This window comes from Phaseolus vulgaris, chromosome 3 (assembly GCF_051622355.1).
Source record: "Phaseolus vulgaris cultivar YP4 chromosome 3, ASM5162235v1, whole genome shotgun sequence".
Taxonomy (NCBI): domain Eukaryota; kingdom Viridiplantae; phylum Streptophyta; class Magnoliopsida; order Fabales; family Fabaceae; genus Phaseolus; species Phaseolus vulgaris.
In genome coordinates this window covers 8,033,207-8,150,961 of record NC_143500.1, presented here as the reverse complement: position 1 = coordinate 8,150,961, position 117,755 = coordinate 8,033,207, and the positions used below count along the sequence as shown (strand labels likewise).

The 117,755-nt window shown below is 34.9% G+C and overlaps 9 protein-coding genes and 1 pseudogene across 29 annotated transcripts; 8 read left to right on the top strand and 2 right to left on the bottom strand.

Moving 5' to 3' along the window:
• The first annotated feature begins 10,603 nt into the window (after positions 1-10,603).
• On the top strand, positions 10,604-15,003 carry LOC137806446 (putative methyltransferase PMT2). Of its 3 annotated transcripts, none has more exons than XM_068606582.2 (7): positions 10,604-10,722; positions 11,727-12,378; positions 12,515-12,725; positions 12,901-13,195; positions 13,403-13,774; positions 13,957-14,034; positions 14,552-15,003. In XM_068606582.2, the coding sequence occupies exons 2-7, from the start codon at positions 11,734-11,736 to the stop codon at positions 14,781-14,783; spliced, it is 1,833 nt and encodes a 610-aa protein (XP_068462683.1). In that variant the 5' UTR covers positions 10,604-10,722; positions 11,727-11,733; the 3' UTR covers positions 14,784-15,003. The 3 variants fall into 3 exon arrangements, with proteins under 3 accessions (XP_068462683.1, XP_068462681.1, XP_068462682.1); XM_068606580.2 differs by lacking the exon at positions 10,604-10,722 and adding an exon at positions 10,882-11,065; XM_068606581.2 differs by lacking the exon at positions 10,604-10,722 and adding an exon at positions 10,882-11,219.
• Positions 15,004-21,749: 6,746 nt separating this feature from the next.
• Positions 21,750-23,949, top strand: LOC137806444 (protein PHYTOCHROME KINASE SUBSTRATE 1). The gene has a single exon (XM_068606578.2). The coding sequence runs from the start codon at positions 22,036-22,038 to the stop codon at positions 23,548-23,550; it is 1,515 nt and encodes a 504-aa protein (XP_068462679.1). The 5' UTR covers positions 21,750-22,035; the 3' UTR covers positions 23,551-23,949.
• A 4,131-nt stretch (positions 23,950-28,080) lies between these two features.
• LOC150028648 (uncharacterized) lies at positions 28,081-31,401 on the top strand. The gene is made up of 2 exons (XM_090299678.1): positions 28,081-29,005; positions 30,005-31,401. Exons 1-2 carry the CDS (start codon positions 28,081-28,083, stop codon positions 31,399-31,401), a joined length of 2,322 nt encoding a protein of 773 aa, XP_090155804.1.
• A 14,279-nt stretch (positions 31,402-45,680) lies between these two features.
• Positions 45,681-48,906, top strand: LOC137806443 (APO protein 2, chloroplastic). 9 transcript variants are annotated; one of them, XM_068606576.2, is made up of 4 exons: positions 45,681-45,940; positions 46,042-46,109; positions 46,377-46,729; positions 47,991-48,906. In XM_068606576.2, the coding sequence occupies exons 1-4, from the start codon at positions 45,928-45,930 to the stop codon at positions 48,814-48,816; spliced, it is 1,260 nt and encodes a 419-aa protein (XP_068462677.1). In that variant the 5' UTR covers positions 45,681-45,927; the 3' UTR covers positions 48,817-48,906. The 9 variants fall into 9 exon arrangements, with proteins under 9 accessions (XP_068462677.1, XP_068462674.1, XP_068462673.1 ...); XM_068606573.2 differs by having other exon boundaries at positions 45,691-45,904; positions 45,985-46,109; positions 46,380-46,729; XM_068606572.2 differs by having other exon boundaries at positions 45,705-45,904; positions 45,985-46,109.
• Positions 48,907-50,213: 1,307 nt separating this feature from the next.
• On the top strand, positions 50,214-52,598 carry LOC137839011 (uncharacterized). The gene is made up of 6 exons (XM_068648141.1): positions 50,214-50,366; positions 50,437-50,495; positions 50,736-50,966; positions 51,146-51,603; positions 51,769-52,059; positions 52,105-52,598. Exons 1-6 carry the CDS (start codon positions 50,214-50,216, stop codon positions 52,596-52,598), a joined length of 1,686 nt encoding a protein of 561 aa, XP_068504242.1.
• Positions 52,599-58,397: 5,799 nt separating this feature from the next.
• LOC137806445 (ARM repeat superfamily protein) lies at positions 58,398-66,320 on the bottom strand. The gene is made up of 9 exons (XM_068606579.2): positions 66,166-66,320; positions 65,946-66,068; positions 65,668-65,865; positions 65,102-65,180; positions 64,558-64,703; positions 63,639-63,752; positions 63,122-63,253; positions 58,763-58,876; positions 58,398-58,654 (listed from the first exon to the last, which is right to left on the bottom strand). The coding sequence occupies exons 1-9, from the start codon at positions 66,217-66,219 to the stop codon at positions 58,604-58,606; spliced, it is 1,011 nt and encodes a 336-aa protein (XP_068462680.1). The 5' UTR covers positions 66,220-66,320; the 3' UTR covers positions 58,398-58,603.
• On the top strand, positions 61,013-63,065 carry LOC150028647 (uncharacterized; annotated as a pseudogene).
• Positions 66,321-67,328: 1,008 nt separating the features above from the next.
• Positions 67,329-68,274, bottom strand: LOC150028646 (nuclease). The gene is given in 3 exon segments (XM_090299658.1): positions 67,329-67,433; positions 67,841-67,896; positions 67,899-68,274. Coding segments are annotated over 3 exon segments (537 nt in total).
• A 3,074-nt stretch (positions 68,275-71,348) lies between these two features.
• Positions 71,349-77,614, top strand: LOC137806441 (transmembrane protein (DUF616)). 11 transcript variants are annotated; one of them, XM_068606565.2, is made up of 9 exons: positions 71,349-71,815; positions 72,329-72,650; positions 72,789-72,944; positions 74,288-74,643; positions 75,329-75,540; positions 75,624-75,880; positions 75,974-76,152; positions 76,467-76,557; positions 77,082-77,614. In XM_068606565.2, exons 2-8 carry the CDS (start codon positions 72,428-72,430, stop codon positions 76,536-76,538), a joined length of 1,455 nt encoding a protein of 484 aa, XP_068462666.1. In that variant the 5' UTR covers positions 71,349-71,815; positions 72,329-72,427; the 3' UTR covers positions 76,539-76,557; positions 77,082-77,614. The 11 variants fall into 11 exon arrangements, with proteins under 11 accessions (XP_068462666.1, XP_068462672.1, XP_068462670.1 ...); XM_068606571.2 differs by having other exon boundaries at positions 71,367-71,815; positions 75,702-75,880; XM_068606569.2 differs by having other exon boundaries at positions 71,367-71,815; positions 77,092-77,614.
• Positions 77,615-90,442: 12,828 nt separating this feature from the next.
• Positions 90,443-97,892, top strand: LOC137806440 (cullin-3A). The gene is made up of 2 exons (XM_068606562.2): positions 90,443-91,035; positions 95,599-97,892. The coding sequence occupies exons 1-2, from the start codon at positions 90,875-90,877 to the stop codon at positions 97,634-97,636; spliced, it is 2,199 nt and encodes a 732-aa protein (XP_068462663.1). The 5' UTR covers positions 90,443-90,874; the 3' UTR covers positions 97,637-97,892.
• The last annotated feature ends 19,863 nt before the right edge of the window (positions 97,893-117,755 follow it).

Sequence of the window (117,755 nt, the reverse complement as noted above, 5' to 3'; positions counted from 1 at the left end):
TTCTTCTAATAGTCTTCTTTATGATTTATTTTTTTTTAATGAAAATTGGAGGAAATTTGTTTAGAGAAGCATTTTGAATATTGTGGTTGAAAAGAAAGAGAGAAACATGTAAAAGTGAGAGGTGATGAGAACTCACTATGAAAGAGTCTATGTTAAGTCTTGAAGGAGACTAACCTAAGGAAAACTTAAGAACAACTAGAATGACCAAAAATGGGCAGCATTTTATTACTAATTCTCATTTACAAAAAATACAAGACAAAAACACTTTTCTTTATACAAGACTTGATCATCCTAAAGGAGAAAATTGTGGGGGAAGCTTTAAGTTGAAACTTGGAGCTCAAGTCTAGTCATGCCTACCACGTAAGTGAAACTTGGAAGGCAAGCTATAAAACCTTAGCTTTAAGCCCAAGTTAGAATGCACCTTCCCTTATATGACTAAGTTATGGTTTCTCTTAGGTCATTAGAAGCTCAATTGAAATCCTAGCTAGGTTTTAGAAAACCATAATCTAACATAGGCTCAAATACAAGCCCAAAATCCTATTCTATTTAGCCTAATTATGCTTTTACTCTTATTTTTATATAAGACTACTCCTATACATTTTTACAAGACTAAAAAGAAGGAAAAAGTTATTAATATTTTTCTTTCAAATGTTGATTCTTCATCTAAGAGGCTTCATCTTCTCCTCTCCTCTTAGCCAAAGGTGTGGTGGTTGGATGATCTTCCATCAATGAAAAACTAGGTTAACCAACTTATGTATTGATTTAACCATAATCTACAACTTCGTTAACCAATGTTTTCTAATACTAATAAACATGAAGTTTTGTTCTTTAACCTTGTTTTTGGAACACATAAGCATCATCTTTGCACTATTCCCATGTGTCTACCCCAATTCATGTAAAATCACAATGACTCTTCATTACCATAATAACAAAGTGGTGTGCTAATTTAACCAAAATCTTGCCCTTCTTTAACCTATATATTTTGGTACTTGATGGGGGTTTGGTTTTAATCAACCAACTCCTTTATATACTCGACAAGTGGACCAAGTCAATTGTAATACATTTGAGGGTTGTCGTATCCATAAAGAATTAATGTTTATCACAGTAGATATATCTTTCAAGATGAAGTGGTGTGTAAGAGAGGTTGATTGCATATATTTTGTAAATAACTATTATAATAATACTACTATGATTTCTAGATCGAAGGGTGAAACTTTGACAAAATAATGAAGTAAAGAAATAACATTATAACACATATGTTGGGATTGAAAGAGCTTTATGAATCCTCTTTATTATTGTTATTTATGAACATTATGTTTATTCAAACTCTTTGTTCCTTATGGCCAAACCAGGTTGATTCCTTGCACGAGGTCATATAGAACAATAAGTCATTGTTATAGTTTATTTTTGCAGTAAGATGGAACATTTCACCATAGTCTCTACTCCGCGCACTACGACCATTGAATCATATGGTTGATTGATTAGGGTTCAGATACATGAAATCGCCTTTCGACCCTGGTTGTTCATCACCATTGAGCATTAAGCCTACTACCAAATCCAAGGATTTAGAATTTCAAAGAGAAACAAAATATTCATAAACAACAATAACTTAAGGAATATCACATTAGTATTCAATTCCAATAGGATAGGTTTAACAACTCATAATAAGATCTTACAATGAATACTCACAATGAGAAGCTAAAGAATAACAAACATGGATCCTTTAAATGTTGTTGGCCAACTCAGGCTCTTGATCCTTTCATCCAGAGTCTTGTTTAGGCTTTAACCTTGAGACTTTCTTATGCTTCTCAATGCCTCTTTTCCTTGATGGTTTGGAATGTTGCCATGAGGTTTCTATTTATAACATTTTAGAATGAGACTTAAAGGGGTTCATGAGATTTAGTGTTCGCTTAGTGCAGGCCAATTCGCTCAGCAGATTAGATTTCTTCATGCTGAAGGAATTTTTTGGGCTTCTTGGGATTCTCAAACTCAGAATTTGACATAAATTTTCTTCAAGTTAAGCCAACACTTTGTTTTTTCTTGGTCATGAAGTAATTTTGGTTTGGCTTAGGCTTCAAGCAAACTCTTATTCAATTTTTGATGGAAGAGGGTTTCAAGCCTTTCCAAAGCGAATTTGAACTTTCTTCATAATGAAAGACCCTCTACGCTCAGCCCTTTTGGTTTCACTAAGCCTTTTAAGCTTTAAACTTCTTTATTTACTTTGGTCTCAATCTGCTCAGTGTTAGAATATATGGCCTTAAACAAGAGGGGAGGTGAATTGTTTATGAAAGATTTTCACAAACTTTGAAGGTATAAAGAAGTTCAATGCAGAATCACAGATACAAAAATCTAGAAAGCAATCAAACAAAACTGTTTAAGTTGATTAACAAAAAATCAACCGGTTTTTTTTGCAATTTAACTGATTGTTTTTATCAACAAAGTTAAAAACAACTTAAAAAAGCAGAATTTAAATGAGTTCAGGGCAAGAGAAAAGCACACAAGCAATTTATACTGGTTCACTCTTATCCCAAGAGCTACATCCAGTCCCCAAAAACCACTAGGTATCTATTATGCAATCAAAATTCATATTACAAACACACCACCAAAGAAGTGACCTTTAACACCTCAAGTCGCACACTTCCTTTGGCACACAAACTGATGGAGATCAAGCTCAAGTGGACATGGAGGCCAATCAACAAGATCAAGAAGAGGTAGAGGCACAAATGGAGGACGCCCATGGAGGTCAAAGCCCACCTCAAAGGCTTACAAGAAGCATGTTCAAAGCTTTAGGAGCTAGGGGACAATTATTTTCTCTTTTTGTAATTTCTTTGGTTGAAGGTGCTTAGAGGGAAACATTAGAAACCTCTGTTGTTATAGCATCTTGTAAGTTTTAATTAGGAGCTTTAGGAGGGGGGGTGCGTTAGTAGATAGGTGTAGGAGTAGAATAGGAGGTGCCAAAGTGAAGGAAGAGGTCACACCTTCCTCATGCCTTGTAATTGGCGCCGGTTCTAGAACTTTTTAGGAGGGAATTTTTGAATTTGTGTAGCTTGCATTTCAGCACCTTAGGCTATAAATAGAGGTGCTCCCTTTGTAAAATTCATATTTGAATTGAGAGTAAAGAAACTATACTCAAATTTTGAGTGAGCATTGGAGAGCTTTTGAGCCTTCTTCTCTAGTCTTATCTTGAAGGATCCATGGTGTCCTCAAGTGGCGACAGCACACTCATCTAGGAGCAACCATCCTTCTAGTGGCGTGATCATCCAACCTTGCATCCATCTTCATGAGCATTCTCTTCTCCTTCCTTCCTTTTCTTTCAATTGTTCATGTTGTCTTGTGTTCTTGAGTTTTTGGTTCGGTTGTTCTTATTTTCCAACAAGTATTTTCAGTTCTTTGCCTTTTAATTTCATTGTGTTCGGTTCAGTTTGTTTCTTATCCAATTCTATTCGGTGTTTTTAAGTTTTACCTCTTTTTGTTGGTTCAATTTGACAATATGAGGAACTTCCATGTGAGTTTGGGATTTGGTGCTAGTTTTGGTGAGTTCTTGTCTTAGAACATTGATCCAATTCTAAGAAAAAGTGCCTAACAATTGTCCAACTCAAGTTGATTCCTAAGAATGTCAAGAATCATTCTCTTCTATGTTATTGGAATCACATCACAAACACCACAGAAATCATAACACCCTCTGATTATGCACTTACACGCCAGTATTCAGAAATACAAGAGATACATAAAGGATTACACCTGATGAAGATCAAATCAAAAGATTACAGCAATCTTATTCCACTTCTTTGAGAAAACCCAAAAGCTTGAATTCAAATCTTGAAAACTCAAATCTGTTTTCACACTTTCACAAATGTCTCAAAATTGTTATCTTTTTTTAGGAGCATATAACAACCTTTTTAAATACTCCAAAAGATGTTAAAAACATTTCAAGCAAGAGATTATTCAGTTAGAAAACATTTAAAACTGATTTGCAAACATAACAGAAATTTTGTTATGTATTTTCAACAAACAATCGGTTGAATTTTCGAAACAACCGATTGAATTGGTTTGACAGCAAAGTCAACCAAGTCAAACAACTTCAAACCCTTTTCAAAAACCAGTAAGTGTCAAACAACCGATTGAAACGATAAAACAACTGGTTGTTTTTCCACTTCTTTATAAAACAATCTTTTTTCAAAAAGGTTTTGATTCCAAACTGTTTTAGATTCAAACAAATAGTGGATTACACATTAATCTACCCAAATCCCACGCACACAAGCAGCAACTTCAGCCTTCCATCAAACACCATGGATTTGGAGACTTCAAAGTTTCAAGATCATCCCTGATCAACACTCAGCATATGTAGAAGTACTAAGCATTTTAAGTGTTTTTCATGATCATTTTTCTCTAGACTCAATAGGAAGCAAGAGGAACCAAGAGATAGAAAAACACAAAGGTTAAGAGGATCAAGTGAGATTCGGAAAGGGGTTTAGATATAGAGGTTCAACTGGTTTAGACTCAGGATTCTAAACTTCATAATCAATCATGATATAAGGCCAAAACCTCAAAATAAGTGAAGGATAATTTTGGAGAAGGAAATCTTGAATTCAAATTGGTAACAACACTTAGGGATCCATGTGTGTTATGTTTAGCTTCTCATCTTGAACTTTAACTATAAAATCTTATCATGAGTTGTTAAATCTATCTTGTTGGGATTGAATGACCATCTGATACTTTTGGAGTTATTGTTGTTTAGGAATGCATGTTTCTCTTTTATATTAATTTTTTTTGGGTCTGGTAGTGTGCTTAATGCTCAATGGTGAGGAACGACTATTGATTGTCCATAAGGCATGAATGAGGGCGATTTCACGTTTAAAAACCCTATTCAACCAACCATAGGATTCAATAGTCGTAGAGCGCGGAGCTGAGACTATGGTGAATTATTTCATCTTAATGTAGAGGTAAGTCATACTAGTAGCTTATTGACCTAGATAACCTTTCACGAGGAATCATCTTGGTTTGTCCAAAATAGGAACATAGATTTTGTATAAAACACTCCATTTATAAATAACAATAACAAGGAAAATTTACAGAGTTATTCTATTCCCAACATTTATAAATGACAACAGTTACGAGTGTTTTAAAGACACAAATCAACAAATAAAGATGGAAAAAATAGTGAGCACACAAATTGGAAATCTAGGAATAGCACTAGAATAAATTCAAAACAAAAAAATTAGAATGAAAATTTTGCAATGCACTTGACTGATTTATAACTTTTTTTTCCATAAGTGATTTGGCCTTGAAAATTTAACCACAACAAGATGAATCCAATTAGAATACAACAGAGAAAATTCCAAGTCAATTCGCTTTTGGTAAAAGAAATGATAATTCAAGCAAAAAAGAAACTCGTTTGGCGTTGTGATTCTCGCTCAGCCTTGTGAATGCGAGTTCATGTCCTTTTCAAATTTATATCTTTTTTTTTCTTTGACTTTTTTTACGAAATTTTAGCACAATAATCCTCACATGTATATTAACATCATAAAATTGAAAATTTTATGAATTGATATAACTTTCCTGTCAACCTAGAGTTTCCAGAACAAATGCAGATTTGAAGAATCCTACAAAATTTGAATAAAATGAATTGAAGCTCAAGAAATTATGGAAACCTAACTCTAATGAACTTGTTAATGATCTAATAAAAAGATAGAAAAATTAAAATTCAGAAAAGGAAAAACACACAAAGGCACAACAATATTTAACTCAAACGGTTACTAATTACAAATCAAGAAATAAATAAAATCAAAGAAATAACTACTTGAAATTTGTAACATGTATGAAAGTAACATGACTTTACACAATTAGGAATAGATCATAAAATGAAAACACAAGGAAAAATATTGTAATGACCAAAAGAAAAAATGAATGAAGACTCAAGAAAAATTAAAAGCACACAACCCAAATCAAATAAAACTCCTAACACACATTTGTAGACGGTTCAAGAAAGAATATGAACTTTGAACCAATTAAAACACAAAATCACAACATATAAACGGTGTAAATGAATCAAAACAACTTCAAGACATTTAAAATAGCATGAACACAACACAAAAATTTGAAGAACAAAAGGATGAACACTTATCTTGACCGTTACTAAAGCTTTAGATACCAAATAATGTAGTCATAGTTTGAATCCATGTAACTCTTTGTAATTTTTGATATGTTGTGGTTTGGTGGATGCATTGTGTGGGTTAAAAGGATGAGAAAATTGAATGGAGATGATGAATTTGGTTGGGGAATATAGAGACTTAGAATAGGTGACACTAACTCCTAAGTAACTACAAGCTAGACACAAAACTAGTGCTAACAAAGAGTGAGCAAAGAAAACAAATTGTGCACAAACTTGACAGCATTTCCAAACTAATTTACAAGAGGGATAACACTTGTATTTATAAGAGCAACCAAAGTTCAATTTTTAACCCTAAAAACTCTTCATTCCTAGCTTGACAAGTGTCCTCCTCTAATTGGAAAGATTCCTCTCCATCCCCATGTTGACAAGTGGTGTCTTGACATTGGCTAGAAAAACTCTTCATTGAGGTATTGCCATATGTAGGTAACGCCCAACATGACTGAGTGCAGCTGCCCACTCATTCATTCCTTCCATGTTGGTGTCCACCCTTCATTTGGCCATGAAATTTCTAGCAAAGAATGGAACTTTTATTACAATGAAGGCATATCCCAAAACGACTAGGAAATGTGTCCATCGACCGCCAAACTCTCAATTACCTTGACGCGGTAGTGTCCACATGATGTGAGTTGATTTTTAGATGGTTCCATTTTATGGTGACACTTCACTTAGAGTTGGGATTTTAGCAATTTATGGTGAAACCTAAGGAAGATTCTCACTGGACACGAACTTAACCAAATGGTTAAGTGAGTGTGAAGGTGCACTTCACAAAGGCAAAGATGAAAAATTAATATAAAGTGATAGATGGGATGCAATGTGGAATGGAAATGGCAATAAGGTAAGCATCAGTAGTGGTCATGGCCGAACCAAATGATGAACCATAAGCATATAACAAAAGCAAAGCCAATAGCAAGAATTTAAGACAAAGACATATATGAAATGGAAATGAATTGAAAATAGTGGAAGAAGAGTAGTTTATGGAGTGGTTGTGAGAGTGGTTCACGCCACTTGGGGTGTGGTAGCCACCAAGATGAGTGAAGAGCCGCCACTTGAGAGTCTCACACTACTCAAGATAAGACCTAGCCAAGAGGATGCAAACCTCACAAACTTCTCACACAATTTGTGCAGAGTAACTTTTCTATTCAAAATTAACATGTAAAATACAATGAGGTAGGCATCCTATTTATAGGTGAAGGAGCGTTGGAGAACAAGTATGAAGGGTAGGATGGGAATGACCACATAAAGGTGTGGTTAGGTCATTGACCAAGTCAATGTCGCCCCTATAAGCTACATGTTCTAGAAAGTAGGTCAAAATCCTACCCTAAAAGGCCATGTGATAAGCACACTCCCCCTCTTATGCTAAAGGCCCCCTATTCTACTGAAATTAAAAATAATGACACCAATTGATGCTCAACACCCAAGGCCTGTGCTTTACTCCTCGTGATCCTCTAGGGCAAGCTAGGTGCGGAGGCAGTGGCTGGAGAATCCTGACCTAGCCCTGTGTCTTGAGTCATGCTCCTAGGAGGCTGGGCTTGGTCAGTAAGCGCACTCTCTTCTAGGTCCTCATCACCACCCCTCATTTGGCCATGAAATTTCTAGCAGAGAATGATACTTTTAATACAGTGAAGGCATATCCCATTACGATGAAACCTTATTTGGTAAAACCCTCAACTTCGATTGGATCCACACAGACAAAATCTATCCTCAAGGTTCCTAAGTAGCGAGATGCTTCTTAACAAGATTCCAATGTCGAATAAATACACTTTATTGAAGTAGCACAAGTTGAAGATGAAATCGACCTAGATCCCAAGGTCGAATTTGAAGAAAAATTCATTGAGCAATAAAGAGCGAAATTGAACAAGTTCTCATCAACAACGCCAATTTATTTGTCTTGCGCATGAAACATTACTATATTTATTTCATTTGAAAGCATAATATTGTAGTTTTTTCTCTTAAATGAATAAAATTAAATTCATTTACAATTTACTACTTGGTTCGAAGTTAACTCATCATTAGTTCGGTTGGTTCAAAGTTAGTTGATTATAATTTATAACTCAATTTAAAGTTAATCGGTCATTACTTCAGACAAATTAAAGTTAATCGATTAAAATTTACTACTTTGTTCAAAGTTAACTGATGATTACTTCAGTCGATTCAAAGTTAACTGATTATAATTCACTACTCGGTTCAAAGTTAACTTATCATTTCTTAAATCAATTAAAAGTTAACCAATTACAATTTACTATTCAGTCTAAAGTTAACCAATTCTTTCGTTTTAAAATTAACCAATCAATATTTATACCAATTGGTTCACATTAACCATTTACTTTTACTCCTGCTCGGTATAAAGTCCATCAATAAGAGACTATTACCAATTAAAGTAAGTTAGTTACCATCATTATTACTAGTCGGTTTATTATCTGACTATCACGAGTTACACTTAAAACAAACAAAGTGACTTGCCCACTTTGTAAAACTAGGATTTTTAATAGTAATTTCATTATCTATAGAAGCAAATACAAGTACAAAAGACTTTTTTTTAAAACTAGGTTCAGTAGTAATTTCATTATCTATAGAAGCAAATACAACTACAAAAGACAAAAAAAATCCTCAACTAACTCACCATTGATGACTTCTTTGCTCAAACTAAATTTAGATACATTAAAGGAAGGAGCAAACAATTTTTTTAACTTATATATTTTTAAAACTTATAATTTAATATTAAGATTAAGATTAATTTATAAAATAAAATTTGAAATTTTTATTAGAATTTATATTAATATCGTAATCGGAATTTGTATTTTATGTAGAAAATTAGGATTTAAATTTGATTTTGTCATTGAAGTGAAGATAAAATTGATGTTTTAAATTTGATTAAAATTTTAGTTAAATTAATTTTAGTAGAATTTTTTATATTTATTTTTAATTAAATTAATATCTAAAATTACATTATAATTTGATAGACGAAAAGTTAGACTTCAACTTCTAGGGTTTTCTTGAGAAGTCATACCACTGTCATGCTCTTGCCAACATTACCGGTTAATTATAATTAATAATAAATTATATACACAATCAATATTTATAACAATTAACAAGATTGATTTTTATATTTATTTGTATGTACTCATTATTTTTATCTCTTTTATAGCCAAACGTTTAGTTTTCATAACCTAAAAGAAAAATCATCTATAATCACCGGTCGGGATAAAAATTGAAACCATTTTTGTTCAAAATTTATAATAATTAATAAAACTAAAATATTTTTATACATATTTTATTACAATTTGGTTTTTTATGTTTTGTTAATTATTTTTTGGTAAAATAATATTTATATAATTTTTTAGTTATATTAATTATTTTATTATTATAAAAAAATGTGATATACATCATGTCTTTGTTTGCCCTAGTTAAAATAATATAATTTACAACTTTCCCTCCACTTATCTCTATCTAAAGATTGTGATTGAACTATAATTTTTTTAATATAGAAGATGATTATGAGTAAATAAAATAATCATTCTTTATATAGTTAAGAATAAAATATGGAAAATATAATTAAAATATAGTCACACAAATCTGTGTTCTTGTCCTTTTACCATAAAATACTATCACTCCACTTTCGTTTCACACCTTCTTCTGTTATTGTCGGTGACTCCTTAGACCCTAAGTTATAGTACAAGTAAATAATTATTCATAATATATATTATCACTTTCGAATGAATAATTATTTTCTAAAATATCCTTATAATTATTGTAATCAATAAAGAAAAATCAGGAATTAAATAAAAAAAACTAGAACAGAGAGAAAAACTATTCACAAATTGGTTGCGAATATAATTTTTATAACACAACAATTAAAATGTCACTACAATAAAGTTAATCTTATACTAACACTACTCATCAACTATTATTCACTTTTCTTAAGTAAAATTTATTTTGTAATAAATGTTTATATTATGGTACCATTCTATGTCTACATGATACACTCCTGTGAATAAATACATACAACAACCCTCAATGTTTGAGATTTAAAATGTTTTAAAATTAATTTATAATCATTCCAAGAATAATTTTTAAAAGTTGATTAATTTTAAAGAATATTTAAAAATAAATATTTTAACCATTTCCAATTTTTCAACTACTTTTTATTTATTGGTATATGAATTACCTTATTATCTATTTATTTCTTATTATTTAATATTTAACTAGCACATGGGAGACTTGTATTTTAAAATATATCATAAACTTTACATGAACCAATCTCTTCCAAGGAATCACAGAAGAAGGACAAGGAACTGGTGTGCAAGATCTACTAATAATCACTTATTATAAAACTGAAAAATAAAAATATAAACTGAAATAAAGTAAAAAAGTACACAGTTTCATTTTCCCAGCAGATGACAAAAGAGATTGGTAGCTTTATCTTTTCATTTTCTCACTTTTCCTGCATGTAATATTAAGATCAAGATCATTAAGTTATCTCCTCTTAAAGAGGTTACATAATTAAAATTTGAAGTTCAAACTAAAACATCTTTACCAGGGAATTCACAAAGGTTAACTTTTGTATATGCATATGTTTTAAATTTATACTATAACTAGTATATCATTTATAGCTGTAGTAGTCTTTTTATTACTGTCTCCTTCCCACTCTCTCTTAAGTGTAGCATATTCAAAATTCATTGTTTTGTTTGATTGTTCAAAAAAAAAAAAAATTTGCAATTTTTTCCTTTCTTTTACTAGTCTCTCTTTGGAATCCCAGATCTCCAAACCACTGCTCTACCCCACTTTCATATGTTCCTTATGAGATCTTAACTTCCATCAGCTAAATTTTCTTCCTTTCTTCTCCTTCTTGTCCATGTCTTCTTGAATTCTCTTTCTTTCTTCTTGGGATCCAAGGTTTAGTCTTTTATGCTTCATTATGTAGATGAAATTGATTTTGTTTACTTAGCTTTCGTGGGTATTCATGTATAGCTCTTAATTTGGTGGTTTGTGGAATTTGGTTGTTTCCTTCAGGACTAGGTTGTTGAAGTTCGTGTTCCTTTCGCCTTGGGTTAGTTAAGATGTCTATATGTTTTTTTTTTTTCTTTTAAGGTTGGTGGCGTGTAAATGCTTCTATTTCCTTGTTGGGGAGCCAAGAGGAACAAGTGAAACTTATGGAGCTTAAGCTTCACACTGTTTAACAGATCTGGAGTTCACTTTTAAACTATCTTTCTCTTTTCTTTTTTAACAATGGTCACTGTGTATTACTGACTAGTTAATAATTTCTTCAGGGTAGTGGTTGAAAGTAGCATGGTTTTGTCAATTGTTGTGATTGGAAGTTTATTACCCTCAACCTTAATTAAGTGATAACTGATGAGTTGATGATCAGTAGTTGAATTTTTATTTTTCTGTATGATGATTGTATCATAAACTTGCAATGTGTCTGTTTTTTTTCATTAGAAGCAAAAGGCATCTTGTTTTGACATGAGATTTTTATACTAGATCTTGAGTGGTTGTTGTGAACTTGTGGATTACAGCCTTGGTATTGTAGTTCTGAATAAGATTTGACCCTTTCCAGGTTCTAAATGGCCAAAACAAGTTCAGCTGATGGTAGGACTAGAAGTTCTGTACAGATCATCATAGTAGTTGGTCTGTGCTGTTTCTTCTATATATTAGGCGCATGGCAGAGAAGTGGTTTTGGAAAGGGAGATGGCATAGCTTTGGAGATTACTAAGACTAATGAAGAATGTAATATAGTTCCAAATTTAAGTTTTGACTCCCATCATGGTGGAGAAGTTGGTGAAATTGATGAAGCAGATTCAAAGGCTAAGGCATTTAAACCATGTGCTGCTCGCTATACTGATTACACTCCCTGTCAGGATCAAAAGCGTGCCATGACCTTTCCAAGAGAAAACATGATCTATAGAGAGAGACACTGCCCCCCAGAGGAAGAGAAGTTCCAGTGTATGATCCCTGCACCCAAGGGGTATGTTACACCATTTCCTTGGCCGAAGAGCCGTGACTATGTTCCATTTGCTAATGCTCCCTACAAGAGTCTTACAGTAGAGAAGGCTATTCAGAATTGGATCCAATATGAGGGAAATGTGTTCAAGTTTCCTGGTGGTGGAACACAATTTCCTCAAGGTGCTGATAAATACATTAATCAAATTGCGTCTGTGATACCTATAACTAATGGGACAGTGAGGACAGCGCTGGACACCGGTTGTGGGGTATATTTTTCATCTCAAATTCCAGATGAATTTTGTCAAATCTCCTTGGCCGTTCTTGTACATTTTAATGTGGTAGCTGCATGCCTGCATCATTACTTTTTTGGCTATGTATTCTTATGTCAGGTTGTTTGCTCAGGTTGCCAGCTGGGGTGCATATCTCTGGAGCAGAAATGTTATTGCCATGTCGTTTGCACCAAGGGATAATCATGAAGCACAAGTTCAGTTTGCTCTTGAAAGAGGTGTCCCTGCTATCATTGGCGTAATGGGGAGCATAAAGTTGCCTTATCCATCTAGAGCCTTTGACATGGCTCATTGTTCTCGCTGTTTGATACCTTGGGGAGCAAATAGTAAGAACTTCACATTGAATACTAGCTTCTAATCTATAATCTACTTGTTGGCAAAAACAACAAACCACTTTTTTCCCATTCTTGTTTCTCCTGCTTCTATTAGATTTTTCAACTTGCATTGTTTCATTTGTGATACCAACTGTTTAAAACTGCATTCTGGGCTATACATTTGCAGATGGAATTTATATGATGGAAGTTGATCGAGTTCTGAGACCTGGTGGTTATTGGGTGCTCTCGGGTCCTCCAATCAACTGGAAGGTTAACTACAAAGCCTGGCAGAGACCTAGGGAAGACCTTCAGGAAGAACAAAGAAAGATTGAAGAGATTGCCAAGAAACTTTGCTGGGTGAAGAGGTCGGAGAAGTCTGAAATGGCCATTTGGCAGAAGGTTGTAGACTCTGAATCATGTCAGAGGAGACAAGATGATGATAGTGTAGAATTTTGTAAGTCCTCAGATGGCGATGATGTCTGGTATGTATGCCTCATATTTTAGTTATATAAGTTTACATTTTAATGGTTTACTATTGATATTCCCTTTACTTCTTTCTACCAGTCATGAAAACAAACATAGAAGTACATTTATACATAAAACATAAATTGGTGGGATAAAAAGCTGATATTTATACATAGTTTTGTCTTGATTTTAAAAATCCTTCTGAGTTGGAATTATGGCTATAGGTATAAGAAGATGGAGACCTGCATTACTCCCAGTCCTAAAGTTTCTGGCGAGAAACTTAAACCATTTCCAAGCAGGCTTTATGCCATTCCTCCAAGAATTGCAAGTGGCTCAGTTTCTGGAGTTTCCTCCGAGACATACCAGGATGACAACAAAAAGTGGAAAAAACATGTAAATGCTTACAAGAAAATTAACAGACTGTTGGACTCAGGAAGGTACCGTAACATAATGGATATGAATGCTGGATTGGGTAGTTTTGCTGCTGCTATCCATTCTTCAAAGTTATGGGTCATGAATGTTGTGCCTACTATAGCTGAGACAAATACACTGGGTGTGATTTATGAGCGAGGACTAATTGGCATCTATCATGATTGGTATGCTTTCATAACTTGAACCCATTTTATGACTATTTTCATCATATACTGTTATTTAATAATTCTCAATATAGATGTAACTTTATGACCATTTTTTGTATTGAATTGTGAGTAACCGTAGTTTGTAAATTTTTAATAGTCAGTTTTGTTAAAGATCTTTCTTGGGTTCCTTTTTCGCCCAGGTGTGAAGCCTTTTCCACATATCCACGAACATATGACCTCATTCATGCGCCTGGTCTCTTTAGTCTGTACAAGGATAAGTAAGTTTTTCTTCCGTCACTATTGAACTCGTTAACTTGTAACTGAAACTGCACTCACTTGTTAATCCTTATTTACGGCCTCATTAACTTGTGATTGTTGTTGGAGATCTCACATCGACTAGAGATAAGGATATGAAATATATAAGTGGGTACAAACCTCACTTGATAAGCTGATTTTGTAAGGTTGAGTTAGTCTTAAAGTTCATTTCTTAATAATTGTAGTTTAGAAGATATGAACTAAAAAGTTGGAACTTGACTATATGTTGTCATTACATTACACGGTTTCAAAGTTCTACCCAACTTATATGGTGCTGTGTGAGGAATGAGGTGGTAATTTTATCAAGTATTGAGAATTCTATATCTGTTTTTTATGTCTGTCTTTTGTTTCATTGAGTTTATGAGATGTTTGGACTTGGCATACCATTAGGAGAAACATTTGTTATTTAGTTGAATTTCGGAATAGCAATTGTGTGTTAATTTGCTGTGCCTGAATGGTGTGTGCTTGAATGAAATGCAGATGCAATGCAGAAGATATTCTTTTGGAGATGGACCGGATATTGAGACCAGAAGGAGCTGTGATATTCCGCGATGAAGTGGATGTGTTAATTAAGGTAAAGAAAATAGTTGGAGGCATGAGATGGGATACAAAAATGGTTGATCATGAGGACGGTCCTCTTGTTCCTGAGAAGGTGCTGATTGCTGTTAAGCAGTATTGGGTTACTGGTGGAAATTCCACAGCAACACAATAATCACTGAGCCAAAGTTCAAATACTGGTTTTCACAGAATTCATATGCAACTGTGACAGAGTGAGAGGTTAAACAAGTTTTGCACAATTGTGACTTACCTAAGTTTCAGATGTTGTTAATTTATTGATCAAGAAAGCTACAAACCTATGATTAAGGTTTATGCCACTTGGCAATTTTTGGAGTAAGTTAGTTATCTAGTACAATGTTGCATTCAGAAGCCAACACCTTCTCACCCTTTTTCTCCCTTGCTTTTTAGAGTTATGTTCATTAGGTTTAATAATTTGAACCCTATCTGTACGTTTTAGTTCTAAAAATGAGTATTTTTCTTTTATCTTAGTTAGTATAAAAGGGATCCTAACCTATGTAGCACAGACACTGATACGACATGAATACAGACACAGATATACGTAGGACACTGATACAACACAGATACGGACACAAATATACGTATAATTTTTAAAATGTAAAACACGGGACACAAATTTATATATCATATAATTATGAATTATATAAATTGACAATAAAGATTTATTTGCATAAGTATGTTTCAGGTTTTTTTGGAACATAAAAATGTTTTTCATGGTTGGTTTAAAATGATTTGTTTCTTATTTTTATAATCATAATAAAAATTTATACAATAAATTAAAAAAATAATGTATTTATCTTTTTTAAAATTGTGTTAGAACTGTGTTAGAATTATTAGAATTCAATAAATATTTTTTGAATTGGACAATTCACTGATACGTGTTCTATGAGTGTCATACGAGTGTCGGTATCTGATACGTGTGTTCGACACGAACACACCATTTAAGAAGAGTATATGAGACTCTGAAAATGGGACGTGTTTACCATATTTATTATCATTCTGTTATTAACTGAATTTCTATCTCACATGATAAACTAGGCTTGAATTTGAGCTAGTCAAATTTATTCTCAACTCAGTTTCTTTAGCACATCAAATCACATTCATTACTTCAAATTAACCCACCACTTGAATGATAAACTAGGCTTGAATTTGAGCTAGTCAAATTTATTCTCAACTCAGTTTCTTTAGCAAATCAAATCACATTCATTACTTCAAATTAACCCACCACTTGAATTTAGTAATTGAAATGATGATCCACGTTAGGAGCATTAAATAGAAATGCAAAAATAGTGTTTAATGTATTTGAAGCTAATAATAAACAACAAAATGAAACACCTATCAGTAATATAGTTTATCTCGTAAATAAATATTTTAGCGTGGGTACTCATTCTCGGGAAGGCTGATACTCCCTGCACCCAATCATTTTGAACTGGCACCCAATCACATATAGGAAAAGACCAAATTATCCTTAATGAATTTGAAAATACCTTAAGTGTGATTTGCACCCAATGTCATGTACCCAACCCTATTCTTCTTCTTCGTTTGTGCGTGAAGCAGCAGTCGCAGCCACCATTTGCCATCATCAGTCACCATCAGTCACCTTCGTCTTCGTTCGTTTGCTTCAGCGTCAATGATCTTCATCATTGCAGGCAGAGCAGCAGTCGCCACGGTCAGCTTCTGAAGTCGGAGAAGGAACCATCGTCGAAGAAGTCAAGGTGCACTGGCATGCCTACCATATATTTTTATCCGTAGTTCATTATTGACTTCTGCATATTTTTATCCGTAGTTTATTATTGCATTCTGGATATTTTTATCCGCTGTTGATTATGTGACTTCCGGATATTGATGTCCATAAGCAAATTTGTGACTTCCGAATATTAATATCCGTAAGCAAATCTATATCAAGGACAAAGTTAAGTTTAAAAAGTTACGTTGAGTGCAGGAAGCAATTGATCGGGTGCAGGAAGTAATTACCTCTCGAAAATATCTATCTTTATTGGATAGGAGAAGAGGAGGATGAGTACACATACATTAAATTCATTTACTAAAATATTTTTAATTTATTTGATTCTTTTAAAAAACTTTTCTTCACCTTCAAGTTTATTTTATCTGAATTTTTTCGTTATACAAGTTTTTATTTTTATTTTTAATTATTTAACTCATTTGCTATCACAAAGTTTATTTATTTTTAATATTTTTTTCTTTTTACCATAATTTTAATTATATACTTTTTATAATTTTATTTTACGAAATATATCTCAATTTTATGTAATAAATTTTTTAGAGGATATATACTTATAATTGTCATGAAATGTCATACATTATTTACTTTTTTCTATAAATTGATATCATTATAATTTAATACTATATTTTGATATTTATATAATTATAATTTTCTTTTCAATACGTGATTCTAAAGAAAAAATGTATATTCTTTTCTATTCAATTGAATTGTCAATATTATGTGTTCTTATATGAAAGAGCCTAGACTTTTTTTAGGTAGAAGAAAATGATTTATCTAGTAAGTTGAGTTGTGACTTCAAGTATTAACTATTGAGATTGTCGAAGACAATGATAGGAGATTCACATGTAATTTTTTTTTCGATGTTAAAGTTAATAAGAACAAAATAAATTATGAGTATATAAGTGAATATGATATTTGAGTGAGTACTATTAGTGTGATTGAAATGTATTTATATACCTTTTGTCTATAAATTGTTGGCCATTATCTGTGACGATAGAATGAGGAAAACCATGTCTACACACCATACATTTTCAAAATAATTTTTGCACGTGTTGAGTAGTGATAATTGCCAGTGATTTGACTTCTATCCACTTGATGAAGTAATCAATGACCACTATTAGAATTTTTACTTGCCTTTGACAACGGGGAATGGGTCGAGTATGTCCATTCCCCACGGTATAAATGGTCATGGGAGGCTATCAACATTCTTGGCATTTTTAGTAAAGGTGTATGCATCCTTACGAAGTGTTGGCGAATAATACCATGTTCTTAAAACTTGTGATACCATACAATGGGCCCTCGCATTCCACATATGCCCCTATGGTGTTTGGCGATAATATTTTGCTTGGTCGTCATCCAAGCATTTTAGCAATGGGGAGGAAAAATCTCTTCGAAAGAGTTCACCATTATACATAGTGTAAAATGATACTTGTTTGCACCTTTTTAGCTTCTACTGTGTTGTCAGGTAAAGCAACGTTGGTCAAAAAATTGGTGATAGGTGTCATCCAACTTGAACTACCCAAATTTACTTGTAACACATAATCATGATCCCAACTTGGAGTGCTCAGGGTTTCTTGAATGAGAGTTTAATGTTGCTCAACCTTCCTCGTGTTGGCATATGGATAATGTTGAACTAATCAAACTATCCTATGAAGTTCTTGGCTATAAGGTAATAATTTTGGAGCAAAGGTTCCTTAGCTTGGTAATTGTCATTTATCTGGCTAGTGATCATCTACAAGTCGCTTTGGCATTTCAATTATTTCACACCCAATTTTTAATAAATTTTTAGCCCGATAATTAGAGCTTTATATTTTGCTTGGATGTTGGATGTATCAGAAGTGAATCGAATGTCTTGCTCGAGGATAATATCGTCAGTGCCTTGGAGGATTATACCAACCTCACTGCCTTTTCTGTTGGACAAACCATCTACATTAAGGGACCACGAATCGTGTCTTTTGATGAGTTTGGTCAACACGGTTGTGTCTTCATCGGGTGGATTTAATTTGATTATATCTTGAGCATGAATTAAGGAATCTGAGCAACTCATAGCTTATAGTGTTGTCAACAAGTTGATCTATGTTCGATAAATGGTATGTGTCCTTGGACATGCCTTGTTTAAGTCAGCATAATCGGTACACATCCTTCACTTACCATTTGATTTTTTTTACAACAACCACAATTGCTAGCCACGTGGTGTAGATGATTTTCCTGATAAAGCCGACTTTGAGTAACTAACTGACTTGGTGCTTCGGAACTAAACGTCTCTCCTCGTTAAGTTTCCTTTTTCTTTTAGCTATAGGTTTGGCTTAAGGAAGAATGATAATTTTGACACATGAAGTCTGGGTTGATGCCAAACATATCCACTGAACTCAACACAAAAGGTCATAATTCCTTACCAAGACTAATTCTATTTCATCTCTTACTAAGCGACTAATAATTTTTCTCACATTTGTACACTAATTTGGTTGAGAACCCAATTTCACATTTATCAGGGTCTCATCAAAGATGGGAGCTCGGGTGTATCTTCGATATTGTGACAATCTTGAATATTGTTACTCTCTTATGGTTAATCAGTGTCGCGCTCTTCTAGAAAATCTAAGACCTCACAATTGTTGTCATTGTAGTAGGGGCTTTTACCAAATAAGGAGCGACTTTAAGACTTTGCACATAACATTCTCTTGTCGTGTTTGGATCTGTCTTAACTGTGATAATCTTCTCGGGGGATTGTTGATGATGAGACATCAATTCTACATGTAGTTAGTACTGTGTGACTTGTGGTCAGAGAATGGTTTTACCTAGACCCCATGGTAAACGCCAAATGTTCTTACCTGAAAAGAGCATTGATCTCCTGAGGTAGAAGAAGGTGGTTTGCTTAACAAGCAGAGTTATGACTTCGAGATATGATCATCGAGGTTGCCGAAGATAATGAGGGAAAATCACTTGTAAAAAATTCTCTAACACTCAACTCAGTAAAAACAAAAGAAATTATGAGTATATAATTGTGTATGAGAATTGAGTGATACTCCATGTGAGATTGATATGCATTTATAGACTTTTAAACACATGTTAAAGTATGAAAATATATTTTAAATAAATAAGAAATACAATTTATTATTAAATATTTATTATTTAATCAGTTATTATTATATACATATCCAATTTATATCTTACATCTGATTTGATTGGTTTGCATCCAAATTGGAGTGCATATCATTTAATCAATTTTATATTATTATACACTTTTCTGTATATCTTGAATACAGGTAGCTACATCATATTTTTAATTATATTTCCTTTTCATTTGATTATAAAAAAGTATTATTAATGTTTGCGAGCATATAAAAAAGTTCAAAGGTGTTGACAAAGATGACGATAAAAGAAAAAAAATTACGCCTATGAAAAAAGATAAATATAAAATTTTATTTAAATATAAAAATATCAATATAAAAAAGATAAATATAAATTTTATTTAAATATAAAAATGATACAAACACACATTTATCTTCTTGTAATAACTAAGGCTAACTCCATGATATGGCACACTTAAGCTTTTTGTTTAATTAAAGGACAACCAACCTCAAAGGAATCGTAACAGGGTTGGCAGAGGGTCTTTCTTACTCATGCGTGATTTGATTTTTGGTTATAATGTGGCCAAAAACAAATAATGAGAAATTTTGTCTATATTTTGTGTTTGGTTGCTTGAGTTGCAGGGCAATTAATACCTGCCTCTTGCATTCAACATATTTCTTTTTAGGGGCTTCAATTAGAGAGTTCTCAACTTCAACCCTTCCAAAATTTACATACAATACCCTAAGTATTGGTGATACTATTTTATTAAATGTATTATATATATATATATATTTATTAAGGTCAAACTCTAAATAAAGTTAGAGAACAGCATCACCAATATAGATATAATATTATATATGTAAGTTTTCTTCTAAACTTTTTAGTTTTCTTTTTTTTTTTCCAACTCTTTGTGTAAGGAAAGATTAATCCATCCAAATCAAACTAAATATAAATAAATCCAAAAAATCAGGTCAAAATTGACGAATAAGTTTTAAATTTAATTAATTTTAATATATATGCATATATAATATAGTATAATATAATATAATATAAAAGTTACAAGAAAATCATTAAATATAAATCAATTTTAGATAAAAAAATAATTAGTTGCTATAGTGATTAAATTAAAGATCATTTTAGAGACTAAAGGTTTCTAAATTAGTTTCAATTATTGGTAAATGGTTTCTAAATTGGTATCTAATTAGCAACCAATATTTTTGCTACCAAATTTAGAATTTAAATAATTGGTAGTTAAAATCTTGGTAGCTAATTAGATACCAATTTATAAATCATTTAACAATAATATAAATTAATTTAGAAATCATATTTTTTTTTAAAGTTTCTAAAATGGTCTCTAATTTAATTATTATAGCAACTAATTATTTTTTGCCTCTAAAATTAGTTTCTATTTCATGTTTGTCAAATTAGTTTCTAAAATGGTTTTTCATGAAAATCACTAGCTAACACTAGGGGAGTCTGGGAGACCACGACGGGGCCGCATAAAGGACCCACCATCTTTAGTTCAAAATCCCACTTCAACTCTTGCCAATGTTTAAATGTTGAACACATGCCGGTCACCCAAAGACCATTTGACTGACGTGGTCAAAGTGGTTCCCAAGACCTAACAAACATCCCTCCATACAATATGATGAACATAATCATGGTACAGAATGTTACCCTAATGCAGAGATTAGCTCAATAGTTCGTCTTAATTCAGGCTCAGAATTGGAGGTCCACTATGATGCTATAAATATGAATTCCTCCCAAGACAAAGGTACACATTTATTTAAACAATTAATACTCCAACCACCAAATATCAAACCTTGATTTGAGCGATGAAGTGTCTTTTGTAGATACTCTACCTCTGAATGATACCAAAGACTGCAGCTGAAAACCAAAATCACCAACAATTATTTGAGGAAAAAATTCCTTCATGATCCATGTATCAACACCATCAAATCACAAATAAAACATATGAAAGATATACTAATTTTTAAAAATAGTTATTTTAAAATTTGTATTAAAAGTTATATTAGTGTTAATTTGAGATTGATTGAATGAAGATAACACTCTTAACTTAGTTTTCTCCTTTATCTCACTTTGTAATATAAAATAATTATAGAAAAGTAGTTTTCCAAGAAAAATAGTTGTGTCTGAATTGAATGTAATTTTGGCGTGAAAACTATGGGGTGAAGTGTCAGGTCAGCTACTAACACATGGCCCTACTACGTGACATTTTGCATATTCCAATAGCCTACATATAGACCTGCTTCAAAATTGGAATGGCACCCATTCAAGCTTTCATCTCATACCCTCTCTTAGAATCCATTTTCTTTCCCTCTATCTATCTACCCTTTTGCCTTTTCCTTGCATAAAGTATGTTCCCCCCTCAACTTTGATCCTCAAGCACCTAGGAAACTTTGTTTCATGTTTTTTAAGCCCTTTTTATGCTCAACTTTCTCTCAACATATCACCTGTTTTATTTCCATGCATTCTTGCCTTTTCTATTAACCTATATCCAAACTAGTTCTATATCTCTTTTTGGCTTTAACCTACAACTTTATTTCCTTCAACTATGGCTACTATTTCATCCACTCCCAACAGCAGCTTTCATCAGTTGCATACTTTGAAGTCTGAGAACAATAACAGTCATCTCTATGATGCCACTTTCTCTCCATATTTGAATGGCAATGAAGGGACCATTGTAGGAAGGCTTGGTGAAACAAGCCAAAACCTCAATCCCTTCATCAACAACAGAAGGTCCCCTCTTCAAAAGCTAGAAAAGAAAGAAGAGAATGGAGAAATCGGAGTGTTTGGGGCTGAAAAGTACTTCAATGCAGGAGAATCTGAGACCCCTAGATCTGTCAGCAGCATTGCCACATCAAAGTACCTGCACCAGAGAGATGAACCAGTGGCTCTAGCAACTAGAAAGCACACACTTCAGTTTGGAACTCCAAGCACTCGCTCTGAATCAACTAGCAATAGCCAGAGTGCTTTTCTGCAGACTGGGATGAGAAATTCTTTAAGGAATAAAAAAGATAAGTGTCAAGCCAAGAGCGTTCTAGCTGGTCTTGGCTTCAAATGCTCTTGTTCCGGAAAAGATTCAGTTGATGCAGGTGAAATCAGTTTTAGCAAAACTGCTACTTATGGTGCAGTTCAAGGCAAAACAACAACAAGAAAGCTGGTTGATATTGCTGCTCTAGATGCTAGCCATTCAATTAAATTAAGTAAGCCTAATGCAGAACTCTTGAAGATCAATAATGTTTACTTCAAAAAGGAAGAGAATTTTGGGGTGGGAGTGAACGGCAGAAAGAACAGTTTGTCATTCTCACCCTTGAGTTCTGCCTCAGGAAAACAAAACCATCTTGTCGAAATGCAAGCTGAACAAGAGGAAGAAGAGATCAAACCAAGGAAATCCTTGGAGGTGTTTGGCTCCCCCATACTGAAAAATAGGATCAAGTCCTTGAGCTTTGATAAAAGGGTGGAAATGTCCTCAAGAGATGGTGTTCCAAGGACGGAAGAAATTGATTCAAACTACATCAATGATGCTGCAAGTGATGCAAGTTCAGACTTGTTTGAGATCGAAAGCATCAAAAGCAAAAGCAACCCCTTCCTTGCAAGGCAAACATCAGATGCTGCTTCTGGGTGTGTGAGCCCCACAAATGGTTATGCACCAAGTGAGGCAAGCATAGAGTGGAGTGTGGCCACTGCCAGTGCTGCAGTAATGTCAGATTGTGAAGAACAGATGTCTGAAGTAACCATAAGGAGTCCAATAACGACAACATATACTTTATCAAATGGAAAAACAAAACCCCCAAGAGAGGTTCACAGAAGGCGCCCTAGCATGCTGTTGGGTTGCAAGAGCCACAAAGCAGTTAGAGTTGCTGGTGATGCCTTCATAACACATGAACATCCAAGTTCAACACCCGAAATTCGTAACAGGACTAATACCTCTCATGTGACTAGGTTTCCTTCTGTGACCAAACTGGGAAATTATGGTACAAAACATGGACAGCAACACCACGCTTATGCCACATCACCACTGCAGCACTCTCACTCACCACATGCATCAAAACTACTATACATTTAGCATAAGTTTAAGATATTTGTTCAATTATGTGTGACTATACGTATGGAAGTGTGAGAAAGGCAAAGAGTGCATCTTATGGGCTTCAAATCTCCACGTCGATAGTAAGGTCAAGGTGTTTCTCGTCTACTTCTACAGTCATATCCTCTTAATAATCTTGTTGTACTTTTCTGTGAGCTTTGATATCATGAATACTTTTCCATTCAGAATCTGCATTGGTTAAAAAGGTGACGAAAATGGATGTTTTTTGTAGTCATGCTTTTGGTCTCATAAAAAGAAAGGGAAGTGAAAAGTGACCTAGTATTGTGAAGTGAAGACCTGAGAAAAGTTGTTGCATAGCTTTGTTTTTATGTATTTTGTTGGATCTGGTTAATATCCAGAAAGTTTATTTTAGCACATAAATGGGATAGTTTTCTTCCCTTTTACTTTTCAAGATATTTTCCTTACTCTGTAGTAATTGCCAAATTTCTTACTGTGTAATTGTCGGCTATTTGAAATAGCACATCCAATTTCAACCAACAAAACTACAAAGAAAATAATAGAAAACAACAGTACTCCCTGTGAATTCTTTCACTGATGATAAGAAAAATGGTAACAAAAAAATGAGGTTATTGACCACACAGCTAAGAGAAACTTCAAGAATAGAATGTCGTTACAGGGACATGCAACTAACGATAGTGACATGTATATATGAGAGCCAAGGAATTTTTCCTTCTGCAATAAATTCCAAACCACCTCATTTAAGAGGTGTTCCATCAGGCTATAATATTATTTCTTAGGTCAATGCCCCATACAGTACTACTAGATATGTTCGACACATTGGAAGGCTAGAAATTGTTTAACTTGTTAGAAATCTGTTCATTAAAAATGTTGAATATGGACTAAATATGATGAGATTTAGGGAATTTATCCCTTCAATATATCATTTAAGATATGGACCTAACATATGAAAGTGATTTTTATATCCTCTGGATTTAAATATTCTGAAGGTTATTTTCGTACTTCATTTAAGCTTTCGGATAGTCATATCCAGAAGTGAGTTATGAGTTCTGGATTTTCATGTCTATAATGGTATGTTATAAATGGTGTTGAAATCAGGATCTGAAATTCATTTATGTTTGTTTATAGATCTTGGCATCTAGAAGATCATTTATGCTGTCCTGTAAGTTTCTGGATAGCTAAATCCGAAAGTGACATATTAGTTTTAAACTAGTATATCTGAAACTTTATAATTTGAATTACATATATAAATATTCGGAAAGTAAAATCTTTTAAATCATTAATTACATAAACATTTTATGTTAGTGTGTTGGATGTGAATTAGAATTGATATGGTACAGGGAGAATGAGCCTGACATTTATGGTCTCAGATTTGGCCACACAAGCCTTTCATGGAGAAAAATTAGCCTATAAACCGGTATGGGTTTAGAACCTGAAAATTATTGAAAGAAATGTTTGTCCCGGGGCCATACTCTAGTAATTTAATATCTTCATTATGAGCCAAGAAATTTATAGAGGTATATTTGTTCCAACTTAAAAGATGAATACGACCTTTCCCTGTTAAAACTCTAGCCACATATTATTTGCTACACATTAAAATTCTTCAGAATGTTTATATGGATGAGTGCATAATGTTTAACATTTTGGAACCAAGTAATAATGGCAAAGAAAGGATGACTTCAGTATTCGTTTTCAAATAAATTACAAGACCATGACTTGAGATTTTCAACAAAATCTTATTTTAAATTTTATATATTGGCCGAGGTTGATCATTTTCACTTTTAAAATCCAATTATAATATTATTTTCTTATCATATGTCTTGTTATTTCCTATCAGAATTCCTCCCATAAGATAAATGCTTTATTATAATGATACAATATGCAATATAGGATAAACTAACAATATTTTTTGGTGCATAAAATAAATAGGATAAATCTATTATAACAAGATGTGATGATATTATCTGTTATATCATAATAAGTTTGGATTTATATGTTTCCTTTTATATATATATATATATATATATATATATATATATATATATATATTTATTACATACGTAAGCAACTATACTAAATAACGATATGTTAACAAATAGAAATGTGGTGGTGTTTTTATAAAGAGCAATGATATATTGACACCTTACTTCATTATACAAACTCTAATTGATGATATTAAAAAAAAAAAGGTATTTTTGTCATTTCATACAAAAATTGAAATTTTAGACAAAGAAAGAGAGTTGTATAATGGAGTAAGGTTGCTAATGTATCTGTACCGGTACTGGGCGAGACCGGGATCCACCTGGCTGCCCGATGCCCAGTCAATCTAACCGAGGTACCGAATGGTCGATACCCCTTGAAGACTTGGCCGAGAGACTGAGAGGCCGAGACCTTTTGGAGACTTTGCCGAGCGACTGAGACCGTTGGAGACTCAACTGAGACAGCCGAAGGCCACGGGTATGTGACCGATGGCTGGCCCTCACCATGAGAATTTGGCCGACGGCCGAACCCCATTACAATTAATGCTCAAACCGAGATCAGTGAAGCTAATCCATCATCAAGAATTAGGTAATGCAACCCTAAGCGGTATCCACCTCGATAAGCGGGCCCAACAAGGTAGGCCCACTAGAATAATATAAATAGCACACATTTCAAGGAGTAAGGTATGTCATTATTACTGTTCACCTACCTGAGAGCTAACCACCCGCTTTACTGACTTGAGCGTCAGAGTGCCTTCGCAGGTACCCCCACCATCCGGTGTTCACCCGACGACCGAGTCCCGCGTACCAAAGGATAAGCAGGAGGACGAGAAGAATCCCAGCTCATCACATAGTCATCTGCCCGACCGAAGGAAGAAGAAGAAGACTTCAACAGTTCTCTAGGTCCCATCTCCCTAGCAGGAACAATTGGCGTCCACCGTGGGGCCGAGGGAAACTAGCTGAAGGAAAAAAGTAGATGGTTTCAACAAGAAGCATGGAAAGAATGACTGAAGTCGACCAAACAATGCTGCTGCTGTCTCTCCAGAGGGAGATGGCCGAGATGCGAAGAAAGGCCGAGGAGGCCGCTCAGAGAAATGAGCAAGAGCTGCAAGTTCTCCGCAGGGAGAACGAGGACATGAGAAAGAAGCTGGGGGAGGGAGGACCCTCTGTCATACCGACAAACGTGGTCGGCAAGTCCTACACCTCTCCCCCCAACCCGGATGTGGCCGAGGGGACGAGAGGCCGACCCCCTCCCCGCGAGACTGAAATGGGCGACGAGTCATGCCTAATCAGATCCACCCGGACGACCCTGACGGCCGACCCGAACCGCCGTCACCCCTTTACAAACAACATCATCGAAGTCCCACTTCCTGAGAAGTGGAAGGGCTTCAACCGAGACCGATACGACGGGTCGACCGACCCGGACGAGCATATGGACGCCTACACCACCCATATGAGCCTCTACACCTCGGACGACGCCGTCTTGTGCCGAGTGTTCCCGACATCCCTGAAGGGTGCAGCCCTTAGTTGGTTCACCAAGCTCTCACCCAACTCCATCGACAGCTTTGCCATGCTCGTCGCAAAGTTCGAAACACAATTCGCGACCAGCCGGCCGCACCATCTGACCTCAATCGCCCTGGTAGGCATCCGCCAGGAGAAGGGAGAGTCCCTGAGAGCCTTCGTGGATAGGTTCAGTAAAGTGGCGATGAGCATCCGAAATCTGAGTCCGGATGTCGCCATGCATCACATGCTAACAGCCCTGCGCCCGGGGCCCTTTGCCGACAACCTATGCATGCAGCCGGCCGACAGCCTGGACGAGCTGAGAAAGAGAGCCGCTAAGTACATGCAGCTGGAGGAACTAAGAGAGTTCCGCAACCAGGCCCGTGCCGAGGCCGGCAGAGAGAGGAAGGAAGAAAAGGACCGCCAGGCGCGGCCGATACAGAGAACTGACCGGTGACGGGAGAACCGAGACCGACCAATTCGATTCTCAAGATACACGCCGTTGACGGCTGAGAGAGGGAGGATCTTGGACGAGGCCCTCAACGCCGAGTTGATCCCTCCCCCAAGGAAGGTGGCCAGCCCAAATAATGCCGACCGGAGGAAACAGTGCCGGTACCACCAAAACACCGGACACTCAACCGACGAGTGTCAGGCCCTTAAGGATAAGATCGAGGAACTTATCCAGGCTGGGCATCTCCGCCGTTTCATCAGGAATGGCTGAGACCCACCCGGCCGGGCGGATCCACCCAGACGGACGAGATCACCCCAGCGCGGCCGAGAAAACCAAAATAACAGAGGCGACCGGCAACCCGCAAGGGCCAATCCCCCTCGAAGAGACGATCCCCCCAGGGAGGGCGATAGAAGAGGTAACCGAGAGGTTATCAACACTATAGCCGGCGGTTTCGCCGGGGGAGGAAGCACAAACAACGCCCGGAAGAAGCACCTCCGGGCGGTACACCAGGTAAACGCCGTGGCGTTCCGACCAAGGATGCCACCCATCACGTTCACGGACGAAGACTTTAAAGGCGTAGACTATCGCCAGCAGGACGACCCGATGGTGATAGCGGTCGACATAGATCGATTCACCATAAGGAAGACCCTCGTGGACCAAGGAAGTTCGGTAGATATCCTCTACTGGAAAACTTTCAAGGCCATGAGAATGACCGAGGCCGAGATGATGCCATACGACGACCACGTGGTAGGATTCTCGGGCGAAAGGGTGGGTACCAAGGGGTATATCGACTTGTACACCACCTTCGGAGAGGGGAAGAACACCAGGACCATCAAAATCCGGTACCTGGTCATCGACGCCAACACCTCCTACAACATCCTCCTCGGCCGACCATCCATCAACCGGCTGATGGCCATAGTATCAACCCCTCACCTCGCAATGAAATTCCCTTCGAAGACAGGAGACATTCTCACAGTCCACGTGGACCAGAAAGAAGCACGAGAGTGCTATGCCGAGAGCCTCCGGGTGGAGCCTCTAAGGGCAGACACCTCTCCCCTCCGGCCGAGAAAGTCCTCCCGAAAGAACCGCTCCCCCAGGAAGGACCGGCCGAGGGAAGCCCAACCAACCGTGGCACTAGTAGACCTTGATCCCCGGGCGACCGAGGACAGGCTAGAGGCAAGAGAGGAGCTGAGAAGAGTCCCCCTCCTCGACGAAGAGCACAGCACGGCTGTGGGGACAGCCTTGGCGGTGGCCGAGGCCGAGGTCATGCACGCCGCGCTAAAAAAGAATGTCGACATGTTCGCATGGACGCCGACCGACATGCCGGGAGTAAGCCCGGATGTCATCACTCATCGACTGTCCATATTTAAGGAAGCCCGTCCGATCTCCCAAAAGAAGAAGGACTTGGGCAACGAAAAGCGACTCGCGGCGAAGGAGGAGGCCGGCAAGCTCCTGTCGGCCGGATTCATAAGGGAGGCCCGATACACGACATGGCTGACCAACGTCGTCATGGTTACCAAGCCTAACGGTAACTGGAGGATGTGCGTCGACTACAGAAACATCAACAGCGCATGCTCGAAGGACACCTACCCCCTCCCGAACATTGACCGCCTGGTGGATGGGGCGGCCGGCCACAAAATTATGAGCTTCCTGGACGCTTACTCTGGCTATAACCAGATAAGCATGCACCCGCGGGACAAGGAGAAGACGGCCTTCATGACAGCCAACGCCAACTACTACTACGAGGTCATGCCGTTCGGCCTCAAGAACGCCGGGGCGACCTACCAGCGCCTCATGGACAAAATTTTCAAGGGTCTGATAGGTCGGGCGGTAGAAGTCTCTGTGGACGACATAGTCGTGAAGTCTGACTCGTTCGAGCAACATTTGAAGGATCTGGACGAGGTCTTCAAGGCCCTAAGGGGAGTCAACATGAAACTAAACCCCGAAAAATGTACTTTCGGGGTGGAGGGAGGAAAGTTCCTAGGCTTCATGCTCACCCACCGAGGGATAGAGGCCAACCCCGACAAATGCCAGGCCATACTCAGCATGAGAAGCCCGAACACCGTGAAGGAGGTACAACAACTCCTTGGGCGGCTGACCGCCCTCTCTCGGTTTGTCCCCCGCATGGCCGAGAGGACGAGGCCGATCGTTCAGTTGCTCCGAAAAGGTAAAAAATTCGTCTGGGACGACCAATGCGAGGAAATCTTCAAAAAATTCAAAGAGTTCCTCACGTCTCCGGCCGTCATCCAGAAGCCGAGACCCGACGTCCCAATCCTGGTATATCTAGCAGTCTCGGAAGAAGCAGTCAGCGTTGCCCTAGTTCAGGAAGCCGAGGGCGAGGAGCGACCCATATACTTTGTCAGCCGAACCCTCCACTCGGCCGAGACCCGATATCAGATGATTGAGAAGGTGGCTCTCGCACTCGTCCTCACGGCAAGACGGATGCGCCCCTACTTCCAAAATCACTCCATAACTGTAAGAACCGACTACCCTATTTTTAAAATTTTATCTAAACCGGACCTTGCAGGGAGGATGATAGGATGGTCGGTCGAACTCTCCGAGTTCGACATACATTATGAGCTGAGGGGCGCCATCAAGTCTCAATGCTTGGCCGACTTCTCGGCCGAGCTGACACCACTGCCCACCCTCTCGGGCGGTTGGACTCTCTACGTGGACGACTCCTCAAATAAAACAGCCTGTGGAGCGGGAGTCGTCCTGGAGGGGCCGGGCGACCTCCTCTTGGAACAAGCCCTCCAGTTCGGATTTCGGGCGACCAACAATCAGGCCGAGTACGAGGCCTTGCTGGCCGGGCTGAACCTAGCTTACGACATGGGAGCGCGCGAGGTTACATGCAAAAGCGACTCCCAGGTGATGGTCGGCCAAGTCAACGGAGATTTCGAGGTTAAAGAGCCTTTGCTGCAGCGGTACTACCACGCGGCCAAAAACAGTATCGCCCGCTTCAGCAAAGCACCCTTGCAACACATACCGAGGGAGGACAACAAAAGGGCTGACATCCTGTCCAAGCTCTCGATCACCAAAAAGAAGAGCCACCAGAGGTCAGTCATACATATATGGCTGAGACACCCTAGTGTGACGGAGGCTGAGGCCGAGTGTCTGGCTATTGAAGAAGAAGAGGCCGACGCCGACAACTGGATGACACCCGTCATACACTATCTAACGGACGGCACATGCAAGGCCGGCCAAGAGAAGGCGATGAAGCAGCAATGCGCCCGGTACACCATGATCAACGAAGATTTGTATCGGAGAAGCTACTCGACCCCCCTGCTAAAATGCATCACCAACAAAAGGGCCGAGTACATCCTGGCCGAGATCCATGAAGGAATCTGCGGAAATCACGCCGGGACGAGGACGATGGCCGCCGAAGTTCTGAGGGCCGGCTACTACTGGCCGACCATGCAGGGCGAATGTGCCGAATATGTGAAAAAATGCGCCAAGTGCCAAGAGTTCGGCCCCCTCCACCACACCAGGCCGGAAGAACTGCATAGCATCATCTCCCCATGGCCGTTCGCCATGTGGGGGACAGACATTATTGGTCCATTCTCCCCAGGGAAGGGGCAGACCAAATTCCTCCTGGTGGGAGTCGACTACTTCACCAAATGGATCGAGGCCGAGCCCCTCGCCTCCATCTCGGCGAAGAATGTACAAAACTTCGTATGGAGGAGCATAGTTTGCCGATTCGGCGTCCCACACACAATAGTAACTGACAATGGCCGACAGTTCATCGACCGAGGCCTACAGTCCTTCTATGACGACCTGGGCATCAAGTCCGTCACGGCCTCGGTGGAACACCCACAAACCAATGGGCAGGCCGAGGCCGCCAACAAGGTCATACTCAACGAGCTGAAGAAGCGCCTGGGCAAAGCAAAGGGCCGATGGACCGAGGAGTTGATCGAGGTACTTTAGGCGTACAGGTGCACCCCCCAAACTACCACACAGGAAACACCCTACAGCCTGACATATGGAACCGAGGCAATGATCCCGGTTGAGGTGGCCGAGCCCACCATACGACGGCAAATGTTCGATCTCACCCTAAACGAGGAAAGCCTAGCGGTCAACCTCGACCTGGTAAGTGAGATGCGTGACAAAAGCAAGATTCGGGAGGCTGCCTGCAAAGCCCGGGCATCCAGGCGGTACAACACCAAAGTCCGGCCGAGATGTTTCCAGAAGGGCGATCTCGTCTGGAGAATGCGCAGCGACGCTAGAAAGAATGAAGGGAAGTTCTCATCCAACTGGGAGGGGCCTTTCCGAGTCCGAGAAGTTGCACAAGGAGGAGCCTATCATCTAGAATGGCTTTCAGGAAAAATTGTACCGAGGACGTGGAATGCCACGCACCTCAAGTTCTATTACAGCTAAAATCAATAAAAACACGCACTCTTTCCTCACCCAACCAGGGAGGTTTTAATGAGGCGTTTTCATCAAAGTGTTGGAAATATTCTACCAAACAAGTAATGACCGAACGCCCACTTGCTCGATTAACATCGCAAGTGCCGGCCAACCGATCGCCCACTTGCTCCATTAACATCGCAAGTACCGGCCAACCGATCGCCCACTTGCTCGATTAACATCGCAAGTGCCGGCCTGTTTCACAAATAGTGGCCAGTCGCCCATGTTTCACTTGCTCGAATTTTAACGTTCGCAATTAGTGGCCGATCGCCCGTATTTCACTTGCTCGAATTCAAACGTTCGCACTTGGTGGCCGATCGCCCGTGTTTCACTTGCTCGAATTTTAACGTTCGCAATTAGTGGCCGATCGCCCGTATTTCACTTGCTCGAATTCAAACGTTCGCACTTGGTGGCTGATCGCCCGTATTTCACTTGCTCGAATTCAAACGTTCGCACTTGGTGGCCGATCGCCCGTATTTCACTTGCTTGAATTCAAACGTTTCACTTAGTGGCCGATCGCCCGTATTTCACTTGCTCGAATTTAAACGTTCGCAAATAGTGGCTGGTCGCCCATGTTTTACTTGCTCGAATTTAAACACTCGCAATTAGTGGCCGATCGCCCATATTTTACTTACTCGAATTTTAACGCTCGCACTTATCAACCGACCGCCCACTTTCTACTCGTCCAATGGGAGATCGAGTGATTAACTTGCCAAATTTTTACACCAAACCAAGTGAAAGGAAAGCCAATTCATATTAATAAAGGAAAGCAGGGTGATACAACAAAAAACAAAACAAAGAGGTCACACCCCGACCTCGGAGGAAAGCAAAAAATCAAGAAAAGGACACAACCCGGCCAACGGTGAACCTAATCTTGAATCTCGACGAACCCGCCCCCCTCAGCCTCGGCCTCCGTGCCCTAGATCTCGACCTCGGCCGGTTCAGCCTCTTGGGCAGCCAAGGCAGCTGCCTCGGCACTCGGCATTAACCGACCCTGATAAACTTCATAATCAAGGTCGAAGCTACCAGTGGCCGGCGGCCCACCGTAGAGCACGTGCGCTTGACGAACGGCCCTCTCGAAGCATTGCCTCAGCAACTCCTCGGCCTCCTCATAATTCTCGTCAAGCTCGGCCTCGGCTTGCTCCTTCGCGAGTTGAAGGGCGGCCATCTCAGTGGCCGAGGCAGAAAGCTGCCCATCTTTCTCTTCAACCAACTTTCTTAAGTTGGCGATCTCGGCGGCCGCCCTCAGCTTCTCGGCCTCCAGCTGGCGCCTCGCCTCGGCCGCCTCCTTTTGCGCCAACTCCCTCTCGGCCGCCTCTTCAGCAATCCGGGCCGAGAGGTTAGTGTTTGCAGCTAGGGACTGCTTCAAATCCTCGACAGCCTCCGACAGCTTATGCTCCAAGGCGGACACATCTTCGGCCTGACGGTCTTGGCCTTGAAGCCCGCTCTGGACAAGGACGACCGACCGGCACATCAACTCGAAGCCGCTCCTTAGCAGTTCCGAGGGAGCGACGCTGCGCAGGGGGTCCCGAGCCTCATCTGGAAGCGCGACGCGAACCCTCCGGGAGAACCGATACCCGGCCCCCAAAATGTCGAAGGGCGTGAGAGCCGCCTGGGCATCGGCCACAGATGGACCGGCTTCTGAGTGCACCAAGGCCCCGGGAGAGCCCGACGCCGCCTCAGCAGATACCCATCGGGAAGGAGGAGGCGTTGGCATGGACCTGGGAGACCGGGTGGTGGTGGCAATGCTGCTGGCGCCCCTCGGACGCTTCTTGGACTTATGGGTGGGGCCAACCGACCCCTTGGACTTGTGAGATGGGCCGACCACCCCTTCATCACTCGGCGGCGGTATCACCTCCAAGCTTCGACGGCCCCTTCGTTCGGCCGCCTTCTGCCGATGCTTGTCAAGCACGCTAACGGCGTTCGGTCGCTCGTTAACCATTATCTCTGCAAAACAAATTAAGGAGTTAAAAAATAATAGACAGACCGACCGACCGACCGACTAAGGCAAACCAAGACACATACCCCTCACAGCCGCCCAACGCGCAGACTTGGCATACGCACCAATCAGCCCCCGGCACGGAAGCCTCCTCGGGAAGGCGTCAAAAAGAGCAAGGACACCCAGCTCGTTCTCACCCTCCGTCGGCCTCGGCCACTCCTTAAACTCGCAAGGTTGCCGAGTCCAGTAAAGAGGGAACTTCGACCGCCCGGTCGAGTCAAAAAAGAAAGCGGTCGCCTCGGGCCGGATCACGACCTTCACAAACCTCTCTTTGAAACGTTTATAAGAAAGGGCAAAGAGATAAAAAAGAACGCTACCGGGCCGGCCGGCCAGCGAATGCCAAGCGGCCTTCTTGGCAGGATGGGAGTTATAATAAGAAAGAAAACATGAAGGCGTGGGGTAAAGACGCATAACGTCACACAACAAGCGAAAGGCTTGAAGGGACGCCCAGGTATTTGGGTGAACCTGGGTGGGAGCAACGTTGAGCGTCTGAAGGACGCCCATCGTAAACTCATCAAAAGGAAGAGAAACAAAAAGATCAACAAAAAAGCAAGTGTACATATAAAAGAAAGGGGGACCGGAACCAGGCCGCCCCATGCACACCCTCTCAGCCGCCCCACAAGGTAGGATGCTAAAATGGGAAGAAAACTCCTCCGCCTTTAAAACCGGTCGCCTGAGCAAAAATTTTGCCACAGACTCCTCGGTCTCATAGATAGACGAGACATCCATCACTCTAGGATCCACCCAACTAAAATCCCCTAAGGGGACGGCCATTGGGGGCGAGTCCGATCGGTCAACAGCATTGGCCGGGGCATCCCCCCTCACAACCTCCATCGAGGATGGAGCATCGGCCACCCCAACCGAAACAGGGTCGGTGGTGAATGACGAAGAGGAAGAAGAAGAGGGTGACGATTCAGAAGACCCCCTCGAAGACGAGCGACCGACGGGAGAGCACGGGTCGCCCAAGGGAGGAGGGGAAAGACTAGACTCGCAACACATTACTAACCTCGGCTGATAAACTAGGCTGGGCGAAGAAAGATGACTGAACGGTCACTCAACACTCGGCAGTGGACGAAGGATCACTCGGCTGCCAAGAAAAACTCACGAACACAAATGAGGGACCTCGACGCTGGTAGACCCCTATTTATAGGGCCCATGGGCCTCGGAATGCGAAACGTCAAACCAATCTCAACCGTTAGATCTTGTAGATCCAACGGTCCACGAACTCCCCCGCCCAAAAAACCCCTCATCAATGCGCGTCACGTCACGCCGTCTGAAGTCACGTCACGTCGCCTAGTCAAGTCGTACCTCGAGAAATGAAACGCCCGCGTGACCAAGGGAGACCGACCGACTCCCATTATCAAAAGACTCATCGGACATATCTGACACATCTGCCCTTGAGCCTGGGGGGCAAGTGTACCGGTACTGGGCGAGACCGGGACCCACCTGGCTGCCCGATGCCCAGTCAATCTGACTGAGGTACCGAATGGCCGATACCCCTTGAAGACTTGGCCGAGAGACCGAGAGGCCGAGACCTTTTGGAGACTTGGCCGAGCGACCGAGACCGTTGGAGACTCAACTGAGACAGCCGAAGGCCACGGGTATGTGACCGATGGCCGGCCCTCACCATGAGAATTTGGTCGACGGCCGAACCCCATTACAATTAACGCTCAAACCGAGATCAGTGAAGCTAATCCATCATCAAGAATTAGGTAATGCAACCCTAAGCGGTATCCACCTCGATAAGCGGGCCCAACAAGGTAGGCCCACTAGAATAATATAAATAGCACGCATTTCAAGGAGTAAGGTATGTCATTATTACTGTTCACCTACCTGAGAGCTAACCACCCGCTTTACTGACTTGAGCGTCGGAGTGCCTTCGCAGGTACCCCCACCATCCGGTGTTCACCCGACGACCGAGTCCCGCGTACCAAAGGATAAGCAGGAGGACGAGAAGAATCTCAGCTCATCACATAGTCATCTGCCCGACCGAAGGAAGAAGAAGAAGACTTCAACAGTTCTCTAGGTCCTATCTCCACCCGCTTTACTGACTTGAGCGTCAGAGTGCCTTCGCAGGTACCCCCACCATCCGGTGTTCACCCGACGACCGAGTCCCGCGTACCAAAGGATAAGCAGGAGGACGAGAAGAATCCCAGCTCATCACATAGTCATCTACCCGACCGAAGGAAGAAGAAGAAGACTTCAACAGTTCTCTAGGTCCCATCTCCCTAGCAGGAACAATATCATTTTTCTTTTATAAATAAATGAACATTTTAATTACAGTTATGCTAATGTGCAAGTTTGAGAAAAAATAATGGTCCAATAGTCTAATCGTCGTTAAAAGTTGGAGAAATGATGACGAATGTACAACAACCATCATTAAAAGTCGTGTATGGGAGAAACGATGACGATTAAACTAAAAATCGACATCAAATGTTCTTTTAATATCCTAAAACTATGAACTCTTCCCTTCCATGAGAAGTCCAAAATCTTCTACACAAACTCTCTTCTTCTCGTGCACGAATCATCATTGTTGTTCAATGTGTGTTGCCTCCGTTGGTTCGTCATTGTCATTGGTGTCTCCGGTGCCACTAGGTTGTATCATCAGTCTTCATTGTTGATTCATCACTATCACTGTTAGTTCGTAGCAGTCACTGTTGGTTTATCGTCGTTGATGGTTTCCTTGGGTTGCATTTTGTTGTCTGCACCACAACACACCGCTCACTAGTTCCCCTCGACCTACTCCCCATTCTAGGTCCATCTTGCCTCGGTCCAGGCCCATCATTGACGCGGTCCAACTCCAACATTGTCTCGGTTCCGCTTCACCACTATTGTTTCACTGCTCTCGTATCACGCGACACCACATGCCCCACCCCACTGCCCCCATCCTAACCCTGGTCCTGTGCCAATCTAGGTTGGGTTTTGCAATATATAATTGATTTTTATGTTATTTACATGTTGTTATATTAGATAGTTTTTATTTTGGTTGAGCACGATGATTTTGAGTCTGGGTATGTCTGATCCACAATAATCTTGTTTAGAATTTTATGAAATTCGTAGTTTCATGGTATTTGTTCAATTTATTTTTATGCATACATAATGGGGTGGTTTTAATCAACCAACTCCTTTATATCCTCGACAAGCGAACTGAGTCAACTATAATACATTTGAGGGTTGTCATATCCATAGGGAATTAATGTTTATCATAGTAGATATTTCTTTTAATATGAAGTGATATGTAAACAAAGGTTGATTGCATATATTTTGTAAATAACTAACTATAATAATATTACTATAATATTTAGATTGAGAGGTGTAGCTTTGACAAAACAATGGAGTAAAGAAATGACAATATAGCACAAATGTTTGGATTAAAAGAGCTTTGTGAACTTCTCTTGTTATTGTTATTTATGAATGTAATGTTTTTTCAGACTCATTATTCCTTATGGCCAAACCTAGACAATTCTTCATGCGAGGTTATCCAGACACAATAAGCCATTGTTATAGATTATTTATGCATTAAGATGGAGCAATTCACCATAGTGTCGGCTCCACGCTCTGCGCCCATTGAGTCCTATGGCTGGTTACATAGGGTTCAAATACATAAAATATCCTTTTGGCCTCATTCATGCTCTATGGACAATGAATGGTCGTTCCTCACCATTGAGCATTGCACATTACCAAACCCAAGGAATTTGAATTTCAAAGAAAAACAAAACATTCATAAATAATAATAACTTAAGAAATATCACATCGGTATTCAATTCCGACAAGGTAAGTGATAAAGGACCATCAAAAGCCACCATACAAAAGAATAAAAAACAAATGAGCTCTCTATTGTAGAAATAACTTGTATAGAATCCATGAATTTTACTTTCCTTTAAAAGAGTATTTTGTAGATGAAATAAGGATACACTAGAAACCCTAACTTGTCACACAAATAAGGGCTTCTAGAGCACCTTAGAAGAGTGCATATGGTTTCCTTAAGCCACCATACTCACCATAGTTAAGTCTACCTAACTAGAATTATGGTAGCTTAAGGAGCAAGCCTCCTTCATCTATGAAAATCTACAATTCACACATGTATTCAGATTTGCATATTGTTGAATGAAGTTTTTAGAATTGAAGCTCATTCTCTCCCAAATCTCTCTTGCTAGTGAGCCTCTTTGGCCTAGTGAACTTAGGAAGGTTGGCCAAAGCTCCTTCTCCTTCATTGCACCATCAAACCTACCCTAGCACTTCTCATCTGTTTGGTGCCATCATCCTCACCCCATTTTGTTGCATCTCCATTCATTCCTCCAACTAAGAGCTTGGACTACATCAGGTGGATCAGAGCACACCCAAGGTCCTTTGGCCAAGCTAAGTCATCTTACACAAAAAATAATAATTCTGTCCAATCTTTTTTTTCACTGTTCATGCTTGTCTTGGTTGTTTCTTCCATAATTCTTTGTTTTCAACCATTTATAATCATTTTTCACCAATTATTTTCTATCTCCATCTTATTAAACACTTTTCCACCGTTCATTTTTTGTGAGACCTTCATCAAACACCTTTCTTGGTCATCCGCTACACAACCTTCACTTTGTTCGGTTTGTTCACTTTTTAATTGTTCTTACTGTTTTCTTGCATTGTTTCGTTTATATTACTCTCCCATGCTTTCTCCTTATTTTCCACCATTTGAAACAAACTTTTCCACTAATCAAATTCAGCGCACTTTGCATCATACAATTCCAGTGAGTTTCGTTGCCTATCCTTGTTGTTCTTCACATGTTCTTGTTATTTTTTTTTTCCGTTTGATCGGTTCCTTTTGTATTTTCTTTGAGTTTTCACCGTTTAATATGTGTTGTGTGTAATTCCCTTGGTTTGTATTATGTTTTGTTTGGTTTAATCTTGCTCAAAATCATTCACACACTGTCTGCACCTCACCTTGCCCAAACAATGTTGTTCTTGCGTTTTTTCCTTAATTCCTCTTGTGTTTCTTGTTAATTATGTTTTTGTGAGAATTTACGTGTTATCTTCTATGTTGTTCCCTTTGCATGTCACTTATCACATCCCAATATTTCCTAATCTTGTCAAAATTATTCATGTGTTGTTGTTGTATGCAATGTGTTTGATAAAATTCTCTAGGTGCACACAAATTATTTGCTTAAAGTCTTGCTTTTGTTTTGCCTAAGTCTTTCATTTGGTTTGTATTGTGTTGTCAAATCTTGAGTATCCTAACTTGCTATTAGTTCATTGGTGAGTTTTGTGCATATTTTTCTCCCTATTTCTTGAAGTTTGTCCATTTGCTTCCATTAGGTTTCTATTCAGTTTCCAGAATTTTATGCTTTGCACTCAGTTTGCAAAATTTATCTTCATCATAGTTTGTCTACAAATATTATGAAAATTTGTGTGTCACCATCAATATGTTACCAATGATCTGTAAAAAAAGGCACATCCTATAAATCCTAACTTGTCACACAAATAAGGACTTCTAGAGCACCTTAGAAGAGTACATATAGCTTCCTTAAGTCACCATACTCACCATAATTAAATCTACTTAACTAGAGTTATGGCAGCTTAAGGAGCAAGCCACATTCATCTATGAAAACCCTACAATTCACACATGTATTCATATTTGCATATTATTGAATGAAGTATTCAGAATTGAAGCTCATTCTCTCCCAAATCTCTATTGCTAGTGAGCCTCTTTGGCCTAGTGAACTTAAAAAGATTGGTCAAACCTCCAAAACCCTAGCACCTTTCATTCGTTTGGTGCCATTATCTTCACTCCATTCTGCTGCATTTCTATTCATTCCTCCAACCAAGAGCTTGGACTACATCAATAAGTATAACAACTCATAATGAAATCTTACAGTGAATGTTCAAGTATGAGAAGCTAAAGAACAATAAACATGGATCTTTGAATGTTGTAGGTCAGCTTATGCTCCTAATCCTTTTCTCCAAAGGCTTCTCTAGACTTCATCCTTAAGGCTTTCTTATAATATCTCTCTTATGCATCTCAATACCTCTCTTACTCTTAGTGGCTATTTATATATTTTTAGAATGAAGCTCCAAGGGATTCAACAGATTTGGCTTCCAATCAACGTATGCTAATTCGCTCAACGAATTGGCTTTCTTCATGCTAAAGTAAGCTTTGGGCTTCTAGGGATTCTCAAATTTAGGGATCTATAAGGGGTTCGCTTCCAAGCTAAGCCTAGTTCTGGTCTTTCTTATCCATGAAGTAATTTTGGCTTGGGCTTGGCTTCAAGCGAAATCCCTTTCTCTCTAATTTTGGTGCATGTGGGCTTCTAGCCTTTCTTGAACGAATTTTTTCTTTCTTCACGGTGAAGGATTATCTGTGCTCAACTCTTTTGGTTTCGCTCAGCCTTTTATACTTTGGTTATCTTTAATTCTTCTAGCCTTAATTCGCTCAACGTATTTGGAAGCGTTCAATGTTTTTCAGTGTTTTTTGAAGCTTATTATTTGCACTCAATTTGTTGACTGTCTTAAGCTTTTTTTATGTGATCCATGTTATGTGCTAGCTTTTGAACATCAAATTTAACACAAAACCCGTTCAAGATTTTGAAATCACTTACCTTTTTGTCTCATTTCTTTGTGGCTCTCTCAACTTTCAAGGTAGGTGCTCAATTGATGCAAAGACTTAGATTCTTGAGTGAACTTCTACAGTGTGTACCGCACCTCAGTGTGCTTCACTTTAGACTCTTATGCCTTTTGAATCATGTTAGTACAACAACTCGTGACTTATCAAACAATATCAAATCATTCACTACCAATACATTATATGTTTTGCTATTCTATTTACACACAACAATTTTAAAGTTAACACACATTTAACTTAACAAAATTACTAAACTCTAAATAAAAATTTAAAGAAAACAACCCACATGCAAAAAAAAATAAAAATTCAACGCCTGAACACAAATGTAGTTGGTTCTCTCATTTTTGAGTTGTTGAATTTTGAATTCAACCATTTCCAAATCACAAAAGCTTTTTTGTCATATTCATAAAGGAAAACATGCTTCAGATGAGGAGGCAATGTTTTTATTTCAACCTTCATCGATTTTTGGTTGTCCTCCACTTTCAAACATATAACATTTCATCTTGATTGACATTGATGCATATATAAAAATCATTCATATCGATTCTTCGCATGCAAAATTATTAAGATAGTCTCCTAAATATAGATTTCTCGCATATTTATAAAAACTCCTTATCTACGAATAGATGTTATAAAGCAATTAAAATTTCAAATATATTCCTAGCATTCAAATATGTTAAGCATTATCATTTAGGTCAGATGCTTAGAAGTGCTTTCCAGTCAAATCTAAGGATCAAAATCTTGAATAGTTTCAAGCTTTGAGAATAAAATGATAATATCAATCATCAATCAAGAATTGAATATTATAGATAAATATCACCTCAATACATAACAGTTTGAACATATTACTCTCAATCCAAAAGAAAGAATTAGCCTTTAGGGTTTCCTCCCAATGATGTCTAGGGTTATGCCTCACGCCTTTTATTTAATCTAATTGAGCTTGAGCTAAGTGACATATTTATTCATAATATATTCTTTTGCTTCATCTCTACTTAAATTCCTGAAAATAACACCAAATTGGGAATAAATCGTTCTTATTCATCTCAATCTAAAAATATGTAAAAAAGTTTAAATTCCTAAATTAGAGGTTGAATTATAATTATTTTATCAATTAAAGTCCATAAGTGTTTATCTTGTATGAAATATTATTGAATTATGGCTTTTATTAGCATGCCCGAATTTTTTTATTGAAAACTAAGCAAATATTACTCTCAAAACTCCAAAATCTTTGAAAATTAAAAAAAAATTACATATAAAATAAAATCAATCATCATAAATAACCTCTTTCTTTATATTAATTACTGGTTTTTCTTAGTGACATTTTGTTTTTCCTTCCTCTTCCACCTACTCTCTCCAAAAGATATGATTCTAAGCTCTATAGAAACCCAATCAATAAAATTCAAAACTAAATTAGTGAGCCATTAACTATTCTATCACTTAATCATAAAGTAAAAACAACATCTCAAGTCTTAGATTTCTTCTAGTAGACACATGGCAGCACCACCAAAGACACAATACATAAATCAACAAAAGCAACACAATAGTAAATGACACATAAATGAAGAAAAGTTAGTTGATACTTTAATTTAAGGACAAAACATAACTACAGTTTTGTAAGAGGGTTTATTGCAGTTCTACAATTAGAATTGAAGTTTTCTATAAAAAAAAAAAATCTATGTTGACCTTTAAACCAAATATTTACAATGACAATTACCAAAGTGAAACTCTAATTCATACATCTATCAGATACAAATTAATTTTGAAACTGTAAATTAATTTGGAACCTCTAATTGATACATGCATCAGATACAGATTTATTTTGAAACTATGATTGACACATCCATCAAATAAAACTTAATTAAACCAAACTTTCATAATGGGAAAAACTTAAATTAAATAAGATAACATATATAGAAAATGCATCCATCTGATACAAATTGATTTTGAAACTATAAAAGCTTGAGAAATGGAATTTGGATGTAGAGAACGTAAACAAAACAAAACTAGATTTTGAGTATCGGGAAATAATTGAAAAACTTGTTAAACTTGGAATAGAAAAAAAAAAGTATGTATAAAGTGCATTGTGATTTTACCAGCAAATGCAATTGAAGAACACATTCAACAAAACACCTAAACACACCAGAAAATCACCTTTCGACTTTCATCCCTTAAACCTGGAAATTGTTTTCTATCCATTTTCAACATGAAAACCCTAAAAATAAGTGTTGTAAAATACGTAAATGTGATGTTCCAATTATGAACCTGGGTGGAGTGTGAGCAATGTGGAGTTTGAGCGGGATCAAGTGTTAGCAAGTGCGTTCTTGATTTGGTTTGGGAATTAGGATTTTACATTCTTTGATTTTCCTAGTTTTAAAATCAAGTTTCTTGTCGGTCTTTGAGGTGTTTCATTATAATCAACAAAAATTCAAGATATGTTGGAGTAAGCATATTGAATTATCATTGCACCACTGATAAGTGCATAATTTTAGTAGAATCCATAGGTTAAAAGACATGTAAAATAAGAAGAATTTGTACAAATATCAGCCAGAAGCATGTCAAAACACTCCAACCACAACTGCACATGAAGAACATGAAGAGAAGAATGAAATTGTAGAGAATTGTGAAGAAAAGAAGCAAACAGGTTAGAGAATGGTTTAGGGTTTAGAATTTAAGGTTTACTCAAATTCTCCCTATGAAGAATGGTTCAACAGATTGAAAATTTCCAAAAGGCTAGGCGCATCCCCATATGCTGAGTGAATTTGAGCCAGCATAATTAAAGAATTCCAAAAAAAAATGGTTGAGCAAAACCAAAAGGACCGAGTGAATAAAGTCCTTAACCATGAAGAAAGCCCAAAATTGCTCAGCAAGGGCTTAAGCCAAAATGAACATGATTTCTCTTGGAGCCTAAGTCAAGCCAATTCTATCTCATGACTAAGATTTGGCAGGATCTCGAGCAAATTCCTAACTTTGGAATCTCAAGAAGGCCAAGGATTGAATATTTAAGCCCAAAAAGAGTACTTAAAGATGAAGAAAGCCAATATGCTGAGTGAATTGACATACGCCAAGCAAATCACTAATCTCATTGAATCCCTTTGAATCCTAATTCTAAAATCTATAAATAGGGACCTTGTGGCAGTGTTCTAAGCATAGAGAGGTTTCAAGAAATCAAGAGATAGAGAAACACAAAGGTTAAAAGGATAAAGTGAGATCAGAAAGAGGTTTAGACTCAAAGAGTCTAAAACTTCATAATCCAATCAGGCTACAAGGCCAAAAACTCTGAAGAAGTGAATGTCCAATCTTTGGAGAAAGGAATCTTGAAGCCAAGTTGGTAACAAAATTCAAGGATCCATGTTTGTTGAGTTTAACTTCTCATCCTAAGCTTTACTATAAGATTTCATCATGAGTTTCTAAATCTATATTGTTGGGATTGGATGACAATGTGATATTTTTGGAGTTATTCTTCTTTATATATGTATGTTTCTCTTTTATATTCAAATTCTTTTGGTCTAATAGTGTGCTTAATGTTCGATGGTAAGGAACGACCATTGATTGTCCATAGCGCATGAATGTTACCGAAAGGTGATTTCATGTTTCTAAACCCTATTCATACAGCCATATGATTCAATGGTCGTAAAGCGCGGAGCTAAGACTATGGAGAATTGTTCCATATTAATGCAGAGGTAAGTCATAACAATGGCTTATTGCTTTAAATAACCTTGTGCGAGGAATCAACTTGGTTTGGCCAAAACAAGAACAACGAATTTGAACAAAACATTGCATTTATAAATAACAATAACAAAGAAGATTCACAATGTTATTCCAATTTCAACATTGTGCTATATTGTTATTTTCTTGCTTCAGCTATTTCTCTAACACTTCTCCTCTCAATCTAAATATATATTAGAGTTATTATTACTATAGTTATTATCTATAAGTATTATATGAAAATTATCTTCAAATTTTAAAAGATAATTGTACTTTGATATCATTAATTCCCTATTAGTTGTACTATAGTTGACCCAATCCACTTGCCAAATAAAAGTACAAAGATTTAATTGAACTAAGAATTGATTTTTACAAATGACCCATCACCACATGTGCATATACTTCTAATGATATATTAAAGAAAATGGAAAATAAATATGATTTAAATGCCTATGCTTTAAAAAAACATGATTTGAAATATGATTTAAATATCCACATTTTAAAAAAGTGGTCTAGGTACCATATTTTATTAAATGTTGCTCATAATTATTATGTTTAATAACATGTTGCTTAAAACAAATAGCAACATTTTTGTTATATGTTTTGCCCTAATGGTAAATAAAATTTACTTTTTATCCAACACCTAAAAAATTCCTTATTCCTATTTTTTACAACAATTTTTTAACCATTAATATATGAGTTTGACAGAAAATAAAAAATAACATTGTGGTGATTTTTTAATAATAAAATTTGAATGATTGTATTTTTCAGTTAATAAAATTTTCAATTTAAATTATAAAATATTCATATTTTGTCTCAAATAAATTACTTAGACTCTTAAATGTATTACCGAGATCATTATAAACATGGTTTAAAACTTCTAACCATTATTTTAGTATTTCTTTATTAATTAATTTTTTCAAGTCATTTATTTTTAAATATAATACAATAATTATGTTTTTAATCTATACACCATTGCCAATTTTTTTATTTTGTAATATAACCCTAAATTTAAAAGAATAAGTATTTACATTTTAAAACAAAATTCAAAATTAAAAGGTTATTCACAAATATTAAGAATTTTTCCATGCACATTTTAAATTTATTTCAAATATTTTTAAGTTATTTAACACATGCATTAAATTAAAAACTACAGTTTTAAAAAAATATATAAAAAACTGAAAAAAAAATTTAACTTAATAAAAAAGTAATTGTGTGTGATTTCTCAACATAAAAAAAATGATTTTTAACTTTTTAATTTTAAAAATTATTTTAATATTTTGTATTTTATTTATATTTTTATTAAAAAATTAATTTTTTTTAAAAAGTTATTATAAATATTAATATTTTGTTGTAGATGTAAAATAAGAAGGTATCTATGATTAAAAAAAATGTGTTAAGAAATTGATTCCCTATGTATTTCTCCACATGAATGGTAAAAAATCTGTTATTTTTGTGTAAATAAAATTGTTATTAGGGTTCAACTTTTGTTTGGTATTCAAAAGAAAGTCGAAAGTTGGTGCCATTTATTCCAATGTTTCAGTTTATTGTTGAGGATAAGAAGCTATTGGTTGGGGCTTTTTGTTTAGGTGCTTGAAATTGGGTCCAAGGGAGAGACAATCGTTTGGCTTTGTAGTGTTCATTGGGTGTTTGTGAAATTGCTGAAGTGAAGCTTGTTCATCCCTTTCCCTTGTGGGTTATGCTTCTCAGCAATTCCAGTCAGTTATTCTCTCTGCCTTGAATGCACTTCAAATGTAACTTCTGTTTTTGAGAAAGTAATCATTTTCAATGGTTTTAGGAATCACTATGAATATGACTATGTCAGTTTCTAATGCCAAGGGAATAACTACTGCAGCTCCAAGAGATTGTCATTTGCTCAAGCCTAACCCTTTATCTTCCCTTAGTTCACTCCATTCTCTCCAGGTATATGTTATCTGAAGCTTTGTTTATTTCCCTCATTCTCCGTTGAATTGGTATTGGCTTCTATAACAAGAGAACCATTAACTGCCTTTGGGAAATTTTTTAATTTATTGATCAAATTCTGGCATGAGGTCTCTGAATTTGGTGAAATAGTTCTTCTTATTGTGTACCCTGGTTTTAAATTTTAACCGTTGGTTTTCATATACGCACTCACTCTTTACGATTAGTGTTGTTGAGTCATGATTGTTATTTCATTCTGACTTTCTTTAGCAGTATGGTAGCAGGAAGATTAGAGTTCCTGTGATTATTAGAATTCGACCAGAGAGATTTTGTCAATATGTGCTTACTGTCAGGAATGAAGTGCCGCAAAATGCTGATTTTCCACGGCAGTTTTCGAGAAGAGAGAAGAAACCTTTTCCAGTTCCCATTATAGAACTACGACGAGCAGCTAGGGAGAGGATGAAGAAGATGAAAGATGAGCCTAGAAAACCTATGGGTGCACCCAAGAATGGGTTGCTAGTGAAGAACCTTATACCGACTGCGTATAATGTGTATAATGCTAGGATCACTTTGATTAACAATCTGAAGAAGCTGCTCAAAGTAGTTCCTGTGCATGCTTGTGGGTAATTATATGTCTTCATATTCTCTAGTATACTTTCTGGTTAACGTGGAATAATTTTAGTGCTGGTTCACAAATAAATGTTTCATGCCTTTGTTCTGATTGAGTGAATGCTACAGAGATCAATGTTGCTTCTGGCCTCAGAAGATATTCCAGCATTTACACTTTGTTTAAAATCATACTTACATCATTGTAAACCTTATATGTTGCTTCACATTTCTGCTTTTAACTGTGGTGTATCTAGAACCTGAATCAGATATTACCAATACCTCCTATAATTTTTCATAATAGTGGGTGATTTATAGTTTCTTTTTCTTCATCTTCAAGAAAACAAAGTTTGCATACTTAGACCTTTGTGAATCTTATACCCCTAATGAAAATGGATGGTATGGTTCATAGGAAGACTTCTAGTTCCACTGGCTTCCTTTTTAGTCCTTACTGATATTGTACTCTGCATGGACATTTTCATGGTAAGCATGCTTGCAGGAACTTCAAGATTGAGGGGGTTCATTGAGGTTGAAGCATAGTCACTATATAGGTCATTTGAAAAGCTATCCTAATGTTCGCAAAGATTAAGTTTGAATTTTGTTTGAGTAACGATATATCATTGATTCATTCTAGTACTTTATAAAGTATTAAATGAAAAGTTGAATGCATTCAATATCTTGAAATTATAAAATGCACTCAATCCTTTTTTCATTTTGCAAGTTGAAAGATTTTTCGGAAGGTCTTGTAAAAGGATTTAGTATTATTCTTTCTTTTATATTTTGAGCCCAAAGAATCCATTGATGTGCGTTTTCAACTGGCACATAAAAAAACATTTCAGCAGCAACAGTAGCTACCTTCCCAACATGTCATTTGTGGTTACTTACTAGGCTAGTCTTATTGAACATGGTAACCTAATCTGAGTGATTTTTATTTACTATCGTATTTTAATGCACGTGACAAAAAATTTATATTCATCTCATGCTTATTTACCACCTCCCCCTCCCTCCCCTGGTATGTGATTTTACAAATACAGAGTGTCTGTTGCTATTAAAATGTCCATTACCAACTTGCTACTCTTGTTTAATTAACTTTATAAAATAGTTAATTATTAGTTTGATTAATAATTAATAAAGAAAAAGGTGCTTTACATATTTTTTTTAGTATGAGTCACAATCAACAATTGATTCTCCCTTGCAAATAAAGTAAGTTAATGCCTTATACTGAAGAAAGAAGTTATGACATATTCTGAAGTATCTTAATACTGGAATACTATGCAGGTGGTGCAGTGAAATCCATGTAGGACCTGTTGGACATCCATTCAAGTCATGTAAAGGTGCACAGGCCAACATCCGCAAGGGGCTCCACGAATGGTCAAATGCATACGTTGAAGACATATTAACACCAATTGAAGCCTATCACCTCTTTGATCGCCTTGGAAAGCGGATTACTCATGATGAGAGATTCCAAATCCCTCGAATTCCAGCGTTGGTTGAGCTCTGCATTCAAGCTGGTGTTCAAATTCCAGAGTTTCCCACAAAAAGGAGAAGAAAACCTATAATCCGTATTGGGAGGAAGGAATTCATCGATGCTGATGAAAGTGAACTACCGGATGAAGTCCCCGAGGGCCCTTTAAAACCATTACTAGCTGAAATACCTGATGCAGAAACAGTTGCTCCATTAGACAATGAACTAGTCCCTCTTGCAGATGAAACAATCCAAGCATGGGAACAGATGAGAAAAGGTGCAAAGAAACTAATGAGAATGTACAATGTAAGGGTATGTGGATATTGCCCAGAAGTTCATGTGGGTGCCCAGGGTCACAAAGCTCAAAACTGTGGAGCCCATAAACACCAACAACGTAATGGGCAGCATGGTTGGCAATCTGCAGTTCTGGATGATTTGATCCCACCTAGATTTGTGTGGCATGTTCCTGATGTAAACGTGCCACTAGATCGAGAGCTTAGGAACTTTTATGGGCAGGCACCTGCTGTAGTGGAAATGTGCATTCAGGCTGGTGCTTCCTTACCAGAAGAATATAAATCGACCATGCGGCTGGATGTGGGGATCCCATCAACTCCCAAAGAAGCTGACATGGTGGTTTGAGAAGAACTGCTATTGTATACAAACCCCAACTTTTGAATATACTGTAATTTGTAACAAACTGAATGCAATGGTAATTTATTTGTTTAAGAACTGGAATGGCATCATCATCTTGCTTTGTTCTTCTGGGCTATCTTTCCATTTAGACAAACTTTCTGACATTTTCTATATTCAGCTTACAGGCATAAGATATATAAAATTGTTAGTGTAGATCTAGCAAAAAAGTTCTTATTCAATCTCAGCAATTTCTCGCAATAACCACTGATGTAGGAGCAACAATCACTACGAAAAAGGACTTTTTGTTATGCCATTTTATAAAAGTTAGCAAAAGTTTAGCAGTTAATTTTACTTAAATATGCAGTTGTAAAGTTGTAATTTTTAAAGTTAACTCGCTTACCACAAAACTATATAGGATACATGTTTTAAATTAGCTTTCATTATAATTAATGAAAAAATATTTTTTACATTATCATTTTACAGAAATTATTTCATGACTGATTTAATTAAACACATGGTGGAAAACATTATAAAAACTGAAAAATCACCATTTCACCTCCTAAAATGTTATAAATCTAATTGGTTTTTGTGATAAATTTTGGAAGTAGAAGGAGTAAGTTTCAATTTTTGTGTTTGTATCTAATTGAATTTTTTATTATTTTGTATGGGGTTTTACAGTTCTATATACTTCTAATTCGTCTCTTCGTTTATTATAATTTTATAAATGTTTATCAAATTATTATGTTAGTAGATTATATTTGTATCCAATTGCTATTATAGTTTAAGTAAGAATGTAATTTTTTAAATGGAAACAAGATTCATACTTCTCAGAGGAAATCTCTTGAATAAAAAATTGGCAATTGCTTCCTGCACCCGTGCACCCGATCAATTGTGACTAGCACCCGACACTTTTTTTTTAAAATCCTACTATGTCTTTGTCTTCTTCACTTTTGAAAACATTGAATGTGAGGTAGAGGAAGTTCATGGTTGTATGAAGCTTTGCTTTGAGCTGCAAAAGAGGGGGTTACATTCATTGTTGTGCACGGACATTCAATGTAAGCTTCGTTTGCCAAGTTAATGAGGTAAGTAATCCATTTTCGGTCGTTTCTGGTTTTTGTTCGAGCTCAGCTGGTCCCGGATATCGGAATCCGAAATTCTGTTCTTTTTACTACGGATATTAATATCCGGAAGTCAAAATTTTCAATATGAATATTAATATACGGAAGTGTGGATCGTTGCTTCTAGACGTTCATATCCGTAGTTCATCATTGCCTTACGGATGTACATATCCAGAACTATTTTATGCAATCCGGATGTATATATCCGGAAGCTAACTGTTGATATTTTTTTTGTTATGGATTTATTTATCCGGAAGCTAAGTGTTCATTTTTTTCAACAGTCCAATGGATACAACAGAGTCATACATGGGAGTTTTAAGGGAGATTGATGTGTGGGATGGATTAGATGATGTTGATCTGGAGCAGTCAATAAGTTATAACGCATTAGATAATGAAACCAGGGTACATGAATGTAGTGAGGCATTTTCTACAAATGAGGTATGGTCAATGTTGGGTTGTGAATGCTTTTTTTATGAATTATTTTTAAATTTGGCATATGTTATTGTAGGTATTCCGTGATCGAGATGAGCTGTTAGAGTGGGCGAGAAGTGTTGGCTATAGTTATGGGTTTGTTATTGTTATATTAAGGTCGGATACATGGACAGGCCAACGAGGAAGGATGACCTATGTATTGTTAGGTTATGAGAGAGGAGGTAAATACAGATGGTATAAAAAAAGAAGTAGATGTCAGTCGAACTGGAAGTAGGAAGTGTGAGTGTCCTTTCAGATTGCGAGGCAAACCAGTCAAAGGTGGTCAAGGGTGGATGGTTGAATTAATTTGTGGTTCTCACAATCATGACTTGCCAGAGACAATGGTGGGTATATTGGAAGGTTAAGTATAGAGCAAAAGGTTATGGTTGAGGATATGACTAAAACTTTGGTGAAGCCAAGAAATATTTTACTAACCATGAAAGAGAGAAATGAGAAGAATGTGACGACGATTAAGCAGGTTTATAATGCAATCACTGTTCACCGAAGATCACAACGAGGTCACAGAACAGAAATGCAACAACTGATGTTGTTACTAGAGCGAGACAGGTACGTGCATTGGTGTAGCTGTGATGAGGTCTCTAATATTGTGCAAGATATATTTTGGACACACCCAGATTCAGTAAAACTGGTGAACTCATTTAATATTGTCATATTAATGGATAGTATGTACAAGACAAAAAATTATAGGATGTCGTTACTTGAGGTTGTTGGGATTACGTCTACAGGTTTGACTTTCTCCGTTGCATTTGTTTACTAGCAACAGAAAAGGAAAATAATTTTTTTTGGGCCCTTGACAGACTTAAAGGGTTGTTTTTTAGAGTTGATTCATGCCCTAGGGTGGTGGTATGTGATAGAGATGTTGCCTTAATGAAGGCAATTAGAATGGTGTTTCCTGAAGCTTATAATTTGCTCTGTCGGTTTCACATTGATAAAAATGTGAAAGCAAAATGTAAAATGTTTGTGCATCCAAGAGAGGCATGGGATCAAGTAATGGAAGTGTGGGGATCTGTTGTGGATTGTGATATTGTTGAGGCCTTTGAAGATCGTGTCAATGCTCTTCGAGTTGTTTGTTCTCCATGGCCTATATTTGTTGATTATATGATGGATACATGGTTACGTCCACATAAAGAAAAATTTGTCAAGGCATGGATAGATAAGGTGATGCACTTAGGAAACACAACAAGTAACAGAGTTGAGGCGGCACACTGGAGCCTAAAGAGAGTTCTTCAGAATTCGATGGGGGAATAAGATGATTATTTTACAACATATGCAATCAAAGCTTCATTCCAAAAGAGTTTGCATGTGGTTGGACATCGGTTTAAGGTTACAACTTACAAAAAATTGTTAGGTTTTGTGTCTAAATATGCTTTGAACCTTATTTCGGAAGTGCTTGATAGGGTTAAATCAGTGGGGTTTGATAAAAGTAGGTGTGGATGTAGTCTTACATGTACTCATGGTCTTCCTTGTGCGTGTCAATTGGCTTCATTTGGTGTTGGTAGCATACCACTTAAATCAGTACATGTGATGTGGACTCGTTTAAGCTTTGAAGACATTGCAACTGAACAATCTTCATCTGAGTTGTCAATTGATAAAGAGTTTGAGGTCATCGTGAAGCGGTTTAAAGAGTTGGATGTTGCAGGTAAGGTTAACATCAAAAGTAAATTGCAGTAGATTGCCTTTCTAGGGAAGACATCTATTTACGCACCAGATCATAAGGTGAAAACAAAAGGTGCTGTAAAGATGTCTCGTCCTACCAAATTCATGAGATCAACTAAGCGAATCCCTTCTTATTTTGAACATGTGGATTTCTTACACTCACAACATGATAGTTGTGCAAGCAAAAAATCTAATGAAGAAAGCTTACCAGAAATTGTACCAGCAAAATGTATTCGTTTCCTTGATCAGTTCCCTGTAGGGTATCATCCATATATTGTTGATGTTGTTGACGTTAAGGCTGATGGCCATTGTGGCTACCGTGTTGTTGCTGCCCAATTGGGAATGGGAGATGAGTCATGGGTTGTTGTTCGAATGAATTTGTTAAAAGAACTAAGTGAATGGAGACAAGAATATGTTCAACTCTTTGGTGGTGATGATAGATATGAATACTTGAAGAAGTCACTTCTAGTGGAACACATGTCTATGGTACCAACCACTAACACCATTTCATTTTTACATTGAATTTCTTTATTTAACTTTGTTTCTCAATTGTACTTGCCGGCAGGAACAGATAAGTGGATGACAATTCCAGACATGGGATATGTTATTGCAAATCGGTATAATGTCATTCTTGTTTCTTTATCCATGTTACAATCATTGAGTATTTTTCCTTTAAGAACCCAAGCACCAAGTAACTTCCGTCATCACCGAATTATTGCAATTGGGCATGTCCACAGAAATCATTTTGTGCAGGTATAAACTAAACCAATCAAGATTTATGTGCTAAATTAAGATTTATGTACCTTATATTTATTACCTTTATAGGTCAAGCTCAAAGATGGTTGTCTAATTCCACCTACGAATATATTGTGGGAATCACATCGTTATTCGGCGGCCCAAACTTGGTCAACATACTACACTAGCCGGATACAAGTTTATACTCAACTAATGTCCATTAGACAATATTTGTAATCATAACATTTGTAATAGATACTTAATGTTTAGGTTTATGCATGTTTAGCGTAATTGAATGTACATTTGCAATGGTTATGTATTTAGTACATTTGAAATGGTTATGTATTCAGTACATTTGCAATGTTGAATAGATTTTGGAGCTGCCCTACGCAATTCAGTGAAGTGCCTGCGGATATTAATATCCAGAACTCAAACTTTAGTCTACGGATAAAAATATCCGGAAGTGTGTGAGGTGTCTACGAATAAAAATATCCGGAAGCCAGTGAGGTGTCTACTAAAACAGAAGTAACATGAAGCAAAAACCGATAAGGTTCAATTATAAAATTCATATTGAAACATATAGATAAGGTTCAAATACATTGTCATGGATAAAAATATTACATAAAAAGAAATCCTAATACATTGTCAATCATTGCTACGTGCATGTCTCCTGACATAAACAGCTCTTTCATCCGTCGCTCCTCGTGCTAACATAATGGTTGCATGTATGCCTTCCGAAACAGGGTTGCCCTCCACGACATCGCCATGATCAAGTAATGGTTGCAATGTCTCTGTAATTCTACGACAAATACCCTACAAGCATGAATGACATACTATTAGAGAAAGATAATACAAATTAATACGTTAACAAGGTTAGAAGCATACCAGAGCAGGATGTGACTCCTCAGGATGACTTGGCTCTGCTTCATGATCACGTGCATCTGAGAGTACCGGTACAGGACGGTCATCCTCATCCGTATTAATCACATATGGATGTGATACAGATCTAAACCAAGCCATGTACTCTTGAACGCAAGCGTTAGGATGAGGTGCTATGACATAGTCATGTATGACATAATCATTGAAATGTAACCATCGACGATCCATTTCATTTGTATCCGGATGACCATGTCCAAGTACAGATGGGTTGCGAGGGATGATCTGTGTATAGCCATACTAATGCAGAACACGTTCTGGCATGTGCAACTGTGTCCAATTTCCAAGCCTCAAATAACCACAAAATAAGAAAATCCACTCGAATGGACGTTCTTCCCTGTGCTCGTTGTATGGACAAAATCGAATGGAAGCTGGTGTCAATGTATCCAACTATGATCGAACAACAACAATTGAAGTACCTTTTCCAGCATCATACAGCCTACACCGAGGTTGATCTTCAGAATACAATGCTTGCATACGTCTCATCCCTATAAACGGGAAGTGGTCATAAATTCACCCCTGCAATAATGTTGCATAACCAACTAGTTGCTTTGTGTTTGCATAACTACAATCTCCTAGTTGCTCATACATGTGAGTTAGGGCAGCTGCTGCCCAAGAATATCCCCCGGTAAGCCTCAAATCAACAAAAAATCCAAGATAAAACACACTGACTGATGTAGCACTCTTGTCCGCAAAAATAGTGCAACCGACAAGGTGAAGTAAGTATGTTCTGGCAGCCACAGTCCACTGCCTCCTTAATCATGCGTCTTCATACACATCTCTTAACCAACTCAGACGCACATGAGCTCCCCGGCAGTGTCTTGTTTCTTCAGATGCAAATGTACGGTCAACACGGAGGGATTCTACCAATAAATCATTCGTCGAATCTGAATTTCAGGTTTCATGCGTGTAAAAATGACTGACAATGGGTAAATGTAACAAATTTGACACATCATCAAGAGTGATGGTCATCTCTCCAACCGGTAAATGAAAATTGTTTATCTCTGCATGCCACCTCTCTACAAAAGCACACAACAGTCTTCGGTATAAACTCTCATAACTAGCATGAAGCAGACCACCTAAGCCAGACAATTCTACAGCAGCCTGTATGCGCTCATGAGGTGCTCCTAACTTATTTATCTTCCTCCCATGTGGAACGACCTTTAGCTCACCACGATCCTACAATAATCAACATATATCATCAATAATCTGGAATACATAACAAATACAAAAAGTTATTTTTCATTACTTACCAAACCATCCCACAACTGTTTGGCTACATGATGTTCATAATTAACAAGTAAGGACTTATCCAATGGCCCTCCTCGATAGCCTTCATCATCAACTTCAACTTCTTCTTGTTCAATATAATCTTCAAATTGTTCATTTGGAATTGAAGTACTAGAGTCACCCCGTTTTCTTCTAACCGATGCAGTTGGACGCACACGATCCAAATTAGAACTTCCTCCACCTCTAGTCCGCACCATCTTACATTTCATAAAAGTAACATTCAATCCAACATATATAAAAAAAATTATAACACATGTAGTCTAAAACAGTTGTGAAAAATTTCATAGAAGCCAAGTGCCCCAAGTACCTGACACTAATACAGATATTAATATCCGCAAAACAACAACAACATTTCGGATAAAAATATCCGCAAGTCAAATGTATCTTACTGACAAAAATATCAAAACTCATTATTGAAGTACGGATAAAAATATCCGCAAGCCACTATTGAAGTGCGGACAAAAATATCCAAAAGCCAATATTGAAGTGCGGATAAAATAATCTGGAAGCCATAGTGAAGTGCGAATATAAATATCTGAAAGCCAATATTGATCTGCGGATAAAATTATCTAGAAGCCACTATTCTACAGATAAAAAACGGCGATGAAGGGTACCTTGACTTCTTCGACGATGGTTCCCTCTAACTGCGATGATGAAGCTCACTTACGGCGAAGCAAACGAACAGTGCAAAGGTGGCTGACGGTGTTGAACGATGGCTGACGGTGTCTCCCTGCAGCTGCTGCTTCACGCACAAACGCACAAAGGAAGAAGAACAACAATAGAGTTGGGTGCTTACATTGGGTGCATATCACAATTTATGTATTTTTTTAATTTTATTAAGGGTAATTTGATCTTTTCATATATATGATTGGGTGCTAGTTAAAAAAATCGGGTGCAGGGAGAATCTGCCTAAAAAATTTAAGGATAGTTTGCTTATACAATATGAGAAACTTTGAAGTTGCCAATTACGAGAAAAAATATAGGACTACCAAACATAATTTCAAATTGAATTTCCGGTTTTGAATCACACTGACTAAGATAGAAAACGAAATTATCAAGATTTCTCTTTACTCTTCCGTCCCATTCTTTAAAATCAGTTATACATATCATACAAATTATCTTGTTGGTATACATTTAATATTTTGTAAATATATATATATATATTCTACCGATAACATCTAAGTCAACCAAAGACATATTTTCAACGACCAGCATATATCCCAATCATGCACAACCTATCTTGACGTGTTTGATTGACACATACTCTCTTCTCTTTTTATAATTAAGCATAATTAAACAAATATATTATACCTAAACACGTCTTACGATTATGATCCATTGGACCTTTATTAGAATATTGTACAAGTATGGATCCATTAAAACTAGTATAAATAGGAAGTTATTATCAAGTCAAAACATTTTTTAACAAATCTTTATAACCATACACTTTGAATATCTACTAACTTGAGCATCAAAGTGATTGTGAACGAGACGGAGACACTAACCAAGATCAAGATACAAAACAGAGATTAGGGTTGACCAAGCAAAGACAATGGTCCTACAAAGATGTTTCAACCTTGTAAGAATATTTTGGTTCTCGTTGTGTGGTTGGATAAGAACCCTTGACGGGCTACATGGTGACTATGCGAAACATGACAAACGACAAGCAACAAAAAAACCTCGCGACAACCACGTTGATAAGATGGAATTGATGATGTTGCAAAGAGAAATGGAGACACCTAAGAGAAAGAGCGCAAAAGAAATGGATGCCCTTTGAGCTGAAAATGCAAAGATGAGGAAGAAGTTAGAAGGGATCGAGACCATACCTCTGCATGGTGACACCAAACATAGGGATCCAACTTTCCAATATCCCAACCATTCACCAACAACTTCCAAAACACCAAATCCTAACCATTGGCCTGGGCATACACTTTAGACGCCTTAACTCACCAACATCCCTTTACAAAAGGTATAATGGAAATTGCACTCCCCCAAATTAGAAAAGCTCAACCCTAAACCAATATAATGGAATAAAAAAATTTGATGAACATATCGATGTGTATGTCACGCAAATTATCTTGTATACCTCGGACGATGTCATCCTCTACAAATATTCCCAACTCCCTTAAAATTAGTTGCATTAAGTTAGTTTACTCACCTTTCGCCAAATTTATGTTTTGATACCTTGGAGCAAAGTTTAGAACACAATTTGCTACTAGCCGACCATATCACCTTACCTTAATAGCCCTTAGAAAAAAAAAGACCGAATTTCTTTGATCCTTTCTTTAATGATTTGGGAGAGTCGCGCTAAACATTTGAAACCTCAACCAGAAGTAGTTATGCATCATATGGTTACCGCACTCAAACTTGGGACCTGTGAAAAAAAATTGCATCAAACATCGATAAACTTAGGCATAAAGCAACTAAGTTCATGTAATTAGAAGAGTTCAAGGAGTTCCAAAACCAGGTGAGAATTGAGGAAACCTTAGGCGGAAAGTTTCTAGATAAAGATTGCCCCTGCCACGCAATCTAGTCGCAAAAATCGAAAGAGACAATGCAGACCCACATTTTTTCAATTACATTCCCTTAAACACTGACCGTGTCCAAATACTCGAAGACGCCTAGAATCATAAGCTTATTGCAACGCCATGGAAAATTCTTACTCCACCACATGCATACCAGAGCAAAATATTGTCGATATCACAAAAATTATAACCACAATATAGAGTAGTTTTTGGCTCTAAATGATAAGATCAAGGAGTTGCTACAAGCTGACCTCCTATGTCATTTTATCCAAAGAAAAGATTAAAAGAAAAGATTAGGGGGAATCTCGTTGATATCCTTGAACAAATCAAAGAAGGGAGGATAGAATGAATAGAAAATATCCACCGACCTGCCAAAGCGAGGACCTTCAAGAGGGTGAGATGACCCCTTATAACACAATATCGAAACGCATAAACGCCCTGAGATGAAGAGGATTGGAATCCTCATAAACGCATCTTAACCGAAATAGGAAGATGTCATCATCTATGAATTTCCTGATGAAGTGATAAGGAGTTGTCACGGAGGTATGTTGATTATGGTCTTCAAGGGTGTTGATTGTGTTATCTATTAAATTAATTTTAAAATGTAAGAATTTTACCAAAGAAATAAATTAATTAAATTTCTACAATTTTAAATTTCGCCCAAAATTAAGAATTCTAAAAATTCTCACTTCACATGGGAAATAGGAAGGTTTAGATAACCGAAAACCACACCAAATGAATGCTTAATAATAACCCATGGAAAACAGGCTACATAAGAAACGGGATTTATATCTTGCCTGCAGTTTAAAGAATTCAAAATTCCAAACACAGAAACTGAATATGCAAACTGAACTTGTGCATCAAGAGAGAATCTTCCACTCATTCTGCCGTGTGTGTAAATAAATTTGACCAACTATTCCGAGCTGCATGATTTACATATTTCTAAAAATGGTAACTCTAACCTCATAACCTTACTAAATAACTATTACAATATTCTTATGGAGAGATACTGTTGGATCAATTGATGGAAATACAAAATAACTACTCGGTGGTCTCACTGGATGGTTCCTCCGCACTGCTGCTGTGAACCAACTGAGCAAAACAAATAGTCATGTAATATGCAGATAATTAGCTATATGTTTAACAGCGAAAGATGAGGAGAGAGATCAAGAGACAACACTTATAGAACCATATGTTTACCAAGGATCCCAGTTGCTCGTATGCTCCCATCACCTTTGGATCTTCCTCATCTTCATAACCGATTTGTACTATTCTAGGTCCATTTACAGACCAAAAGGCTCTCCGGCCTGCATCCTACAAAACAATGGAAGATCACGGAAAAAATTTGATGCACCGAGAAGAAATACATCTCGCCTCCAAGCATAAAAATACATGAAAATTGAACACCATTTGACAACTGGAAGCCATGCATTACTTGACAGGGTAAATAGCCCTCACGAAAAAAGGATTAATAATTATTGACACGATTTTCAGAAACATTCTTAATCAGTTGTAGCAATCATTGATGCTCCCTGGTATTTGAATATGGAACCAGTGTTATCGATATCGGATCATATCGAAGACCCCAAAACTCCTTTAGAGTTATAATGAAAATATAACTGGTTATGGCAGAAGCATTGCAGTTGAAAGAAATATAATATATGTATATATAAATAACTTTAAAAAATACAAATATAATAAAAGAGACAATCATAATTAAAGATTATATTATGTCTAAAGATTCAAATAACAATTACATTAAATCAAAACATCACAAATTTAAAGTTCAAAACAAATAACAACAAAACACAAAAGAAGTTGTCTTATGTTTCTAACTATACGACTCTGCTTCAATCCCAACATAATTTGTCTTCAATATTATCTAATGTAACATACCCCTCCTCATTTTCCTCTTCAAAGAAACTCTTGTCAAACTTTTCAAACTCAGAACTATCATGCAATTTATTCCCAACCCCAATTTGAATCTTGTCATTGCCCTTCCTTGTTAAGGATAAGGTTGTAGTTGGACCTTTCTTAGAAACATGAGAAGAGCAAATGACAATACTATCACCACTTGATGGTAGCTTTCTTTTACTGGTTGCTTCTCTTGTGTGTAAATTATTGGTTCTACAACACTTGAAGCTTCATAAACAGTTGCCCAATTAAGAGTAGGATCATCATCAAAAACCAACTCATTTCCCCATCTTAGTGTCATTATCATCATCATCTACTTGTCCTACTAACCACTCATTGCACTAATCATATTCCATTTTCGGATTAAAATAATAGAACTCTGGATTAAAAAAGTAACTAGTTGCATGCAAGGGGTGATGAAGTTGACATATCCATCTATTATCAATGATTGTAAATACATTCTTGTACATACTTTCATGATTATTAAATGACTTCATTATTGTTTCTTTAGTTTTCTCCATTGTTTCATATATATTACTTATAACTGTTTTTCTCTTTCCATCAACCAAACGAAGTACATGAACAAGAGAGTCATGACTTTGAGAGTAAATACAACATGATTCCAAAATGAAGGCATAAGAACAATTTTTGTAGATTCTTTCTATTTAGCTTCCTTGTATAACTTGTTCTTGCTCCATTCATTTGAATTGAACATTTTTATCAAACTTCCCTTCTCTTGATACAACCTTTGTAATGATAAATAAAATGTAACAAACCTTGTAACTGCATGTCTTACAATTATCTCTTATTTGTAAATTGTCTCAATAAACTCAAGGAAATAGAATGGCTATAAATGAAGCCAACAAAGGAATCTTTGAATCGTCTTCTTTACTAAAGGAATCTTTTTTATGTCTTCAAGCATCATATCTATACAACAGGCAGTGCAATAAAGATTAGGTATTTTTGCTTCCAATAATTTACCAGCACAAACATAAATACTACCATTATCTGTGATAACTTGAACCACATTTTCTTCTCCAATCTCCTCCACAAAGGCATCAACCATCTCAAAGTTTTTCTCCTGTCTTCACAAATTTAGAACCATCAATGGCGGTGGAAATTTCATCTTCATCTTCACTTTCAATATTATCATATGTCGCACCATATACAGGATTAATGGAAGAAGAGACTATTTTTTCTTTCAATAATTTCCAAAGCTCTTCTCTCACATTTTTGGAAGTCTTTGTGCAAGCAACAACATTGTCTTTCTTTGCCATCAAATGTTCTTTAGTCCTAGTAACTCCTCCTTTCATAATTTTCCCACAGTAGTTACAAACAGTTGTATTTAAATTTGTTCCATCCAATGGATGACAATGTTTCCAGCCAGGATCATCATCTATGGGATGTTTTTGAAGTGTCATCTGAAGTCGATTGATGGTTCTAAATTTGTGAAGACAGGAGAAAAACTCTTTGAGATGATTGATGCCCTTGCGGAGGAGATTAGAGAAGAAAATGTGGTTCAAGTTATCACAGATAATGGTAGTAATTATGTCTTTGCTGGTAAATTATTGGAAGCAAAAAGACAATCTTTATTGGACTCCTTGTGTTGCCCATTGTATAGATTTGATGTTTGAAGACATCGGATAGAATCCTTTAATAAAGAAGACGAATTCAAAAAGTAATTAGTCTTGTTGGTTTCATCTATAGCTATTCTAGTCTCTTGAGTTTATTGAGACAATTTACAAATAAGAGAGAATTGGTAAGACATGCAGTTACAAGGTTTGCTACCTCTTATTTAAGATTACAAAGGTTGTATCAAGATAAGGGAAATTTGAGAAAAATATTCACTTCAAATGAATGGAGCAATATAAGGAAGCTAAGGGAAAGAAGCTACAAAATTTGTTCTTATAACTTCATTTTGGAATCATGTTGTATTTATTCTCAGTCATGTGGCTCCTCTTGCTCATGTACTGTGTTTGGTTGATGGAGAGAGAAAAGTAGTTATGGGTTATATATATGAAGCAATGGAGAAAGTCAAAGAAACATTAATGAAGTCATTCAATAACCATGAATGTAAGTACAAGGATGTATTTACAATCATTCATAATATATGGACATGTCAACTTCATTGCCCATTGCATGCAGTTGGTCACTTTTAGATTCCAGGGTTCTATTATTCTAATCCGGAAATGGAATATGATTTGGAAGTTACAAATCGATTGTATGCTTCATCAAGAGGTTGGTGCCAAGTAAAGATGTGCAACAATTGTTTGGTGATGACTTTGCCAAAGAATCAAGGAAGACCATAGCCCCAGGTGAGATAGTTAAACACTTTCTAAATTGTATTAACATATAAATTATATATACATTCTAAGTTACTTTTTTATACTTTTATAACTCAATGGTGGAAGAATTATGGGCCCACAACTCCTAACTTACAAAAGCTAGCAATCAAGATTTTAAGTTTGACATGTAGTTCATTGGGATGTGAGCGCAATTGGAATGTATTTGAGCAAGTAATAATTATTTTTCAAGACAAGACTCATTTCCCAACTTACAAAAGCTAACAATCAAGATTTTAAGTTTGACATGTAGTTCATCGAAATGTGGGCGCAATTGAAGTGTATTTGAGAAAGTAATAATTATTTTTCATGACAGGATTCATTTCATTGTCTTGTAGGATGTAAAAAGAAATTAGTTCACGTTATACTTGCAGATTCATTTCAAAAAAAGAAATAGACTAGAGCACAAAAGCTTGCATGATTTGGTTTACGTAAAGTATAACCAACAACTTGCTCAAAGATACAATATTAGGGATGAAATACACCCTATTGTACTAAATGACATTGATTAGTGCAATGGCTGGTTAGTAGGACAAGTAGATGACGATAATGACACTGAAGAGGGGGAAATGAGTTGGTTTTTGATGATGATCCCACTTTTAATTGGGCAATTGTTTATGAACCAATAATTTACACACAAAGACAAGCAACCAACAACCAGTAAAAGAAAGTTACCATCAAGTGGTGATGATATTGTCATTTGCTTTTCCCATGCTTCTAAGAAAGGTCCAGTTGCAACCTAATCCCCAACAAGGAAGGGTAAAGACAAGATTCAAATTTGGATTGGGAATAAATTGCATGATAAATCTGATTTTGAGTTTGAAAAATTACTTAACTTTGACAAGAGTTTCTCTGAAGGAGAAGAGAATGAGGGATATGCCTCATTAGATAATATCGAAGACAATGTTGGGATTGAAGAAGAGTCGGATAGTTAGAAACATAAGACAATTTCTTTTGTGTTTTGTTGTTATTTTATGTTTTGAACTTTAAATTTGTGATGTTTTGATTTGATGTTATTGTTATTTGAATCTTTAGACATAATTTAATCTTTAGTTATTATGATTGTCTTTTTCATTATTTTGTATTTTTTTGAAGTTATAATTTCCTTTGATCGCAATGTTTCCGTCATAACCCGCTATGTTTTCCGTTATAACTCTATAACGGATTTTTGGGGTCTACGATATGATTTGTTATCCGATATTGATAACGCTGATTCCAAGACACATTTCTCTTTGAACCTAGTCTGATCTAATATGTAACACAATAAGAAAAAAAAAAATTAAGGGAATAAGTCCAAATTTACCTGCAATATGATCAAGTATATGGCTTCCAAGGCCTGAATACGAATTTCTGGATCATTAACTGGTTCACGTTCAATTGAGAGTGCAGTCCCAAGTTCAAGTGGCATTTTCGATCTATCTAGTTCATTGTAAATCTGCATAGAAATTAATTAATCAATACAATTGATACAAAACAAAGTTCAATACTCAAGAAGATACATTATGAAGCTTCAAGGATATCTACTAAAATGATCTTATTACTGTAAGTCCCAAGCACAATAAAATGAATAAAAGAATTCTAAGAAATTGAGCTTATATTTGCCTCTCATAATGAGAAGGACTAACTCATTGAGACATGTACATTAAAGAAGTTCTTCATGATGCAATTATACATCAGGCAAACTACAACTATCACTTGATTGAAAATAGTTTATCTTCACTTTGTTGGTAGTTAAAAACAAATTGGGTAAGGTGGGAGGAAATAAGTTCCTCAATATGCAGAAGGAATGCTTCAAGGTAAGAAAAGGTATAGCATGTAACCTTGTTGCCGGCTACAGGAAGAAGTAATGCAGGCCAGAGAAACTCTGATACCAAAAGCAAATTTTGAAGCTCATTCTCAGCTTCAAAACAACAATTGCGAATAGTTCCAGATACCTGCAAACAATCAAATATTGCAACATGTTTCAGAAGAACAAAGTTACATACAATAAAATTTGACTAGTATAGAGACACCCATGTTGACTAAGCATTTAGAAATAGTAAGCAACAAAAAACAAACACAATGATATTGTCACCATAATCACAAACAATTCCATCAAGTGGAAAATCAACAAGAACCAAACAATAGCAAGGATTAATTTAAACAATATTGTTTTATGTATCTATCTATCTATCTACCTATGTATCTATGGATGGATGTATCTATGTATCTATCTACACACACATAGATACATGTATATCCTATATAAAACAGTTGTAACAAACTCTATGAATCACACTATACAATGAATCACTCCAACAAATTACATGACTCGAGGCACACATTTCCCATACTAACTAACTATAAGTGGGTTATAAAACAATATAAGCTTTAAGTTTGCACAGTGGCAATACATCATACACTTACCACGAGACGATCAACAAAGTAGATGATACACACCTTCTATAGATTTGATTTTTAAGCCAATACAACAAAGACCAAGTTCAAAAGTAGCATGAGTCCATGTGTCAGTAATGTATGCTTAACTGAGCATCAGCCCATCAGCAAAGAACTCTTGAGGAAGCAACCAAATCATCCATTGAGGCATTGCCCACTTTTTCAAAAGTAGTTTAAAAATCACAACATTAAATTGAATATCAAGTACTTCCTAATTTAATTAAATATAAAACTATTCAAACATTACCCCAATACCCAAGGCTGGGAAACATAAATCATTTTGAGTGCATTAATTTCACATACCCCTTTCTTTCTCAATGTACTGTTTGAATCAAACTGTCTAATTATCTGCTTTAAGAGACCTCGTTTTGGGTCAAGTAGAAGCTTCCTCCCTTCCCGCTGCTTTGAGATGTTAACAAGTATTGAACCAACATGTTCAAAAGCATCATCTGGTAAAAAAAAAGGCGTTCACTGTATCAGCATTACAATTACTGAACAATTACCAACAATCACAACAGCCATCCGAAAGGTGCAGAAAAAAATTCCAAAATGAATTATAAAAAAGAGAGCCAAGTTTTCTAGTTTCACTTTTCTCAAGCCGCTTATAGCCATTTTTTTTGTCCCTATACTTCTTATCTAGTAATTTGAAATGAAACCATAACTTTGAATCTTAAGTCCCAATATGGGTGCCTCACCTCAGCCTACAAGGAAAATTCAGAACTCAATAACTCGTCATAAGATCCAATGAGCTAAAATTAATTATCTGTAGGTAGGCACACATGGCATGAAAAAACTTCTCACATAAAATATTAAGCATAATAATTATCCTAAGTTGAGAGGGACTCACCGTCACTCTCATGGGCGGTTCTACAAAACGATCTAACAAGCTTCATGACATACAATCCACGCACTTTCTCATCTTCAGTCTGTTAATCACAAGAAAATCACTGATTTACAACAAAATTCAACTGTTCAAGTCTTATTTTGACCAACTTCATCCTAGATATTTATAGGCGAAAAAATGAAAAGGTAAAAGAAATTGAACCCGTCTCATAAGCTAAAATCAAATTATGTCCTCCAATTTTTTGAGAAATCAGATGAGACAACTTCTATAACAGTTAAAACGTATAAATTGGTTTTCACTCATGGAAGAAGTTGAATTCATTTTTCTCTTATTTTTTTCTACTGTAGAATCATGTTAAGTTTATGCAAAAACAACCTAACTTAAAAATTGAACTACAATTTAATTTAATGTATCCCTAACGTTGCTCCCTCCTTTCAAGACTTCAAATGCTCATAGCTTGTACGATGATCATATGTATGCATCATACCAACAAAGCTATTGATAAAAAGTCTGAAACATAAACATTATTCCCGTTTGAAAATTGTGTTCAGATAAATAAAAGCAAGCACCTGAAGCACGGAAGCGACACCAGCATCGAGTTGAGTGAGATTGACCAAAAGCATGACAAGCAATTGCGCAATGACGCACTCGGGCTTGTACAAAACATCCATCGTCGTTTTGACCAATCCCAATTGAACCATAGCTTCGGCGAGACTCGAATTCTGCGACAAATTCACCAGGGCCTCCGCCGCAGCCTCCGAAACCTCCTGAAACGGCACGCCGTTTTATGTTACGAGAAAAAAACCTAGGTAGCACGAGTAGCATAGAGCACGAGCGCGCGTGTTACCTTGGGTAGCGTTAAGAGGCGAGACAAGGCGGGTAAGAGAGCGTTTGAGTAATTTGCGAGGGACTGCAAGCCTTCGGCGGAACCGGTTAAGCCGCGAACTATGTCGACGGCGGCTTTTGTGATCTGAAAGCAGAAACCGTAACGCCACCGCACGTGAGAAACGGTAAATAGGAGTTTGGGAAGAAAGAGAGAAGTGAAAGAGAAGTGTAAGAGGGTTTACCTGTGGTGAAGGAGAAGCTAGAAAGGAGACAAGTTCTTCCATCTCCGTCGCCATCGTTGGCCGCTCTGTCGCCGCCGCCTTTCTTACCACGAGGTTTATGTTACTTCTGTAGGACACCACCCTTCTTCTTTTTGTCACGTAATTATTATTTATTTAATTATTTAATTCCACAATATTTGTGGGAAATCTTTAATCTAATGAGTTAGACACTGACTATAAATATTAGTAACAACCAGAATTTTTTAAAATTGGTTACTGCTCTAGTGTTATAAAATAATTCATATTATTTATAAAAAAAACTATCTAATTTTAGTATTATCTTTTGTTTTAATAATTGTTATAATGTTAAATTTTTTAAATATTTATTTATTATAAACAAAATTGAAAGCGTACGTTCAGTATTTAATTTTAAATTTTTTTAATGTTTTAATATTTATTAATATCTTTTATTATTATTATAAAATATATTTATACTATTATTATTTGTTTTAATGTTATATTAAATTATTATAATTAATTATATTATAAAATCTATATAGTTAGACATATAGGGGATTAGTATAGAGTTCTTTAATCCATCGATTATGTATATATACACAATTCGATTATGTACCCAATTTGTATATATAATTAATTATAAATTATACATAAGTATATAAACTTTATAATATAATTTTTTATTAATATATATAATATTTTATTTTTATTATAAATATATATAATATTTTTTATTTTTATATTATTATATATTTAATAGTTTTATTTTATAATATGATTAATTATTTTATATGCATAATCAATTATATAAATTTATTTTGGCAGCATAGTGATATACATATGAGAATAAATGAGATATTTTTAAATTTGTCATCTATTTTTTTTTCTTCTTTTTGTTTTTTTTTTTTTTTTGCAATTGGAAAATGATCCATCTCCTCACAAATCTTCATAGTACCATTGATCCAAACAAAATCAATTTATGTTTTTTCATTGTCATCTATAGTACTTAATTGAAGCAAACATAGTGTAAATGACTTAGATTTTGTTGGAGTTGTTGTCTTCTTTTATAAGTACATTATAAAAGAATTATTTTTTATAAGGATCAATGGATACATCACTAAAACATTCTTCCCTCCATTATCATATTTAAAATTCATAAAGTATATTTATCTCTCATCTTCCACAATATGCATTATCATACATACATCAAATATATTAATATGCACTATCATGCATACATCAAATATATTTTTCAATAATTTCCACATCAACTACATAAATCAAGATTAATACAATTGTAAATCAAGGTTAAAGTATTTTAAAAGTTCTAAATATTTTTTTATTGGACAAATAATTTGTTTCTCTTTGTGGATAGGTGTGGTCTTTATAAGTACATCTCCTTTTAGATTAATATTGTATACCAAATAGTGTTCTATATTTTATTGACTTTCTGAAACGGAACGCTACAAATATATTTGATGTATTTTACACATTAATGTCATTATTGAACATATAGAAAAAAAAAAAAAAACATGTCTAGTTTACAAGTCTTGTGATGTTACAACATCAAACATTATTCTAAATTTATCCATATTATTTCTATCAAATTATCCTTTTTAAGCGACTCAAAAAAAATTCATTCTCAAATAGAATCTAACATACATGGAAAGTCACTTACCTCCCTTATTTTTACTTCCCTTATTTCGAGTAGTTATTCAATGTCTTCATTGTTAACCTTTTAAGGTATTTATTCTTAAATATATTGTATATACTTGATACAAATCTCTTAAGCACTTCATAAGTAGTGTTCTCACCAATTTGAACATAATCATCAGTATTATCAGCAATTGATCTATACGTCAATATCTAACTTAGGTAATGCATTTTTAGGTAATGCATTTTTATAAAGGTGAAAAACCATTCTTTATAAATTGCACTAATCCTTTTATGGAAATATTAATTGTGATTACCAAGGACTTTTACAATTTAATGGAACACATATCTTTGCATTTTGTACATCCATCGAAATCAGGCATCATTATAAATTGGATTGTCAAATAAGTAGTAATTGAATAAGCAATGATGTCCATTTTCACAATATCCATCTATCATTTGTGTTGTTGTGAGATCGTTGTTATATCTCAACTATTATCCTCATTATTGATTCATCGATCTTGTCTTCAAGTTCCTTATATATGTCTTGATTTATAAAAGCATTAAAACATATGTCTAAATCTATTATGTTAAAATTGATTTATGAAAAAAAAAAAAGGAAATGAGATTGAGGTTATTTGAAAAATAAACAAAAAAAAGAAAGTTGAATTGTGTATTTAAAACTTTTGAAATTTTTCACAAATCAATTATTGATAAAACAATCAAACAAAGATTTAACTTGGCAAGTGCACTGTCAAGAACTTTCTTGTAAGAATAACGTCTTGTGAAGATCGTAAAAAATTGACAGATGCACTGTCAAAAATACTTTGGAAAACTCATTTTTAAACAAAACTTGCCTTCTTTAGTTAGTTGTAGATCAATAATAAGCAAATCAAAGAGATAAAGGTAGAGAGAGATTTACACTAAATGTTTTTATTTTGATTTGTTTGAAAACCTAAACTACGTTAAATCCTTTATTATTATAATCAAGTTACATTAGTAGACTAATGTGTAAGATGCAAGATGAGTATTTTTTGTATCCTAGCCAATTTCTGGCTAAACATTGAGTATTATTTGAACCACAATCACTTTTTTCTAAACACTAAGTATTATTTCAACATTTAGTTACTTTTGGTTAAAACTTGAAATTTCTTTCAACTCAACCACTATTGGCTAAACCCTTTGTGGGTGTTATCTAAATGAGCACAAGTTGCCAGAGGCAGTGATGTACCATTGTACATACACATGTGTGATTTATCTGAGATTGCAATGACAATCAGGAGTTGAACATAACAATTGTGCAATTATGGATGATGTAAATTCATTTATCAAAACCTTTATACTCCTTATTTATCATGTTATTATTAAAATTTATGTATATTTATGGATTATGCTTGGATGAGGGGAAACAATATACATATGAGTTTTTATACCATCAACTCATTCAATCATTGGGTAACAAAATACCAGAAACACAAACATACATCACTAATACCTTAATAAGAGAGGAAAACAAATTTATATTGCTATGTATATCCACGAGTAAGTTCATTTTCATTAAATAAGTTATACTAAATTATTGAAATAAGAGAGCTTAACTAATTTTTGATGTAGGCGTCATTAGCAACTATTGATCATATTTGTTCAAGATCATACCGTTGCATGGGTTTGCTGCTTACATAAGAACACTCTTAACTATTTTAAACAAAATAGTAGATTGGTTAGACAACTTCATTTAACATCGATTATTACATCTACATTGCAATGTTATGTGTTATAACATGAAATCTTTTTATTTCAGTGCTATTGTTGATATAACATATTGAGTAGTAGGCCAAGTGCAAGATCACAAAAGTTCACTTGGATGAACCTCAAGGTATTTAAATTAAATATGTTTACTCCCTTCAACGTGTGTCATTGATTGATCTAATAACGTTTATTTTTACTTGTAGTGCAATAAGCAATATGGAAGTTATTAGTACGATTACTATGTGATGTAGTGAATATTAACCATTGTGCAAGCTGAAATTGATAGAGTTTGAGATTAGGTAAACAATTAATACACTAATAAATTGAAATTAGTTTTTAATTCAAATGTTTCAATTACCCACAACGGTTAGACTCAAAAGCACTGAAGTATGTTAGAATAATATGGTCAAAGTATTTTGTAACCATATATAACACCTTAGGGTAGATGACTCATTAAAACGATATTAAGTTGAGTGTTGAATTTTTTGAAATACAATTTGTTATTTAAGTTATGATGTTTTATTGAGTTTTTGATGTTTAAGTTATGATGTTTAATAACACAAGCTTGCATTGTTTGGAATTTTTGTACATATTCAAAAATCTAAAAATAGTAAATATAACTAAAATTTGAAAAAAAAGCATAAAAAATGATGACGGTTGAACAAAAATGGTCAATACAAGCTTAAATTAATGACAAATGCGCAATAACTGTCGTTAAATCACTAAAATATCATAGACAACCTACTTTTAACAACGGTTGACACTTGGAGCCGTCGTTAAAAGCAATGAAGGGGTATTTTTTTTGTTTCATTTTCCTTATAACAACAATTTTGTTTGATGACCGTCATTAATAAAGGTTTACATGAGCTTTTAACAACGATTGGAAGTTGGAATTGTCATTAAAACTATTTTTAGGTTTTCATTTTGCTTTTTACGGAGCTTATAACCACAATTTTGTGTAATAATTATCGTAAAATTATAATTTATCGAAATTGAATTACTTTTTATGACGCGTGGGTCAATGACGGTTCTAAAATCGTCTTTAAATGTAGTTTTTAAGCCTCGTTTAAAAACTATTTATATAGTAGTGATTCTTGTTATTTTCTATTCATATACGTCAAGTATGCTTTATAGCTAATTTTTTTTTGAGAGTTTTATCAAGCACTTACCATTAAGTAAAAAGTTATAACTCATAACACACTATTTTGTTTCTTATTTAAGAGTATCATTCCGAGTACAACGATTCAATATGACTTGATCCATTTTGCCTCTAGCAAAGGACAACTAATGTCATCTAAAATAAATTATAGATCAAGACAAACTAATCCATGCATGGTTAAGGTAGACTTAGGGTCTTGACTTGCCATTCTACCAACTCAACGATCTTTTTATAATTTAGTTACTTTTTTTTAATATATATATCATGTAAATATTTTTTAAGTTTTTAATTAGTTAATTAATACATATAATTAGGTAAATTGAAAGAATTATTACTTAATATACTAAATTATTTCATTACAATAAATAATTATAACTTAATTTTTAATCAATAATAATTTAAAATTATAATACTTTGCTTTTTTTTTTTTTCAAACAACATAACACACTAATTTTGTAATCTAGAATATTATATACGACATTTTTAAAAATCCCGATAAAATACCGTAAAGGAAGAAACAGTACTACTTAAGACATCTCCACTATGAATAAAAAAAAAACATGTCAATTATGAGTAAAAAAAAAAACATCTCAATTATGAGTAAAAAACATCTCAATTAATAATTGTAGACAAAAGCTATTGTGAATTAGTACACATGAGGAAGCGCAAAAATACATTAACGCAATGTGAACGAAACAAAAACTGAGAACACAGAATCGGAAAAAGCATCATCATCGTGTTACAAGCACATACAATAATAGTCTATAGATAGATCGAAAGAATTACCCACACATCCACCAAAAACGGTGCGTTACACTGTCGGTGTCGGAAGCCCTGAAACACACACAAAGTGCAAATAAACGAAAAATGCAAACTTTGCAATAACCAAAGTTCGGATCCTGATGTGTGATTCGTAAAGCGACACCGCATCACAACCCCACTTGCTTTTATGCTCCGGCGGTGTATCACCCTTAATAGATCTCAGCGTCACCCAATCATTTCGACCGTACCACTGTTTGGAATTGTTCCTCCTGAAAAGATCTTATCTTGGGAAGATTTTGTGTTCTGCATTGTTAGTTTGGTTAATCCCCTGTAAGTTGTGGCCTTCCCATGTTTTCCTTTCTTCCTTAGAGCTTGAATTTGTTTATCTATCATTGGGAGTGGATGTATATTTATTTGTTTAGTTTTTGTATACGATTCTTTGTTCTTTGTGATATTTAAAATTTCAATGGATAATCAATTGTTGGTGGGTTAATGACATGGTTTCCAAAATAAATGGGAATTTTTGGGGTAGTGATAGAATCACTTTTGTTCTTTGATTTGATTGTTATGAGGTAATGACAAATTAAGTGAATGCTTTCCCTCTCATACCAGCTGGTTTGGAGGGGCTAGAAGAGTGACTGAGAAATTTTTAGCTTGACCTTGTTATGTTTTGTTTATATTATCACTCTTATTAATAGTGATTTTATAAACTTCATTCCCTTTGTCAATTATTAGTTTAAATTGAAGGTTGTCATATTTGATACCTGTATTAACATCTAAATGTGTACTATTGAAGCATATATATTGTATCATGTATGAGTTTAGTTTACACAAGATTTTCAGTTTGCGACATGGGTGATTTGTGGTGTGACTTAGACGTTGGAAATGACATACTTCTGCAGATGAATTTGTCTGTGTCTGAATTCTGGGACGTGCTTTGGAATGGCTCTGTATAGAACCAATGGTGAATTGTTGACCGAGAGAAGGGGCATCATCGATGCAGTTTTCAGTTCTTTTGGAAAAAGCGATCATGGCTCTAGAGCTTTACGTCGCAGTCGAAGATTTGGTCGGATTACCAAACACAAGCTTTCACGCTGGATTTTCCTTCTAACCGCACTCATTTCAATTCTACTAACACTTTATGGTTTGAAGATGTTTTTTCAAGGTGAGGACAGATACATGTGTCTTTTCCATTGATATTTGTATGGTTATATTCAAATAGTTTCCCACTGGCCCTCATTCAGAGAAATCTTACATGCTGATTTTTCACCTTTTGTATTTCTTGACAATGGTTTCATTACAGCTAAAATGGAATCCAAGTTCTCAACAGTACCCATCATTCTGCAAGAAGAACCTAACCAACTAGGAAATATTGTGTTATCTGATGATGCAAAGACACCTAAAGAAAATATTGTGGTATCTGATGTTGGAATGATGTCTAAAGGGAAGCGCCGAAAGCGTAAGAGTCACTACCCTGCTCCTTGTTATCTTAAAATTATGTTTTATGAATTTAAAGTCAAATTTCAGTTATATTTCTTTGCTTCATCCTCTCCCATGTTGCTAAATGAATATTTGTTGAGAAATTATTTTTAGAAAAATTAATAGTGAAACGATAAATCAGAAACATCAATAGTGGATGAATTTTGCATATTTACAAAGTGGAAGAATCAGAAGCTACTCAGATGGCTGTTGGAGTAAGCATCAAGACCAAGAACAAGTTGTCATAGGGATAGTGGAGCATTCTGGGATAATGGCATATACAATTTTGTTATCAGCACCAAGCAAAATGGTTTTTTTGTGTTTTGTGAATTGTATTCGTTTGGCTGGCAGAACTTGATTATACATCTGGTTGATGTTGTTGCTGTGACATTATGATAATTAGCATTTTCAAAGTGATGTGTTATTATGCATTTGTTGTTTTTTTTATTATATTTAAATCTCAAATGCCAATGGTGTTTTCTGAGTTAAATGACAAAAGAAAAAGCCTTTGGGGTTTTTTACGCCATGGTTGCATCATGATAGCATCCTTCTTCTTGCATAGACCTTCAATGGATTGGAGTTGGGGAATGGAGTGTGCTGAAGCTATGAGGAGGAGGAGAATTCGGTGGGAGAAGTGGAAGGTGGAAAGGAATCTTAGAGGAGAGGTGACGCTAACTTTTCTAGGAAGAAAGCTAAAGGGTAGTCAAATTAGGATTCTATCCCAAAGAGGACTTCAAGAACAAGTAGAGTGCCAAAATGAGCAGCATTTCATTACTCATTCCAAAGTGATTTATAAGAGTATTGGCTGGCCATGAGAGGGTAAAGGAAAGGGAAATATGCATTCAAATTCCCTTGATAATGTGGCACATGAAGGGGATCAACTGTCACTTGCCCACTCATGTTTTCCACATTTGAGCATGTGCTCAAAACATGGCAAGCATGCACCTTCTCAACCCTAGAACTAGCATAAGATTTCTCTTGGGCCTTTGGGAACCCAATTGAAACCCTACCTAAACTCATCTAATACTCAAGGCCCAAATGTCCTAGACTACTTGGCCCAAATACAGGGCTCAAAAATATCCTAATCTACTTTGTACAATTTATTACATACTAAGGCTTGACCTATGATGATAGTAGCTCTTGGTCAAGGCTCTAGGTCTTCAACCTCTTTATTTTTGTGGATGTTGTGGCTGGATGGGTTTCCATCACATCACTTGCTAATATTTGAATTTGGTCAATTAAGTTACATGTTCCTCATTAGCTGACGCTACTATTAACTAAATTTTTTGCCCCCAATACTGTCCTTGATTATAAATCCTTCAGATTTTCCTTGTGAAGTTGGATTTCTGGAATCAGTAGATGGCCTTGTTGAACCCAAAAGTTATATGAACTCCACATGGTTTTCTCTGGAGTATGTTGACCACGAAGAAAGAACATCCAAAAATGATTTATTTGAACCTCGATTTGGAGGACATCAGACTCAAGAGGAAAGAGAAAATTCATTTTATGCAAAAAATCAGACACTTCATTGTGGCTTTGTCAAAGGGCCTCCAGGACATCCAAGCACTGGATTTGATATAAATGATAAAGATAAGGCATATATGTACAAATGTAAGGTTGCAGTTTCTTCATGCATTTTTGGAAGCTCTGATTTCCTCCGAAGGCCTACAAGTAGACTGGTAAATCTGCAAATCCTTTTATAATATGTTTTTGTTGTTGTGTACATTATTCATAATAAAAATAAAAAACTTTTCTTTGATCAACATGGTGAAATAAAACCAAAAAATGAAATTGTTAGTCTAATAAAGTGATGAAAGTTTTAATCATTGGAGCCAGAAAAGTAATATGTATGGCAAATATATTAAGTCAGAATCATATAATCTGTGTTACATGTGTTCTGTTTATCGGCCTCCCACTGTCCTAGTTTTTGTAGAGTAGTAATAAGCAGTGCAATCAAACAATATAATAAAGAAACTAATAGGAGGGAGAGACTTATAGAATGTAGAGACTTGGACCTCTCACAAATGAGAAAGTTCGTTCCCCAAATTTTACATTTGAGTCAAATCTGTTGTGATTAGGTTGGTTTGGTTTTCTTAAAACATCTCCTTAGTTGATTATAATGGATCATGTATTCGTTTATAAGTGTACAGTCTTTCTTTCAAATTAGTATTTCTACAATATTTTTTTTTTCTGATCACATTTGCTAAATTTTATGCTACGAAGTAGTAGAACCCTGAAACTTAATTATCTACGTAAATTATGTGATTATAATATTTCATCATAGATTAATCATTAATGAGTTCTGTCTTCGATTTATAAAGCTTATGCTGAGAATGTACTATATGTTTCTTTGCTACATTGCAGATCAGTCAATATTCAAAGGACAATGTTTGTTTTGTTATGTTCTTGGATGATCAAACACTATCCAAACTCTCATCAGAAGGAAACAGACCTGATGAGAGAGGCCACATAGGCTTGTGGAAAATTGTTGTTGTAAAAAACTTGCCATTTGAAGACATGCGGAGAACTGGCAAGGTGCCAAAATTTTTATCACATCGCCTCTTCCCAAATTCTAGGTAGTCCTAGCAATCTGCTCAAGTATCCAACTTTTCTGGCTTTCTATTCCTCATTTTCATGTTTAAAAATCATTGCTTGGTAGGTATTCAATTTGGCTTGACAGCAAGATGCGTCTCAACTCTGACCCTATGCTGATTATTGAATATTTTTTGTGGCGAAGGAAGGCAGAATATGCCATCTCAAATCACTATGATCGCCATAATGTTTGGGAGGAGGTACTCCAAAATAAGCGTTTAAATAAATACAACCATACAGCAATTGATGAACAGTTTAACTTTTATCAGTCTGATGGCCTCCCTAAGGTTGACCCATCAAAGCCAAATGATCCTCTTCCGAGTTGTGAGACCCTTTTCATCTTTGTTTATTGTGAAATGCCTGTTGCCTCTCCTTGTGCATAATAAGATTCCAATTATTGAGTCTTTCACCTTGCAGATGTTCCCGAGGGTTCCTTCATAATCAGGGCACATACACCCTTGTCAAATTTATTTTCATGTCTTTGGTTTAACGAAGTTGATCGATTTACATCTCGTGATCAACTAAGCTTTGCTTATACTTATTTGAAACTCAGGAGAATGAATCCAGAGAGACCATTTCAGCTATATATGTTCAAGGTGAATTTTTACACGACATTTACACACACTTACTCAGTGCATTGCTAAACTGAGGGTTTTCTATGATAACTTATAAAAATTGTTTACTGCATAAAACTTCCTGATTCTCTTTGAGCCTTTGCAAGTCATGTAGGTTTTTGCAGCCTCGCATACCTAATGGTCATGTTCTATCCTGTTAATTCAAGAACACATTCTTCCTCTCCTTTCCTCCCATTGAGAAAAATAAAAGGAGTGGAATTTTTATTTTGTAAATAACTAAGTTTTTGCTCTATGGTGTTGCTTGAAAGGCATTCATGTAGTACCTATCTATGCAGGATTGTGAACGCAGAGCATTAGTGAAGCTATTCCGGCACAGGTCACTTCCATCTTTAGTAGACACTGCTTGATCAGATTCAGATCCTAAAGGTGCCTTTTGTTGCCGCATGATCATGTACTGTTCATTTTGATTGTTTTGAGTGCCATGCCATCATAAGAATATGATTCTATTATTCTTCATATGGTATAACTAACTGTCTTATTTGATGAATTACCTCACTCTAGTAAATAAGACTTGCAGAACTAATCAATTTTGTAATGAGAGAATTCAAGGGATATGAAATTGTATCTGTTGCTTGAACTCTGGAAGTTAAAGAGGCCCTCAATCCCTTTATTTATCAAATTTGACTTGGCATTGGCTGAAAGAGGGAAAACCAGTATTGAACAAGTTCAAAATTCTTGGGGGCAAAATATCATCTGATGCTTAATACAATAAATTTGAGAAATTGTTGAAAATGTTATGACCCTTTTTTCATTTTCCACCCTCTCTCATGACCCGAGTGAAACTCAGAATCTTTCAATCTCTAGTCTTTATTTTGCTCCTTCCTACCATGTGCACTCTTGATCTTCTTTCTTATTGAAGCTCCCTCACAAGACATGTGTAATATGTGAAGGGATGCACAGTACTCTAAGGGCACAGGTCATATTTGACATCCCTTCCAGCTTGCCTAGCCTGACAAGACACGTGATGTGTTTTAAGCTGGACCAAAGAGAGGCAAACTCATTACTTGCTGCACAGTGAATTCTTATTCTTCTTGCAGCCACGGCTGAACAGTGATTGCAGGTGCATTCTATTGCCAAGGATTTTACTCCATTATGGGGTTCAGTGGGAAGTTTTTTATGTGGGAAGGGTAAGTTGATCAAGGTTTTAGTTTGCTCAGCTTCCTCCTGTTTAGTGTCTAGTGTGGGGGATAGATGAGGTGATTTTGCTAACATGTAAAAATACTTTCTTTTTTTCCATTTGTGTAACATGCAACAGGTTCTCCTTCCTCTCCCAGTCATAAATAGAGGTTACTGGGTAGTAGTGGCTGGTCATAAAAACTGTAAATTGCCTTTCATTTTAGTAACATTTTCGGTGAAGAGGAATTTTCTTTCTGTAATGTGTCTTCAAATCAAAATAAAAAAATTAAGTTTAACTGTTTTTATACATGAATTGCATGTGATTTCTTAGGAAGTGACTTGAAGCTCTGATCTTGTATCTTCATATTTAACATTTGCTTGAGTGGATGAGATATTGTTTTCAACTTTGTAGCTATTTTTGTTAACAAGACTCCAAATCTGAAGCAGTAAAAGCACACTGGCTATAACGTTGACTCATTTATCATGTCAGCATTCTTTATACCAATTTAAGCTCTAGAACTGTGGTTATATATATATTTGGAAGCTTGTAGATACACGAGGAAAGTGAAAATCTGTGAACCAAAGTGTAGTGTTACCTTATCCAAAAATAGAAAAGGGTTTACAAAATTACTGTAGAAGTAGTTGACTAGTAAAGACTGAACGTATTTAGATTTGTTTTGTGTTTAGATAGGAAATTTCACAAATTCTAAGAAATTTAAATATGTTGAGTTTGAATTGATTCAATTTCAAATTGTTTCATTTTTAAAATGTTTTGTTTGGATAAAATAATTCAAATTTAGTGAATTTTAATTTTCTTATGTAGATAAAGTATTTCAATTACCATGAAATGCAAAAAATTATTTAAATATTAAATAATTGTTAAAAGTTTAAAAATATCAATATTGATAATGTGTTGCAGTAGATCTTGATTGAAGTTATTTTTTAGTCAAAGTTCTTCAAGATTTTTTCATTTTATATTTGCAAAACTTTTCTCAATTTATGTTAAATGAGATCATTTTCAAGTTATGAAATGCTAGATCAGGCAGACCCAAGTAAGATAACATCAGGTTGGGTCCATGCAAGGTTGAGCTGAGTCAGAGTTAAGTCAAGTCAACATGAGCCTAAGTTGAGTCAAGTAAGCCTAGACGAACTAAGCAAGTTTGAGTCAAGGTTGGGTTGAGTCGACTTTGGTCCAAGTCGAGTCGAGTTAGGGTAATTCCACATTCAGTAGAGTCGGGATGAGTCTATATTCATACAAGTCAGGGCGGGTGCACATTCATACGAGTCAAGTTGACCCACATTCAACCAAGTTAGGTTAGACCTAGGTGGGTCCTAGTTCGATCAAGATCAGGTTAGCTCTAGCCCAATTAAGACCAATTCAAATTGAGCCTAGGTCGAGCCTAGTCGGTCTAGGCCCACTGATTAAGCAGAGTCGGCCCAGGCTTGGTCGAGCTAGGTTGGCCTAAGCCCGTCGAGTCGAGTTGGTTTGGGCCCAAGGTGAGTTGAGTTGACCTAAGTCCAAGTCAAGCCAATTTGATATGAGATTATGTTCAATTGAGTTGAACAAGTTTGGTCAAGTCCAGTTCGGGTCAGGTATAGGTCAGATTGGGCAAAGATGAGACCAAGACAAATTGAGTCAGGTTTAGCCAAATCAAGTTGAACTTGTGTTAGACCAAGACATCAGGCAGGACCATGTCAAACTAAGTTGATACGTAAGGTTGAGTTGAGTCTGCACGAGTTAGGATCAAGTTGAATGAATCCAAACTTAGGTCGACTTAAATTATAAAGACCAAAAATATAAATATGAAAATATAAAGAATTTTAAAATTCTTATTTTTTTTAAGTAAAATTTAAAATTATTTATTTTTAAGTAATCCAATTACTCTAATAAAATTCTAGAATTTCAATCTCTTTCAAAATTCCTTAATCAAACAATAAATTTGATCATAAAACATCTCAAATTTTCTAAAAAAAAATGAATTATCCTTTTAAAATACCTTATCCAAACACAAGGTGAAGTTCTTACCCGACCAATATTTATAACACTTTTTAAGGTATTTATTTTTTAAAGGGTTAAAATCTTTTAATAAAATTTTCTATATATAATAATTCACTTCTAAATTAAGAGTTAATTTTTAAAAAAAATCGGACTGGTCATTCAAGTTTTGAATGATTCAACCAGATCACATTAATATTAATGAAATTGTTTAATGATTATAAATATAAAAATAATATTAAAAAATATAATATAATAATTTTAACGAACTAAAATTTAAAATAAAACATAAATTTACAGGGTTTTAATATTTAAAATACATATAACAGTTTAAATAAAATACAAGATAAATAAATCATATGGTGTGTGCTTATAAAATTTCAAATATATTAATTACGTCTCTGAAAAAGTTTCATATTATTTTTGTTCTTCTAAAGTTGAAAAATTGTTTAGGTCTTTGTTAGTAACATGAATAGAGAAGAGTAATGTGAATGACAGTTTTAACACGTGAATTATGCAATTAATCGATTTTTAGTTTTATACATAATTAATATTATGTTAAGACTATCACTCATGCAAGCTTTTCATAAAATATACTCAAAAGCTTTAGAGAAGCCTACAAAATATATTTAAATTTGAGTGAAAAATAATATAAATTTTTGCGTAACATATTTAATATTTTAGGATATTTACATACATAAAAACCTATTTTACTGTAAAATGTTTATTGTACTTAAATAAAAATGTCAATAATGTACATGAAACTATTGATAATAAGAATTTCATAAAATAAAAAAATATAATGACTAACATTTAAATTTATTTAAAAATAAATATAATTGTGATTTATTAGTTTTTTTAACCCATTTTTTACTGGTTTGACACCAGTTCATTTCCGGTTTTGGACAACAATCTAATTGAATAAGGTAACGGTTCTGATTCAGATATTATTATAATATATTATATATATATATATATATATATATATATATATGTGTGTGTTTTTTTTTCTGAATTGTCACGTAAAATTTGTTTTTATTTTTAGTTTAAATTTTTGACATTATGAATATTTATACTTAAAAAAATTATTAGAATGAGTTTTTGTTAATTTTTTTTTATGTGACAAACACATTTCCAATATTAACTAAGAGATTAAGATATTTTATGTAACTCATTGATGTTATAATATTATAATATAATTCACAATATGTTGATGTTATAATATTATAATATAATTCACAAACTGAAAATTCTTTTGTTATATTAAAAATCACTAGTAAAAAGTCACTCCAATAATTTTCTCAGTCAAATTCTTTTTTGGTTTAATTATTTATTTATCTTTCATAAATTTTTTTATTCTTTATACTTCAAAATATTTATTTTTAAACTGATATATATGTATGTATATCTTTTTTAAAAATAACCTTACATGTTAAAGGGTTGATGTATCCAAGGATATTTATGTTATTACACTAAATTTGTATTTCAAAACCTTTGAGAGGGTATTGAAGGAAGGAACAACTTGCGGAACTAAAAAAGGGAAAAAGGCAATGGAAAACTGAGAAGAAAGGTTGGTGGGGAACGATTGAACAAGGAAGGATTAAAATAATTGTGTGAGGATTGAAGGAAGGAGAAAGACGTGAATGTGAAGGAAAAATTGTTAAGAACTGAAGGGAAGGAAGGGAAGGCAAGGGGAAATGTGCAAACCTACAATACTCAAAGGGAATTCTTTCAGGTTATTGTCAATGGAAAAGGTAAGCTTTAAGGTTTTTGATGAGAAAGTTTAGTTATTGTATCAAGAATGTACCTTTATGACAATGAATTTGTAGGAGAGGTTGTGTTTGGATTAACAAATTTGTGGAGATTTAAAGGCACAAAGAAATTTGAGATGAAAGTCATGTTAGCAATGTTATTTTTTATTTTTGTATCGAAAATGAACTGTGTATGGTGCATGGAACGTGGGTACGTGTGCTTTTTGCAGAGATTCCATGCAGAGTGACCATTTGTTGTTTCATGTTGGTGAGGTTGAGCTATATTGTGGTGTAGAAAGGCGTTGTCGTTGTTTGTGGGAACCATTGGAAGGTGCATGAAGGTGTAAGAAGTGAAGTCATTTCAAGACCTCCATAACATATACAAAGGAAGCACAATTTGTCTTTCACATAATCGATTACAGACTACAATTTGATGCATAATTGATTATGCTTGAAAAACAACTACACACATAATCAATTATGTGTATAAAAAGTAGAGATAATAGATTATGTTTGAATTACAACCACTCACATAATCGATTATGTGTATAAAAAGCTAGGGATAATCGATTATCACACTTTGGTGATCAGTTATGTTTGGTGGTGTAGTTAGTATCATATGGTGGTATGTTTAGTTGATATTAGGGTGTGATTAGTAGCTATAGGTGGTGTGGTTAGTAACTAATAGAGTGTGGTTAGTAGCTGTTGGGGTTTGCTTACAATTAATAATATTATTTAAATTTAATACAAATTAATTAATAGTTATATTTTATAAAATTATGAATATTCAATTTATTTATTTGAAATTCACTATTTAAATTGTATACATTGATAATTTCTCACCTAAAAATTTTTACAATTATGAAAAGTTCAAATTTTATTTTTATGAAAACACAACTATTTTATCTTAAATTTTTATTTTCTCACAAATTGACATATCTGGATTTTGTTCTAAATTCAGTTCCAACACACTTTTGAAAACAATGTTTTAATTACAAATAATTAAAATTCACCCAAGTAAATAAATCATTTTTTAAAATTATGTTTATATGAATATGATTTTGTGTATTATTTTTGTGACAACTTTTCATGTTCCAACAATGTTAACTAATCCATATTTTTTCCAAAAATATTAATCCAATGAAGTCAGAAATAATTTAGAAAATTTTAATTAACTCAAATATACACAAAAATCTCTCATATTTCATTATTTATAAAATTTTAATTACAAGAATAAATTTGTAAACTTACATTGAACACATTTAAAAAAAAACTAAAAATCCTTCCACAACTCACATCACTCACAAACTTCAATAAACTTTCTTCACAAATCCACTCTAACATACCTCAATCCAAACACATTCACTTTCTTCACACTTTCCTCTCAAATCCTCACACATCCACTCCCTCAAATCCTCACAAATTCTCTCCCCAATCCAAACACAACCTTAGGGTTGGGTCGAAGCATGACAAGGGTGTTTGTCGTATCGTGAGATGATAGTTTGTCCGTTGATGAATATCCTTCGTGTACATGTTATGATGTTAGACAGTTCAGTACCTGCTAGACAATCTAACACTCAATAAGTCAGATGGAAAGGCAGATTTCTCTCGTTGACAGGGAGAGTGTGTCTTATTAAGTCCGTGCTTTCTGCCATTCCGTTGTTTTATTTATCCATGTACAAACTGCCTGTTGCTGTGTTAAAGGAGTTTGAAAAGGTACAGAGAAGGTTTTTGTGGGGATGGGGAGATGAAGGAAGGAAAGTAGCGTGGGTCTCGTGGAGAAAGGTGTGCGAGCCTAGAGAAGCTGGTGGTCTTGGAATTTTGAATTTAAGGTTTTTCAGTGTAGCACTACTGGGAAAGTGGATTTGGCGTCTGGAGACTGAGAAGGATGGTCTGTGGAAAGAAATTCTTGAATCTAAATATGGAGGCTGGAGAAATTTTGCAAGAATAAAGGAGTAATGCTAAGGATTTCAGCTGGTGGAGAGACTTGAAGGGGGTTTGGGGGATGGAGGATTGGGGTAAATCCTTTGAGAATTGTTGCGAGTGGAGAGTGGGAGACGGGAAGGATATTTAGTTTTGAAAAGATGTTTGGGTGGGCAACGAAGATTTGAAAAGTAAATTCCCAAGATTGTTCTCTTTGTGTGGTAATAAAGAAGGTAGTTTACAGTCTTGTGGGGAGTGGGTTAATGATGATAGATGGGAGTGGAAGTTAATTTGGAGGAGAGGTCTGTTTGATCGGGAAATATGCCAGGAAGTCCAGCTGTTACAAGAAGTGCATGGAAAGACCCCTATCTTGAATTCTGCAGATAATCGAGTTTGGAAGGCTGGTAAGGATAATAGTTTCTCAGTAAAATCTGCCTATGATCTTTTAAGAGGCCCTGTTGAGGGAAAAAGTGTGTTTGTCTTCCTTTGGAAGACTACTGCTTTGCCCTCAGCACAAATTATCGCTTGGAGGGTGTTGATTAATTCGATTGCCACAAAAGCTAACTTTGGAGAGGCGTGGGGTTTTGGTGGATACCAATCTATGTAGTTTTTGCAAAATGAGTGTGGAGTCGACAAAACACATGTTTTTTGATTGCAGGATTGCTTGGTTAGTCTGGAATCAGCGCTATACATGTCCAGGTTAATGTAGTTTGGAATTGTGTTTGGATCGCTGTAGTTAGTGAAGTATGGAAGCACAGGAATAAACATATTTTCCAAGGAGGGGTGATCGATCATTCGGAAGTGTTCACTTTGGCACAATTAAAGGCTAGGTCTTGGGTAACTTCTAAAACTCTTTCTGCTAGTTTTACTTACTCTGAGTGGTGCATTGATCCTAAGACTTTATGTTTTCAATAAAGTGAGCTTTTATAAGAGTTACTCCTTCGGTTGGGTTGTTTGTTGTTCTAAGCTTCTGTTGTTCTTTTTGCCCCTTGTTGTGGTTGCAAAGAGATTGTATTGGGTTTGATTTTGAGTTTGTACGGGTTAAATTTGAATTTGTACGGGTTAGTTTTGAATTGGTACGGGTTAGTATTGAAAGTGAACGGGCTGTACGGGTTTTTAGTGGTAGATTTGTTTGTCTCTCTATTTGTTGGTTTGGGAGACCAGAGAAATTGTCTCATATTTTTTAGGTATGTATAAGGGTTGAACCACCCTTAAGTGGTTCCTGTTATTCAATCCTTTTTGCTGATAAAAATAAAAATAAAAATCTAACACTCAATAAATAGTCTTGTTATAAGAGAGTTTATGAATTTTGATGATAACAGACACTATATGAATTGTTAAAGGATTTAAGAAAACTCATTTATGTGTAGAATAAAATGAAAACACTTCAGGCGATCTATTTATATTAAAATCTATCAGACAATCATGCAGTGTTAAAGTATTAGACAATTTTACTATGCTTAGACTAGCTAGACAGTCTACATTATCAATATGATAAATGATCTCATTGGAGTAAACATGTTAGATGATCTAAGAGTAGAAGGTTACACTAGGAGGTCTCTACGGAAAAAAACATGGTCATACAATTTCAAAGCACAAGGAAAGTCAAACGAAACAGTGTTGACGAACATGTTAGACGATCACTAGAACTTATACTTGATAGACAATCACTTAATCTTCTACACATTAGATTGTCTAATGTATCAGGGAGTGTTTAAACTTGATTTTTATGGTCTTAGAACATTTTCTGACATTGATTTAATATTTTCAAACCTTATTTGGTGATATTAATTCATATAAATATATTTTTTTCAAATAAGATAATTGATTTATTAAGTTTGGAAAGTTTTGTGTATTTCAAACGCATAACAAAGCATCCAAAAGCTTCAAATATTAATTTCTTAATGATCTTTGAATGAAATACAATTTCGATAATGATTATAAAGAGTTTCGAGTAGTGCTATCCCTTAAAGGTTAAGATTAATACAGTCTTATAAGTTTTCAAGTGAACAATACTTAAAGTGGAAAGTTTTTGAAAAATAAAGGCACATTTAATGACTGTATCAAAGATTTTTTTGAAAAATATATTGAGGAAATATATCTAGGATAAAGTTTGAATATTTCTTAACGTTTAAATCTTATATAGACTTAGAAAGTTTTTGAAAATACATTTACAGTAGAAAATTTTAGAGTGGAAGATTTAGATAATTCAGAAAATAAAAGATTATGTTTCAGTGATACCCATACATTTATATGATGATTATTATTGTCTCTCATATTTAAAATATTTCCAGAAAATGTTTAAGAAACTTGAAGACATGTATGAAATTCAAATCAGAAGTTTTCTTTTAAGCATCTAGTCGTAAAGAGATGATGCTACAATACAAGATTTGCATGAATGGTGATTAAGGCAATATCACACTGCTACAAACAAATAGATATACAAAGAGAAAAAGGATTCAAAGTTCAACGAGTGATCATAACATTCCTTTTCGAGTGTCTAGTATGAAGATAATGATGAACAATGCAATTTTAAGTACAAATGTGATAAAACTTCAACCATTAAGATTTCCACAAATGAAGAAACATTTTAATGGATTAAATATGTAATTAAGACACACAAATTGTATCAAAGGAAAATTTTCCTATTAAAATGTCTATTGCACAAAGAAAGGGAAGCAATGCAGATCTCAACAGATATTTGAGTCCAGAGGAATAAAGGCTTCAATGTACACATTTGAGCAAAGAAGGAAACAATTAAAATAGTCTCACGTTCAAGACGCGCAAGAAATGAATAATAGCAGAAGTTTTCATTCTAAGCGTCTAATGAATACTTGAAGAAATGGAGTTTATAAAGCTTCAATGTCACATTCTAAAAGCTATATAAAGACCTCGAGGACGAAGATGAAACACATAAAAATGCTATACAAGATTACGAAGTGAAATATAAAGTTATATGTGTGAAAATATAGTCGTGTTTGTACAAATTGTATGAGCTATAGTAGAGTATGTAGTGAGTTGGGTAATGTGTCAAATGTTATAAATAATTCATTTTGCGAAGTATACCACGTGAGCTTTCATTATTCTCTCTTTTGAAAGTGTTTTCTCATATCTTTGAGAGGTCTTGATATTAGGGGGAGATTAGGATTGTTTACTTGGAGAGGTTTATACTCGTTTCTAGAGAGGTGTTAAAACTCGATGTACATGAAAAGATTTAAGAATACTTATCCTGGAGAGGTGTTAAAACTCTAATTAATGAAAAGCTCTTAAGCGATTTTCTTAAAGGGACTGGATGTAGCCTAAGTGATAGGGTGAACTTGTATACATTTTTTTCCTACTTCTCGCTTTCCTTTCCTTATTAGACATTGTGTTTGCTTTATTTTTTAGGTATGCAAATTGAGTTCAAGTTCCATTTAACTCTCTTTCTGGAGTCAATTGTCCCTACAATTGTACCTGAAGAAGTGTAAGAATACTTGTCCTGGAGAAAAACTCTCAGTTATAAGTTCAAATTCTTTTCATAAATAATTTTTGATCGTTGACCTAGATTGAGTTTCAGTCAAACCATGTTAAATTTTCTGTGTAATTCTTCATTTACTATGTTCTTGTTTACCTTTTCTATTCTTGCGATTTCTCTATTATCGTCTTGTGTTTATGTGTCTTAGATGATTTAGTGAATATAAGGTTCATCTCGATATTGTTCGCCATTTTTAAAGTGTGTTATTCTTGAAGTAATTAAAGAAGTAAAATTGGACATTAACTAACTTTTTGGTGTGTAAGGATGCAACATAAGTTATTAAACCTTTAACATTTTTATTCTTGTTTACTTTTCCAAATTCAAGAGAGACTTCTCCATTTTTATTTATTTTTGCATGTACCCTATTTGCAGCATTTTGACTGTAAAGGAAGTTGTTATTGGTACTTGTATAAATTGACAACGGTAAAATTATTTCAAATGAACCAATTTAATTATAGGAGCTTTCTTTAACGATAGAATGATTTCATTATTTGGTCATAAAACTTGTAAATGAGTTATTCTATTTTATTTATTTTATTTTTAATATGTGTTTATTATTTTTCAATGTTTGGATTTAGAAAAATATACATATAATATAATTAAAAGATAGAAATATAATATTGACGATAATTTTTGAAACCATTAGTAAGTTATGAGTTTGGAGAGTTACCTAAAATTGCCATATACTTGCTTACTACATAGGCTTTCCCAAGTGAAAGAACAAAGAAAACGTCTTTTTCACCCTTATAAATATTAAAATTTCCATTTTGCTTTTTGTTTAAAGAGTTTTTAATATTATACAATTTGAAAACCTTTCGGATGGTGTAATCTATAAATTTAAAAAAGTATATAATATTACCCAACCTAAAACATTAATTTGGAAGTCAATTTTAATTTTTGAAATTATAATTCAAAAGTCAATATTGTATTTTGATTATACAATCTCGAAATTCTCATGAAAAAAAAATAATTTTTAGATTGTACAATTCATAATAAATTTTATTGCACAACCTATAAGTTATATTTTTCTTAAAAAAAACTTTTAGATTATGTAATTTAGAGCAAATTACTAAAGTAGAATCTAAAATGTTTTTTTCTATGAGTCTACAAAATAGTGGTGGCCAACAACAAATGGGTGGTTGTGTCAAGGGGTAACGATGATAAGAGATGACAACAAAGGAGTAGTTTTATCTTTTACACACCCCAAACAAGTAGAGTCGTCAATTCGATCCATGGTCCATGGGCCAACCTTAACACACTCCTAAAATAAGCTCTCTTTTATTGGTCCACCGAATGAGTGGGTTGAAAAAGCCTCAAGTCCCCAACCTCCACAAAAAGTGGGTTAGGGTTAGGGCCAAAGTGGGTATAACATGCTACAAAAATTTAATTAACTTTTAAATATTTTTATAATTGCACGAGTCCTTAAAATATTCTAAATTAAAAATTGATCCCTAAATATTTTACATTAAATAGAAATTAGTCCTTAATTAATTTTTACTATTTGCATCTTAATTGGAAGGTTAAAGCTCAACCTAACTTGTTCGACTAGGTTGACCCAACCCAACTTGAGTTTGGTCTGTCTCGATATTGTCCGCCATGGATTTGACTTGGAAGACCCTATCTTAGCCTAAATTAACCTGACCTAATCTAAACTTGGGTTGACATGGGCTTCATTTGACTTAGCTCGGAGTGGGACCTACTCAATTTCGCTTAATGTTGTTGGCTCATTTGGCAGAATATGGTCCGACTTGGCTAGGCCTAATGAGGACTCAACTCTACTTGACTCGATGTAGACCCAACACGACTCGGCTCATCGTGGACACGACTTGGTACGCCATGGACCTAACTTGACCCAATGCGAGCTTGAATCGACTCAATTCAAGGTTTGAGAAGGCTCGAATCGACTCGACCCGATCTAGACTCTTGGTCTGACTCAACTCGGCCCAAGGTGACCTGACTAGGCCTAAGGTGGGCTGGACACAATTCGACTTAAGGTGGGTCCAACACTACTCGACCTAACATTTACACAACTCTACTCGACAAGACGATAATGGAATCCACTTGACCTATTATAGGCCCAACACAACTCGACTAAAAGTTGGCCCGACTCGACTCGATGAAAGACGAACTTGACTTAACTTAATGTGAATCCAATTCGACTCGATCTAAAATGAGTGTGACTCGATTCGACTTAGGTGAATCTAACTAAACTCAATCTAAGATGAACATCTAAGATGATTCCCTTGCATAAAATAATACCCTTTTTTTTTGGGGGGGTCATCCTTTATTCATAGAGTGTTTTGTCATAATAATATCACAACAAATTTAAATAATAACAATAATATATTTTATCTTCAGAATAATATCACAATAGATAAAATAATAACAAACATATCTTTTATCTTCATGCATCAATTCATGAGTTTATTAGGAATAAAAACTGAATAAAAACTCTTTATCAATCAATATTTCATTAGTTTTTCCTTATCTCCATGTAACTAAAAGATAAAGAACCATTTACTGCTAAAATGTAACAACCATTTTCCCAATTACCTCACATCGAGTTTCTATCTAATTAAGAGCATATTGATCATTTTATATATATATATATATATATATATATATAAATTTATTAAGAGAAGTTTAGAATCATTCTTTTTAAAACTCAAATTAGATGGTGTTCTCATTTGGGAGATGAGACCTAGAGAACTGTTGAAAGGCTTCATCTTCCTCCTTCCTGTCGGGCGGCCGATCTATGCTTTAGCTTCCTCTTCCAAACTTCTTGCTACTCCTTCCAATCTCAGCTGCTCGACCACTCAGTCTTCTAGTGAATCCCAAATGGGGGGTATCTGCAGAAGGTACTCCGACGTTCAAGTCAGCAAAGAGGGTTCGACTCTTAGTTGTCAGAGCACAATAATAAATGACGTACCTGCTTTCTTGGAATGTGCGCTATTTATATTATTTTACTGAGCCTACCTTGTTGGGCTGGATTAGTGAGGTGGATCGTGCTTAGAGGTGTATTACGTAGTTCCTAATGATGACTTAGCTTCACTGACCTTGATCGAGCGTAATTGAACTGAAGGTGTCGATCGACCCCACAAGCATAAGACGTTCAATCGGTTTGGTTGCAAGAGTCAAGACATGGTAGGCAAATTCTTCCTGCACCATATCAATTCTAACATACACCAGTCTGTAGTAGGAAATGACAAAAATGCCTATAAAAATAACGAAAATAACCTTTGATAAAAAGAGGATGTGGATAAAATTTACTTTCAAAACCTTTTTTCCAAAATATTCTATTGTGTTCTGGAATTTTTGTTCTGAAATGTCTTTTTTAGTTATGAATTATGTTTATTATTCCAGATTTTCAAATCCAGAACAAGAGTAATTTTTGGAAATTTCAAAAGATGATAAGATACATGTTAAAAGTGATATGGTGAAGGAAGAAATTGGCAACATGGTATTAACTGTTCGACTCGTAGTGGAGATAGAAACTTCATAAATTATACTTGTACGGTATAAGTTCTACATAGTAACTAAAGTTCTTTTTATAAAATATAAGTTATTATTATTTAAGTTTAACAAAATTTAACGTAAATAATTATAATGATGTAATTATATTTTAACGTGGATAAAATTTACTCTTTTATATATAAAGTTATTAATACCATAGTATTTACTAAGAATTATATTGGTATAATTTTTTCTTCCACATATATACAATTTTTAAATTATAGTTTATAAAAAAGTCTTAATTAAGAAATAATTTGGAAGGACTAAAAAATCTATTTATTAGTATTTTTCATTTATATTCATTCATATTTTATTTCAATTAACAGTAAATCAAACATCTTATTTTATCACGTAAAATGCATTTATTACGTTTTAGATGTCTGAAATCCTTTTCTAAATACGTCTAATAATTAAAAACATAAAATAGTGTGCAGTGTTCAACAATATCACAATTATTATTACAAGAGGGGCGCTGAAATAATTCAACTACGAAACGTGAAACTTCGAAACGAAACGATTCGTAGCCTTGAAACCAAACTTGAAGAAAAACAGAGAAGTCGCATCATCGTCATCCTCTCTTCTTTTGAGAAAGCAAAAAAGAAAAAGGAAAATTAATCGCAACCCATTCATCGTCTCCAAGTGTTTCAAATCAATTTTCATCGTTAACCCGATTCTCTAATTTCCCCGTTGATTTACCAGCGCGCCAAATTTCCTATGTAAAAACGAAATATGATTTAATCTTTCACGCAATCTCTGCGGTAATCACATCAATCTTGCATTTTTCTTTAACCTGGGGCGGTTTGGAATTTGGGTTCGAAGAAAGCTTTGATTTTGGGTTGTGGGTATTGAGATTGGAATTAGAAGCTGAAAATGAGTAATCAGAAGAAGAGAAATTTCCAGATAGAGGCGTTTAAGCACCGCGTGGTGATGGATCCCAAATACGCCGACAAGACGTGGAAGATTCTGGAACATGCGATTCACGAGATTTACAACCACAACGCTAGTGGTCTCAGTTTTGAAGAGCTTTACAGGTTCCCCCTTTTTCATTTTTCTTACGATTACTATTAATATTCGGTTCCTTAAAAAACCCTTGTTTACGCGTGATAAGCATCTGTTTGGTTATGCGCTATCAATTATGTAGTTGTCTTATCTTGATCTGAATAAGGTTTGGAGTTCATCTCGTGATTAAGATGTGCAATATGATATGGGGTAACAACTTGTAGGATTTCAGGTGTTTGGATTGTTCAAGTCGGGGAGTACGAAAACAAATCCTATTATGTTTTTTGGGTTTTCTAGCTTTTTTGCTTTTCATGGGGTTATTGAGTCTATGATGGAACTGTATATTTTATGGTAACTTAACTATGTCCCCGAGAAAGTTGATTTGCTGCACAATCTTTTGAAGTTGGGGATCAGCAGCTATATATGACTGGTGTTGCAATTCATCCTTTTATTTTGTGTCATGAAGCCATTACATAATTATCAATCTCTTGGTGTTGGCGATCAGCAGCTATATATGCCTCACTTTTCCATCACTGGTTTAAACACTGAATGCCTTAACAGCGAACAGGGAGACAGTTTTGGATTAGTTGCTCAATAATTTTTGGCTATGGTCCAGCAGCAGATGAAGAAACAGGTAGACAATTAGATACTTAGCCTCAGGTCTTGCGATTAATTTCAGGTGCTGGATATGGTGGGATTATAGGCTCTGCCTTCCTGAACAATGGAAGATCTATCCCCAGCTTGAAGTTATTCTTTCTGCGTTACAACAAGCTAGATTAGGAAGAGGTTTTGGTTAAATTGTCAAAATCTAAGAAGAATAGGGAAAAACTGTATGTGTTCTCCCGCTGGAGAATTCTAATAAAAATACAATTTCATTACCAGTTCGTCAAGCTGATATTCAGCCCACCAAATTAGCTAAACTGCCAGTCATACATTTACCACACAATAGATTACTCTAATTAAGTGAATAACATTGACAATTGCATATAATTTTCTTTTGTCGTTAATTTTGTTGACATCCTCCTCAAATTAATGTTGGTATATCTACAAGCATCAATTTGCCGAGTCGAAAATTGTGTTGCTGATGTGTCAATGTTTTAGGGAAGTAGTTTTTTATTTGAACTGATGTTGAGACATGTGGTAGATTGATGACTCTACAATTATATACTTCTCATCTAAAATGACAATCAACTTTTAATATGTTATGTCCATCCTTGGTAAATTGAATTAGTTGCAATATGTATAACACTAGTGTTGTCAGCATGCAATGTAATGAGTTGTGCTTGAGAGGTTCAAGCTGTATAATATGTCCACATAGTTGTCTTCAGAACATTGCTTCAGTGGATGACTTTGAAATTGTATCGTATTTCTTACATTTCACTTGAGATAAATAAAAAGAGAATATATTTTAAAGAACTTTTTTGATACAATTAGTTAGAGGGAAGAGTAAAAATGAATAGACATATCTAGAGTCCTAGGTACAGAGATAGTATTTAAGACCTATTCTAACTCTCCGACAGAAGTTGGACCATACAAATTGTATGTATCAAGCTTGGAACAAATAAATTCAATTTGAGGTCCTCTTAAAGATTGGATTAACAAATCTGCAAGTTGATTATTGGATACGACAAAATGGGTACAGATTTCCTTGGACAACAACTTTTCCCAAATAAAATGACAGTCAATATTTGTGGGTTTAGTCCTCTCTTGAACACTGGATTGGAAGCAATGGGAAGAGAAGCTTAGTTATCACAATACATCTTCATTTGCTGAATCTCATAGAAGTTTAGATCTTGAAGGAACTATTTTACCCATACAAGTTCACAAGTAAGAGATGCCATTGCGCTATATTCAGCTACGACAGTTGATTAGGCAACTACATCTTGTTTCTTGCTTTTCTAGGAAATAATATTTCCTCCAAGGAAAACACAATCCTTTAGTAAAGCGTGTGTCCATAGGGGATCCTATGCCCAATCAACATCACAATGCCCAAAGATTTGAGTATTTCATTTATCTTCATATAACAAACCTTGTCCTAGAGCTTGTTTTAGGTATCTTAGGATACAAATGATAGCATTCCAATGATCAATACAAGAAGCTTGCATGAACCGAATAACAACAACAACTGTGGAAAGGGGAGGTGACAATGGAAAATTGGATTAGTTATTTGGGTCATGCGTTGGTAGGTAATAAGGGGAGGTGACAATGGTTCAAGTGGATTCTGAATAGGATTTCGGTTGTTAGGAGCAAGAGGAACAAAGGGCTCCGCTAATGGTATAGGGAGGACATGTTGGACAAAATGAATATCTTGGATAGATGTAAGGACTTGTTGGACGAAATGAACATCCCCCTAAAATATTTAGACCCTTTTTCCTAGAAAGAGTTGCACATTTAGAACGATGTATTATGTATAAGTACTCAATAATTTGGGTTCCATAGATTGCCACAGTAAAGCACAAAGTTGAAAATTAGTTTTCTTCCACTTCAAGCTTGATTGGATGGTGCATTACTTCCATCTTTTTCAAGGTGATCGTAAAATTCTTGGCAAAAGAACCAAAGTTCAACTGAGGTAGACCAAGAGAGATAATTTCTCCAATTTAGCTTTTTAAGAAGTAGTGATTGGAGTTCCAGAGAAGGAGACAACATTTTTGTTGGAGGAGATTAGTAGAAAAGAATCAACTAATAAGAAACAAATAGTGAATCATTGATTTGACCTTCAACCAACCTGGTAATGGAGAACCAAAGGTTAAAGCAAGGATGTGGAGGTCCGACGAGTACTGCAGAGGAGGCGTGATGTCGTTTTGGTGAGAGGAAGGTGGTGCATGGACATTACACGCCTAGTAGTGGTGAACAAAAAACGTATGGTGGCGCGTGGAGCGGATTCAGCCTCCAGAACTGGTGGGGTTGGCCATTGCTTGGAGATACGCTCCAAATTCGGTGGTCGTCGGAGAAAACTATGACACAACGACTATGGTGGACTGTGGACGACAGTGCTGAGCGACGTAGACTTCCCAGGTAAAAACTGAGACCAACAGAGCGGGATTGACTTGCTCTAATACCAACTTGAGATAAACAAAAGGAGACAATATATTTTAGAGAGCTTGAATCTCCTCTCTTATGTTCTCTTAGAGTCCTAGGTATAGGTTTAGGTACAACTCATTGGTACAACACAACACTTTTTCAATAAAACCTATTTAAGACCTATTCTAACAATTTCCATGAAATAGGAGCATTTCCTCAAAACATGCACCAGCTAGTGGTAGATTTCCTTGGGCCTAGACAGCCAGCCCAATGAGCATCACTATATGCTTGGAGTTGGAAAAAATAAACCACACTTTGAGGTGCTAATGAGATATTTAATGATTTGCCGCACTGCTGAAAAATGAAACTGTTGTGGAGTTTGCATAAACTTAGTAATACTGTGTGCAACAAGAGAGATATATGGATCAGTGATAGTGACAAAGATAAGACTACCAACTTACTTTTGATGAGGTAATATCCAGGAAAAGCACATTCAACAAACTGTGCAATTAGCTTGGTGCGTTCATCAGGAGGAGGATGGACATAACACAGCCAAAGATACAGAGTGGAGTATTTAGGCTGGTAATCAGATAATTGAGTGAAGTGGGACTTATTACCTATTGACGGAGATGACAATTTGTTTGTAGGATGAACTGTAGTGGAAAGGGCTTAACACCATAATCATAAGATGTGTTCATTTTCAAGAAAATCATATTTTAGTGTGTCATGAAGTACATTTGAGTTGGATGTCCAAGACACTTATGTCACATTCTCTGGACAACTTTTCCATCTTTTCCCCCTTGAAGACAAGGTGAATGTTTTAGGGGAGAGAGAGTACCGATGGACGTTTGAGAGTCAACTTAGTGTATGTAAGGGAAGGGGGAAGTGTAAGGCTAGGATAGAGGAGCTAGTTAAAAATGTAACTAAGTCCTATAAATAATAGTTAGGAATTAGTTAGAAATGCAAGGAGTCAGTCAGAATTTTTTCGGACAGAATAGGGTTCTCTTGAATTCACTTTGCCTGTATTTCTGATTTCATTGATCAAGGGTACTGAACAACATTTGGGAGTGTTTGGCCCTAGATTTGTTCTTTCATTTCTTGTTTTTCCTCTCAAAACACTAGTTGAGTCTATCAAATAAGAAAACTGTCGTAGAGATTTATATTAATATTCATTGATACATAATATCTTGTTGAAGTTTATAGCCAAATTTCCTTTACTATCTCTCCATGATTACTCAACTTTGATGATACCAAATTGATAAATTATTTTTTGGCATAAATATAAAATTGTTATGTAAAATTTTCTTATAGACGAACACATTAAAAGGGAAAACCTTGACCTAACGGTAAGGTTGTTGCCTTGTGACCTAGAGGTTATTGGTCAAATCATGAAAATAGCCTCTTTGCTTTTGGAGGCAAGGCTGCCTACATCTGTGCTTCCTGGACCCCACCAGGTGGGAGTCTCATGCATTAGGATTACCTGCATGTACACATTAAAGGATCTTATGCTTACTTTTCTCGAATCAAGGGAAAATATGTTTCTAATTTTTCTCCTTCTATTTGTGTGGATTCAGAAATGCATACAATATGGTGCTTCACAAATTTGGTGAGAAGCTCTATTCAGGGCTGGTTGCAACCATGACTGGACATCTCAAAGATATAGCTCAATCTGTTGAAGCTGCCCAAGGAGGTTCTTTTCTGGAAGAGCTGAACAGGAAATGGAATGATCATAATAAAGCCTTACAAATGATTAGAGACATACTGATGTACATGGATAGGACCTACATTCCAAGCACCCAGAAAACTCCAGTTCATGAACTTGGGCTGAACCTGTGGAAAGAAAATGTCATTTATTCCAGCCAGATCAGGACTCGGCTATTGAATACACTTCTGGAATTAGTACATAGTGAACGCACCGTTGAAGTTATTGATCGAGGAATTATGCGAAATATTACAAAAATGCTAATGGATTTAGGCCCTTCTGTTTATGGGCAAGAATTTGAGACTCATTTTCTTCAAGTTTCAGCTGAGTTTTATCGGGTGGAATCCCAAAAATTCATTGAGTGTTGTGATTGTGGTGATTATCTGAAAAAAGCTGAGAGGCGTCTGAATGAGGAAATGGAAAGAGTGAGCCATTACTTGGATTCCAGGACAGAAAAGAAGATTACTAATGTGGTGGAGAAGGAGATGATTGAAAATCACATGCTAAGATTAATCCATATGGAGAATTCTGGTTTAGTGCATATGCTTTGTGATGATAAATATGAAGATTTAAGTAGAATGTATAACTTGTTCCGTCGTGTTACTGATGGTCTTTCAAAAATAAGAGAAGTGATGACTTCACATATGCGAGAGTCTGGTAAACAGCTTGTTACTGATCCTGAAAGATTGAAGGATCCAGTTGAGTATGTGCAAAGGCTCTTAGATGAGAAAGATAAATATGACAAGATCATAAACTTGGCATTTAACAATGACAAGTCTTTCCAGAATGCTTTGAATTCCTCTTTTGAATATTTCATCAACTTGAATCCTCGCTCTCCAGAGTTTATTTCACTATTTGTAGATGATAAACTCCGGAAAGGTCTAAAAGGGGTTAGTGAGGATGATGTAGAAGTTACTCTTGACAAGGTGATGATGCTATTCCGATACCTCCAAGAAAAAGATGTTTTTGAGAAGTATTACAAACAGCATTTGGCTAAACGTCTTTTGTCTGGAAAAACCGTTTCTGATGATGCAGAGAGAAGTCTCATAGTTAAGCTCAAGACAGAGTGTGGCTACCAATTTACATCTAAATTAGAGGGAATGTTTACAGACATGAAAACCTCTCAGGACACGATGCAGGGCTTTTATGGCTGCCACCCTGAGCTAAGTGATGGCCCTACGCTCACTGTTCAGGTTCTTACAACAGGGTCTTGGCCGACTCAGTCTAGCGTCACGTGCAACCTGCCAGCAGAAATGTCGGCACTGTGCGAGAAGTTTCGGTCATTTTACCTTGGCACCCATACTGGCAGGAGGTTGTCCTGGCAAACTAATATGGGCACAGCAGACTTAAAAGCAACCTTTGGGAAGGGCCAGAAACATGAGTTAAATGTTTCTACATATCAAATGTGTGTTCTCATGCTGTTCAATAATGCTGATAGACTCAGCTACAAGGAGATTGAGCAAGCAACTGAGATTCCTGCTTCAGATCTTAAGAGATGCCTGCAATCATTGGCTTTAGTCAAGGGAAGAAATGTTCTTAGAAAGGAACCGATGGGTAAAGAAATTGTTGAGGATGATGCTTTCTTTGTTAATGATAAGTTCAGCAGCAAACTGTACAAGGTAAAAATAGGAACTGTAGCTGCACAAAAGGAATCCGAACCAGAGAAACAGGAAACCCGACAGAGAGTGGAGGAAGACAGGAAGCCCCAGATTGAAGCAGCAATAGTGAGGATCATGAAATCCAGGAAGCAACTGGATCATAACAATCTTATAGCTGAGGTCACGAAGCAGTTGCAATCACGTTTTCTAGCAAATCCAACAGAGGTAAAGAAACGGATTGAGTCTCTCATTGAGAGGGACTTTTTGGAGAGGGATGATAGTGACAGAAGATTGTACCGATATCTTGCCTAGAATTGGAAAACTTGTTTCAGTGATCACAATGTACCTTATGGACCAGGTGATAAATCACCTTTAAATAGCTCCATTGATTTTATTGTACATTAATTTGTTTTCTAATTCTTTGTGATGTTTCATCTTTTTTATCTGTATGACTCTATTCCCAAGCAAATGTTTGTAAGAGGTCAATTGGAGGAAGTCTTATGTACTTTATCCTGATAACATTGTTTGTTCGCAGCTGGGAGGTAATAGCAAAATTCTTGAATTCAAATGGAGTACATTATAACTTTTGTTTCACTAAAATTGAGATGGAGTGACATCAATTCAGTTTTCTTAACACCAAGATTCTTCTTTCATTTTTTCCTTATGCAATGTTTTCTTCCAAATGATAAAAAGATATATTATTTCAGATACTGTAACGGATTTTGATGCGACTTTACATGATTGAGTGTCATGTTTAAGTAGTTAGATTTCTAAACAAATTTGCGTCCTTTCAGAATATTACGTTACGCCAAGTTATTCTTCTTCAATGCTGTTAAGGTAATTTGTAGCCATACGCCTTGCAGCTGCGTCCATGTTAGAGAAAGATACGGGTCAAAAAATCAGTTTTTCTCATGTCATGCTTCATTAATTGTTTATCTGCTACTAAATCAAGAAAAAGATTAATAAATAAACAAATAAAAGGAGATGAGAGTTGTGTTAATAATACGTTTTATATTATTGGTTAAATTTTTTAAAAATATTATAAAAAAACGAGTGAGGTTTATTTTTGAGACCAAGTTATAAGAGTATTCAAAGGAGTGTTATAAATAGTGTAATATTGGAGATGTAGATGAAGGATGAAGAAGTAGTTTAGCTCTTGAGCCTTTGGTATGAATTATAACTTATTAACTCAGAATAAACAGACAACACTAGGTTCTTTGTCTGCTCTTATTGCAAAATCTTATAAACTGTCTAGTTAGCGTTTAGTTTTTGAACAAAAACTAAGTTTTCCCTTATTGTGGTATAGGATTAACCTGGTTGGAATCCCTCCCTAAAGATACATCTCATACCATTGCTCATATTTTCCTTAAATAAATTATAAATAAATTAAAACTAGAGGGAAATAAATAAATTAAAATTGAAATGAAAAATGAAGTAGGATGTAAAACAAAGTGAAAAATGGACCCTTTATAGATAATCATCTATTAGACTATCTATCAACACATAAAATGTAAAGAATTAAAAAATAAATGACAAAATGTAAAAAATTTGAAAACAAACATGAATATAAATTAAAAATGTCAATTGAACGTGCAAAAGAAACTAAGTATAATTGTTAGATCATCTAGAACAATTGCTTGCTAGACGGTTTGATGTTTATACCTAGCGAAAGCGGAAGAGAAAGAAAAACGTCTAAAAGTAAATTATAGAAAAGTAAATAACTGAAACTTAAATTGCAAGAATTGTAAATGGTTGAAAAGTAAATTGTAGGAAACATAAATGACTGAAAATTAAAATATATAAATTGTAAAGCGCAAGAACTTAAGTTTGTAGAAAACTTAAAATAGAACATGATTGACATTGCAAATTGCAGTTTAATTAATATGAATGAAAGCGAACTACAACTGTAAATTGGAGAAATGTAAACGTGAAAGAATTAAAAGGATTAACAGAAAAGAAAAACGAAATTCAATTCAAAAACGTAAAATAGCGACCAAAATCATGGTTAAGTAATCTTCCACTTCAAATGCAAGAGACCCAAATTTGGATTATTTGTTAATGAAGAAAACACAGTCAATCGGTTTATATGTTCTTAGAAAACCACTTGAAAATAGAATTCTAAAATGAATTTCAAAGAGGAAAACCCTAAAGCATAGCATCGTCTAACATGGCTTTTAATGCACTGTTACCCAATTTCATAATTAAATTCACTTAAAAAAAACCAGAATGTAATCAATACATAATGTAAAGAGAAGAGAAACTGCGAAAGAATGAGAAGAAGAATGAAGAACTTGGAGAGAACTCGAAACATAAAAAATTGAAATGAACTAAAATCAGAGAAAACTAAAAATATATTAACTAAACTACTGACGTGAAGTGTCTAATCTACTCGCTACCTCCTATGCATCTGTTTCTCTTAAGCTAATATTTTTTAATAGAGTTTCAGATCTTTAAAAAATGGGTGGGCCTTGAATCAAACCTACAAAATTAATCTACAACTAACTAAAATAACTACGTTAACTATCTTCAACTTCTTTCTCTTTGACTTTGGTTGACTGTCTAATGCATGTTGACCATCTATTGTTGTTTTTTCTTTTACATATTTTTGCTCTTTAACTTAGTTTTCCAATCTTCATGATATTAATGTCTTCATTGAAGTTTATAAGGTCAAAGTCCAATTCAAAAAAAGTATTCATACAAATGATCAAAGTAACGATTAGACGCTATATGCAAAATTTAAGTTGTAAAATGCAATTTTATTATATTTTTGGAAAAATTCTAATATTTTGGAAAAAATACAAATATAATTTAAAGACAAAAAATAGGAATAAGAGAAACCTTAAAAATGTAATTAGTCTAGAAAAATACTACAAAACGGAGAATTGTCAAAGGGTAAAAAGACTTTCTTTCTCTTTGGAGTTCTTATATCCTCTTAAGTGACCCTATCAAATTTTAGTTCATATAATTGAAGGAATATAGTAGTAGAATTAATTCTATTATTGTGATTTGTAATAATTATTAAAGCAACATGAAAGTAGTAAGTTCTACCAGGACAATTTTTTTGACAATTACAAGACTTTTAACTCTTCACCTTCAAAGTCGATGAAATGAAAATTCTGTTCCACTATTTTTCAGCATGCAACTGTTGTAACCATTATTGTTGTTTTAACGTGAGAAATTACACTGAAGCATAGTATGAAGGAAAACAGACATATGAAGGGTACAACAGAAGACAATGATGGCTTAACGATAGAGCTATTCATGAAGGGAAATCCAATAAAATTATTTTTGATCATTTAGAAAAAAAAAAATTATTCTTTGTCCTCTTTCTCCTATTCAAGTCAAAGATGATCAAATTACTTTACGAAAAATCATTGAAAATGAAAAGAGAGAAAAAGAGGAGAAAGAGAAGAGAGAAAGAAAGGGAAAATAGAAGAGAGAAAGAGAGAAAGAGAGAAGGAAGAAAAGAAAGAAAGAGAGGAAATAGAAAAGGAAAAACAAAAAAATATTTTTCTGGAGATGAACCCGATATTGATAATATTCTACCTTTTATAAACAAACCTTGTGAAGAAGTTCTTGAAGATAAATCTATGTATGGACCGGAACCATATATAGATATACAATATTCCTCCATAGAAAACACAAGTAAATGTTGGATTAAAAATAAGAAGAGGAAACTAGAAAAAAAAACCAAGAGTATCTTATGACATCCCCTGCAAGCATAGCAGAGAAAGAATCCTTAAAGGGGGATAACAATACTTTAAAGTCTTCTTTTCAATTATATAATGCTAATTCTTCTTCATAAAAATCTAAAAATAACACTTTGTGATGTTGTTGCTTAGTTTGGGGAAAAAACAACACAAAATGAACAAAACTATTTTTGAGAAGAGCCCTATTATTCAAAACTTTTATATAAATAAATGACCTTATTTTTGTTTTAATTTTCTTTTAATACAAAAGTTTGTCTCATGTTTGTTTGATGTTTATTGTAGATGGATATTTGATCCTGAGGAAAATAATAAATAAATAGAGACTGCTATCATTTAGCATCATTCATATATGGTGATAGATTCTTCTTAAGAGGGAGGGAATGATGAAAACCATCCAGCTTCATAACTTTCGGCTAAGAAGATAAACGAAGATTGAGCCTTACTGAAGAGATTGTAAAGTTTTTTTGTTCTTCTTAACCTTATAAAAATTTCATAGAGTAGTTAGAAAGTATTGAACCTTGTATTTTGGGCGAAAGTAGAGTAGGATGTAAATAGAAAAGAAAGTAGAGTGTAAAATAGTAAAAAAGGGGTGCAAATAGAAATGTAGGCAAGGAATGCATGGGGGTCCACACGTCTTCTCCTCAATGAAGAGGATTTTACTCCAATGAAGGCAAGCCACTTGTCACTCTCCCAATGAAAAGGTTTTTCACCAATAAGGTGGTGACACTTGTCACACTCTCATTGCAAAGGTTTTGAGAGACTTTTTCCTATAGATAAAAACCTCTTGTACATGATTTTTAACTTTGATTTGCATAATGAAATGCTATCCAAGTAAAGAAGAATCTCTTCCTGTAGAGTAACCTTTCTTCCTTCCACAATGCAAAGAGACACCAATAAAAACAAATACAGTTCTTGCACTTTTACCAAGTGGGGTTATTAAACTTTTACACGAATTTAGTGATCTATTTCCAAAGGAAATTCCTTATGGACTTCCACCATTAAGGGGAATATATCACAAAATTGATCTCATTCTTGGTGCCAGCCTACCCAATAGGTCAACATATAGAACTAACCCCAAACAAAAGAAATAGAAAACACAAGTGTTTGATTTGTTGTCCAAGGGCTGGGTACCAAAGAGTCTTAGCCCATGTGTTGCACCCGTGTTGTTAGTTTCCAAGAAGGATGGGTCTCGGAGAATGTGTATATATTGTAGAGTCATCAACAACATCACCATAAAATATAGACAACCAATATCTTGTTTAGGTGATGTACTAGATGAATTACATGAAGCAACTTTATTTTCCAAAATTGATCTTAAGAGTGGTTATCATAAAATTCAAATAAAAGAAGGATATGAATGGAAAAGTACTTTTAAACCCAAATTTGGACTATATTGTTTGAATTGTTGGTCAAAAACAAGATGTGGTGAATTGTTTTTCAAAAGATTTTCGTAAAAGATGAAGTTAGATTGGAAATTTAATAAAATCTATAAATTGATTTTTCTGTTCAACCGATTATAAAAAGAACAACAAATATATACACCAAATATTAACCAATTATTACGTTTATTCAACCAATTGAAATATTGCCAGAAACTAGAAAACAACAAATAAAACAAATAATGAGAGTGAGAGATGCACAAATGATTTATACTAGTTCACTCTTACACCAAGAACTACATCTAGTCCTAAGTAAAACAATTGAGAATTCACTAAATCGAGAACAAATTTTACACAAGATACAACTAAGAGTTCAGTTCTTGAACCCTACAGGAACACTCACTCTCAACAGAAATCCAGAAATCCTCCCTATTGTTTATTACACTATAATTTAATATTAATGAAAATTTAATATTGATATTTATTTGACAAAGAAGGAAGACAAAGAAAATTAATTAATGAAAATTACAAACCTATCCCACGTTTTTTTATCAAAGGTACGAACCTATCCCATTCAAGAAGATTCACTTTATTATAATTCAATAGTTCATACACTTTAATCATCATCTCTTATATTTCACGAAATTTCGTTAGCATTTTGCATTGATCTTCATGTGGTACGAAATGAAAGTGGTGACATGAAATCTCCACAATCAAATATGCACCCAAAGAACAACAAAACATGCAATCAACCCAAATTACGTAAAATATGAGATGTAGATTACAAGTTATGTACTAATGAACTAATAAAAAGTTATTATTTTTTCCAAACTGTCCAACCAGACAATTCAAGATTCAATACATTTACTGTCACTCCAACCTCCTCTGCTTTTTATAAAATATTTTAAAAAATATTTACAATTGGAGGAGGAGTAGACAAATACACATATTAAATCTCAAATGGGAATCTAATGATCTATCAATGAAAGTCTACTAAATTTGGATCTCTTAATCCAACATCTAACAATTTGTTGATGGCTAGACACCCCCAAACTCAATACCAAGACATATTAAAGAATTATAAATATACATGGAATTAAAAAAAATTAACAATTCTAATTATATATGCAATTCAATAAATAAAAAACTCTAAATGATAAATGGTGTTCTACTACTTCTTTAGCAAATATTGTAGGGTTATCTGATGGGGCTAGCATTCCGGATACAGTCTCTCAATTTTGGTCAGGTTATGATTGGAATATTCCCTTATCTTTATAGCAGATGCCGCATTTTTTTAATCATATCATGGTTAGAGAGGAACAAGATATTCCTAATTGGATTATAGATGAGTCTGGTTGTTTCACTCTTAAATCGGCTAAGACTTTTTTCTTGGAACCAGAAGTTCCATGTGGTTGGGGTAAGTTCATTTGGTCTTCATCTATTCCGCTTTCCAAAACTCTAGTACTCTGGAAAAAATTTCATGGGCGACTTCCTACATATCAGCATATTCAGAATAAGGGTTTGCATATATGTTCTATGTGTATGCTTTGTGAAAAGCATGCAGAATCTATTCAACATCTATTTTTTGAATGTTCTAATGCATTACATATTTGGAGTTGAGTTCGACAGATTTTTCTTACTTCTCATTTCTCTAATAAGGATGATCTTCTTTCTTTTATTAAGAGTGATGGTAGCCCTTTGGTTAAATTGATTAAGCTTGCTGTGACAACCTTTTCTATATGGATGATATGGCGTATGAGGAATTATGCTAGATTTCAGGATAAGATTGAGGTTTCTAAGGCTATTTCGGTAATTAAAGATTTAACTTGTCTAGTGGGAAATTCGTCTAAAGCTTCAATGAAGAATGATATGTTGGATTTCAACGTGATTAAGTTTTTTTGGTATTAAGACTCGTAGTGGGAAAGTTCTTTGTCCTCTTCTTGTTAGATGAGAATTTCCTTCACTAGGCTGGGTTAAAATTAACACTGATGGGGTTGTTAGGGGGTATCCTGGTCTTGCTACTTGTGGAGGTATTTTTCGTGGGAGTATGGGAGAATTTATTGGTGCTTTTTTCAGGGTTTCTTGAAGTTCAAACTGCTTTGGTTGTTGAGTTTTATGGAGTTATACATGCTATGGAGGAAGCTCAAAAGATGGGACTTACTAATGTTTGGCTTGAATGTGATTCTGTCTTGGTTTGTGTTGCGTTTACTGCTAGGACTAATGTTCCGTGGATGCTTCGTAATCGATGGAATACTTGTCTTAATTTCTGTGGGACAATCAGGTTTAGGGTTACTCATATTTTTCGTGAGGGGAATGCATGTGCTGATAAGTTGGCTAATTTATGATTCATTCATAGAGAATCATTTCATTGGTATAATAGACTTCCATCTAGTATGTTCTTAGAATTCTTTATGAATAGGTATAGTCTACCTATGTATCATTTTTGTTAACATGTGGGTTTTAGTCTAGTCCTTCCCATATTTTTGTATTTTTTTTTTCTTTTTTTTAATAATACTTTTTTCATGTGATGGCAAAAAAAAAAACTCTAATTATACATGCAATTCAATAAATAAACAACTCTAATTATACATGCAATTAAAAAAATAATCAATTCTAAATTATAACAATTACAACTAATAATCAAATTAATTATTTAAATAATAATCTAAATAAAATATTAATTATAAAACTAAACTTTCAATCATATTAGTTATATAATGAAATAAAATAAAATAAAATATTAATTAATTATAAAATATAATATTAATTATAAATTAATACTAATTATAAACCCTAATATTAATTACTAAATTTTATTAATCTTAATTATATAACTAAAATAATACTAACTAAAATCATATTAATTATAAAATTTTATTAATATTAATTATATAACTAAAATAATATTAACTAAAACAATACTAATTATAAATAAATAAAATACATATAAAAACTAACCCGATGGTGGAGTGGAAACACTGAATGAATAAGGAGGAGGCCAGAACGAAGAAACTAGTGACAACGACATAAGAACCAATCATAACGACGAAGGAAGCCAAAGAACAAAAAAGTATGCAGTTTTAGTTAGAGACATAACCTAGGACAACCAAAACACAACATTAGTAACCAAAAACAAAAGGAAAACAAACAAACATGAAAAATGAATGACAAAAGGCGTATTAGCGACGACAAAGAGCATTTAAAGCATTCAAAACTTGAAAAACTAGTGAGCACGTAGGGAAAGAGTGTTTGAGAGGATGACTAAAAAAGTCCATAGGCAACAATTGTTCACTAAAACCATCACTTATGGTGCATGCTTAGCAATAGGTGACAATTTCCCCTATAATTATCACTTAAGTCCCCTCAAATATGCGATGGTTCCCTCATATAGTCGTTGCCTATTCCCTCCCACTTAGTATAGGCGACGATGCTTCCCACAACCGTCTCCTATATGTTCACATTATTTACAAAAATGTCTCCTTATTTTTTTTTGGACGACATGAGACTTTAATATGAGTTTGTTAAAAAGTCTTTTTGCATTAGAATATTGTTTTTTTCCTTTCACTTCACACAAAGTAACTTAGTTAAATATCTAAAACTTGATATTGTTTGTTGTCATCAGTGTAGCTTAGGTAAGATTTTTCGCTTGATGTTTGATAATAAGTGAATCATTTATGCCTTAAAAAATATAAGTAAAGGTTAAGTGAAATAGTGTAAATATTTTGCCTTTTTTTCACCTCCCTTTCTTCTTTAACACTTTGTTCATCAAGTTATTGTCTTAACATAGTTTTGAAAAGTTTTATAAAATACTTGTGTACACAATTCAACTTCCTTTTCTAGAATGACTTGTTTACTACATTGTCATGGTCCTCCCACTAGCATCACACAAAATTTTATCAGAATATTTATTTTTGAAAAAGGATACAAAGTACTTGTTTAGTAAAAAAAAAGTTAGCTTCTTCACTTAATAATTGATGTTAATAAGGTCTTTGATGAGGATGATTTGTAAATTAGCCTTTGGACCGTTCTGTTTTCTTAGAATGTTAGCAAAATTTCCTTCATTAATGATGAATATAGAAGTTTTGTTCATGAATGAGAAAAATGGGTTTATCAATCATTGATGAGAGGAAGTGTTTTTCAACATTATATTACAAGTGTTAAAAGTTGGAGTAATTATATATTTAAGGGTTTAGGTTAATTTTGTTAAGAATAGAAGTGTGAACTCTCATGCTTATCATATTGTTGTCATTAATTAAATAATATTTAAAAATATTATTTGTTTCATGAAAAAAAGATAAACAACAAATGTAAAGACAAGGTCAATGTTCCAAAGTCAAGAAAGACAACATCCTTAGTATAAAAAGAATGTTTATCACTACCCACATCTCTAACTCTTAAACCAATAAGACGATCTAACACATATGTGAATTAGCTTGATGTTGACTATCTAGACATAGACTATTAATAATGTTCTAGAATATTTCCTTGTAAAAGTGTATGTCAAGTAAGTCATCTTGAAAACATTAATACACGCTTAAGAGAAATTTATCTCACACTAAAGTCATAGATATTTCAAAGACTAAGCATGAATAAGACTTATGTCATGGTTTCTAGCTCCGCAAGCAATGTCCACAAAATTGAGACCCACCCAACCTATAGTCCACAAAAAATGGTCAAGGAAAATTGACGTGGGTGAGTTAAAGGGCTAACTAACTTGCCAAATTTCTTAAAATATGTGAGTGTATGTGTGTTTTAAAAGCACACTTAATCAAATGAATATTTTCTAGGTCTGAATTAATTATATAATGTTTAGGATTTATCTAATGTCTCTAGTTTCAATAAATTGAGAGGATTTTAACTTTTTTACATTAAATTACTCAATTACAATCAATAATTGAAATTTAATTTATAAATGTTCATAATTTATATTTAAATTACTATATTATTGTATGTTTGCATAGCAATGCTTTAAATCATTTTTATTTTTACTTTTATTTTAATAGTTTACACATATAATATAAAATTTATGAAAAAATGTGGCATGAACTAGCCCACCTTATCCGGTTTGTGACCTAGTGCATTAGCATGCTAGGCAAGGTAACAAGTCACTCATATTCACTTGTCCAAAGACTATTTGTATACCAAAAACCAAAAACTGGGTTGACCCTACATCCATTCTACGTCTGAGGCCATTTTTAACTTGGGTTATCATCTTGACAATTGTTACTTATAAAGCTCGGACACTCCTATTAAATGGTGTGTCGGTGCCGATATGAGTATCAGACATCGACACTCGTATGACACATGTAGGACACGTATTCCTGAAGTGTCCAATTTAAAAAGTATTTGTTAGATTTCTGACAATTCTAGTACAGTTCTAACACAATTTTAAAAAAGAAAAATACATTAATTTTCTAAAAGTTCAAACTTTATTGTATAAATTGTTATTATGATTATAAAAATAAAAAACAAATCCTTGTGAACCAGTCATGAAAAACATTTTTCTGCTCCAAAAAATAATCTGGAACATATTTGTGCACATAAATTTTTATTGTCAATTTATATAATTCATAATTATATAATATATAGATCCGTGTCTCTGTGTCCTATATTTTAGAGATTTTACGTATCTCTATGTCGTGTCCGTGTCGTATCAGTGGAAAGAATTTTCATTCTTCTCATTTGTATTTAAAATATTTTTGTGAAGTGTGCATTAGGACATAAACCCATGGCTTATTAGTTTATTAAAAAATATCCCATATTAGTTTGCCAACGAAAGAGATTCGTTGATTAAGCATCTCCACCACCTAACTTACCAACATGCTTAAGTGTTAGTATTCCTTTATATCTAGGACTATCAAAATTTGTCAACCCACCCACCACAAGTTGGTCAACAGAATGGGTTATCCCACTTAAATATAAAAGATTAGAAGGAACATTATTCTAAAATATCAAGTTACTTACTTGCGAAGCCACTTATAACTTAACATCCATCAATCTCAACTCAACCACTGATAAAAATAATGTACCTGGGCCTGAAATCTTGTTGTCTCGGTCGCTCGAGGCATGCAGTGTGAAAATGTCGTGTGGCATGCGAGCAATGACATGTGAAGGGCTTCAAGGTTCATTTGTTCGTGGAATCACTCAGTGAGAGAGTGTGAAACTTGAGTGTGATAGGTTAGACGAGTGTGATAGTGGCAGGGTAAATGAGAGAGATTCGTAATAAAAGGTAAGGGTTTCTTTTTTTTTTAGAGAGGTTGTTTGATGGAGACAATTGCTTACTGTACTTAAAAAAGAAGGTCGAAAAGGTATCAGTCCTATCTTAAGTCCTCCAAATCTATGCTAACTCTTTCTCTCGTGTTGTTTTTGGTCTTTAGTTTTCAGTAGAAGTAGATGGTATATATGCAAAAAGTATTTTGATGTTTAAGTTAGTGCTTGATTTGAGGTTATTGAGTGTAATAAATATTGTTTTAATGCGTACATTCTACACTCTACTTTATAGGATCATGATGGACCTCTGATATTAGACTGAGATTAGAGTAGGTTTTCAGGTTAACCTAAGGATTTTAGGTGGGTTTCCGTACAATGATAAAGTTAATCATTTTTGTCTTAATGGATGCATGTCCATACCATGTTCGAGGGGTACTTGGTCAACAGGGTTGATTGACACCCCTTTAGAACTGTGCAGTACACTTGCCCCCAAGCTCGAAATGTGAATATATTGAAGAGGTTTTTGTTCATGTAGATCTTGATGGGTGATTTTGGAGATCTAGGATTTTAAAGTGAGTTCTAGAATATTCTGTGTTTTGGTAGGATTTTTGAATTTTAATACTTTCGCATTAGGATCTGAGCATTTCATATCGTAACCATTAGATCTGGACAAATATAAGGGTTGTGATACATCATGTTGTTTGAACTTCTTAACTCTTAACTTATAAATAAGAGTGCATTTGAAGTGGGGGCCACTTCTTTTATTTGTATCCCGAACGGTGGTTAGGTGTCGAGAATTCCCTTAGGTTGGTCATGTCTTTTACCAATTCTTTCTCTCCTTCTTTGGGGGGAAAGTGTATCGTATGGTCTCAAGGAGTCTCGATCAACCTCAAACAAGGTCCTGACATGCATCCTTAAGACAAAATGATTAACTTGAACACTATATGGAAACCTACCTAAAATCTTTAGGTTAACTCTAAAACTTACCCTAATCTCGACCCAATGTCAGAGGCCCCTCATGACCCTATAAATAGGCACACCTATCAAGGCAAAAGAAGTATTTATTACACTAAACCACCTCCCAAATTGAACACTAACTTAGGCATCAGAGTATTTTTTTCAAGTACACCACTTACATCGATCGAAGACAACATGAGAGGAGGAGTCAACAGAGATTTGGAGGGCTTAAGAGAGGAACGATATCTTTTCGACATGTCTGAGTTTCTTTATCTTGTCCTTTAAAGCCTAGCACTCTTCGGTCGTATGACCGAAATTACGATAGTATCTACCCTACTTCTTTGCATCAACATTTGGAGGTCGGAACTTGCCTTGGTGTGGGAAGTAGTTGTGCACTTAACGCCTCCAAGATCCATCCTCAATTAGTATTCAAGGATGTTTTAACCGAGAACCTCTCAGAACCGTACAATATACTTACTAAATCTGGTGATTTTTTTAACCTTTTGAACCTTCACCCAATATTTATTTGAAATGATAAAGATGTCCTTTTAGTTTTTAAATAAGAAGGAGGTGCGGATCGAAATATATTTTAGAATTACTTTTCTGTGATACGTTTTGGAATTTTGGAATACTTTCTTGTACTTAAAATCTCTTTTCTAGAATACGTTTTTAGATTTCGTTTTCAATAATTTCATTATTTTGGATAGATTTTTTTATACGGAATTGTTTTTCCATAATGAAATTTTGATTTGACAAAAAAACTTGCTTAACAATTTTTAGATTTCATGGTGATTTTGTAATTTGCATTCTGCAACCTAATCACAACAATTCAGGAACATAAAGCAAAGCACTAAACCAACTCGTCTAACATCGTCGTCATCATTATGGTTTCAGTTTGAGAAATTCATTCATTTTGGGTGCAATTAGCAAATAAAACTGTTCATAATCCTCAACTCACTCTAAGAGAACAAAGGAACAACAAGTAGATGTCGTCAAAGACCATCTTTCTGGCTCTGCAAGTGGTGGATGTCAAGAAAGAGAATTTGAAGAAAGCCTATGACGATCTTCAAACTCATTCCTCTCTCTTCTCTTCCTCATTCTTCACTCCCTCATGGTCCCATATGCATGCCCACTTCACCTCCCTCCACAACTCCCTCTCTAAATGCTTTCACCTTCTTCACTCCCTTGAATCCCAACAACAACACACTCACCCACCACCCTCTCCTTCCAAAGATCCATTTATCTACCCTTCCATTCTAAACCATCATCGCGAAACAACACATTGCTAGGAAAGTTTTTTTTCAAATCAGATTGTACAAACTGAAAGGTCACACCGGATCCGAGATTACCTACCAGATTGTACAATTTAATTTATAAATTAAATTCACAAATCGGATTATACAACCTGGTAGACAATTTTAGATCCAATGTTGACTTTCAGTTTGTATAATCCAGTATTTACATTTTAAAGAGGAGGTATTACCTACTGTTTAAAGGGTACTTTTTGGACCTTTAAAACTATATGAAGGCCTAGGTGCAGGAAGAATCAATGGGGATGTAGGGAGAATTTTCATCTTTTAACTATAATATAGGCTTAAAATACTACATATTACACATTGACGAACATTGTCTAAAAATTAAAATGTTTGCATGACATATGTATGGAGGGCAAAACTCAATTTCTAAGGTAAAGATAACTTGCCTTATTTTAAAGCCTTTTTTTTTTTGTTGATTTGTCAGGTTATGTTAGACTTTCTCAATTACGTTTTTGAATGCTGATTGTGTCACTTTCTTAATTAGCAATTAATAACCTAGATATATCTATCAATACTATTTTCATAGTAAATTCCCAAATATTGTTCCAATATATCAAAATTCCTTTTAAACATATAAATTTACATTTTGACAATTAAATTTTAAACTCATTTCATTAGAGACCCTAAAAAATAACAATCAAACAAGGTTAACTAATTCGACACTTCAAATAAAAATAATTTAAAAAAAAATTAGGGGTAGTTTATTTGACACATGAAATGAACGTATTTTCAAGATTAAATTAAAGAAATTAAGCTTTCTCTTACATAACATATATTAATATACAAAAAAAATAAAAATAAAAATATTTGAGCGTCAACGTTTTCGATATATAATATATAATATAAAAAACATTTGAAAGATAAAAAGTAATAATTAGTTATCTAGGCTTGTGATTGCAAATGGAAATATTTTATAAAATTAATAATAAATATATAAATAAATAATGAATTCAAATTCAATTAAGAATCAACTAAATACTCAACTTGCTTCGCTACATGGTTATAAACTAATTGTTGACAATTAATTATTCGCATATTCTTGTAGTGTCCTGATCTTGATAATTTATTGTTTTTAATGAAATAAAATTTATTTTATATACAAGAGAGGTTTCTGATGGCAAACACACACAACAAAAAATGATTTAGGAGAACTTTTCATTTAAAATTGGGCTAGAGATCATTTTTTTTCTTCTTTCTTTTCTCTAAAATATAAAATATATTTAATTATTTTTCTAAAATTATTATATTTTCATTTAATTATCATAGAAAGCTTGAATAATAGTTTATAATCAATTATTGTAAGAAACTTTTATCCTTGCCATTTAAAAAATTACAACGCATAAATTGTTTTTATTCTCATTTATCAAACGTGAAATGCTTTTATTATCAAATTATTTTCGGGGTTGATTACAAATGTCACCTTGCATAAAGATCAACGACCGACTAAGTAATAGTTTAATGGTTGGATGGGTTAAATAAATATTCTTCTAGATCTACTTCATAATGGGTTGAATGTTCTTCTAAATCCTTAAATTTTGACTTTCATGAAGTGTAAGTATGAACAAGGTTTACAAGATAAAGAATTTAAAATTTCAATATTAATGATCACATTCACTATAATTTACATATACTAAATTATTAATTATATTTAAATTTGATCGTATATAAATGAGTTAATGTCAAAAATATAATGCAACTGTTATTTAAACCTTCATCAAATTATGATTATCTTTTAATGTGTTTACTAATATAATTTTTATTTGTTTATTCTTTTAGAGTTTGAAAATTGAAAACAATAGTTTGAAATAAGATAACATTAAATCATTACTTTTTTTATTGATGGAATGAATCAACTTTAAAAAATAATAATAAAGTGAGTCCGGGTGGGGAACTTTCTATGGGAGAAAATTCAAACCTAAACCTATATATAAAATAAATAGTTTTTTTTTCTATCAAACTCGGGATTGACATTTTGGACGTTTGCACATTGAAATTTAATTTTGTTTTTATACTTTAGAAGTAAAAGAGTGATATTTTTTCTCATTGGGAGGAATAAAACGTGAAAATAATATGAAAAATTAAGAAAAAGAAAAAACAATTATAGGATGAAAAGTGGAGAGATGAAAAGAAAGCGATTATGTACAAGAAATATTAAAGAAAGTAAATGCAAAAAAAAATTCCATTTATGTAGGAAGAATATTTCGTTTATGTATAAGAAACATTAAAGAAAGTAAATATAAAAAAAACACTTATCATTTTTTAGTATATGAAAAGGTATTATAAGTTTGGAATAAACCTATTATTTACTTAATTCCTTTCTCATCTAGTTGCCTTTCTTTATGTCATAATCATTTACCAACCAATGCAACTTTGTATTTTCAATTCTGAGGTATTATGCGCGTATATACAAGCCATGCAATACATTGAAACTTTAACCTAACCTGTATTACAAAATAGTGAATTAAAAACAGTGGACATTAACAATACTCCATGCATCGAAAAAAGTGATGCATAGGGAGTATATATAGTACACGTGAGTACTGGATGGACCAAGGGATGAATAATGGGTGAATATGTAGGGGGTATTTAGGTTATAACAAATGTCATGTGTTATGGACCTCTTTGACATTTGAAAAGAAAAAAAAATCTTCGCTCTATATTTATAATAATTAAAATACAAACTTGTAATGGTGTTGCATGGGTCTCTGACTAGTTAATAGTCATAGAAATGAAAAGCACCAAGCCAAACCAAAGTACTTGGCTAAAAAAGTGGAAGCAACCTCACATTATATATGATGGGAAAGACAAACTTATGCCCTTAGAGTGTATGTAGGTTAAGCCTTTACTCCATGAGCAAAGGAATGAAGCTTGTGTGCATGTTACCTAAATAGGAAAAGGGAGAATACTCCTCAGTCTTGTTTTAGAAGAAACATAAGATCACATGCATGACCAGTAATGTACAACCATTGTAGGAAGGGGAGAAATCTTTAATATTCAAATAAAGGCGTTAGTGAAGAGGGAAGATGATGTGAGTTGATTTTGCATTGCATATTTTTAGAGGTTGTTATTTGGATTATGATTTTTGATTTAACAAGGTATGGTGAGATTGAGTAAAGATTTCCATTGGACACGAACTTAACCAAGTGGTTAAGTAAGTGTGAAGGTTTTCTTCAAAAGAGCAAAGACAAAAAACACAATTACTATGATGAAGATGATGAATACAAAATTAAAGCAATACAAATGGAAAGAGAAGACCAAATTGAAAAGAAGATAAATGAACAATAATGAAAGAAAGTGGGCGGAATAATGAAAGGAAAAGGGAAGGGATGAAGAATCTTATGGAATAGAGAGAATGGTAGTGCATCACGCCACTTGGGGGAGGGAGCTCCAAGATTAGTGAGGGATGAGTCACCACTTGAAGCAATCTCTACTCAAGATAAGACTCAGAGAAAAAGGAGAACACTCAGAAATTCACTATGAGAGAGTTTTTTTACTCAAAATTTAATGTCTATTACATGAGGTAAGACTCCCTATTTATAGATATGAGTGCCTTGGTGAGCAAGAGCATGAAGGGGAGCGGTAATGAAGAGTACCTTCTAGAAACTAGGTCTAGCCTAGGGTTGCTGCACACATGGAGAGGTTTCTAGAAGTTAGGTTAAGTGTGAGGCTCATGGGCGACACATGGAGGTCATCTTCTATAAACTAGGTTTTCTAGAAGCCTTAAGCTAGCTTATTTCTTCTAATTGGGCCAATGTGAGCCCAATTGATTACAATTTAATCTTGTCTTAAAAATACTAAAAAGAAGAACAATTGATATTTTGGTCCATGTTCGGGTGTTCTTCTCATGAGGATCTTTTGAGGGATTGTGGGGCATTGTGTCTTAGCCTAAGATGATTGACCTAGTCTCAAATAGTCTTTTGTACCCTTGGTCATCTTCTTGTAAAGTTGGGTCATATCAGAAGACGTGATGGTTGAATTAAAGTAGGATGTGAGTGATCTTAGCTCCATTTCCTTTATACTGTATGGGTCGAGAATAACAATGGTGTATTTGAGGTTTAGAAGGTTAAGTATTGAAGAAGAGTGTAAGTGGAGAAGGTTCAGAGAGAAGTTGGTAAAAGTGAACTACCTACTCTTATGTTGAAGAAAAAAAACAAGATTTTTAGGTTAGTCAATTGTGTTGTTTCCTAATAAGGATTCATGTTTTTTTTGGAAGTTTGTGTTATTTATTGATTTGAATTATTTGATTTGTCAAATAAGGGTTGGATTTCATGTTTCGTGGGGCTTCAACATGGGAGAGGGGTGTTCTGTTTGGGGCATAATCGATTATGCATCCTCATCATATAATTGATTATGCCATTGATAAAAAAACCATCCACACACTCAATTCGATCATCTTCATCAAATAGGAAAAGTTTGTAGAAGTAGTTAGAGTTGAAGTATTTGATGAATCCTATCTTTGAATGAAGATTTGAAGGATAAGGGTTTAGTTTATACAATGTGTGTGAGATTCTCTGTTTTGTATGAGTTTGTTTCTCCTCTTAGCAATTTTATTGATCCATTAAAGTATTAAAGAAATCTTTTTTTTAAAAAAAAATCTGATTATATCTGAAGTGGTTCTACTAAGATATTTTTAATGTTAAAACTACTTTTTTAATAGATTGAAAATTCATGTGTTTTCAAAAGATTGATTGTCTATTAAGTTTTAACAATTTGAAAACACGAATTAATTCACTATTTTCACATTAAGTCAAATCAACAAATTAAAATAAACTTTTAATCCATTAAAACTAACAAAACAAATTGTATATAACTATACTTTTTTTTATGATCAAAAGAAAAATACTTCAACTTTTTTAGGGAGTTTATCTTTTTCAGTGAGAAACTATTTTCTTGGAGCAATTCTTTTGAGTTCTTTGGATTATATATCTTTGACTAAGGGAGATATCCTAAATCTTTTGAACCTTGTTGTTTCTACAGTGATTCAGGTGTGATTGTTCCTTGTCTTTCATTTTGTTTTCTATAGTGCTAGACTATGATTGAATATAATTTTCAATTATAGTAGGGTAACTACGAGTTACTTGTTGGGTATAATACTTTTGTAGGGTTCAAGAGTGGTTTCCTTATAATCTTTGTGTGTTGTAAAAGACTTGATTTATTGGAATCTAGATATCATTTTTTTCATTGATCTGGAGAGACTATTAGTTGTCATTTTCACAACGTTCTGAATGCAATAATTGAATTAGAAGAAGAATTTTTTGTTCAACCTTCAAGAAGTGAATTTCAACCTTATATCCTAAACAACGAGATATTTTACCCATTTTTCAAAGTTTTTTTAGGAGTAATTGTTGGAACTCATGTTTGAGTTAAGGTCCCATGATTAGATGCATCTCAGTTTTGGGGGAGGAATGATTATCCAACCTAAAACATCTTTGCGGCATGTGATTTCGACATGAAATTTACTTATGTGCTAGTAGGCTAGGAAGGAACAACTTATTATTTCAAGATATTAAAAGATGCTCTTATGATGGAGGATCCTTTGATTATACCTAAAGGTTTGCTCCATGAAGCAGTTTGCTATTTAAATGTATTAGAAATATTTTTTGTCAGTGAGAATTTTATTTGTTTATTTAATGTATGGAAGTACTACTTGGGTGATGCATGTTTCATGCTAACAGGTTAAATTATTACCCCATATCATAGGATCAGATACTAAAGAGACAAAGGGATCCCTCCCAAAGGAAGGGTAAGGAACTCGTACAAATTGATAATCCAACCCTTCCCCAACAAAACCTACCTTTTTTTCCCTTTTATATTAGATCAACGATATTTTCCAAATGAAAGACAAATGTAAAAATATTACGTCGATTATGAAACTAAAGCTCTTGTGCAGCTAAATGTCATGGATTTTTCGTTCTTTGATATGGATGGTTTTATTTCATCAGGTGTTTTCTTTTTAGTCACTGGAGATATTCATGTCATGGAAATATCAATACTACGAAGATTCCGTAAATGTCTTTTACACAAATATGAAACTCCTAGACACTGGCGATTTAGTGACTGAGGTATTGAAGAAGAAGATCTGAATCGCTCCAGATGATTGGATTAATGTTGTAAACTTGAAAAATGAGGGTTGCAAATTTGACCTATTTGTCATCCATCATGACCTAAACTACGACAACGATCATGCTTTGGATGAAATGTTACGACCACAACTTCATGGTTGTCCCTCCAAGAATGTAGGATGTTTAATCATTGAGGATATATTATTACATAACATATATGCTCATATTCTCAGTCCACGTGACAATAACTATGCACAATTACTATAGGATGGTGTCTTCATGGTGTGAACCATGAAACATAACATTGTCATTAATTGGTCATACCATATCATTCACCATATGCAGAAATTCAAGTCAAATGCATGCCTTTACGATCTTCGAATAACTCTTGAATGTTGGAGGATACCATATCCATTTGAGGTTGGAGGATAACTCAAAATTACTTAGGTCACATTTTCTCAATCAGAAATCTTTGAAAACATTGAATACAGTAAACAAAAATAATGTATGGCAATATGACACTAGTAACCATGGTCCATAACAATAGTCAGAAGAAGAAAACTTATAAAGCATAGATAAAGACTTTGAGGTCGAAGGGTATGAAGATCAGCTCTCAAAACATGATAACATATTAAACTAAATATGAAAAGGAGGAATGCAATAAGGTATGCGAGGACTAGAATTAGGTTTGAATACCCTTTCATACAACCTTTCTCAACCATGTACATAGTAGAATTAATGTCATTGAAGACATGATCCAAAAACTTAGTGATAATTTATAATAGTTTCCAACAACT

What these genes read in the sequence shown, in the direction of transcription:
- LOC137806446 (XM_068606582.2), top strand. Translation starts at nt 11,734, where the DNA reads ATGGCCAAAACAAGTTCAGCTGATGGTAGGACTAGAAGTTCTGTACAG. An exon ending in GATACCTTGGGGAGCAAATA is followed by an intron (nt 12,726 to 12,900) that starts GTAAGAACTTCA and finishes ATACATTTGCAG; the next exon opens with ATGGAATTTATATGATGGAA. An exon ending in TCAGATGGCGATGATGTCTG is followed by an intron (nt 13,196 to 13,402) that starts GTATGTATGCCT and finishes TTATGGCTATAG; the next exon opens with GTATAAGAAGATGGAGACCT.
- LOC137806444 (XM_068606578.2), top strand. Translation starts at nt 22,036, where the DNA reads ATGGCTACTATTTCATCCACTCCCAACAGCAGCTTTCATCAGTTGCAT.
- LOC150028648 (XM_090299678.1), top strand. Translation starts at nt 28,081, where the DNA reads ATGGTGATAGCGGTCGACATAGATCGATTCACCATAAGGAAGACCCTC. An exon ending in CATGGTTACCAAGCCTAACG is followed by an intron (nt 29,006 to 30,004) that starts GTAACTGGAGGA and finishes CGGACCTTGCAG; the next exon opens with GGAGGATGATAGGATGGTCG.
- LOC137806443 (XM_068606572.2), top strand. An exon ending in GTTCACTCCATTCTCTCCAG is followed by an intron (nt 46,110 to 46,376) that starts GTATATGTTATC and finishes GACTTTCTTTAG; the next exon opens with CAGTATGGTAGCAGGAAGAT. An exon ending in GTTCCTGTGCATGCTTGTGG is followed by an intron (nt 46,730 to 47,990) that starts GTAATTATATGT and finishes AATACTATGCAG; the next exon opens with GTGGTGCAGTGAAATCCATG.
- LOC137839011 (XM_068648141.1), top strand. Translation starts at nt 50,214, where the DNA reads ATGGATACAACAGAGTCATACATGGGAGTTTTAAGGGAGATTGATGTG. An exon ending in AGGCATTTTCTACAAATGAG is followed by an intron (nt 50,367 to 50,436) that starts GTATGGTCAATG and finishes ATGTTATTGTAG; the next exon opens with GTATTCCGTGATCGAGATGA. An exon ending in TTGTTACTAGAGCGAGACAG is followed by an intron (nt 50,967 to 51,145) that starts GTACGTGCATTG and finishes TTACGTCTACAG; the next exon opens with GTTTGACTTTCTCCGTTGCA.
- LOC137806445 (XM_068606579.2), bottom strand. Translation starts at nt 66,219, where the DNA reads ATGGCGACGGAGATGGAAGAACTTGTCTCCTTTCTAGCTTCTCCTTCA. An exon ending in GTGTCGCTTCCGTGCTTCAG is followed by an intron (nt 65,181 to 65,667) that starts GTGCTTGCTTTT and finishes TGTGATTAACAG; the next exon opens with ACTGAAGATGAGAAAGTGCG. An exon ending in ACGAGCAACTGGGATCCTTG is followed by an intron (nt 58,655 to 58,762) that starts GTAAACATATGG and finishes TGTTTTGCTCAG; the next exon opens with TTGGTTCACAGCAGCAGTGC.
- LOC137806441 (XM_068606565.2), top strand. Translation starts at nt 72,428, where the DNA reads ATGGCTCTGTATAGAACCAATGGTGAATTGTTGACCGAGAGAAGGGGC. An exon ending in TTTGAAGATGTTTTTTCAAG is followed by an intron (nt 72,651 to 72,788) that starts GTGAGGACAGAT and finishes GTTTCATTACAG; the next exon opens with CTAAAATGGAATCCAAGTTC. An exon ending in GAAGGCCTACAAGTAGACTG is followed by an intron (nt 74,644 to 75,328) that starts GTAAATCTGCAA and finishes GCTACATTGCAG; the next exon opens with ATCAGTCAATATTCAAAGGA.
- LOC137806440 (XM_068606562.2), top strand. Translation starts at nt 90,875, where the DNA reads ATGAGTAATCAGAAGAAGAGAAATTTCCAGATAGAGGCGTTTAAGCAC. An exon ending in AGTTTTGAAGAGCTTTACAG is followed by an intron (nt 91,036 to 95,598) that starts GTTCCCCCTTTT and finishes GTGTGGATTCAG; the next exon opens with AAATGCATACAATATGGTGC.